The following is a 144179-nucleotide window of genomic DNA, read 5'->3' on the forward strand; positions in this document are numbered from 1 at the left end:
CTATCCTACTCCCTTCAAATATCTAAGAACATACACAGTCCCGCTCATCCTTTGTACATTCTAGAATCGTGCCATTCAACGTGCTCATCCTTGCCTTGTCAGTCCTCCAAAAACACATCACCTCCTATTTTTCAGGATCAAATTACATTTGCAACTGTTCAATCCATCTGTCGGCCCATTTGTATCATCCCATAATCCAAAGCTCTCCTCCGCAATATTTAACACCAACTTTCATGTCATTTGCAAACTTATTGAACATACATTTTAGGTTAGATTACAGTGTGGAAACAGGCCCTTCGGCCCAACAAGTCCACACCGACCCGCCGAAGCACAACCCACCCATACCCCTACATTTACCCCCCACCTAACACTACGGGCAATTTAGCATGGCCAATTCACCTTACCTGCACATCTTTGGACTGTGGGAGGAAACCGGATCACCCGGAGGAAACCCACGCAGACACGGGGAGAATGTGCAAACTCCACACAGTCAGTCGCCTGAGGCGGGAATTGAACCCGGGTCTCTGGCGCTGTGAGGCAGCAGTGCTAACCACTGTGCCACCGTGCTGCCAATACCTCCTATATACACACTTAGATCATTAAAATACGCTAATAGCAGGGGAACCATTCAGCTCACAGTGTTGCCCTGACCCAGTCACAACCACACAAAGATCGTTAGACAGCATCTTCTAACTCACGACCACTACCATCTGGAAGGACAAGGGCAGCAGATACATGGGAACACCAGCCCCTGCAAGTTCCCCTCCAAGCTATTCGCCATAGTGACTTGGAAATATATTGCCATTCTTTCACTGTCGCCGAGTCAAAGTCCTGCGATTCATTCCTTAACAGCACTACAGCACAAACTTCAAGGAGACAGCTCACCACCACCTTCTCAAGGGGAACTTGGGATGACCAATAAATGCTGGACTGGCCAGCAATACCATCATCCCATGAGTAAATTTTACAAAACACCCTACACATTAATCAAGTTCCACATTCAGCACCCCCACCCCGACAGGAGATAACTTGCCTTAGTCTGAGGCAGAAGAGGTTTGAGATACTTTTGCTTTTCTTGCAGTTAATAAGTCATCCATGTCTCACTGCTGGAAAGGTGGGTACTGAGAACACATGCCTGGCATACACTAAACTTTGCATTTCAGTTAACTTGTGTTAGTTCACACTCAACTTTAAGACGACAGCTCTGGCCTTGGCAAACCTATTGCTGAATTCAGCTTCCAGAGTACAGAAGCTACCAGTTCTGGAGTGCAGGTAGATACACTCAATTGAGTCACTCAGTATATAGCAGCAGCACCCCCAGGAATTACCTGCCAAATGTGCAGTCAGAGGTGCAGCTCTCAGATCGAGCGCAGGACCCGCAGAATCAACGTCCAGTGACACTGAGCTCCCTAGGTGGATAATAATCATGCTCTTTAGCGCGATTACCAAATATATGATAGCAGCATGGAGAAAAACTACAAAGAGCAGTGGTACCCGGACACAGCACCATGATCTTGAAAGAGTCTGACGCTGTTGCATTGCAAGTTTAATCTCATATATGCTGCAATGAAAACTCATACATCTTCAAGTCAAACAGCTGCAATCTTACTTTACCCTCCACATCAGGGTTTGTGTTGCGTAGCTTACTATAAGGCTATGTCTGCTTATTACAATTATTAGATTAAATTAGATTACCTACAGTGTGGAAACAGGTCCTTCGGCCCAACCAGTCCACAACGACCCTCCAAAGAGTAAACCACCCAGACCCATTTCCCCCTGACTAATGAACCTAGCACTATGGGCAATTTAGCACAGCCAATTCACCTGACCTGCATATCTTTGGACTGTGGGAGGAACCGGAGCACCCGGAGGAAACCCACGGGGAGAACGTGCAAACTCCACACAGACAGTCGCCCGAGATTGGAATCGAACCTGGGACCCTGGTGCTGTGAGGCAGCAGTGCTAACCACTGAGCCACCGTGCTGCCCTTGGTGTAAAACATCTGCACCCAAAACACAGATGAAAAAAGTTTAGTGTCAACAGCCAATTTTCAGCTTTCAATCACAAGCATCCATACCAATAAAGAAAAGGTTTCATGTTTTTACTGTACAAAAGGCCATGGCCCAGGGACTGCTCATTACTCTAAAGGAAAATGGAATGTGTTTTGATTGGCCACTCTGGTGAAGGTTAGACTTAAACCTGGGCCTTCTAACTCATCCCCCTAAGGATGCAGTATGGGCATGTGTCAACTACAGAAAATGCTGTGATTTAGGCAGTAGTACTCATGCCCAGTAAACCTGCTTCTGTAAACAACTAAGGTGTACATGTAAGTCCTCTGTTCCATCACTCCTGTACACGAATGCCCATCCATTCCAAAGCGATTCAGTTTGAAATGCCTACCCTTGACAAGCTGCTACATGTAACACAAACCTCAGGACCACTCACCTCAACTGCACCAAGCGCAACATCGACCACTCCCCCCACACATGAACCAAGCTGTGGGTCTCACTCTTCCCTTCTTCAAATCACTAATAGCCCTGAACCCCTTCCAAAATGCTGGCTGCTAGCTGCATCTTCAACCATCCCAGCTCCAGGCTCAAGGGAATCCTTAAATCTCCCTCAAGACATTCACATGAGCAAGTTGCAAGAGAGGGGCACTCAGTTCATTCAACAGATCATGGCTGATCTGACTTTAACCTCAATTCTACATTCCTACATACCCCTGATAATCCTTCTTCTCATTGGTAATCTAGTTACTTCTTGCTCAAAAATATTTATAGTTTAGGTATCCACTCCCTTTCCAGGAAGAGAATTCTTAGAATTCAAAACGCTAAGAAAGCTTCCTCATCCTTGTTTTAAGTGGGTGAGTGGTTATTTTTCTAATTATGATCCTGAGTTTAGATTCTCTCATAATGAAAATATCTTTTCCCCATCCAGCCAGTCAAGAACTCCCAGGATCTTATGAAAGCTGTTCCCTAGATTGTGAATTGGTTCTGTTCTGAAGTCCTTTTGCAACTTGACTTGTACACAAATTGAGATACAATACAACACAATATAAAGGAAATGTTTCTATGTCAGATCTTGAAAATTACACCACAACATGGGATCACATTCCTAAGTGCGTGTTCATCAGTCAGGCAGGGATTCCCTATATTTTGCAATTATGTTACCTTGGACTTCAGAGAATACATGCCTAACATGTCAAACCGTTCCTCATAAGGAAATCAGTTCATTCCTTAAATCCTACCTTTATGCAGTCTTAACATCTCCAAAATACAAGTCAGTGTGAAAAGTTCACTAACTCTTCTTTCCAGGCAACTTCAAACATTAAGAACATTACAGGAAATCCAAATCGTAGCTAGAAAATCTGTTAGCCCTAATATCACATAGAAGTAAAAACAAAAATGACCGCATAAACCACAGATTATAAGTTCAGGTTTGGCAACTCGATTTGGTTTTAGAAGGTAGAAATGGTGTGTTTTATTTTCGTTTTAAAAGCTGCAGACTTGCACCAAAGACTTCACGTTGAGTTAGGGGGAGGGGATAGAGATTTAGAGCCATGTGCAAGAAGCACACACCCCCTTGCAGCCACGTGCTGAGGATAGTACTATGCTGAAGCGTGTTAAGAGATCATTTTCACTTGCACAAATACAGTGCCCAGACTCGTTTACTCTTTCCTTACCTGCTGGCACCTGGAGGTTCTGCAGGAGGGGGACTGTGACCTGGTTGAGCGGGGAAGAGGTTTTGATGTGCGGGGAAGAGACACTGATCCTTTGGACGGTGACAGTAGGAGCCCTGGAGGCTGGGAGTGGGCTCCCGGTTGCTGCTGCCGCCGCCGCCGCCGACGTGCTGGTGGTTACCGCCGCGGTCTTCATCAACGCCGGGGAGGGAGGCATCTCGCCGCCGCCGCCGCCTCCTCCTCCTCCTGAAAAGGGCCCGGCCTGATTTTGACGTTCCGGTAGCGGCATGACTCGGAGAGGGGTCGGTGCAGGAGAGGGAGCCGGGACCGGCGGCTGAGGCTGGGGAAGGGAGGCGGCGGGTGAAGAGCTGGCCGGTGTCCCCGCTGGCCCGGGCTCGGGTCCAGGCCCAGGCCCGTTCTGAGGCGGCGGCGGTGGGCATGAGCCGGCCCGGGAACTGTCGCTGTCGTTGTTGCTGCTGTTGGAGGGGGTGGAGGAGGCCGGGACGGGAAGGCCGCCGCCGCTCTCCGCCTCTCGCCGCGGGACACTCGGAGTGGGCATGAGGGAAGAGAGAGAGGGTGGGGGGGCCTCCTGTCTGGCTCCCCACCCACCAGCCGGGGTCACTCGGTACCCGCTCGCTCTCCCTGCCGGACGGTCAGGGACACGGACAGGGCCGAGCCTGCGGTCGCCGCCATAACCCCCCGCTTTCTTCCCTCAAAGCAACCGCCGCACCGGCGCCGCCATCTTTAAAATGACGCTACCGCCGTGAAGTGCGCAGTCGCAGACCATGGGCCTGCCGTGATGAGCACTATGTCGCACGCGCAGATAACCATCCCATGCCGTGTGGAGAATGAATGCGCATGCATTGCCGTCACTCCGCCTACTCATGCCGTGTGGAGAGTGAATGCGCATGCATTGCCGTCACTCCGCCTGCTCATGCCGTGTGGAGAGTGAATGCGCATGCATTGCCGTCACTCTCCGCCTACTCATGCCGTGTGGAGAGTGAATGCGCATGCATTGCCGTCACTCCGCCTACTCATGCCGTGTGGAGAGTGAATGCGCATGCATTGCCGTCACTCCGCTTACTCGTCGTGTGGAGAGTTAAAAATCACACAACACCAGGTTAGAGTCCAACAGGTTTAATTGGAAGCACTAGCTTTCTACGCGCTGCTCCTTCATCAGGTGGTTGCAGCGCTCCGAAAGCTAGTGTGCTTCCAATTAAACCTGTTGGACTATAACCTGGTGTTGTGTGATTTTTAACTTTGTACACCCCAGTCCAACACCGGCATCTCCGAATGGTGTGGATAGTGAACACTCCCCGCCCGCTAATGTCGTGTGAATAGTGAATCACATGCTTTGTTAGGTTAAAACTGATGAAGGGCTTTTGCCCGAAACGTCGATTTCGAAGCTTTTCGGATGCTGCCTGAATTGCTGTGCTCTTCCAGCACCACTGATCTAAAAACAAGGACTGCAGATGCAGGAAACCAAAGTCTAGATTAGAGTGGTGCTACAAAAACACGGCAGGTGAGGCAGCATCCGAGGAGCAGGAAAATCGACGTTTCGGGCAAAAGCCCTTCATCACATGCTTTGCTGTCGCTCCTGCTGATTGCGCATGCATAGCCGTCACTCCTGCCGTACGAATGCTGAATGCGCATGCGGCGACATCACTCGACCTTCCCTGTGCAAATACGCATGCGTTGTTCCGTCAAGTCGAGGCGTGTCCGAGAGGTGGGGCCACAGTGAGCCACGCCCCTGCTTGAAGGCAGTGGTGGAGTAAGTGGGGCACATGTGGATTCATAGACCTGAAGGCAACTATGGTAGTAGTAGTGGTAGAGGATCAAGAGGTGACGAGAAAAATGGGAATAAGAGAGCATAGGTTTAAATTAAGAGAATGTTGGAGAAATTAAACAGGCCTGCCAGCCTCAGAAAAAGAGTTAAATGTTTCGGGGTAAATGTCTCTTAGGGTATTATGCACAATGGTCAACCATAATCATATTAAATGATGCAGCAGACTTAAAGGGTTGAATGGCCCATTCCTGTTCCCAATTTCTATAGTTCTATGTAAATGATCTGCCAATAAAGCAAGTTTGATGAGAGATAAAAGTTTTTAAACTCAGCGATATGAAATAACTTACCTGGAAATGAGGTGGAGGCAGGTTTGGCAGCATCTGTGGAAAGAAATCAGAGTTAACATATCAGGATCAGGGACCATTCTTCAAAACTTGAATGGAGTGTCTTGTTCAGCTATTGCAGTGGGCAATTATCAGCCAGTCACATTGCTGTGGGTCTGGAGTTACATGCAGGCTGGATCGGATTTCCTTCCTTAAAAAAGTCATCAGTAAACTAGACTGGTTTTTATGGCAGCGATAACTTTGTGAACACCATTCCTGATACAAGATTTAATTGATTGAGTTTAAAATCTGTTGTGGTTCTGTTCGCCGAGCTGGAAGTTTTTGTTTCAAACGTTTCGTCCCCTGGCTAGGCGACATCATCAGTGCTTGGGAGCCTCCTGCGAAGCGCTTCTTTGATGTTTCCTCCGGTGTTTATAGTGGTCTGTCCCTGCCGCTTCCGGTTGTCAGTTTCAGCTGTCCGCTGCAGTGGTTGGTATATTGGGTCCAGGTCGATGTGTTTGTTGATGGAGTTTGTGGATGAATGCCATGCCTCTAGGAATTCCCTGGCTGTTCTCTGTCTGGCTTGCCCTATGATTGTAGTGTTGTCCCAGTCGAATTCATGTTGCTTGTTGTCTGCGTGTCTGAATTTTATGGCATTCATCCACAAACTCCATCAACAAACACATCGACCTGGACCCAATATACCAACCACTACAGCGGACAGCTGAAACTGACAACCGGAAGCGGCAGGGACAGACCACTATAAACACCGGAGGAAACATCAAAGAAGCGCTTCGCAGGAGGCTCCCAAGCACTGATGATGTCGCCTAGCCAGGGGACGAAACGTTTGCAACAAAAATTTCCAGCTCGGCGAACAGAACCACAACAACGAGCACCCAAGCTACAAATCTTCGCACAAACTTTGAGTTTAAAATCTCCCAGCTGCTGTCATGGGGTTTTATCTCCCTGATAATTAACTTCGATCTATGAATTCCTAGTCCACAGACCACTATGCTACTGTTGATCACAAAACATGTGCTTAGTCCTGACAAGTCTTTAGAATGGAGATATGGAGAAATTCTTCAGCCAGAGTGGTGAATCTATGGAATTCATTGCTGCAGAAGGCTGTGGAGGCCAGGTCATTGAGAATATTTTAAGACAGAGATATATAGGTTCTTGATTTGTCAACCGGATCAAGAGTTACAGGGAGAAAATGAGAGAATTGGGTTGAGAAGCATATCAGCCACGACTGATTAGCGAAACAGATTTTATGGGCTGAATGGCCTAATTTCTGCTCCCACATCTTTTGGTCTTATGGAATTTGAGGAAAAATCTATCTTTCTCAGTTTTAAATATACACAAGGACTCTGCCCCCACAGCTCTCTATGGTAAGGAGTTCCAAAGATACTCAAACCTCAGAAGAAATTCCTTATTATCTCATTGTAGGCAATTCAGAAGTTCATGAAGATGATCCTGGGATGGAGGGAGTGTCTTATGAGCAAAGGCAAAACTGGTTGGGACTGTGCTCACTGGAGTTTAGAAGAATGAGAAGTGATCCCATTGAAACATATTAGATTGTTAAGGGTCTTGACAGGGTCAATATGGGATGTTTTCCCTTATGGGAGACTCTAGAGACTGGAGAGTCTTAGAATAAAGGGATACCAATTTAGGACTGAGATGAGGAAACATTTCTTCTCAATGTTGAGGGTCTTTGGAACTCCTTGCCACAGACAACTGTGGGGGGGGGGAGAAAGAGTCCTTAGATTTTTCATCAGTCGAGGAATCTAGGGTTATGGGGAAAGCGGACGTAAGGATTGTCGGATCAGCCATAACCCTATCGAACAGTGGAGCAGACTTCTCCTGTCTTATTTTACTTGCCCAAGTGCAAGTGCATTGTCATGCATTTGCAAATGCTCAAAGTCTAACCCCTACTGTGCAGGGATAGTCTGGCACATAGAGTCATAGAGATATACAGCATGGAAACAGACCCTTCGGTCCAACCCGTCCATGCCGACCAGATATCCCAACCCAATCTAGTCCCACCTGGCCCATATCCCTCCAAACCCTTCCTATTCATGTACCCATCCAAATGCCTTTTAAATGTTGCAATTATACCAGCCTCTGGCAGCTCATTCCATACACGTACCACCCTCTTGCTCCTTAGGTCCCTTTTATATCTTTCCCCTCTCACCCTAAACCTATGCCCTCTAGTTCTGGACTTCCTGACCCCAGCGAAAAGAAAGACTTTGTCTATTTACCCTATCCATACCCCTCAATTTTATAAACCTCTACAAGGTCACCCCTCAGCCTCTGACGCTCCAGGGAAAACAGCCCCAGCCTGTTCAGCCTCTCCCTATAGCTCAAATCTTCCAATCCTGGCAACATCCTTTCACCATCATTTCAGACCACTTGACACAATGCTTTTAAAAGTGGCAGAGCCATTTAACACAGGATGGTTTCTACCTTTCGCTGGGTTATCTGCTCTTCTAATTTTGCAACTGTCAGACTGCAAAAAGAATTGCTAAATGAATACAAATTAAAATTTCAAAGAGTCTCCTGGAGTCTGAGATCCTGCAAGCAAAATTCAATGTTTATTTAAATTGATGTGCAACTGTAACGACTCCAAATGTGTGCACAGCAAAAGTGTACACATCAATAATTAACACTAAAATAACAGCAATTCATACAACTTCTTTCCAATATATCAAATACATTCCTTTTGTAAACAAACATAATACTGTGTTTCTGGATACACCACTTTAAAACTGTGATGCCATAAAATTATTTCATCCCCATCTTTTCCACTTCTTCAGCTTAAGATGGTGATTTGAAGTAGTGTGTAATTCAAGATCATTGACATCTCTCACATATTACCCAAGCAGGGTTTATTTTCCTGTTCTTTGCGAATGCTGGTTGTCTTTCTGCTCATTCATACTCAACAGCAATCACTGGGTGGCTAGGAAAAGCATGCATCCAAAATTGTTTCCACTCGTTTCCAGCCAAGACAACACTAACACTGGAATTGCCACTTAATCCAGTCCCTGGTCTGTACACCAATGAGCATCTCATGTCCATGCAACAAACTCTCAGTGCATTTGGCCACTTAATCTTTCGGGAAGTGGGCGGGAGGTGGCACAGAAAAGGAAGAGGGTTTCTTATGTTTTGACTATTCTTCCCCCACAACACTCTGCCTAAAATGATTAACTGTTCTCTTAGTTATACAATCACCAAACCCCCTAACAGTCTGTCCATAGAAGACAGTCATCTTTGCAGAGAGTGTTGGCGGTCTGTTTGATTGTAAACAAGGAAAAGCTTTCACTGTTGACCAAGCAACACTTCAACAGGGATTCCTGGACTGAATCCAGAAGAATGTTTCCCCCCTGAACATGGAAGCAAGCATCCACCACACCTCATCTGCGAGAAACCAGTGTTGCAGAACTTTTGTTTCAGCAACTCCGAAAACCTTCAGGAGATGTATTTCCAAGCCTTAAGTCCCATGCTGAGTTGTATATAGCCTAATACTTGTTTTTCATTACAGTTTTCATTCAACATTAAAACCAGGACTAAGGTCATTTGATGCAAATGAAAAGCAGCTTGCATCTATATTATCTCCACAACACTGACAAACTGGTATGGTTAGTTATAAAAAAAATTATAATTTCTGAAATTGATGCACCCTGGTAATTCTACACAGTGGTGAAAATGCCTCCACTGCTGCAGGAAAATGCATCTTCTGATAGAGTCTTCAGATGCCATGAAAGGGGATTCAGATGAGGGCTCTCTGCTAGGCTGCTGCCAAAAGCAACACTGGCTGTAACATGTTCCAGGAACGACAGGCAGCACAGGAGGGGATGAGAGAGAAAAGGGGAGAAAGAAAAATCGGCCTTCAATTTTTTGCATCTCACCATGCAGCTATCCACTCATATTTTGGATGAATAACTAAACGTCTAATATGCAGCACCAAATCACTTTGTATTTTTATGAGAATTAGGTTTTCTTTTGTTTCTTCTTTTCAGTTTCTTCCTCCTTTTCCTTTTCAATTTCTGTGACAAGGTGTTCTATTTCCTTTGCATCTAGGAGCTGTGAAAAAGAAATTTCAATGTTAGTTCCAACTGAACATTAGAAGGAATCGTCACTTTATAATATTACACTGGTATTGTTGAGCTCAGTTGGCTGGATTGTTGGTTTACACAGCAGTGAGATGCCAACAGCACGGGTTCAATTCCCATCACTGGTTTGAGGTTACTATGAAAGATTCTCCTTCTCAACCTCTTCCACCTTCTGAGGTCTGGTGGCCCTCAGGTTAATCACCACCAGTCGCTTCTCTCTCTAATGAGAGAGCAGCCCCTATGGTCTGGTAGGACTATGGCAATACAACAACAATATTACACTACTTTATTTCCAGCTGATGGCAACACTGGGCAAGTCAGATTCCAGAGTGATGCCTGGTTTGATTGACCATATATGTTTTATTTTTGCAATTTGATCTCTCTTTGAACATATTCACAAGAAGCTGCCAATCCATTAACAAAAGAATATCAATGCTCAATAAATGCAATGGGGGGAAAAAAAAAACAATTTTACATGATGCAAGAACAATTTGAAATGGTCATATTACAAATTTAGAAATAAAGACTCAACCTTTTTACTCTCAGCAACAATCTTCCAAAAACTCCAACTTCAGTGAAGGGTCATCTTGTTTCCACACTCAGCTGGCGTGGCACTAAATTTTCATTCACTCACCGCTAGCTTCTTGAGTGGATTCCTCTTTCCAAAACCTTTAAAAAAGCTGCTACCTCAGTTTGTTTACTCCTTAGCCGGTTTTCCCTAAACCCGTGCATGCATTCAACAGCCTTGTTGGATGTGTTCCTCTTTGACACCTTAAAACTTGTATTTTATTCAGTTTCTGTTTTACTCATTTCTAAGCCACTCAGAGCAGCTTGAGAGACTGCTAAATTGCACCGCTGTTGTTCAAAGCTTTTTCTCTTAAATACCTGTTTCTCTCAAAGAAACCCACACACTGCCTTTCTCAACTGGATTCAGTCTCGAGTCTTTGTGCACCTTGTTCGTAGACAACCACCTTTTCTTTCCCTCTCTTCAACCAATATTTATAAAGCGTCGAAGTATTGTTGTTAAGGATTTTGAAACCTAATTTACAAGTACCTAAACAAATTATAAGACCACTCACGATCAGAGAGCTCAACAACACAACCACAATCATGCCTTTTCTTCTTGATTCAATATAAAAACACACAACTTAAAGCCATACATCATTTCTCCTCTTCGGAATCCAAGTTTCCAAATAATAATCGTGACCAACCTTCTCTTCACCAAAGAAAACAGCTTCACCTGATTATACACGCAACTCCACACCCCTGAAACCTTTCTCTTGCACCACCCCCTGCATTCTGTCCAATGCTTTCACACTTTTCCTACAAGTGCAGTGCCAATAATTTGACATAATACCGTTGAAGCTGAATCAACATTCAATAAAAGCTGACTACAGATTCCTTGTTTTTCTACTCTGACAACTTAAGCAGCTCAAAATACTCAGGCATGTCCAATTAATAATTTACTCATTCTGCCTTCTCAATTTTCAATTTCGTGTGTTCATATACATAGAGATTTGTGCTCCTGCACCCACTTTAGAATGATAGCCTTGATTTTATTTTGCCTCCTATTCCTCACACCAAAATATATTGCTTCACACACTCTGCAATAAACATTCATCTGCCAGGTTTTTGTCCAGACCTGCATCCTCATGACATCTATCTCTAACCTCCTCACAGTTCATGATATTGCCAAGTTTGCAATCATCTGCAACTTTTACAAATGCGCCATATTTGCCCAAGTTTAGGCATGAATACAGACAGGAAAAGCAATGCTCCAAATCTTAACCCCACACTCTATGGCATTTCAGAACCAAAAACATTGCTTTGGGTCTAGAATCACATGGAAGCCAGAGCAGCTAAGGACATTAGCGATCGAGGTGGGCTTTTTGCAACAATTGGTGGAAGTTTCAGGGTCATCAACACTGAGCTAGCTTTCATTGAGTCATAGAGATGTACAGCATGGAAACAGACCCTTCGGTCCAACCCGTCCATGCCGACCAGATATCCCAACCCAATCTGGTTCCACCTGCCAGCACCCGGCCCATATCCCTCCAAACCCTTCCTATTCATATACCCATCCAAATGCCTCTTAAATGTTGCAATTGTACCAGCCTCTACCACTTCCTCTGGCAGCTCATTCCATACATGTACCACCTTCTGCATGAAAAAGTTGCCCCTTAGGTCTCTTTTATATCTTTCCCCCCTCACCCTAAACCTATGTCCTCTAGTTCTGGATTCACCCACCCCAGGGAAAAGACTTTGTTTATTTATCCTGTCCATGCCCCTCATGATTTTATAAACCTCTATACGGTCACCCCTCAGCCTCCGACACTCCAGGGAAACAGAGTCTAGATTAGAGTGGTGCTGGAAAAGCACAGCAGGTCAGGCAGCATCCGAGGAGCAGGAAAATCGACGTTTCGGGCAAAAGCCCTTCACCAGGGAAACAGCCCTAGCCTATTCAACCTCTCCCTAAAGCTCAAATCCTCCAACCCTGGCAACATTCTTGTTAATCTTTACTGAACCCTTTCAAATTTCACAACATCTTTCCAATAGGAAGGAGACAGAATTGTACGTAATATTCTAAAAGTGGCCTAACTTATGTGCTGTACAGCCGCACCATGACCTCCCAAACTCCTGTACTCAATACTCTGACCAATAAAGGAAAGCATACCAAACACCTCCTTCACAATCCTATCTACCTGTGACTCCACTTTCAAGGAGCTATGAACCTGCACTCCAAGGTCTCTTTGTTCAGCAACACTCCCTAGGACCTTACCATTAAGTGTATAAATTCTGCTAATATTTGCTTTCCCAAAATGCAGCACCTCACATTTACCTAAATTAAACTCCATCTGCCACTTCAGCTCATTTGGCCCATGTGATCAAGATCTAATTGTAACCCAAGGTAAACTTCTTCGCTGTCCACTACACCTCCAATTTTTCAATTGAAGATTTTATGAACTGCATTTTAATTCCACCAGCTGCAGTTGTGTATCTTACCATATACCTAGACATGCCTCACAGAGGTTTTCCACCTACCTTGAGTGGTTGATTCCTTCTTATTATAGCTAGCTCAATGTTTTTTCCACCAGACTGTACTACCTAAAATAAACAAGGGCAAACAGCAGGTCATATTCAAAAGCAAGACATTAAACATACCAGATCAAAAGACTGCCTTCATTTTAGAAAAACACTCATGCATTCCAGAGCTTTAATCAAACACTGAGACAGATCTGAAGAATGAGATATTTGTCAAAGTTATCTATGGTGTTAAAAGGAGGAATTGGAGAGAGAGAGGAGTTTAGAGCTGGAGACCCAAGTAGCAAAAATCATGACTTCTGGTAACAGAGCAAAGGGGGTCACAGCAGGTGCAATGGAGAGATGATAGGAGAAGGTTTATATTTGGGGAGGAGGATTGTGAGGCCATGAGTTTTTGCAGAGGTTAGAGAGAGAGGAGGCTGCAAACTCATTTAAACTGGATTACAATTGGTCCTGGGGTAGGGTATGAAGGGGGAAGACAACTCCGTAGATATGGGAATGAGGGACAAGTTTCTGGTTGACCAGAATGCTGAGGTTGTGAACACAGGAATTCAGCTCAAGGCCATGTGCAGGCAGGAGTGTTAACAATGCAATGGCTATAGTCTGACATTTGGAGTGACTGGTTCAGTCTTTCTAATATTTAGCTGGAGTAAGTGTACATTTGTGTTTGTAAATATGTTATTTCTCCTAATTGCAGTGTTTGTAAAGTAGAATATCATTTGGTTATCTAGATGGTCAGAGCTATTTTTCAATTTTACTCCCCTCTCCATTTTTTTTTGTTTCTTCCACTGCCTTAACTCTAACTTTGTTCCAATCAATTAGGAGACTCCGACTTCTGCTGTATATAGATTAAAATCTCTACAGTATGGAAACAGTATAGTCAGGGCTTTTACACAATGATACGCAAATAAACAAGGCAATTCAGCCCACTGTCTCTCTACTGGTTCTTTCAAAGAGCTGTCCAGTTAGTTCCACTCATTCCTCACCAGTCCTGTAAACCCTAAAATTTCTCCTCATTCCCTTTTAGCGTGAGTACTGAATAGAACATCTTTCAGACATGAGAACATAGGAACAGGAGTAGGCCAATCAGCACCTTCAGCCTGTTCTGTCATTCAATGAGATCATGGCTCATCTGTCGACTAACCCCATACCCCACCTTTTGGCCCATGTCCCTTAAACACCTCTGCTTAACAAAGATGCATTTATCTCAGATTTAAAATGACCAACTGATTCAGCCATTTGTGGAAGTGTTCCTTTGTGCGCAGAAGTGCTTCCTAACATCTCCCCCGTACATTTCTGACCCTATTTCCCAGACTCTGCCCCCTAGTTCCACAATTTCCAACCAATGGAAATAGTTTCTCTTTATCTACCGTTTTTTCTTGTTAATATCCTGAAGACTTCAATCAGATCACCTTTAAACTTCTGAACTCTTAAGTAAACAGACCTAATTTGTATAATCCCTCTTCATAACTTAACCTCTGAAGTCCAGGTATCAGTCTTGTAAACCTACATTGTACTCCTTCCAACGTCAATAGATCCTTCCCATGGTGTGATCCCCAGATTTGCTCAGTACTCAATTGGGGTCCACTCAGATTTTGTATAATTGCAGCATGTCTTCACCCTCATATTCCAATCCTCTAAAGGACAGCATTCCAAGAGCTTTGTTGATTACTTCCTGTTCATGACAAGTCCTTTTGGAGAGCCACTGTATGTAACTTCATTCCGTCTATAAAGTACCCCAATCTATCCTTTTGCATTCTAAAATGCATACTCCATTCAAGATCACAGCAGTCGTGCACGAGGAGCTGCAGGAGCAAGATTCTCTGAAGACATTAGCACTGATATTAAAGGTTAGACAAGCTTGTAACCAATCTGTTCAAACGGTGACACCTTTCCATCAAGCTGCATGATGCTTTAAGTCCCATCATTTTTGTAGGCAGAGCAGAGGATTGAAAATGTCTTGCTTGATTCTATTGACTTGTGGGATAAATTGCCCCATGTCCCTGTTGGCCCAATCTATCACAGTGAAGACCCATGGCTGAAATGCATGACCCCAAGTAAGTGTCATCTTAGAATCAAAAGACAGCCTTAACAAATGTTCTTACAGAAAGTATGTGCTTGCACAACCCCATAAAGTAAGCTTTGCACAATTAGGTTATTAGACGGAGATCCTCATTTGCTGTATTACAAATGTTCCCTTGCTGCAGCAGTGCATACTCCCTTCGAAGAACAGATACCACTCAGAGCTAACCTGCGTTTTCTTCTGTCTCTGAGCTAATTACCCAAATTAAAATTATTGCAGAGTTAGTAAGTATATTGGCCTAGAGACAAAGTGTTTTAAAGGATGTTTTCACCACACACACATCACACCGTTCAGATTCTTTGCAAAATCACTCTACTCTAGAATCATCCTGGCGAGCAAAAGTCTGTTACGGTTAACTATTTGTCACAAAAATGGCCTCCTAAGGCAGTTTTGAAATAAATTTGCTGCACAGTGGCCAAGGCATTCAATTTTTTTCTGCAATGAACTTGTAAGCTGAAACAGGAGGCAGTAATGAGAAAATCTCTTTCCTGTTCTCAGAAGCAGCACTAAAATGATGATGCAGGGAATGAACAAAAACCGCTGATGTTGCTCGTGTCACACAATGACAAGTAAATATAATAGAGGTGTTCCTTACATTGTCTATTTGATTGCAGTAAACTGTGTGAAGAACAATGAACGCAAAGTTATTGTAATTGTATTGCACACTCCAGCGTGAAGGAAAATACATGTCAGACCAATAAATTTTAAATGCCTCAGCAAAACTTTACATCTTAAACACAGTATAGAAACCACTGTTTACTGACCTAAGTGATCAGGTATTCCAAGCAGCCAAATTAGAAACCATCCCTTAATTAGATGCTTCCCTACCTCGCATCTGTCTCCACCAAATTATACGAACGCTGAACCCTACCCATGAAATAACTTAATTTCCCTCACCCATCCATGCATGTACGACATACCCATGAGATTCCAGACAGCAGAGAAGATCAGGTACAACTTTAAAAAAATAAAACTGTAAAATTTATAGAGTTTTGTACTTAAACAGGTAAGGCAGCTATCCAGGCATCATTCCCCACGTGCTCAGATGTGTTTTATAATAACATGATATCTTAATCATATGTTATAAAGCTCTCTCACCCTCTTTCAACTGTATGCTCTGCTTCAATCAGTGCTAAAAAACCAGAAGAGAATCCCTCTTTGTCAGAGATCAGTCAGGGAGGAAGAATTGACTAGTCATCTTGCAGTCATACCAACAGGTGCAGTAATTGCATTGCATTGCAATTTGGCCTGACTAGGGAGTAAACACATCTGAACTGAGTCCGAGAATGTGAGAGGCTGTTAGCAAATCTACTGTCTGGTTACACTGGTTCAGAGTCTGACAAAACAGTTCTATGCAGCAGCTTTTTTAAAGTTTAATTCTCATTAGTAATTGGACAGCTGTCCTCAGTATTTGAAGGGAAAAGTAACAAATTCAGTCGACATTGTTTAAAGTTTAAAAAGCCTGTTCCACGCTTGCAACTCTGACACATTTGTGGGAAGTCGCCCATGTCCCATAAGCCTCCACACCACCTCTTAACTTGAATTACATGGTAAGCTTGAATAAAGTTAGCAGTCTGACATGCCTGGCAATTTTGCCGAGCCAAAGAATGTACAGCATTGACACCATCCTCTCAGACAGAACTGCCCCCAACACCCCCCCGCCCCCCTCTATCCCATCACTTCAGGCTGATGGGTTTTCTATCCATTGCATGGACCGTACAGAGTCCTTGGGTAAGACAAAGGGTGGGGGGGTTGCTTTTTAATCAACAATTTGTGGTGCACAGACATTGCAACTCTGAGCAGCCACTCCTCCCCAAATCTTGAACTCATCATCAAATGCTGCCCCTTCTATCTACCACGGGAATTTACCGCTGCTATACTACCTGCTGTGTGCATACTGCCACAAGCAAAGCTTGAGGAAGCTTTGGATGTGCTGTCCTCCACCACTGACACTCTGGAGACCAAACACTGTGAGGCCCTGCTTATTGTAACTGGCGACTTCAATCAAGCCAATCTAAGGAAGGTGTTGCCCAAGTACCACCAGAACATTACCGGCCCCACCAGGGGCCCGAACATTTTAGACCACTGCTACACCACTGTGAAAGATGCCTACTGCTCCACCCCCTGCCCTCATTTCGGGAATTCCGACCACAATGCGGTGTTTCTTCCCCCAGCCTACAGGCAAAAACTCAAGCAGAAGATCCCCTGCACGGATACAGGTCCGGGCTGGACAGAGGATCAACTCCGGTGCTGTCTGGAATCGGCTGATTGGGCCATGTTCGAACAGTTCGCTGGTACCTTGGACGAGTACACCACCACCGTCACAGACTTTATCTGTGTGGAGGACTGCATACCGAGGAAGTCAACAGGAAACCCTGGATGAATCAGGACATACATAACCTGCTAAAAATCAGGCATGAGGCCTTCAGATCAGGAGACCCACTCAAGTATAAGGAATCCAAGCATGACCTTCACAGAGCCATTAAGACAGCCAAGGACCAATACCGATCCAAACTAGAGACCCAGACAGACACCGGCAACTATGGCAAGGACTGAATGACATCACAGGTTCTAAAAAGAGACAGTGCAAGATAGCAGACGATGACACATGCCTCCCAGATCGCCTCACACCTTCTATGCTCGCTTTGAGCAGAATTTCAGCGGAGAGGTAACACCTATTCCGATAAGTCCTGACGAACCTATCCAGAGGTCAAATCAGTTTTCCTTCGTATGAATCCAAGGAAAGCGATGAGACCAAGCGGAGTACCAGGCCGTGCACTCAGAGCATGCGCAGATCAACTTGAGGTCTTTGTGGACATCTTCAACCTCGCCCTGCCACGTTCAAAAGGGCCAACATCATCCTTGTGCCTAAGAAGACTCATGCAGCATGTCTCAGTGACTACCGCCCAGTGGCCCGAACTTCGGTGGTCATGGCGTTAATCAACTCCAGCCTCCCCACTACTCTTGACCAACTCCAATTTGCCTATCGGACCAACAGCTCCACATCAGATGCCATATCACTTGCCCTTCACTCCTCCCTAGAACATCTTGACACCAAGAACAGCTACTTAAGAATTCTACTCATTGACTATAGTTCAGTCTTCAACACTATTCCCTCGAGACTGATTACTCAACTTAGTGATCGCTGACTAAGCCCCACTCTCTGCAACTGGATCCTCAGTTTCCTGACCCACAGGCCACAATCAGTGAAGATTGGGGACAATATTTCATTCTCACTAACACTCAACACTGGAGCCCCCCATGAGTGTGTACTCAGCCCCCTACTGTACTCACTGTATACCCATGACTGCAGTGCCAAACACCAGACTAATGCCATTTACAAGTTCGCTGATGACACCACCATAGTCGGTCGAATCTCAGTTGGTGATAAAACAGACTACAGATGGGAGGTGGAAGACCTGGAAAAATGGTGCACAGAGAACAATATAGCTCTCAATGCCAACAAAACCAAGGAACTCATATTGACTTTCTGCAGGATGTTACTCATGCCCCCCTTACACATTAACAGCACAGGGGTGGAACGAGTGGAGAGTGTCAAGCTCCTGGGAGTGGTCATCCACAACAAGCTTTCTTGGACTCTTCATGTGGACACACTGGTTACAAAGACCCAACGTCTCTTCTTCAGGCAGCTGAGGAAATTTGGCATGATGGCGAATATCCTTGCCAATGGATGTAGGTTTGCTCGCTGAGCTGGAAGGTTCATTTCCAGATATTTCGTCACCCTACTAGGTAACATCTTCAGTGGGCCTCAGGCGAAACACTGCTGATAATTCCTGCTTTCTTTGTTTGGGTTTCTTTTGGTTGATGTCATTTCCTGTGGCGAAGTAATTTCCGGTTCTTTTTCTCAGGGTGGGATGTAACTCAATGTGTTTCTTGATAGAGTTCCGGTTGGAGTGCCATGCTTCTAGGAATTCTCTTCCATGTCTTTGTTTGACTTGTCCGAGGATGGATGTGTTGTCCCAGTCAAAGTGTTGTGCTTCCTTATCCATGTGTGAGGATACTATGAGAGGGGGTCATGTCTTTTTGTGGCTAGTTGGTGTTTGTGTATGCTGCTGCCTCGTTTTCTGCCTGTTTGTCCAATGTAGTGTTTGTTACAGTTCTTGCACGGTATTTTGTAAATAACATTAGTTTTGCTTGTTGTCTGTATAGGCTCTTTCCAGTTCATTTAGTTGCTGTTTTGGTGGGTTTGTGGGCTACCATGATGCCAAGGGATCTGAGTAGTCTGGCAGACTAGAGTGCCAGACCACTCAGACCCCTTGGCATCATGGTAGCCCACAAACCCACCAACACACTAAAACAGCAGCTAATGAACTTGAAAGACCCAATACAGACAAGCAAAACAAATGTTGTTTACAAAATACCCTGCAAGGACTGTAACAAACACTACATTGGACAAACAGGCAGAAAACTAGGCACCAAGATACATGAACACCAACTAGCCACAAAAAGACATGACCCTCTCTCACTAGTATCCTTACATACGGACAAGGAAGGACACCATTTCGACTGGGGCAACACATCCATCTGAGGACAAGCCAAATAAAAACACGCACGATAATTCCTCGAAGCATGGCATTCCAACCAGAACATAGAAGAATACAGCGCAGTACAGGCCCTTTGGCCCTCGATGTTGCGCCGATCCAAGCCCACCTAACCTATACTAACCCACTATCCTCCATATACCTATCCAATGCCCGCTTAAATGCCCATAAAGAGGGAGAGTCCACCACTGCTACTGGCAGGGCATTCCATGAACTTACGACTCGCTGAGTGAAGAACCTACCCCTAACTTCAGTCCTATATCTACCCCCTCTTAATTTAAAGCTATGCCCCCTTGTAATACCCGACTCCATACGCGGGAAAAGGTTCACACTGTCAACCCTATCTAACCCCCTAATCATCTTGTACACCTCAATCAAGTCACCCCTAAACCTTCTTTTCTCTAATGAAAACAGCCCCAAGTGTCTCAGTCTTTCCTCATACGATCTTCCTTCCATACCAGGCAACATCCTGGTAAACCTCCTCTGCACCCGTTCCAGTGCCTCCACATCCTTCCTATAGTATGGCGACCAAAACTGCACACAATATTCCAGATGCGGCCGCACCAGAGTCTTATACAACTGCATCATGACCTCAGGACTCCGGAACTCAATTCCTCTACCAATAAAAGCCAGAAACTCTTTCAAGAAACACATCAAGTTAGACCCCATCTACCACCCCCTGAGAAAAAGAACAGGAAGTGACTTTACCACAGAAAATGACATCACCAACACAAAGAAACCAAAACATATAAATAGAAAGCAGGAATTATCAGCAGTGCTTCACCTAAGGTCCACTGAAGGTGTTACCTAATATGCTGACGAAATGTCTGGAAGTGAACCATTCAGCTCAGCGAGCAAATCTACCTCAACCTGAGTTACAAATCTTCTCAAAACCCGCTAAGACCCTTGCCAATTTTTATAGGTGTGCCATCGAGAGCATTCTATCTGGATGTATGACTACCTGGTATGGCAACTGTACCATTCAAGATCGGAGACGGTTACAGAGAGTGGTGAACTCGGCCCAGACAATCACAAAGACCAACCTCCCATCTATAGAATCCATCTACCAGGCCCGCTGTCAAGGAAAGGCCGCCAGCATTCTCAAAGATCCATCCCACCCTGGCAATGTTTTTCTACAACCTCTACCATAGGGGAAAAGGTACAGAAACCTGAACACATGCACCAGCCGGTTTCGTAACAGTTTCTACCCTACTGTTGTTAGAATACTGAATGGACTCACAAACTCTGAACATTCGCCTGTCCCTGTGTTTTTGTTTTTGCTGCTGTTTACCTAGTATATACTATCTATGCTAATTAACTCTGTGATCTGCCTGTATTGCTCGCAAGACAAAGCTTTTCACTGTGCCTCAGTACACGTGACAATAAATTCAATTCAATTCGCCAACTATCTCATAAATCGCAGCATCTGCTAACATTTCCACCATCTACAAACGGACCCCACCACCAGGGATATATTTCCCTCCCCACCCCTTTCCGCTTTCCACAAAGACCGTTCCCTCCGTGACTACCTGGTCAGGTCCATGCCCCCTAACAACCCATCATCCTCTCCTGACACCTTCCTCTGCCACCGCAGGAATTGCAAAACCTGCGCCCTCACCTCCATTCGAGGCCCCAAAAGAGCCTTCCACATCCAAAGTTTCACCTGCACTTCCACCCATGTAATTTATTGTATCCATTGCTCCCGATGTGGTCTCCTCTACACTGGGGAGACCGGACTCCTTCTCACAGAGTGCTTCAGAGAACATCTCCGGGATACCCGCACCAATCAACCCCACCACCCTGTGGCCGAACATTTCAACTCCCCCTCCCACTCTGCAGAGGACATGCAGGTCCTGGGCCTCCTCCATCGCCACTCCCTCATCACCCGACACCTGGAGGAAGAACACCTCATCTTCCACCTCGGGACCCTTCAACCCCAGGGCATCAATGTGGACTTCACCAGTTTCCTCATTCCCTCTCCCCCCAACTTACCCCAGTTCCAACCTTCCAGCTCAGCACCGTCCTCAAGACCTGTCCCACCTATCCACTCCACCCTCCTCTCCGACCTATCACCTTTACCCCTACTTCCATCCACCTATTCACTCTCAGCTACCGTGTCCACAGCCCCACACCCTCCCATTTATCTCTCCACCCCCCGAGGCTCCTAGTCTCATTCATGACGCAAGTCTTTTGCCTGAAATGTCGATTTTCCTGCTCCTCAGATGCTGCCTGACTTGCCATGCTTTTCCAGCACCACTCTAATCTTAACCACCCTCTCAAGCCAATCACTACAAACAGGCCAGACAGCTGCATTTTCACCGGGTAGGTGGGGGGTTACTTTGTGAATAGTGATCACAATTCCACAAGTTTTAGAATACTCAGGGACAAAGACGAGTGTCCTAAAGGAAGAGTGCTAAATTGTGGGAAGGCCAACTCTACCAAAATTGGGCAGGAGCTGCGGAATGTGGATTGGGAGCAGCTGTTTGATGGGAAATCCACATTTGATATGTGAAAGGCTTTTAAAAAGAGAGGTTGATTAGAGTTCAGGAGAAAATATGTTCCTGTGAAAATGAAGGATAGAAAAGGCAAGATTGGGAACCATGGATGACAGGTGAAATCGTGAGATTAGCTAACAGGAAAAAAGATGCATACATAAGGTCTAGGCAACTGAAGACAGATGAAGCTTTGGAAGAATTTAGGGAATGTAGGTCCAGTCTGAAATGAGAAATTAAGAGGGCTAAAAGGGGTCATGAGATATCCTTAGCAAGCAGGGTTAAGGTAAACCCCAAGGCCTTTTATTCACATATAAGGAGCAAGAGGGTGACTTGGGAAAGGGTTGGTCCACTCAAGCACAAAGGAGGAAAGAAGAGACAGAACATGGTTGAGATTCTTAAGTACTTTGCATTGGTAACCACTGAGGAGAGGGACATGGCAGATGTTGAGGTTAGGGACAGATGTTTTGATTACTCTAGGTCAAGGAGGCATAAAGAGGAAGGAAGTGTTGTGTATTCTAAAAGGCACTAAGGTGGACAAGTCCCCAGATCTGGATGGGATCTATCCCAGGTTACTGAGGGAAGCAAGAGAAAAATAGCTGGGGCTTTAACAGATATCTTTGCAGCATCCTTGAAAATGGGGGAGCTCCCAGAGGACTGAATAATTGCTAATATTGTCCCCTTGTTTAAGGAGGGTAACAAGGATAATCAAGGTAATTACAGACCCTTGAGCCTGACGTCAGTGGTAGGGAAGCTACTGGAGAAGAAACTAAGGGACAGGATATATACCCATTTGGAAGAAAATGGGCTTATCAGTGATGGGCAGCATGGTTTTGTGTAGGGAAGGTCATGTCTTACAGACCTAATAGAATTCTTTGAAGAGGTGACAAAGTTGATTGTTGAATGAAGGGATGTAGAGGTCATATACATGGACTTTAGTAAGGCTAAACCTTTGATAAGATTCCTCATGCTTGGCTGATGAAGAAGGTGAAATCGCATGGGGTCCAGGGTGTTCTAGCTAGATGGATAGAGAACTGGCTGGGAAACAGGAGACAAAGTATTAGTGGAAGGAACCTTCTCAAAATGGAGACCTGTGACCAGTGGTGTCCCACAGGGATCCGTACTGGGACCACTGTTGTTTGTGATATACAGCAATGATTTGGAGGAAAGTGTAGGTTGCCTCAATAGCAAGTTTGCAGATGATACTAAGATTGGTGGAGTAGCAGATGGTGAAGGGCAGAATATAGATAAGTTGGAGAGTTGGGCAGAGAAATAGCAGATGGAATTCAATCTGGACAATGCAACATAATGCATTTTGGAAGATGAGATTCCAGAGCGAACTATACAGCAAATGGAAAAGTCCTGGGGAAAAATGATGTTCAGAGTGATCTAGGTGTTCAGGTCCATTGTTCCCTGAAGGTGGCAATGCAGGTTAGTAGTGTGGTTAAGGCAGCATACGGCATGCTTTCCTTCACTGGACGGAGTATTGAGTACAAGAGTTGGCAGGTCATGTTACTGTTGCATAGGACTTTGGTTTGGCCCCGTGTACAGTTCAGGTCGCCACATTACCAAAAGGATGATGTGGATGCTTTGGAGAGGGTGCAGAGGAGGTTCACCAGGATGTAGCCTGGTATGGAGGGTGCTAGCTATGAAGACAGATTGAGTACATTAGGATTATTTGCATTGGAAAAAACGTAGGTTGAGGGGGGACCTGATTGAGGCCTACAAAATCATGAAAGGCATAAACAGGGTGTATAGCAAGAAGCATTTTACCCAGACTGGAGGACTCAGTTTTGGGGTCACGAGTTCAAAGTGAGGGGGGAAACATTTAGGGGAGATATACGTGGAAAGTTCTCCACACAGAGGGTAGTGGGTGCCTGGGATGTGTTGCCAGCGGAGGTGGTGGGGCGGAAACAATAGCATCATTTAAGATGTATCTGGACAAATTCTTGAATGGGCAGGGAGCAGAGGGATACAGATCCTTAGACAACAGGCAGGTTTAGATCGAGGATCTGGATCAGCAGAGGCTTGGAGGGCCAAAGGGCCTGTTCCTGTTCTGTAATGTTCTTTGAGGGTTCTTTGTTCTATCACAACCAGTGCTACTGCACACAACAGGAATAAATCCAATTTAATTTCAATTATACGATTCCTTAAATCCATAGTTGCTGAAACGTGTGTTCCATGATTCAGTTCCTCATTGTTTGGGTCACTGGTTGATACTGACTGAACATTGTGCAAAAAGTGTGGTGCTGGAAAAGCACAGCAGGTCAGGCAGCATCCAAGGAGGAGAGTCAACATTTCGGGCATATGCCCTTCATCAGCACCACATTTTTCGATCTGCAGTCCTCACTTTCTCCTGAGTGAACAGTGCCCCATTTAGTTTTAAGAATTGACACTTAGGGAGAGATTGAATTGTTTAGGATTATATTTGATGGAGTTTAGAAGCACGAGGAGGATCTCATAGAAATATATAAAATTCTAACTGCAATTGACAGGGAAAACATAGGATGTTCTTGATGACTGAGGAAAGCAGAAACAGAAAGTGAGGAGCCTGTGAAATTCACTCCCACAGAAAGCAGTCGAGGACAAAACACTATGATTTGAAGTAGTTGTTGGAAGGATGGAGGGGGAAGAGAAAGCAGGAGCAGGCTGTTGAGTTAGATGTTCAGCCACAATAAAAGTGCAGCAGGCATGAGGGGCTGAATGGCTGACTCACACTCCTATTTTCTATGTTTCTAATCTAGGACATTTTGCCAATGTATAGGATGGCTCTTTTTACAAACAGGATGTGGTCTCAGCCACAACACTTCACTCACTTCTAGTAAAGCCTTAATTGCCAGCTTGATGGTGTCATTGTCTGTTGCAATCGCTTCGTCAGTGTAGTTCTTTTCAAGGAATTCTCGAACCGTCTTGGCACTGCGACCAATAGCATTTGCCTGTACATACAACAATGACATTGTCAGTCACTTGGAAGTACAGAATTTAAACCTTGCTAAAAAGGAGACAGAAGCTGAAGCTGTTCATCTTGCATTCATCTGGACCAATGCTACCTCTGAGCCACACGGTTGTTTCGAAGTTCCATCTACAGTGTGCTGACATGCTGATGTCGGGTTTCAGGCTTCACAAGTCAATGCCACATATGGACCTGAGGTCCACGTGCCGACAGGAAAAATGAGAGGGAATATGATAGATCAAACAGACTAGAACAAAGGGACACTAGTTAATGCAGGGCAAGAAGATGATGCTGACTGGTTGGGCTGTCATTGATGTGCAGATGCAGCAAGAACTGAGACCTGGCAGGAAGATTCTGATTGGCCACGTTGCTGCCATGATAATGCAGCAGAGACTAGCAGTAATTTTGCATCAGGCAGATTAAGGGAGGCTCAAAAGCAGTTAAATGCATTAAGAATAATGGGAAGATCTTACGGAAACATAATATTATGAAGGGTATAGACAGGGAGGTTCTTTCCACTGGTGGATGAAACTACAACTAGGGGGTATAGCCTCAAAACATAGGGGGAGCAAATTTAGGACTGAGTTGAGGAGGAACTTTTTATCCAACGGGTTATGAATCTGTAGAATTCTCTGCCCAATGATGCAGTTGAAACTACCTCATTGAATGTTTAAGTCAAAGACAGATAGATTTGTGAACAGTAAAGGAATTAAGGGTAGTGGTGAGTGGGTGGTAAGTGAAGCCGAGTCCAAATCAACCATGATCTGATTGAATAGTGGAGCAGGCTCGAAGGGCCAGCCAGCCTACTCCAGCGAGTTCTTATGTTCTCTTGGAAGTGCTTACTTTATTATAAAACTCTTTGGGAAGTTGAGGGGTCATAAAAGATGTTATAGAAATCAGTTGCTTTTGTTTCATTGCTGCATGATTTCCATACTTTCGGCCAAGTCTCAGTAGATGAAAGGTCAGGGGAATAAACTAGAGAATAAAAAAAAAGAACAAACTTTTTTTTTAAGAAACAAGACAAGGTATAAAAAAGAAACAATTACCTTCCAAGCTTGATACGTTCCAGATGGATCAGTCTGGTACAACCGTGGTGTGCCATCGTAATCAAACCCCACTATCAAAGCAGAAATTCCAAATGGTCTGCGCCCATTGCTTTGGGTGTAACGCTAAAAAAAAATTGAAGTAGATGACTCACCAAACAATTCAATTTCTTAATTCTTTTGCACTGCTTAAGATCAACCCATAAAACCACTGGAGTAACACATCTCACTGTTCCGACTAGTGCAGGGAGGGGAACTTGTGAAGAGTTAAATGCACCAATATTTAAACTTCCGCAAGGAGAGGTCAATTGAAAAAAATTCAACACTGTAGCAAGACACTAGAACAATCAATTATTCCCTCTGACCACTTCATCTGCAAAAACATGTTTAATTGAGTACAAGTTAGCTGGGAAAGACCTAAAGAGAGCGCTAAGAGGAGCCAGGAGGGGACATGAGAAGTCACTGGCAGATAGGATCAAGGAAAGCCCTAAGGCCTTCTATAGGTATATCAGGAAGAAAAGAATGACTAGAGTAAGAATAGGGCCAATCAAAGATAGTAGTGGGAAGTTGTGCGTGGAGTCAGGCGAGATAGGGGAAGCACTTAATGAATAGTTTTTGTCAGCATTCACACTAGAAAAAAATAATGTTGTCAAGGAGAATACGGAGATACACGCTAGTAGACTAGATGGATTTGTGGTTCACAAGGATGCGAAATTATCTATTTTCAAACTTATCAGAATTGCTAAGTCCCCTGGGCCAGATGGGATTTATCCTAGGATTCTCTAGGAAGCCTTAGAGGAGATTGCAGAGCCTTTTGACTTTGATCTTTATGTCGTCATTGTCTACAGGAATAGTGCCAGTAGACTGAAGGAGAGCAAATGTTGTTTCCTAGTTCAAGAAGAGGGGTACACACAACCCTGGTAATTATAGACCAGTGAGCCTTACTTTGGTTGTGGGTAAAATGTTGGAAAAGGTTATAAGAAATAGGATTTATAATAATCTAGAAAGGAATAAATTGAAAGGAATAAATAGAAAGGAATAAATAAACAGGTGGATCAGGGTAAAGCGGTTGATGTGGTGTAAATGGATTTCAGTAAGGCGTTTGATAAGGTGCCCCACGGGTTGAGGGTGATTTAGTGGTTTGGATCAGAAATTGGCGAGCTGAAAGACAGAGGGTGGTGGTTGATGGGAAATGTTCATCCTGGAGTTCAGTTACTAGTAGGGTACCACAAGGATCTGTTTTGGGTCCACTGCTGTTTGTCACGTTTCTAAATGACCTGGATGAAGACGTAGAAGGATGGGTTAGTAAATTTGCAGATGACACCAGAGTTGGTAGAGATGTGGATAGTGCCGAACAATGTTGTAAGTTACAGAGGGACATAGATAAGGTGCAGAGCTGGGTTGAGAGGTGGCAAATGGAGTTTAATGCATAAAAGTGTGAGGTGATTCACTTTGGAAGGAGTAACACGAATGCAGAGTATTGGGCTAATTGTAAGATTCTTGATAGTGTAGAGAGCAGAGAGATCTCTGTGTCCATGTACATAGATCCCTGAAAGTTGCCACCCAGGTTGATAGGGTGATTAAGAATGCATACGGTGTATTAGCTTTTGTTAGTAGAGGGATTGAGCTTCAGAACCATGAGGTCATGCTGCAGCTGTACAAAACTCTGGTGCAGCCGCACTTGGAGTATTGCGTGCAGTTTTGGTCACTGCTTTATAGGAAGGATGTGGAAGCTTTGGAAAGGGTTCAGAGATTTACTAGGATGTTGCCTGGTATGGAGGGAAGGTCTTACAAGGAAAGGCTGAGGGACTTGAGGCTGTTTTCATATGAGAAGATGATTGAGAGTGACTTAATTGAGATGTACAAGATAATCAGAGAGTTAGATAGGGTAGACAGCGAGAGCCTTTATCCTCAGATGGTGATGGCTAGCACGTAGGGTCATAGCTTTAAACTGAGGGGTGATAAATATAGGACAGATATCAGAAGTAGCTTATTCACGCAGTAGTAGGGGTGTGGAACGCACTGCTTGTAACAGTCGAAGACTCGCCAACTTTAAGGGCATTTAAATGGTCATTGGATAGACATATGGTCAAAAATAGAATAGTGTAGGATAGATAGGCTTAGGATTGGTTCAGTGCTCTGTAATGTTCAATGTACTTTCATGGGATGTTTTCACAGGCAAGACGTGCATTTGTCGGTCATCCCCAATTCCCTTGAATTGAGTGGCCTACGAGGGCAATTTCAGGGCAGTTATGAGTCAACCCCATTGCTGTGCGATGGAGTGAGCTGGATGTCAGATGTGAGATGATGAAAGGAAATTGCATGGCCATTCCTTGAAAATAAACAGAGGCCTATGGGGGATAGTTGGGGGTAGATGGCTAGCTAGATTGCACCACCTAGGGGCTGGCATGCAATCAATGGGCTGGCATGCAATCTATGGGCTGAATGGTCCCCTTCTGTGCTGAAATGTGACTCCCTTCAGTGTCCATTTGTTAGGTGGTTTAAATATTTCCACCTTCAAGAATTCACCAAGTATTCTACACACAGGAGACAGCAGGTTTGCTTAGTTATCAAGAACTACTCTCGCCCCATTGGAGGATAAGATCAAATTTTATTTAAGCTGGCATGGAAGAAAGCTAATAAATGCTTACCTGCTTCAGAGTCGCAATGTAACGTGTTATGTACTCCACAGTCACTGGATCCTCTACGGTAAGTTTGTGGCTCTGACATTCCACCCGGGCTCGGTTAATCACTATTCGAGCATCAGCTGTTAGACCTGAAATTGAAATTAATCAGACAAGCAAAGTTCCTTGGTCGTGTTGGAGCTCTGAATTGTCGCTCTAAAACTCACACATAGATATCACAAGAAAAAGATCCTATGTTGAGTGAATTGAAAATGGGTCACTAAATCACAAGTGCCAGTCAACTCGAATACTGCCACTGAAAAGATTCAATCACATCAATAAATGGAGAATTTACAGAGTCAGACCAAGCAACCAGAAAATCCAAAATCAGAGTTTATAAATTCAGTGAATTGTACCTAACATGAACAAATGTTTTGAAAACCAACGTTTCCAATTTTCTTCCACTTCCCTTTGCGAAAAAGTTTTAAAATACATTAAAGCAAAAGGTGATCATTGTTAAGGAGGTGAACGTTATCGAATACAGACAGCAATGCAGAATAATCAAATCAGCCATGATCTTAGCAAATGGCAGAGTAGGCTTGAGGAGTTGATTCCTGCTTTTAACTGATATTTGTATGTTCTTCTCCTATGTATATAGTTTATAGGCCCTTCTTCCTCACTGTCAACCATCTGTCCAATGTTTTGGTCATCCCCCTCACTTTCTAATTTTTATTTTTCATTTGTTCATGGGATGTGGACATTGCTGACCAGGCCAGTTATTTGTTGTCCATCGCTAAGGGCAGTTGAGAGTCGCTCACTTTGCTGAGAGTCACACGTAGGCCAGACTAGGCAAGGACGGCAGATCCCTTCCCTAAATGACATCAGTGAGCCAGATAAGGTTTTTTTGACAATCTGCAATGGTTTTATGTTCATCAGACTCTTAATTCCTGATTTTGTTTTTGAAATCAAATTTGAATTCCACCATCTGCCGTGCGGGATTTGAACCTAGGTCCCCAGGTCATTATCTGGGCCTCTAGATTAATCACCGCCCCAAGGCCCACAGCACTTATCCCCATGGTATGCCACTGGACACCGACCTCTAGTCACATAAACTGCCTTTTTGCACCACCCTCTGTCTCCTACCATCAAGCCAATTTTGGATCCAACCTATCAAGCCCAGATGCTTTTACCTTCTTCACCAGTCTCCCATGTGGCACTTTGTCAAAGGCTTTGCTGTCCTGCAGTTAGCGTTGGTTCCCTACTCTGACTGAGGAAGAACTGAGTTTGTTGACTTTCCTCAACACACCCACTCCCACATTCCTGTGGAACTGTTGCTGAAACCTTTCCACAGCTGTCAATGGAGCAGGAGAATCAATGTTTCAGGCATAAGCCCTTCATCAGATCACTCCTGATGAAGGGCTTCTGCCCAAATGTCGATTTCCCTGCTCCTCGGATGCTGCCTGACCTGCTGTGCTTTTCCAGCACCACTCTACTCTCGACTCTGATCTCCAGCATCTGCAGTCCTCACTTTCTCCACTGCTGTCAACACCTTCAACACTGATTGAAATCAGAGTTATTTCTCTGGAGAAAAGATGACACTGTCAGAAATATAGCAACAGCAGTAGACTATTCAGCCCCTTGAGCCTGTTTCACCAAGGCTGATCTATGGCCTAATTCCGTAAGCCTGCCTTTAGCCCAGATCCCTTAACACCTCTGCTTCACAAAACTTTATTTCAAATTAAAAATGAACAACTGATCTAACATCAACTGCCATTTGTGGAAGTGAGTTCCAAACATCCACCACCCCTTCCATGAAGAAGTGCTTCCTAACACTCTTCTGGATTGTCTGGCCCTATTTCTCAGATTATACCCCCTAGTTCTAGAATCCCCAACCAGTAGAAATAGTTTTTCTCTATCTACCCTGACTTGGAGGAGCTGGTGTTGAACTGGGGTGTACAAAGTTAAAAATCACAACACCAGGTAATAGTCCAACAGGTTTAATTGGAAGCACTAGCTTCATGAAGGAGCAGCGCTCCGAAAGCTAGTGCATCCAAATAAACCAGTTGGACTATAAATCTGGTGTTGCGAGATTTTTAACTTTATCTACCCTGACTTTTCCTGTCAATATCTTAAAATTATCGATTGGATCACCCCATAAATTTCCAAATTTTGGAGAAAACAGATGACAATGACAGTTAGAGTTTAAGGCTTTTGTACAGTCACAGTGAAAAACAATTTATCAATGGATATTTCTTACACTTTGTTTATACTTTTTCTGCCATGTTTGGAAAACAATCATAAGAAACATCAAAGACAATTAAATTGCATTAAAAAAGCTCAAGAAGAAAATTCCAAAGCATACCTGCGAATGCCATGCAGACATGGTCATCGAGTGCGCAGATTTTTCTCACTGTTCTCTCCTCCTGAAGTTTTGCAACAGACTTTTTCTCCACACCAAGAACAACTATGTCTTTACCTCGAATCCCAACCTTCAAGACAGGCAGAGTAAGCACACTAAGTAAGGAACTGAAAAAAAAAATCTCATAGGACTGTATGACGGTTGCAGACTTGGCTGGCATTGGGACTACTGGTCTTCATTAGTCAAGGCATTGAAGACAAGAGCAAGGAGGTTATGTTGGAACTGTACACAAGGTTTGTTGAGCCACTTCTGCAGTACTGATTGTAGATCTGGTCAGCACATTATGTGATTGCCCTAGACAAGGTACAGAGGAGATTCACCAGGATGTTGCCTGGGCTGGAGCGATTCAACTATAAAGAGAGGCAAGATAAGGTGAGGCTGGTTTCCTTAAAACAGAGAAGGCTGAGGGCAGGATTTGACTAAGTGTCCAAGGTTTGAAAGACGTAGACAGCATAGATAGGGAGAAACACTCCCCCTTAGTAAAGAGATTAATAATCAGAAGGCACAATTTTATGCTCAGGAGCAGGGCCTGCAGAGGGCTTTGAGGAAAAGAAATTCACTCAGAGGGTTGTAGGTATTTGGAACTCTCTCTTTGAAAGGATGGTAGGGCCAGGAACCCTCGAGTCATTTAAGTAATGAGATGAAAACTTGAAATGCCACAGCACACAAGTCCATAGAAAATGGAATGATTTGGAGATGCCGGTGTTGGACTGGGGTGGACAAAGTTAAAAATCTCAACTCCAGGTTATAGTTCAACAGGTTTATTTGGAAGAACTAACTTTCGGAGTGCTGCTCCTTCATCAGGATTGTTGTGGAATACACAATTCTAAGACACAGAATTTATAGCAAAAGTTGGCAAGACCAAACCAAGGCTACTGCAACGGATGAATGGAGACCGCATAACAATCAACAGACAGAAGTATTTCCTCTCAATCGGAGAACACTTCAGCGGTCCAGGGCATTCGACCTTGGAGCTTCAGTGACCGTCCTCCAAGACGGACTTCAGGACAGGCAACAACGTAAAAGTGGCTCAGCAGAGGCTGATAGCCAAGTTCAGTACCCATGGGAATGGCCTGAATGGGTTCATGTCACACTACGGGTTGCACTCCTGCAGACCCTCTCTCATATGCTCACACATACATTCCCACATGCACCCCCCTCACAGACATATACCCCTTTACACTCTCACAGACACTTATAACCCCTGCTTCCCCAACCCCACCCTGCCACACCCACACGCATGCATACATGTATAAGTTTGTGGGGTGAATTTGTACTTGCAGAATTACATTTTACTTTGCTCAAAAACTGCATGAATCCATGCAAGATTCTGTAAATCCATTTTTTAGATTAGAGTCAGTTTGACCATTGTGACACAGAGTCTCATATAGGGCAGCTCACACCTTAAAATTATCTGGGCCAGCATTACACCAATTGTTAAAAGTTAAAAATCGCACAACACCAGGTTATAGTCCAACAGGTTTAATTGGAAGCACACTAGCTTTCGGAGCGACGCTCCTTCATCAGGTGATTCTCAGATCAACCGTGATCTCGTTGAATGGGGGAGCAGACTCGATGGGCTGAATGACCTACTTCTGCTCCCACGTCATCTGGAGATTGTCAAACCCAGAGAAGACATGAGGGGCCAGTAGCTAAAGGCTTGGTGAAAGAGGTATGCGTTAAGGTGTGGGGTAAAGAATTAGGGAGGGGTTGAGACTGACCTCAGGACCTAGGTAAATGAAGTTAAAAATGAAGCACACTAGCTTCCAATTAAACCTGTTGGACTATAACCTGGTGTTGTGTGATTTTTAACTTTGTACACCCCAGTCCAACACCGGCATCTCCAAATCATGACCAATTGTTAAAGTTAACTTGAGAATGTAACTTTTAAATGTTCTGCGAGTTACATGTGAAAGAACTGAAACCAACACGTTCATTCTAAATTCAGAGACTAAAACAATCCGGGTCTTTTCCAATATATAATTTCAGTTACATCACACTGTAAACTTCTGCTCTAAATTCTGTGCCTTACAATCTTAAGGAGCAGCACTCGAAAGGTAGTGCTTCCAAATAAACCTGTTGGACTATAACTTGGTGTTGTGTGATTTTTAACTGAAAATGGAATGAAATGGATGGATGTTTAATAACTAGCACAGATATGATGGGCAAAGGCCCTCTTTCCAAAATGCAAAAACACTGACTATTCAAATAAACATCTTGCTCAGCAGTTTCGGAGAGAATTTTGGCATTTATTCACACATCATCATAAAACAGAGTCATAGAATCCCTACAATGTGGAAACAGACCATTTGGCCCAACAAGTCCACACTGACCCTGCTAAGAGTTGCCCACCCAGACCCATCGCCCTACCCAATTACTCTACATCAACCCTAACCTACCCCACAAGTCCTGAACACTACAGGCAATATAGCATGGCCAGTTCACCTAACCTGCACATGTTGGGGCAGTCCCTGGGGGTGGGGCACTGACATGGATGGGGGAGGGGGCGGGAAGAGAGGTAGTGGTGGTTTGGAGGTGGATAATGACCCACGTTTGGGGGCAGAGAAAACTGTGGCGGGCACACTGAGCCTGGGGTGGGTGGGGAGGGGAGGGGTGGGAGGGGTGGGAGGGGAGGGGTGGGAGGGGAGGGGTGGGAGGGGAGGGGTGGGTGGGGAGGGGAGGGGAGGGGTGGGTGGGGAGGGGAGGGGAGGGGAGGGGTGGGGAGGGGGAGTTCGGCGGCACTGACGCTGTCGTGAAGGGCGACGGTGGGGGTGAGGGGGCGGGGGTCAGGGGCCGTGAGGGGGGGGGCGTGAGGGGGGGGGCGGGGGCGTGAGAGCCATGGGGGGGGGGGGGGGGGAAGGGGTGAGAGGGCGCGAGGGTGGGGGGGGGGGCGCGAGGGTGGGGGGGGGGGAAGCGCGAGGGTGGGGGGGGGAGTGCGAGGGTGGGGGGGGAGCGCGAGGGTGGGGGGGGAGCGCGAGGGTGGGGGGGGAGCGCGAGGGTGGGGGGGGGAGCGCGAGGGTGGGGGGGGGAGCGCGAGGGTGGGGGGGGGAGCGCGAGGGTGGGGGGGCCGCGAGGGTGGGGGGGCCGCGAGGGTGGGGGGGGGCGCGAGGGTGGGGGGGGGGCGCGCGAGGGAGGGGGGGGGCACGAGGGTGGGGGGGGCGCGAGGGTGGGGGGGGGCCGCGAGGGTGGGGGGGGCCGCGAGGGTGGGGGGGGCCGCGAGGGTGGGGGGGGCCGCGAGGGTGGGGGGGGGCCGCGAGGGTGGGGGGGGGCCGCGAGGGTGGGGGGGGGCGCGAGGGTGGGGGGGGGCGCGAGGGTGGGGGGGGGGCGCGAGGGTGGGGGGGGCGCGAGGGTGGGGGGGGCGCGAGGGTGGGGGGGGAGCGCGAGGGTGGGGGGTCGGAGGGTGGGTGGGTGAGTGTGTGAGGGTGGGGGCAGGGTGTGAGGGTGGGGGCAGGGTGTGAGGGTGGGGGCAGGTGTGAGGGTGTGAGTGTGTGTGACGGGGTGGGGGTGGGGGTGTGTGTGAGGGGGTGGGGGTGGGGGTGTGTGACGGGGTGGGGGGTGGGGCAGTGCCGGCGGTTGGGGGTGAACACAGTCTCGGGAGGGTGCGAGTGGACACTTGACCCTGTGGTGGGGTGTGACTCACCGCTGTCGAGCCTTTCTTCACGGCCTCTTGTGCGTATTCCACTTGGAAGAGATGCCCATCCGGAGAGAAGACGGTGATAGCTCGATCATACCTGGCCGCCATGGCTGCAGGCCGGAGACCAGATTATCCCCTCACCCTCAGCCAAAACCAGCCGTAACCGCCAGCGGCACGCACGCGCACAAACCCATGCGCCGGCAATACGCACGCGTACAAACACATGCGCCGGCAGAACGCGCACAAACCCATGCGCCGGCAATACGCACGCGTACAAACACATGCGCCGGCAATACGCACGCGTACAAACCCATGCGCCGGCAATACGCACGCGTACAAACACATGCGCCGGCAGAACGCGCACAAACCCAACCGCCGGCAGCACGCGCGCGCACGAACCCAAACCCCGACAGTACGCACGCGCACAAACACAACCGCCGGCATCACGCATGCGAACAAACCCAATGTCCGTACCGCGCGCAAACTAAAAGGAACGTCCCCCACTACGCATGGTCAAAGGGGCGGAGCTGAGGCGGTTAGGCTTCACCAATTAAACAGGTTCTCCGGAGGGGGAGGAGGAATCATATCATTCCGTTATATTATTAACGCACAGCAACCATAATGAAAGTCCTATTATTAAAAGAGAGTTATTGTTATTCAATAATTTTCTTTTACTTCGCTTTGTAAAATTGGTGGGCCAGTGTGAGCATTCCATGCATTGGTAATTCGCACTCCCCTTTCCGGACTGCAGCATGTCGTTTGCGTTGACCGCCGATTTAGAATGAACCACGGAGAGAAGGGGAGGGGGGGATTGGACAAACTCCAGGGTCATAACGTCAGGCAGATCTGACACACAACACACTTATGGATTGCAAATATTATTTGTCTATAAGCTAATTCTCACTTTACTGATTGAGCATCATGAAAAGCACCCACTTTAATTGCGACTCTGGTTTCACCACTGAAAACCACCCTCTTCTCTCCATTGGCCTAATCCAGATTCTGGTATTGAAACTGGAAGGAATGAACCATTTGTCTCTGGAGGGGAGGGTGGGCACTGGGGTCAACTGTACAGGTACGGGAATGTCTGGGATTCATTGATTAGTAATCCACAAGGGGGTCACAGCTATGGTACAGTTCATGTCTCACTCTAGGCCAACTCGATTTGGTGCTTTCCACTGTGCAGGAATTGCTTGCTGTTGCATCCACGCAATCCCCAGTGGCTGCAGTGTAACTGGCAGGAGTTTACCAGGAATTCTTCATTCATTAATGGGGGAGATCCTTAGCTGACTGAGTCATTAGAAATTGCACTCAAAATACTGCACCGTCTCCCTAGTCAGTGAAAATGCATTGGATCTAAACAATGCATGCACTTGCAGCCCTCTTTGTCTCCTTGCAGAACTGCTGACAACTTCTTGCTGCAGCCCGAGTGTGCATTTTCTACCCTGTATTTTTTAGTGTTAGGGGCTGGAGGAGGACTGTAAACTCTGCCATTTCCCCTTCCTCCCACAGCTACAAGAGTTTTTTTTTTAAAAATGTAGCAGGAATCTCTTCAAAAAGAGAGAGAGGAGGGGGAAGAGCGCTGCCTGTTTCCAAGGAGGAGGAGTTGCTACCATGTCTGCTGCATTCTGTGTGCTGTGTGGGTGAAGAGAGGGGAGGGAGCGGAGGGGGTGTAGAAATAAGAGAGGAGGGGTGAGAAATATTCTCCTCTCCATACATAGAACAGAGCACGATGTCGGTTGCATTTGCTACTCCCCGGCAGCGCGGGAAAGGTGAAATTACACCTGCCGCCATTCAGAAGGTAATGTAGCGAGTTTTGGAACGTTGCGACAATGTATCCGCTCAGATTGTTTCATTGGAGGATTACATTGTAGCGGGAGTGCAACAATGTAACCTACACACACACACACACCGAGCGAAGGGGAAGGGGGAAAGCCTTTGTGTTTCAGCAGAAAACAAAAATAATTTTCTTCTTCCAAATGTATTTTGTCTAAAAATAAGATTCGGGTGGGGGGGGAGGGGGTCCATTGCACTCAAACCAGTTCTGAGGAAGATAGGCTGAGGGTGGGAGGAATTTTACCACAGCGGCCATGATGAAGGTCTTCAAGTGATTTTTGGGAGAACATTTTTCTCCTTTTCTTTGTGTTCCCCCCCCCTCCCCCAGTGCTGCTTGAAGCTTTTGCAGCTTCACTCCCAAGTCCAGCCTCGCTCAGCGAAAACTCAGAAGCGCCAGGAAATGATCATTTTCTCGTTACCACAATTGGGTTGGTAGTTAACTTTTAATCCGTCACCGGTAATTTTTTAAAGGTTTTTTTTTCCTTGCAATGGCTGTGTTGATTTGAAATCTTCCTTTTTAAAATACTTTAAATCTGTTGATGGATTTGATTTAACGTTTTTTTTCTATTCATTTCAACCAACTTTAAGTGGTGGAGTTGATGTATGGTTTGGGGGGAATTTTTGTTAAATCAATGTTATGACAGGGTTTTTTTGTTTGTTCTGAGCTGAGGTGTACTCACTCCTGGGATGATTATACTTCTGTTTTTATTTATATATATATATATCTTGCCGAAAGTAACAGTTTCTGCACAGTTTAGGTTGGGCTCCCGAGTCAGTTTTGTTTCACGTTGTTCTCTTGGCATTTCCCCTCCGCGTTGACTCAGTTGTGCTGCCAAGCTGATTTGCAAGTCACGGGCAGCGTTTCGGCTTGTGTTGCTGGGAGGTCTGTCTGCTTCAGCCCTGAGACGTGAGTTCAGCTGGGAAATTCCAAGCCTTGGGAGGCTGAGCTGGCCAAAGGCGCAGTTTTCAAAACTGTTCAGACGGAACGAAATATCGCGAACTGCGAGGAGGGTAGTCATTGACTCGGACAGGACACGGCAGAAATGGGAAGGTGAAATTTAACACAGAAACGGAAATTGCTGGAAAAGCTCAGCAAATCTGGCAGCATCTGTGAACAGAAATCAGAGCTAACGTTTCGGGTTCAGTGACCTTTCCCTTCAGAACGTTTTTTTCCCTCTGATTTGCAGCATCCGAGGGTCTTCCGGTTTTTATTCAGGTGAAATGTAATGTGGCGAAGTGTGAGGTGTTTATCTCCAACTTTGGTTGGAGACGGGCAATGTAACACGATAAAGTAAAGGCTCCTATTCTCAAAGTGGGTGCAGGATTAGGGGGTGGGGAATGCACCATTCTGGAAGACAAGGAGAAAAGGCACAAGGGCTTTTAAAATAAATCTGTAGAATACAACTCTCTCAGCAAGTAAAACACTGTTCCAGCCTCAGTGGAAGTCTTGTACTGAGTTCTGGGCCCCACTTTAGGAAGGATCTATTGGCCTTGGAGGGAGTACAACATAGATTTACCAGAATGATAACTTAATCCCTGAAGTCCAGGTATCAGAGGTTGTACAAATTAAGAAATAGAGAACACACACCGGATCATCAACCCCCCACTCGCAGGAATCCGATTCACGAGAGAGGAAGAAAAGGACAACCAACTCCCATTCCTAGACGTGATGGTACAGAGAACACGAATGGAGGATTCACCACAAAGGTACACAGGAAAGCCACACACACAGACCAAGTCCTGAACTACGAAAGCAACCACCCCAACACACACAAAAGAAGTTGCGTCAAGACACTTTTCAAAAGGGCCACAACACACTGCAGTACACCAGAACTGCAATAAGAGGAAGAAGAACACCTATACAATGTATTCGCCAAAAACGGATACCCGCACAATTTCATCAACAGATGCCTAAGGGAAAGACAACGGAATGAGGACATGCCACAACCCAAAGGACTAGCCACACTACCGTACATCAAGAGCATTTCCGAACTGACAGCCAGACTACTGCGACCCCTAGGACTCATAACAGCACACAAACCAACAGCCACTCTCAGACAACAACTCACCAGGACGAAGGACCCGATACCCAGCATGAGCAAAACCAATGTAGTGTACAAAATCCCATGCAAGGACTGTCATAGGATAAGCAGGAAAACAGCTAACGATCTGTATCCATGAACACCAACCAGCTATGAAACGACATGACCACCCATCCTTCGTAGCCACACACGCAGATGACAAGCACCATGAATTCGACTGGGACAACACTACTATTATAGGACAAGCCAAACCGAACAGCCAGGGAATTCCTAGAGGCATGGCACTCATCCACAGATTCAATCAATAAGCACATCGACCTGGACCCAGTATACCGACCACTGCAACGGACAGCGGAAACTGACAACCGGAAGCGGCAGGGACAGGCCACTATAAATGCCAGAGGAAAGATCACAGAAGCGCTTCACAGGAGGCTCCCAAGCACTGAGGATGTCACCTAGACAGGGGACGAAACGTCTGCAACACAAATTCCCAGCTCGGCGAACAGAACCACGACAACGAGCACCTGAGCTACAAATCTTCTCCCAAACTTTGTACAAATTAAGCCTGTTTTCTCTAGAATTCAGAAGGTTAAGGAGTGAGTTGATTGAAGTCTTCAAGATAATAATTGGAAAAGACAGAGTAGATAAAGATAAGCTATTTCCACCATTCTCAGTAAGGGTCCTCAACCCAAAACCTAAGCTCTGATTTCTCTCCCCGGATTCTGCCAGACCAGCTGAGATTTTCCAGCAATTTCTGTTTTTGTTTCTGATTTACAGCATCTGCAGTTCTTTAGGTTTTTATTAACTATTTCCACAGGTTGGAGATTCCAGAATCAGGACATTATCTGAGAATTAGGGTCAGACCATTGAGGAGAGAAGGTTGGAAGCACATCTACACACATTGGGTGGGAGGGGTTTGGAATTCTCTTCCACAAGTGGCAGTTGATGCCAGATCGATTGTTAGTTTTATATCTGACATTGCTTAACAAAAATCTATTTATAGTATTTAAGGGACATGGGCAAAAAGCAGGTATATGGAGGTAGGTCACAGATCAGCCGTGATCTCATTGATTGGCAGAACAGGCTTGAGGGGCTGAATGGCCTACTCCTGTTTCTCAGTGTAAACGCTTTAGCGGCAGATGGTTTGTAGTGAAAGTGTCACTATAACCCAGGTGATGGAGTTGCCAGTTCAAATCCCATTGCAGCAACTGATAGACTTTACATTGGATGAATAAAAATCTGTGATGTAAAGTGAGTCTCAGCAGTGGGGACTGTGGCAATATTATTAGTAGTTAAAAACCCATCTGAATCACTAATGTCCTTCAGGAAGGAAATCTGCTCTCATTACCTGGTCTGGCCTACATGTGACTCCAGGCCCACAGCCAATGTGGTTCACTCTTAACTGCCTAGGTGTCCCTTTTAGTTCCTATTGAATTTCTTAATGCAGTGTGTTACTGATAACAACAACTCATCCAAAAACCAATCCTCTTGCTCTGCCAATTTTGAAGAATTCATTCATGGGATATAGATGTCGCTGTCTAGGCCCAGCATTTATTATAGAGCCATAGAGATGTACAGCACAGAAACAGACTCTTCGGTCCAACTCGTCCAGGCCGACCAGATATCCCAACCTAATCTAGTCGCACCTGACAGCACCTGGCCTATATCCCTCCAAACCCTTCCTTTTCATATACACATCCAAATGCCTCTTAAATGTTGCAATTGTACCAGCCTCCACCATTTGCTTGGGCAGCTCATTCCATACACGTACCACCCTCTCTGTGAAAAAGATGTATTGCTGAGTTGCCCTTGAGAAAGTGGTCAAAAAGTGTGGTGCTAGAAAAGCACAACTGGTCAGGCAGCATCCAAGAAGCAGGAGAGTCGACGTTTCAAGTATAAGCGCTTCATCAGGAATGAGGGGAGGTCTGAAGGGACTGAAAGGTAAATGGGTGAGTGGGGCTAGGGGGAAGGTAGCTGGGAATGCAATAAGTAGACGAAGGTGGGGGATGATGGGGATAGGTCGGAGAGGAGGGTGGAGTGGTTAGGTGGGAAGGAACATGAAGAGGTCATGAGGGCGGTGCTGAGTTGGAGGGTTAAATCTGGGATAAGGTGGGGGGAGGGGAAATGAGGAAACTGGTGAAATCAGCATTGATCCCGTGTGGTTGGAGGGTCCCAAGTGGAAGATGAGGCGTTCCTCCTCCAGGTATCAGGTGGTTAGGGTTTGGCGGTGGAGGAGGCCCAGGACCTGCATGCCCTTGTTGGAGTGGGAGTGGGAGTGGGAGTTGAAGTGGCTGGCCAGAGGGGGGTGGGATTGTTTGGTGCCTGTGTCCCACAGATGTTCTCTGAAATGTTCCATGAGTTGGTGTCCTGTCTCCCCAAAGTAGAGGAAATGGCACCACACTTTTTTTGCCTCTGATCTCCAGCATCTGCAGTCCTCGTGTTCTCCTCCTTGAGGAGGTGGTGGTGAGCTGCCTTCTTGAGCTGTCCCAGTCCTTGCAGGGATTTTGCAATCAAGCTAGGGAGTGAGTTCCATAATTTTAACCCACCAACACAGAAGGAACAGTGATATAATTCCAAGTCAGGATGGTGAGGGGCTTGGAGGAGAACTTGCAGGGGGTGGTGTTCCCTTGTATCTGCTGCCCTTGTCCTTCTAGATGGGAGTGGTTGTGGGCTTCGAAGGTGCTGTCTTTGGAACCTTAATGAGGCTGTTGCTTTCCAACCTCCTTCATTTCTTTGAAGAATTAACAAAATGTCGACTTGTATAGTGCATAGTGATGTCAGTGAACTTTTAAGAGTATGACAATAAGATATCATACTTAGATACAAGAATACTTGGAATGGTCAGGGTTATAAAAAAATAGAACAGTTTGGTCAGAGGTGTATTGGAATAATCAGCCTGGATGTAATGGAGGCACAGTGAGGGTTTGGAGAGCAGATGAGCAAAAACAGGGGTTTTGTTATGAAGACTGAAATGCCACACTGTGGTGACATGGTAGACACCTGTCTAAAGTTGGGGAACATGGAGCGAGGACAAGACAGAAAATGAAGAACAGCGGGTGACCAAATACGAGAGAAGGCTTCCACCTCCCAGTGGAACCATTGGTGCTTTTCTACAGGGATCCGTGCTGCTCTTCATCCCGAGAAATGATTCAGGCTTGTGTGGTCTGAAGTCAAATGTGAAGATTTCCTGTCGGGAGCAGGTTGGGGGAGGCGTAGCTCATGTGAGATGGGTTTGGCCAAGCTGCACGACAATGTACGTGAAGCTGCAGAGTGAGACTGCAAATGGAGTCTCTGAGTGGGAGGTGGCATCTCCTGGTCAGAGCATTGAGGAGGCAACCACGATGAAAAGTACCAGCCTTGTTTAGTGAGTGGCGCAGAGGGATCTCAGGCTGCAGATACACTAATTGTTACAAGTAGCTTTTGTTTACATATTCTGATATCTCCTTTTGTGTCTCGTTTCAAATTTTGTTGATATGGTTTCAGCAAAATGTCGTGTAAAAGGCACTATATAAATGCAGGTTGTTATGTTGGCCCCTCCCCGTCCCAATATCTGCATTAGACAATTGGTTATTTGCAAATGGCATACACCTTGGACACCATGGGCACTCGTCAGCACAGGATTCTGAAGTCAGACAGTTCACAAATACAACAGTGTTGAGTCATAGAGATATACAGCATGGAAACAGACCCTTCCGTCCAACCCGTCCATGCCGATCAGATATCCCAACCCAATCTAGTCCCACCTGCCAGCACCCGGCCCATATCCCTCCAAACCCTTCCTATTCATATACCCATCCAGATGCCTCTTAAATGTTGTAATTGTACCAGCCTCCACCACATCCTCTGGCAGCTCATTCCATACACGTACCACCCTCTGCGTGAAAAAAGTTGCCCCTTAGGTCTCTTTTATATCTTTCCCTTCTCGCCCCAAACCTATGCCCTCTAGTTCTGGACTCCCCGACCTCAGGGAAAAGACTTTGCATATTTACCCTATCCATGCCCCTCATAATTTTGTAAACCTCGATAAGGTCACCCCTCAGCCTCTGACGCTCCGGGGAAAACAGCCCAGCCTGTTCAGCCTCTCCCTATAGCTCAAACCCTCCAACCCTGGCAACCTCCTTGTAAATCTTTTCTGAACCCTTTCAAGTTTCACAACATCTTTCCGATAGGAAGGAGACCAGAATTGCATGCAATACTCCAACAGTGGCCTAACCAATGTCCTGTACAGCCACAACATGACCTTGAAAGTTCCCCTCCAACTCCCCTCACCATTCTGACTTGGAAATATACCACCCTTCCTTCAGTGTCACTGGGTCAAAATCCTGGAATTCCCTCCTCAGGGCATTTTGGGTCAACCTACAGCACATGGACTGAGGCAGTTCAAGAAGCCAGCTCACCCCCACCTTCTCAAGGGGCAACTAGGGACAGACAATAAATGCTGACCTGCCCATCAATGTTCATGTTGCATGAAAGAACTTAAACAAATTTCTATCACTGCGTTCATGACCACAAGAACCCCTGAAGCACTTTGCAGCCAATGAAATGCATCTGTAGTGTCTGGCAGAATGGCTGAAGTGCACAGCAAGCTCCCACAAATACTAGCCAGGTGATAGTCGGACTATCAACCTTTTTTATCATGTCGATTGAGGAATGTGTTTGGTCCATGGACATTAGGGACGGTTTTGTTACTGTTCATGATTGAGCTCTTGAGATTTTTTTTTGCACACTTGAGAGGACAGACAAGGACTTCCATTCAATATTGCTTCTGAAAGGTGGCACCACTGACAGTGCAGCAGTACCTCAGCACTGCACTCGAGATTCACTTTCAATCTTGATTACTCAGTATAGTGCAGCACAGGAACAGGCCCTTCGGCCCATCATGTCCATACTGACCATTCTAAACTAATCCCATCTACCTGCACGTGGTCCATTATTAGTTTCATTGTAATAGAAGCAGGAGTAGGCCATTTGGCCCATCGAGCCTGCTCCTCCATTCATTGAGATCATGGCTGATCTATCCATTGTCTTAGCTCCTCCCACCTGTATTATCCCCATAATCCTTAATTCCTGAACCATGCAAAAACCCTCCATTCCTTGACCATCCATGTGTCAGTCTAAATGATGCTTAAGCATTGCTATCATATCTGCTTCTACCATCTCCCATGGCACCACATTCCAGACACCTACCAGCCTCTATGTTTAAAAAAAAAATTTAAAAATACCTCGCACGTCTCCTTTAACCTTTCATCCTCTCACCTTAAATCTATCTTCCTTATTATTTGATGTTTCCACCTTGGGGGAAAAAGACTCTTGAACTATCCACTGTATCTATGCCTCTCAAAATTTTATATACTGCTATTGGGTCACCCCTCAGCCTCTGCTGTAGTGAAAACTTGGAGTGGGTGAAATTATCTATTCTGGGACCTCTACTTCATCCTCCAATCAGCTAATGTAAGCAGGAACAGCAGGCTAGATATAATTGACGGGAGAGACATGACACTAAAGCTCTTCATCTTGCACTCATCAGGACAAATGCAAGAATGCCAAATTTCACATGCTGGTGGAATATTATTATAATAAGTAAAAAGCATGCTGATCGGTCACTAAGTCTACTTTGATTGGCTTAGGTATTGGCTTAGATATTGGCAAGAATTCTGATTGGTGTAGACAGTATTGACTTGCTAACCAACCAGCTCCCTTCCCTTAGGTAAACATTGGTAAAAATGTGTCTATTTAAGTAATAATCAACTCTTCTATTCTTCCTGCCAAGGTGCGTGACCGCCCATTTCCCCAATGCCAATTTGGCATTTTTGTTTTGATCCTGGTGAATGCCAGGCAGAAAGCTTCATCGAGACTCCAATTCTATGCTAGCGTCCGAGTGTTACATGTTAAACTCTGTCACTGTAGGTATGCTTCTGGATGGACCGTATCTGATAGGCTGGGGAAAATCAAAACCCAAGCTCAATGCCATAAGATTTCAAACAGTGGGAGTGTTGATGTGCAGGGGCTTGGTGAGCACTAGGGGACAAGTGCCTGTTGCACTGATTTCCTCCTCCCTATTCTTTTATTAGTTACTGGATGAAAACAACCAGCTTATCCAATGCATAATGGATTACCAGAGCAAAGGGAAAACTGCCGAATGTTCGCAGTAAGTTGATTTTACTTTTCTGTTTTTGGGGAGAGGGTGATGTCGTGGCAATATCAGGGGCCAGTAATCAAGAGAATCCAGACTATTACTGCAGGGACACAGGGACTGCACCACTCTGGGACAATTTAAATTGAACAAGTCTGGAATTGAAAGCTCGCCTCTGGTTATGGTGACTGTGAAACTATCATCGATTGTTGGAAAAACTCATGCAGTTCACTGATGTCCTTTAGGGAAGGAAACTGCCATCCTTCCCTGGTCTGGCCTACATGTGACTCCAGACCCACAGCAATGTGGTTGACTCTTAACTGTCCTCTGAGCACTTAGGGTTGGGTAATAAATGACTACATCCCTTGTCAGAATTTTTTTCTTTCCGCTTTCAACTTGCATTTAAAGTGATGCCTGGCCACATGAACAATAGAGTTTTAACAGCGTTGTAGGAGGCTCTTCAGCCCATTGAGTCCATGCTGGTCATCAAACATGCATCGATTCTAATCCCACTATCCAGTACTTAGCCCACAGCCTTGTATGTTTTGACACTTTGGATGCATATCTGAGTATTTAAAGCCATGATGTGGAGGTGCCAGTTTTGGACTGGGGTGGACAAAGTTTTAAAAAAATCACACAACACCAAGTTATGGTCCAACAGGTTTATTTGGAAGCACTAGCTTTCGGAGCGCTGCTCCTTCATCAGAAAGCTAGTGCTTCCAAAGGAACCTGTTGGACTGTAACCTGGTGTTGTGTGATTTTTAGCTGAATACCGAGGAACCCCAATTATCCAGCATTTGATTATCCGAGTTTCAGATTGTCCGAACGAGATTGCAAGGTTCCAATGCTCAGCTAAATTATGTTACCCGGCATTTTATTATGTGGAATTTGATTAACTGAATGAGATACTCCCTGCCAGTGTCCTTCGGATAACAGAGGTTCCTCTGTATTTGAACGGTGTGCAGGTTCCTACCTCTCAACAGAGCAAGTGGAAAACTGCTGAATGCTGCCAGTAAGTTGGTTTTATTTGAGGCAGTCAGTTCTGGGTATCCAACTCCCTCTAGGTAAAAGCCCTTTCCCCCTCAAATCCCCTCTAAGCCACCTCCTTACCTTAAATCAGTGCTCCTGGTTATTGGTCACTCTACTAAGAATGTGCTGCTATGACCTCTGTATGCCCCAATCAGATCCACCTCCGCTTTCTCTGCTTGAAGGAAGACAACCCCAGACTGTCCAATCTCTCTTTGATAGTTGATCTGCTCCATCCCAGGCAACATCCTGGTAAATCTCCTCTGTACCCCCTCCAGTACAATCACAACAATCCTATACTGTGTGGTGACCAGAACTGCACACAGTACTCCAGCTATGGTCCAGTTGGCATTATGTACAACTCCATCACAACCTCCTCGCTCTTGAACTTAATGCATCAACTAAATATTCCTTAACTATTTTGGCCACCTGTCCTGCTATCTTCAAGGATCTATGTCCATCAATCTTACGTCTTTAATTGTTGGAAGTAGAAACAAATAAAACATAAGAATGCAAATCCCACAATACAAGCTTTAGTCCAGGGTAGTCCTGATATTACCATTCAGCCCATCGAGTCTGCCTTGCCATTCAATTCATGGCTGATCTGATAATCCTTATCTCCACCTTCCCGCCTTTTCCCCATCACCCTCGATTCCCCTTCCTGATTAAAAATCTGTCTGTTTCAGCCTTGAATATACACAATGACCCAGCCTTGACGACACTCTGTGGGAAAGAATTCCACAGGTTCACTCCCCTCTAACAGAAGAAATTCCTCCTCATCTCCATCGTAAATGGGGAACCCATTCTCCTGAGATTATTCCCTCTGATTCTAGACTCTCCTATACGCGGAAACAATCTTTCTGCATGAACATTGTCAAGTTTCCCAGTAATCCTGTATGTTTCTAAAAGGTCCCCTCTCATTCCTCTAAACCCCAGTGACTACAGGCCCAACCTACTCAACCTCTCCTCATAAGACAGTCCCTCCATCCCCAGGATCAGCACTGCCTCCAATGCCAGTATATTTTTTCCTTAAATAAGGGGCAGAAACTGTTCACAATATTCCAGCTGAGGTAGGACTAGTACCTTGTATAGTTTTAAGAAAATCTCCAAATTTTTATACTCCATTCCCTTTGAAGACCGACAATCCATTTGTCTTCCCGACTACCCGCTCAAATTGGATTCTAACATTTTGTGATTCACGGGTGAAGACTCCCAAATCCCTTTGTCCTGTAGTTTTCTGCAGTCTTTCTCTATTTAAGTAATAATCAACTCTTCTATTCTTCCTGCCAAGGTGTGTGACCTCCCATTTCCCCACATTATATTCCATCTGCCAAGTCTTTGCCTCCTCACTTAACCTGTCTACGTCCCTCTGCCAAACCTTTGTGCCATCTTCATCCCTTACATTCCCACCTATTTTCTGTCATCTGCAAAGTTGATGTTAGTAGATTCACTTTCCTCATCCAGGTCATGGTGGTCCCAGTCTTCATCCCGGTGGCACTCACTAATCACAGGTTGCATCCTGATAATGTCTCCCTTGTCCTAGCTCTCTGGATTTATATGGGGAGTCCAGTCCAGTTTGTGGATGTTGATAGTGGGGGGATTCAATGATGGTGATGCCATGGAATGTTGAGGGATGATGGTTAGATTCTCTGCTGTTGGACATTGTCATTGGCTGGATTTGTGTAGAGTGAATGTTACTTGTAAAGGATCGAAGGGTGTAGGGAGACAGAAGGAGCAGTTGAGTGATGAGCCATGTTGAACGGTGGAACAGATTTGAGAGGCTTATCCCTCCTACTTCCCATGTTCCTGTCGTTCTAGGTAACAGAAACAATCTCCTCCTTTTTCCCAATACCCTTCCATATTATTTATTCAAATAGCCATCCACTGATCCTCTTCAGTTGAACCTGCCTCCACCACATTTCCAGGCGGTGTATTCCACACCCTCGCAAGGTGAGAAGGTTATCCCCGCACCACACCCTGCCTCCTCTGCACATCACCTTAAATCTGCGCCACCTCTTCTTTTTCCTTTTGCATTCTGATACAGTTTCTCCCTATCTACTCTGTCCGGCCCATTCCTGCCTTTGGAAAAACTCTGTCCCTAAATCTCCTCTCTGCCGCCGTCTCTTCAGGGAGAACAGTCTCAAATTCTCCAATCTGTCCTTATCGCTGAAGTTTCTCATCTCTGGAGCCATTCTTGTAATCCACTTCTGCACACGCTCCAATACATTCACATCTATCCTATAAAGTGGCACCCACAACTGTACTCAGCTGAGGTTTAACAAGTGTCTTGTATATTTGTTCAACATTGACTCCTTGTTCTATTACTCTATGCCTCTGTTAATAAACCAGAGAATAATGTAAACTTTGCTAACTGTTCTCTCCACCTGTCCTGCTGCCTTCAGTGATCTGTGGACATATGTGGAACGAACTTCCTGAGGAAGTGGTGGATGCGGGAACAGTTCCAATGTTTAAAAGACATTTGGATAGATACAAGAAAAGGAAAGGTTTGGAGGGATATGGGCCAAGAGTAGGCAGGTGGGGCTCGTTTAGTTTGGGATTATATTCAGCATGGACTAGTGGGACCACAGGGTTTATTTCCATACTATATGACTCAATGTCAGGTTTTCCACTGTAATTACTAATTTTATCCTGAATTAACAGAATTGAGAGACTTGACAAACCATCCAGTTATTTCTCAATATATAATTTAGGTAGCATCACACTGTAAACTTTTGCTTTAAATTCTGTTTCTTACGATCTTATACTCCCCAACCACCTGATGAAGGAGCAGCGTTCTGAAAGCTAGTGCTTCCAACTATAACCTGGTGTTGTGTGATTTTTAACTTTGTCCACCCCAGTCCAACACCGGCATTTTGTCCTGAATAACTGTGTTGAGACAAGTCCCCACCCTTGAAGCTAAACTTGACTGGTCTATAATTGGTGGGATTATTCTTAGTCTTTGACATAGAAATAGAATAGTACAACATAGGAACAGGCCCTTCGGCCCACTTTGTTTGTGCTGTCCACGATGCCATTCTAAACTGATCCCATTTGTCTGCATGTGGTCCATATCCCTCTATTCCCTGCCTACTCATGTGTCTGTCTATTAAACATTGCTATCATATCTGTTGTTACCACCTCCCTGACAGCATATTCCAAGCACCTACAACCCTCTGTGTAAAAAGGAATTCTCACATATCTCTTTAAACTTTTTTCCCCTCTCTCAGCTTAAACCTATACCCCTTAGTATTTGCCTTTTCAAACCTGGGAAAAAAGACTCTGACTAGCCACCCTAGCCGTGCCTCTCATTTTATAAACTTCTGTCAGGTTTCCCATCAGCCTCTGACAATCTAGCAAAACAATTCGGGTTTGTTAAATCTCTCCTTTAAAGCTATAAAACCAGGGATTTCTGGAAGGTCTGGCAGCATCAGTGGAGAGAAATCAAGAGTTAACGTTTCAGATGGAGAGACCCTTCTTCAGAACCCTCCAATCCAGACAACATTCCGGTAAACCTCTGAAAATGTGGTGGGCAGGTTTAATAGAGGATTCCGCATCCCCTCCAAAGCCATCACATCTTTCGTATAGTGTGGCGACCAGAACTGCACACAATACTCCAAATGTGGCCGAGCTAAAGTTTTATGCATCTGCGATATGGCAAACGCTGTATGCCTTCTTTACCACCTTATCTGGTTGTGTTGCCACTTTCAAGGAGCTATGGATTTGAACCCCAAGATTCTTCTGTATATCAAATCTCCTACGGGTACTACCATTTCCTGTCTACTTTCTTCTTGCATTTGACCTCCCAAAATGCATCACCTCACACTGGGTAAAACTCCATCTGCCATTTCTCTGTCCAACTTTCTAACTGATCTATGTCCTGCTGCATCCTTTGATCACCTTCCTCACTGTGTCCACATTGCCACCAATTTTCGTGTCATCTGCAAATTTACTAATCAAATCTACGACATTTTCATTCAAATCATTTATATCTATATATTAGAAATAATAGAGGTCCTAGCACTGATCCTTGCAGAACATCACTAATCACAGACCTCCGGTCAGAAAAACACCCCCTCACAACTACCCTCTGTCTTCTATGACCAAGTCAATTTTGTATCCAACTTTATTAATTCGCCACAGATCCTACATGTCCTAATCTTCTGAGCCAGCCAACCATGAGGGACCTTGTTAAGTGCTTCAGTAAAGTCCACGCAGATGACATCCACTGCCCTACCCTCCTCAATCATCTTGTTCTTCTTCATAGAATCCCTACAGTGTGGAAACAGGCTATTTGGCCCAACAAGTCCACACTGACCCTCTGAAGAGTAACCCATTACCCCAACCCTATTACTCTGCATTTCCCCTGATCAACGCACCTAACCTACACACCCCTGAACACTATGGGCAAAATAGCATGGCCAGTTCACCTAACCTGCACGTCTCTGGATTGTGAGAGGAAACCAGAGCACTGGGAGAATGTGTAAACTCCATGCAGAGATTCACCCAAGGCTGGAATCGAACCCAAGTCTCTGGCGCCGTGAGGCAGCAGTGTTAGCCACTGTGCCACCCCTCACTTCCTTAAAAAATTCCATTCAAATTTGAGATAAGACCTGCCTCCCATGCTGACTATTTCTAATACATCCATTCATTTCTAAATATGCCTATCCCTAAAAATTTTCTTCAATAATCTCCCTACCACTGATGTAAGTCTTACTGACTTCGACATTCCCAGATTATCCCTGCAGTCCTCCATAAACAAAGGAACAACATTGGCTATTCTCCAGTGATCTGGAACATTGGCTGTGGCTAAAGAGGATACAAAGATCTCTGTCAAGGCCCCAGCAATCTCCTCCCCTGCCTCGCTCTCGCTGTAATGTTTACAATTGCAATTTGCAAATCTCCGGTCTCAATTCCCAGTTCTCCGAATCTGGGGAAGACAGTGAACATGCTAGCGGCCAGCAGTTTACCCCCTCACTTCCTTCAAAAACTCCTTTTATTTTTGTTGTGGAATTGAGTTTTTGCCATCTGTCATGTCCCCAGAAATTTGGCCCAGGGCCTGAGATTATTTATCCAGTGACAGTGGCACGGTGCCATCATCTCTCCAGCCTGCAGCTGCTGCTAACATTGGCACCCACTTGCCTCTGCACAAGGACATTGGTCCATGTGAAATAAGGGCTATTTCAATCGAGCAGTTAAAGTTTTTACATACTCACTGCGCCACGCTACACCACACCCTATCTCTGTCACCTCCTCCAGCCCCATCATCTCTCCCTATCTCTGTCACCACCTCCAGCACCTACACCCCTACGTATCTCTGTAACCTCCTCCAGCCCCTACACCTCTCCCTATCTCTGTCACCTCCTCCAGCCCCTACACCTCTCCCTATCTCTGTCACCTCCTCCAGCCCCTACACCTCTCCCTATCTCTGTCACTTCCTCCAGCCTCTACACCTCTCCCTATCTCTGTAACCCCCTCCAGCCCCTGTACCCCCCTCCCTATCTCTGTAACCCCCTCCAGCACCCACACACCCCTCCCTATCTCTGTAACCCCCTCCAGCCCGTACACTCCCTCCCTATCTCTGTAACCCCCTCCGGCCCCTACACCCCCTCCCTATCTCTGTAACCCCCTCCAGCCCCTACACCGGCTCTTGGGTCTAGTTTTAGTCGTAGTCATTGTGTTAAATAGCCTGTGGGAAGCTGTCACTAACAGCACTGTGTTCATACTGAGTCCGAGAGTGGGACCCATTATGGAGTCATCAGCCCAGACTGGCAGAGCTCCCTCGCCAGTCCCAACCCCTGACTCTGGTACCGAGGCAGTGCCTCCCTGTGTGAGAGGCCAATATTTCACTGGGGCGAGGAGTGGGGGAGATGAGGCAGTGTAAAGTCAAGACCACTGCTGTGTTTTCAGCTGGCTGTGAAAGGTGGCCTGGTGTGACACGGAAGAATAATTGGGAATTTCTTACTGGGTCTCATGGCCATTTTTCATACCTTATTAACATCACTACTTTTTTTTTCCACAAATGGCATTGTTGTTGGTGAGATCTTGCTGTGTTTAAAGCATTTGGCTTCCCTGTTCCTGACGTTGCAACTGCGTTAAGCTACTTTACAATGGTCTCCACATTTGGCAGAGCACTTCATGATTTGTTTTGTCCAGAACCAGGGGGTGACAGTCTAGGGAAAAGGCCATTTCGGACTGAGATGGGGAGAAATGTCTTCATCCAGAGAGAGTGGGAGCCTGTGGAATTCTCTGTGACAGAAAGTGGTTGAGACCAAAACATTGAATGTTTTCAAGAAGACCGTAAGAAATAGGGACACGAGGATACCATTTGCCCCCTCGAGCCTTCTCCATCAATGGTTGATCCAATGTTTGTCACACCCACTTTCCTAGAGACCTTCTTTAGAAGGAGTTAGGTGTAGTTCTTGGGGCTAAAGAGATCAAAGCGTATGGGGAGAAAGTGGCATAGGGGACTGAGCTGGATGATCAGCCATGATCATATTGAATGGCAGGGCAGGCTTGAAGGGCTGATTGGCCTACTCCTGCTCCTATATTCCATGTTTCAGCTGTATAGCATTTTGGGGTGTCTTGGGATTATAGAAAGTAGCTATATTAAATGCAGGTTAATTCCTCCCTTTTTGTATCACTGTTCTCACCTCTCTTTGGCAAATTTCCAGACTCTGATAGGTTTGAGACCTGTTCTGTGATTGACTGAAGGATGTGTTGATGTAAACCCAGTCAAAAAGTAGTTGATCACTGTTGCTTTAAGCGCCACTGCGTGTGTAATTTTCCAGCACTTAATGCTGAGCTCTCCTTGACTGTTGTTACAAAACAAACAATACTGGTTTATACGTGATATTCTATGGACCTTATCTGCTCAGTGTGGGGGTAAATACACACCGATCATTCAGGACTAAAAGCGAGAACGCTGTTGGTTCGGAAGCTAAAGAGAGCTTTGCAACCTACTGCCAGAGTCCCCATTCCATGTGGATAAAGTGACAGATCAGCAGCCTCTTTGAAGATGGATCCAGAAGGGTTGTGGGACAAGTATTTGAGCACCCAGTTTAGGCTAAACGTGCCCCTCAACAGCACCACCTTCAGGGTTGGGTACTGAGGCAGTGCTGCTTTGTTGAGGGTGCCTCCAGTGGGGGCTAACCACTGCCTTCCCCCGCCCATGTGGCAGATCCACTGGCTGCAAGTGGAAGAAGAGCTGGGAGATTCTCCCTGTGTCTGACCAGTGTCCGCCCTCCCGCCTCGATAGAGGTACAATCCCCATGCTCCTGCTAGACCATCGGGATGCTCTCACATTACCGAGGGAGAGACAGAGAGACACAGCTGGGGGTGGTTTAACCTGAGAGTCACCATGCCTCAGGTGAGGGGGGAGGAGGAAAAGGAGCGTTCTTTGTGGTAACCTCAGCCGGTGTGGGAATTGAACCCACATTGTTGGTGTCACGCTGTATTGCCAACCAGCTGCCCAGCCAATTGAGCTAACTGACCTCTGAAGGTAAAGTTGTCATAGTCCCAGGCGATTATACAGCTGCTCTCTCGTGAAAGAGAGACGACTGGTGATGTGTTTCACCCGAGGGGGCAAGGTTGAGACAGTAGGATCCTCACAGTGATCTTGGACAGTGTGGGAATACTGTGGGAATTCCCTTCCTGATTAAAAATCTCTCTGTCTCAGCCTTGAATATACTCAATGCCCCAGCCTTGACAGCCCTCTGAGGTAAAGAATTTCACAGATTCATTCCCCTCTGAGAGAAAAAAATCCTCCTCATCTCTGCCCTAATTGTGTGACCCCTTACTCTGAGATTATACCCTCTGGTCCTAAATGGTCCCACAGGGGAAGCCAGCTTTAATTATTGTCCTTGCCATGTCCTCTAAGAATTATTGTCTCTTACTCAAATGAGTACAATACAAAATTTATAAGTCACTACTTACAGAATTGTGTATGTTTCAATAAGGTCCACTCTCTTCTAAACTCCAATGAGTACAGGCCCAACCTACCCAATCTCCCCTCATAAGACTGCCCCTCTATACCTAGCACCAACATAGTGAACCTGACATACAATGCCAGTGTATGTTCCCTTCGATAAGGGGCCCAAAACTGATCACCGTATTCCACATGTGATCTGACTAGTGCCTTAGTATTGTTTTAGCCAAGCCTACTTTCATACTCTGTTCCCTTCGAAGGGCCTGTTTCTACACTGTAGATAATCTAATCTAATCTAATCTAAAGGCCAACATTCCATTTGCCTTCCCTATTACCGGCTGAACTTGGACACTAGCTTTTTGTGATTCGTGGACAAGGACTGCCAAATCCTTCTGTGCTGTAGCTTTCTGCAATCTTTCCCCATTTAAATAATGTTCCGCTCCTCTAATCTTCCTGCCAAACCTCACATTTTCCTGCAGTATGTTCCATCTGCCAAGTTTTTGCCCTCTCACTTAAAGTATCTGTACCGCTGCAGAATGTTTTTTTAGTCTCACATGTCCTTCCCATTTACTTTTGTATCATCCACAAATTTGGTTATTGTACATACACTTTCCTCATCCAAGTCATTAGTATCGATTGTAAGGAATTGTGGCCCCAGCATTGATCCCTGCTTCACTCTACTGGTTATAGGCTGTCATCCTGAAAATGCTCTCGTCATCCCAACTCTGTCTTCAATGAGTTAGCTAGTGCTCTGGATAATATATCACCTCCCAATGCCATGGGCTGTTAACCAACGCTGTCTTGAAGCTGTGTGGATGCACACATACAGCTGCTCTGTGAATTCCACCCGTGGCAATTGTAGCATAGACCTCTGCTTCTGGAAGTCACTGCTCTGCATGGTCCTCAGAAGCTCGTGCAGATGGAAATAAAATTCAAGGAAGCTCTGCTCTTATCCTTTTTGAAGCCTTCCTTGCGCTACCTTATCAATTATCTTTTAGAAAGATATGGTCAGCGCAGTGGCTCAGTGGTTAGCACAGCTGCCTCATAGCCCCAGAGACCCGGGTTCAATTCCCACCTCGGGTGACTGTCTGTGTGGAGTTTGCACATTCTCCCCGTGTCTGTGTGGGTTTCTGCTGGGTGCACCGGTTTCCTCCCACTGTCCAAAGATATGCAGGTCAAGTGAATTGGCTGTGCTAAATTGCCCATAGTGTTCAGGGATGTGTAGGCTAGGTGCATTAGTCAGGGGGAAATGTAGAGTAATTGGGTGGGGGAATGGGTCTGAGTGGGTTACTCTTTGGTGTGGACTTGTTGGGCCCAATGGCCTGTTTCCACACTGTAGGGATTCTATGGAAAAAAACCAAATATATTACGTCTACCTGTTCCCCTTGATCCACATTTGACAGAGTGTGGCATCAAGGAGCCCAAACAAAATTAGAATCAATGGGTATTGGGGCAAACTCTCCGCTGGTTTGAGTCATACCTGGCACCTAGGAAAATGATTGTGAGGTATGAGTTCCCCTTCATGAAGCCATGCTGACTCTGCTTGATGTATCACATATTTCTAACTGCTCTGCGAATACATCCTGAATAATCTGTACATGAAAACCAAGGCTCTCGCTCCCCTGTGCCAGTTCTGAGGGAGTGTTGCACTGGTCTGGGTTGCATTTCCCGGAGGCCTTCAAACAAGTCCCTGTCAGTGATCGTGGGTAAACATCAAAACAGGTTGTGGCCTGATTCCAGAGAAGACCAAATGGGATTTTGACATTTTGGTTTAAGGAATGGTGTACAAAAGCAGGGAAGTGTTGCTGCAACTGTACAAGGCATTGGTGAGACAAGGCCACTCAGCTCCTGACCTCATTACAGCCATGGTTCAAAAGAGCTGAAGTTCAGAGTGAAGGGAGAGTTATAACCCTTGACATCATGGCCGCATTTGACAGAGTGTGGCATCAAGGTGCCCAAACAAAATTAGAATCAATGGGTATCGGGGCAAACTCTTTGCTGTTTGAGCCATACCTGACACATAGGAAAATTATTGCGGTTGTTTGAGGTCAGTCATCTCAGTTCCAGGACATCTTAGTAGAAGTTCCTCCAGGTAGTGTCCTAGGCCCAACCATCTTGAGCTGCTTCGTCAATGACCTTCCCTCCATCATAATGCCAGAAGTGAGGATGTTCTCTGATGATTGCATAATGTTCAGCACCATTCACAACTCCTCAGATACTGAAGCAGTTCGCCACCACCTTCTGAAGGGCAACTAGGGATGGGTAATAAATGCCAACCCAACCAGCGAGGTACACGTCTTGAGAGAATATAAATATTCGAAACAGTTTTACCTCATCTGAACTTGTCATAACATGGTTCACATTGATCAAACCGCTCCTTTAACCTCCTTTGCACCAAGAAGTTCAGAACAGGGTCACAATCTCAGGCTACATGGTCACCACTTTGGACAGAGGAAGGAGGTAATTACTGAGGTAAAGGTAAATCTTCACAGAGGGCAGAGAATATGTGGAGTTCTCTAGCACAGGAGGCATTGAGCATGTTTCCACAGACTTCTAGAGGCTAAAGGTGTCAAGGAACATGGGGAGAGGGCAGGAGTATGCGTTGAGATAGATGATCGTGTCAAATGGCAGAGCATGTTTGATGGGCTGAATGGCCTACTCCTCCTCCTTTTGTCTGTGCACCCACGTGCTTCTAAGGAGAACAACTCCAGAGTCTCCACCCAACCCTGTCATAAAATCCCTCATCCCTGGAACCATTCTGGCAACTTACCCCTCAGGTGGTGAGGAGGCCATCACATCCTTCCTGAAGTACAGGGGGGTGGTGAGAACTGGACACAAAACTCCAACTGGGACCCAAACCAGAACTTTCTAAAGGTTTGCTGTGTTTTCCCTGCTTTTGTATTTTGCTCCTCAGTTTGGTAAGTGCATGCTTTGCTCGTTACTCTCACTCAAAACGTTCTGCGGTCTCAAAGCCCAGTAGACGTGTGCCCTGGGGGCATGCTGTCCATAACTGCCATGTAGTTGATGTTAGCTCTCCCCACCCCTTCTGCCCAATGCATCACCTCATACTTCTCTCTAACCGCCACCTGCCATGAGTCTGCCAACCTGGCCCCGATCGTTCATCTCATTCCCACTATTTGCCCCTCCTCCAACCTTGGTGGAATCAGAGAAGTTTGGCATTTTTCCCTGTCTTCCAGGATTGTTTCCATGAATTATAAAAAGCAGTTGACCCTCTGGGAACAGCGCTGTCTGCCACCTATCGTAGATCACAGCTTTGTGTCCTTATGACCAATGTATTGTTATCCCATTGGACACAGACCCTCCTATTCCATAAGCCCTGATTCTGTTAACCACCCTTTAAATGTGGTGCTCTGTCAAACACGTTGTCGTAAAATTCACACAGAGACAATTTTGTACACATCAGTCACCAGCCCCTCACAACCCAACCTCTCTATAACTTCCTTTCTTAATGATGGCAGTGATTTGCAACTTTCTGTTCGTGGAATCTTTGGCAAGGACCAGATGACATTATCTCAGTTTAAGGGGTCACCTGTTTAATTTGAAGATGAGGAATTTCTTCTTTCAGAGGGGAGTGTATCTGTGGAATTCTTTCCCTCAGGGGGCTGTCAAGGCTGGGGCATTGAGTCCCAAGGCTGAGACAGACAGATTTTTAACCAAAAAGGGGAATCGAGGGTGATGGGGAAAAGGCAGGAGAGTGGAGGTGAGGATTATCAGCTCAGCCATGATCCCATTGAGTGATGGAGTAGATTTGATGGGCTGAATGGCCTATTTTTCTATGTCTTGTGGTTGCTGAACTGGGAACCCAGAAGCCGTTTTCCACAATCTTGATTGCAATAGCTGGCAGATTTATTTAAATTCAGTTGATTCAAAAAAAAATCACAGGTTTTAAAGCTGGTCCCCATGGTGGTGACCGTGATCTTATTATTGATTTGTTGTGAACCCCCTGCTGTGCTTACCCAGTCTGGTGTGCACGTGACTCCAAGCCCACAGCAAGGTGCCTCTTAGCCGCCCTCTGAAAAAACCAATCCAGCCTCTTAACTCAAGTGTGAACTGCAAATGGTGGCTTTCCATCACCTTTGAATGAATTAAGACAAAAGCATGGGACCCTGGCCAGGATAGGGTTGCAATGATACTGTCAGAGAATTCATCTCCTTTTATTCTCCCCGCACTTTATTTTATTCACTGTGTTTTACAGATTAATGATTTTCTGGAAGGTTATCAGCGTGCCCTATGGCAGAATGCAACTTTGCATTCACAAACTTCACTAGATTTCCCTTTCGCTTTGCAGATGAGGTTTGATTTCTTTTCTTTTCACTCCTTGTAGAAATGGTATTCTGTGATCTTTTCCCATCAGCCCTGCTACTTTATACCTTTTGTAGTATTAAACTCTTGCACCAGCTGTGTTCCTTGTTTAAGGGTGTGTGTTATTGAGTTTTTGTTGTGGGTCTGCTGCATTATTAACACCAGCATGTCGTTCAACTACAGTTGTGGCTCCTATGCTTCAAGGTCATTGCTTCAGATTTGAATGGTAAGGGATTCCCAAGCATTTGCAGCAGACTCTGACTGTGAAAATATTGTTTAAAAACTTGCTTCCAAACTGTAGGGATTCTGTGATCTGAAACAATTTCGTTAGAGCAGCAGAATGAGTAAGGAGACACAGTTAATCAGTAACCACAGAGTAAAGGAGCGCTTATGCCACAGAGAACCAAACTTCTCCCCTTCCACGGAACCCAATTCTGTAATCTCTCACCATGTACAGAACATGCTTGTTTTTATTCTTCCTGCCAAACTGGACAATTTCATCTATTTACCACATCTTTGCTCAATGAATCCATCTCTATCCCTTTATAACTTCCTTCTACTCTCTTCACAACTTGCTTCCTTGGAATCATCCAGTACAGAAAAGGCCATTTGGCTGATCAAGTCTGTACTGCCAAAAATAAACTACAACCTAAACTCACCCCACTTTCCTGCCGTCAGCCATTGCCCTGAATGTTGTGACAGCTGGGCTGGTAAGGTTGTGTGATCTAACTCCAATCACTTCCTCTCTCTCCTATTTATCTAACACCCCCTTTCAATGAGTAGATATGATTCCCCTCACTCACATTCCACTTTCTCACTTTGCTAGATTTTCACTGTGTTCCTTATTGCATTTATGAATTAGAGTCAGATTATGGCTTCTTATTTTGCACTCATTATTTTGTCAAAGTTTGAGAGTTGTGCATTTAACTCTTTTATTTTAAGAATTAGAAGTGTTTATTGAGGCATGATTGATCACTTCTCATTCTACTGCACTCCCAGACACCTCAGAGGCTGGAATAAGTTCCCTTTGTCATCTCACAAGCTTAAAAACTGATGAAATTCAGCATGTTCTAAAGAGATATTTAATACTGTAAGTCAGTCAAGAAATTGTGGCTGACCTTTCAAGATTTGAGTCATTGTCGGTAATCAGAACATTAGTCACAGCTCCCCCGTAGACTCCCACTTGCAAGTGCTCATCTGATACCATGGAGCTGAAGGTTGATCAGCCAACATATAACTTGGTTCCTTGATGCTCCGTGGTGTGTACAAAGCACATTCTCTGTCATCTTTCTATGACTTTTGTTGTTCTGCTGGGGAGTTTACAGTCCAATGGCCTCAACATAGACTTCACCAGCTTCAAATTCCCACCACCCCCAGCCTAATCCCATGTGATGTAACAAGCACATTTGTACAAGTGAGCAGCCACAAGCTATGGTTTTAAAAATGACTGTCATCAGCAGCTTCATTGAAAGATTATTGGGGGATGTGCAGGAATGTGGAGGTGAGGTACAATTCGATCAGCCGTGACCTCATTGAATGGTGGAGCAGGCTTGAGGGGCCAAATGGCCTGCTCTTGTTGGTTTGATATTGTTTGAGGACAATGGGTGAACACCCTCCCTCTTCAAAACAGAGGCGCAGGGAACTTATACACGTGGAAAGTGAAGATGGTTTGCGGGGGGAGGGAGCATGCTATCGTTGGTCATCTGAAAGGCAAGGCCTTTGACTTGGTGGTAACCCCAGGCTGTCCTGTATGTCTGACTGTATCTCTGGCATGCAACCTGAGAGCCCATAACCTTCTGCCTCAGTGAGTCATGGCTCAACTGGGCATGTTCATGTCTGCATGTGTGTTCGGGAAATTCCTGGGATGATTCAGAGCTTTAAACTGGACCTGAAATTAATTCTTTGATCGCGGTTTCGATGCTGAATCTTTAAACAAGTATGGTCCATGATTCTTTTGATAAAACTGCTTTTTTCTCCCTCCTCCTGCAGGTACCAGCAAATGCTTCATAGAAATTTGGTCTATCTGGCAACAATAGCAGATTCCAATCAGAACATGCAGTCACTCTTACCAGCTGTAAGTACTCTTTTTTTTCAATAGGATTTTGTAAAACAATATTAAGCTTGCTGAATCTCTGAAGTACAGGTGTTTGTAATCCTTTTGGGAGCCAGAAAGAGTGGGAACTGCAATCTGGAGTTAATTATTTCTGTCTTACCTGCGGTGACATTAATGTGCCAACTCCCTGTCCATTCTGCATGTTTATTAATTGCTCTCGGTAATATTCGCTATATTGGCCCTTGCCGTGAGTGAGGGTTGTCTATGTGCTGCGTGGTTGAGTTAATCTAAATGGTATCCTGCGGAGTTTAGAGGAATGAAAGGTGATCTCATCGTTGAAAGAGTCACATTTCTGAAGTGGATTGACAGGGTAGATACTGAGAGACATGAAAGCAAAACGCCGCTGGAAGTCTGAAGCAAACTCCAAATGCTGGAGAAACTCAGCAAATCAGTGGAGAGAAACAGTTAAAGTTTGAATCTGATATGAGTATGATAATAAACAGACGAACCTGTAGCCTTGGGCATTTGAACCAAACCCATTGGCGTCATTTTGTAGCTTCAAAGTGTTGTTTTTGTGAGGGGGAGCCAGGATGAGCCAGAAGTGTATTCCTGTTTACTGCCAACACTGCCCACCCAAACCCCCTTTCACATTATGTGGGCCCCTGCTTCCTACCCTCACTCCTGAATGGGCTGGCTGGAATTTTCAGCTTCCAGTCTGCTGTCTCCTCTCTACAGTCCCCTTTCCCACAACCAGGGAGGTTGCTTCCTACTTATTGAAATCCTCTGCTCTTCGGAAACTCCTCAATTAAATCTCTCCTTCACCACCTCAGCAAGAGCACACCTCAAGTATTCTATGCAGTTTGGTCACTTTGTTAAGACGGGATAGACTAACACTGGAGCTATAAGGAGAAGAGTCACCAGACTGGTTCACCAGGGTGAGGGGTTTTATCTGACCACAAGCAGCTAGAATGGGCTGATCCTGTATCTGCTGGAGTTGAGAGGAATGAGAGGTGAACATGAGAACATAAAAACTAGGAGCAGGAGGAGGCCATTCAGCCCCCTCAAGCCTATTCCACCCTGTAATACAATCATGGCTGATCTCACCTCAGTCTCAACTCCCACTTTCCTGCCTATAACCCTCCAATCCATTGCTAATTAAAAATCTGTCTGTCCCTTCCTTAAATTTACTCTGTATCCCAGCATCCCCTGCACTCTGGTGGGAGTAAATCCATGTCCCTTTGACAGAAGTAGTTCCTGCCCATCTCTGTTTAAATCTGCCCCCCCCCCCCTTATTCTCAAGCTGTGACCTGTCAATTGAGATTGACCCCACGTGAATAAACATCCTCTCCACGTCTACTGTGTCAATCCCCTTTAGTATCCTGTACACCTCAATTAGATCTCCTCTCATGCTTCTAAATTGCAAAGTGTATAGGCCTAAACAGTTCAATCTTTCTTGATAAAACAACTCCTTCATATCTGACCTGAATGTAGGGAACACTCTCGCAATCTGACAGGAAGTGACAGGGTGGATACTGAGAGACTGTTTCCTCTTGTGAGACAAAATGCAACCACAATTGTAACATGAAGGGTCTCCCACTGAAGGTGGAGTTAAGGAATTTTTCTTTTAGTTTTTGAGGGCCATTAATCCGTGAAACTCTCTTCCCCAGTGAGTAGTGGAGGCTGTGTTACTGAATGTATTCAATACCGGTTTAGACTGAGTTTGGTCAACAAGGCAGTTAAGTGCTGAGGGGGTGGGTGGGACCATGCAGGAAGTGGAGTTGAGGACTCCAGTGGAGTTGATTATTGTGTTGAACAATTTGAATGGGCTGAATGGCCTATTCCAGCTCCTTGGTCGAATGTTCTTCTGGATCCTGGGTCTATCCCCCAATCTCTCCACCATGTCTGCCTAAGTAAACCATTTTCGATGTTTCCTAATCACCCCACTCGGAGATGTTATGATGCACCTTTGGAGCAGGTGGGATTAGAACCCGGCTCTCCTGGCTCAGAGATAGGGACACTCCCACTGCACTGCAAGAAATTGTGACACGTGGTCAGTATTACGGATCCTAAGTACAGTAGATGCCTGGATGGGATAAACATCGATGAGGTGATTCCAGAGTGATCTCCTGGCCTTGTGAACCTTCAGATGAAGCCAGGCGTGGTCTGGAGATGAGGTGCCAGCATGGATTGAGTTGGAAGACTGTTATTCTGACTTTTTTTCCCTCTCTTTTATAATGTATTCCTAAAATCTGCAATGCTGGACTTCTGCTTATAGAGTGATAGAGATGTACAGCACGGAAATAAACCCTTCGGTCCATCTCGTCCATGCTGACCAGTCTAGTTCCACCTGCCAGCACCCGGCCCATATCCCTCCAAATCCTTCCTATTCATATACCCATCCAGATGCCTTTTAAATGTTGCAATTGTACAACCCTCCACCACTTCCTCTGGCAGCTCATTCCATACATGTACCACCTCTTCATGAAAAGGTTGCCCCTTAGGTCTCTTTTATATCTTTCCCCTCTCACCCTAAATCTTTGCCCTCTAGTTCTGGACTCCCCCACCCCAGGAAAAAGACCATGTCTATTTGCCCTATCTATGTCCCTCATGGTTTAATAAACTTCTATAAGGTCACCCCTCAGCCTCCGAGACTCCAGGGAAAACAGCCCCAGCCTATTCAGCCTCTTCCTGTAAATCTTTTCTGAACCCTTTCCAAGTTTCACAGCATCTTTCTGATAGGAAGGAGACCAAAATTGCAGGCAATAGTCCAAAAGTGGCCGAACCAATGTCATGTACAGCCGCACCATGACCTCCCAACTCCTGTACTCAATACTCTGACCAATAAAGGAAAGCATACCAAACACCTTCTTCACTATCCTATCTACCTGTGACTCTACTTTCAAGGAGCTATGAACCTGCACTCCAAGGTCTCTTTGTTCAGCAACACTCCCTAGGACCTTACCATTAAGTGTATAAATCCTGCTAAGATTTGCTTTCCCAAAATGCAGCACCTCGCATTTATCTGAATTAAACTCCATCTGCCACTCCTCAGCCCATTGGCCCATCTGGTCCAGATCCTGTTGTAATCTGAGGTAACCCTCTTCGCTGTCCACTACACCTCTAATTTTGTGTCATCTGCAAACTTATGAACTATATCTCTGTTTTCTGAAAACACATAACTGAAGAAGGTGTACCTTGTACCTAAGATGGCTTGTACACACCTTGGACTGTACAGTTCCCCTGTAACATGATGGTTGTGTTCCTGTGCAACCTGCTTTACAGGATAATTGCGCTTTAGAAACAGTGGCCCCAGTTCGTCAATTGCAATACAGCGAATATATGTTGAGAAACGTGCGTTGTAACAGAATGACTCATTGGAGGACATATGGCAATGAAGCTAATTCTAATGTATGGCATCTCTGAGGTGTGGAAGTGAAGGCTGCACCTTGTCTCCCATTGTGATTGTAGCTCTTTGTTGTGTTTCAGCCTCCCACACAGTCCATGCCCATGGGACCTGGTGGAATGAACCAGCTCCCTCCCGGGCACAGCATGGGCACAGACAGTATGGTTGGTGGAGGTGGAGGAGGGCCCCCGACGTCACACATGCAGAACCAGATGAATGGACAAATACCTGGTGAGTTTCCCCTGTGGTCTCAGATACCTGCTGCCTGGGCTAAGCCACTTCTCAACGCCGCCAACGGGAAGCTGGTATTTGAGGGTTCTGGAACCTGAACTGCTGATAAACCAACAGCCCTGCAGCTTTGATTCAATTCGAGACAGATGTTGGTGCCTGCGTTTGTTTGATATTCAATCTTGGGAAATGATGTCACCAGAATAGCTAACAATTATTGTCCTGGAGCAGAAGAAGAAAGAGGGTTTCAAAAGGGATCTGTTGAGGGGTGGAAGAAGCTGCAAGGGAGTGAGTTGTAGATTGTGTGTTTTCTCATGTGGAGGAAATCTAGAACAAGAGGTCATAGCTTTATGATAAGGGGGGGCAAATTTAAAACCGAGATGGAGAGGAATTACTTCTCTCAAAGAGACTTGAATCTGTGGGATTCACTTCCCCCAGAATGCGGGGGATGCTGGGACACTGAGTAAGTTTTAAGAAGGATACCAATTTTAAATTAGTGAAGGGTTATTGAGAATGGGCAGGAAAGGGGAGTTGAGGCTGACATGAGATTAGCCATGATGGTATTATATGGTAGAACAGGCTTGAGGGGCTGAATGGTCTACTCCTGCTCCTAGGCCTTATATCCTGTTAACTGACTCCCGAAATAGCCCAATAATGTAATCAGTTCAAGGGGCAAAGAGGGATGGGCACCAAATGCTGACTTCACCACCGTGTTCCCATGAATGAATTAAAAAAAAACATACATGTGTTCGCCAAAGAGCCATCCAATGTTTTCCAGCACTTGGGTCATGGAATTGGATGATAAGGGCTGGTATCTCACCAGTGAAATCTTCAATCTGTGACCCCTTTTCCTGTTTGAGCTCACAGCTTATGTCTGTGTACCTTCATACTGTAGCAGGTCAGCAGGCATGAGGGATCTTTAAGGTTATCCCTCCACCTTGTTACTCTGATCTGTTAGCCGTTGCTCGGTGGTTACACAGACTGAGTCATGAAGTTCTGAGTTCAAATCCCACTCCTGGGCCTGAGCACAAAAATCAAGGCTGGCCCTGCAGTGCAGCTTTGTGGGACTGCAGCTTTGTCAGAGATCCTGTCTTTCAGATGAGACATTAAGCTAAGTTTTGGCTGGATGTAAAGCAGTGATTCTTGTTCAAAGAATCATTGAATCGAACATTACAGAAGAAGGCCTTCAGTTCATCAACAGGCAAGAAAACTCTTCTAGATCTATACGAGTCCCACTTTCCCACACTTAACCCATAGCCTTGAATGTTATGACATTTCAAGTGCCCATCCAAGGATGTTTTAAATGTGGTGAGGTTTTCCACCTCAACTACCCTCCCAGACAGAGCATTCCAGACCCCCACCACCCTCTGGGTGAAAAATCATTTCTTCAAATCCCCTCTAAACCTCCTGCCTTTCACCTTAAGATGGTACCCCCTTGTTATTAACTCTTCAACGAAGGGGAACAGATGCTTTCTATCCCCACCCTGTCCATGCCCCTCATAATCTTACACCCCTCTATCAGGTCTCCACCCCCCCCAAACCCTCTTTGCTCCACAGAAAACACCCCAAACATATCCAGCCTCTCTCCATTGCTGAGAGGCTCCATCCCAGGTGACATCCTCTGCACTCCCTCCAGGGTGTTAGTTAAGTCTCAAGCGAAGGTTATGGTGTAGTGGTCATGTTGGCTCAGAACCCAGAACCTTGCGTTAACATTCTGGGGCCATGGATTCCAATCCCACCGTGCCAGATGGTGAAATTTGATTTCAGTTTTAAAAAATCTGGAACTACTGTGAAACCAGTGTGAATAATTCTAAAAACCCATCTGGTTCACTGATGGAAATCTGCCATTCTTACCAGGTCTGGCCTACCTGTGACTGCAGACCCATAGCAATGTGGTTGACTCTTCACTACGTTCTGGACAATTAGGGATGGGCAATAAATGTTGGCCCAAACAGCAATGAATAAATAAAGTCAGTATCACAAGAAGCCGATAAGATGTGGAGCAGATATTGGTCATTCAGCCTAATCAGGTCTCCTTGATAGGGTGGCACGGTGGCTCAGTGGTTAGCACTGCTACCTCACAGCGCCAGAGACCTAGGTTCGATTTCAGCCTCTGGCAACTGTCTGTGTGGAGTTTGTATGTTCTCCCTGTGTCTTCGTGGGTTTCCTCTGAGTGCTCTGGTTTCCTCCCACAATCCAAAAGGTGTGCAGGTTATGTGGATTGGCTGTGCTAAATTGCCCATAGTTTTCAGGGATGTGTAGGCTAGTCATGGGAAATGCAGGGTTACAGGGGTTGGGTGGGATGCTCTTCAGAGAGTCAGTGTGGATTCGATGGTCCGAATGGCCTGCTTCCACACTGTAGTGATTCTACGATTCTATGCTCCTTATCACATGGCTGGTCAAAGGGGATTTTGCTGAGTATTTTTCTTGCATTCCAGCAGACACTTCAGCACTTTAAGATGACCAGAGGTGACAAAAAGCGCTACGTAAATGTAGCTAATAATTAAAAAAATTTTGTCTGATCGCAGTGTCTATGTGGATTTCACTGCAGTTATGGGCAAATGTGTTACTGGGTTGGAGGAACCAGGGGATATCGATAATCTGGTTTCTAAAACGTCTGTTTGTTTCTTCAAATTTGCCAGGCCCAAACCACATGCCAGTGCAAGGGCCAGGCCAACCGAGCATGGCCAATGCCTCAGTTACCATGCCAACCAGTAGCCATGGCTCCATGGGAGGCTACAGTCATTCAGTGCCATCTTCACAGGGAATGCCAGTGCAGAGCCAGATGAATATGAACCCGGGACAATCGATGAGTAACTACGGCCCTCGAACAAACATGAACATGCAGCCGAGCCAAGGTGAGTAACAAATGTGCTCGCCTCCCCACTGAGCAGCAACAACAATCTGTATTTATGTAATGCCTGTAATGTGGCTGACACATGCCAGAGTGTTGTACAGGAACAGTAAATAATGCAAAATTTAACACTGAGCCTGTCATGTGACAGGTGACAGCTTGTTTCAAAGGGGTATTTTTAATGGAAGAGAGAGGGGCAATTCCAGCATTTAAGGTCCAAGCATCTGCTGAAGACATTTCTGTCAGTAGTGAAGCAAACAGGGGATGTCCATGAGATCTAATGCTGGAGAATTGCAGGTATTCTGAAGGGTTTTGGAGCTGGAGGAGGTTGCAGAGTTAGGGAGGGGTGCTGAGGTCTGTTCACATTCCCGAAGGGCAATTGGGAGGCCCACCGCCCGCAAGCTCCCTAGTTGCCCCTTGAAGGTGGAAGGTGAGCTGCCCTCTTGAACCGCTGCAGTCCATGTGCCGTAGGTAGACCCACAATGTCCCTTGAGGTCATTCCAAGATTTTGACCCAGCGACACTGAAGGAACGGTGATATATTTCCAAGTCAGAAGGTTGAGTGGCTTGGAGGAGAAGTTGCAGGCAAAGTACTGGGATTGGCAAGGGGAGGAGGAGAAAGTGAGGACTGCAGATGCTGGAGATCAGAGTCGGAAGTGTGGTGCTGGAAAAGCACAGCAGGTCAGGCAGCATCCGAGGAGCAGGAGAATCGACATTTCGGGCATAACGTTCCTGACGAAAGGCTTATGCTCAAAATGTCGATTCTCCTGCTCCTTCGATGCTGCCTGACCTGCTGTGCTTTTCCAACACCACACTTTTTGACACTAGGCAATGGTCTATGGTATTATCGCTGGAGACTCAGGTAATGTTCTGGGGACCTGGGTTCGAATCCCGCCACTGCAGATGGTGGAACTTGAATTCAATAAATATCTAGTCTGAAGAGTCCAACGACCGTGGGTCCATAGCCAATTGTTGGAAAAACCCATCTGGTTCACAAATGTCCTTCAGGGAAAGAAGCTGCCATCCTTACCTGGTCTGGCCTGCATGTGACTCCAGATCCACAGTGATGTGGTTGACTCTTAACTTAGGGATGGACAATAGATGCTGGCCTGGCTGGTGATGCTCTCATTCTGTAAATGAATATTTTTTTAAAAGTGTGTAAATAGCCCGAAGAGGAATCTAGGATAATTGCAGAGTGTGAGCTGAGGAGGGAAATGGAGAGCACCCTTGCCTCTGAATCTAACGGCTGATATTTGAGCTCAGTCCTCTCTGGTGATGTCCCGCTGCACGTTTGGCAATGCGCTGGCTGGTGTTACTGTTCAAGTGGGGGGGGTTAAATTAATGCCGCATTTGCCACCTTGGAATGAGTGTAAGAGACCCCTCTGGTGCTGTATAGATGGTGTTGGGGTGAACCGGATACAGTATAAAACAGCAGGAAGCGCTGAAAATGGTCAGCGAGTCTGGCAGGCGGTAGTGGCCTGGTGGTATGATTGCTAGACTATTAATCCAGACACTCAGGCAATGCATGTAGCTTTGCTCGCTGAGCTGGAAGGTTCATTTCCAGACGTTTCGTCACCCTCCTCGGTAACATCTTCAGTGGGCCTCTGGGCGAAGCTGAAGTTGTTTCCTAGAAGGGTGACGAAACGTCTGGAAATGAACCATCCAGCTCAGCGAGCAAACCTACATCTAGAACCTCCACCTGAGCTACAAATCTTCTCAAACCTCACCCAGGCAATACTGTGGGGACCTGGGTTCGAATCCTGGCATAGAGGTCGGTCTGGAGTCACATGTAGGCCGGACTGGTTAAGAATGGAGGATTTCTTTCCCTAAAGGAAATTAGTGACCCAGGTGAGTTTTCACAATGATTGATAGTTCGTGGTGACCGTCCCTGAGACAGATTTCCACTCCAGATGTTTACTTATTGCATTTGAGTTCCATATGTGTTTGAATCTATCGCCAGAGCAGTGGCTTGGACCTTTCCTCTCCTCCGTGTCCTTCTGGGTTGTATCGTTCTGTCCAAAGAATGAATTCTTCCTCCTTTTGCTTTTGGACTGGGCACTGCGTATCAATTCCAGGGTCCCAGATTCTTGAGGGGTTTTAATGGGGGAAGTCAGTAGCCCCTGTTTACATTGGCTAGATTTCACAAAACCTGCAAAAAAAATACAAATTCAAGGGAGATGGAGTAGGACCTTAATTATTGTCTCTGAGTAACGAGCGAGGACCTGATAGAGGTGTGTACAATTATGAGAGGCATGGACTGAGTGGAGAGCAAGCAGCTGCCCCCCCCCTTGGTGGAAGGTTCAGTAATGGGGGGGGAGGTGGCAGTTTGTCTGCTGCCTTCTGTGTGGTTGGGATTGTGAGGCATGGCGAACACTTTCATTGATAGTGGTATATCTTTCAGGCCCCATGATGCACCAACAAGCATCTGCCTCGCAGTACAATATGCCCCAGGGGGCGAGCCAACATTACCCCAACCAGCCGCCCATGTCCATGATGAATCCAGTGAACCAGGCAAACCACATGATGGGCCAGAGACAGATGCCTCCGTACAGACCAGCTCAGCAAGGTGGGTGCATCACAAAACATGGCCACAGCAACATACGGGGTAGGGGGCGAACTGTTCCTGCCCTCCATCTGTTGCAATAGATAGGTGTGTGTCTGTCTGTGTTGGTGTCTGTCTGTGTTGGTGTCTGTCTGTGTTGGTGTCTGTCTGTGTTGGTGTCTGTCTGTGTGGGTGTCTGTCTGTGTGGGTGTCTGTCTGTGTGGGTGTCTGTGGGTGGGTGTGTGTGTCTGTCTGTCTGTGTGGGTGTGTTGTTCCAGTAATTAATGGGACACCATGGGTCTTCAAATCCCAAAGGTCATTAACTCCCAGGGGTCAGGTTTGCGTTTGTGGGTGCAGGTATTGACCACTTTTTGAAAGTTCCCTTTCTGTCCCTTCACTCTTATATTTTCACTAACTGAAAGAAAGCCAAAGAGGATTCTCGCTTTTACGAAAAAGGCGAAATTTTTGCCATATAAATTAATGCTCCTTCACTTTATGCCATTTCGGCTTACAAAAGGTTTTGTAGCAACTCTCTACTTTTGGATAGCAGGGGAAACCTGTATCAGGTTAGTGCAGGCACAATGGGCCGAGTGGCATTCTTTGGCCCAGAAGCAGTTTTGTGGGGCAGGTGTCGATGCAGTCACAATAATTTGTGTCAAATCTTGTTGATGAAGGAGCCACTTTCTTCGATAACCACTTCACTTGTGGCATTGCTGAGTGCCTCCCAGTCTGTCGCAGTCATTAATCATCACCTTGTGGGGCCGTTTAAATAATGGAAAATGTGGCACATGTTGTTTGCCAGTGCTGGCCTCTACAATGCTTAAGCAGGTGTGCTGAATGACACACTGTTCATGTCATGTGCAAATGTTTCTGAACTTTTCCACCCCTTCTCTTGCTCTCCAGCCACCCCCACTGTGTGAATGGTAAGTTCTAGTTTAGTTTTGATTTTTTTATTTCAAAAATAAACTTTATTCATAAAATATTTTGATGGTCTGTACAACTGGACATGCCATACATACGTAAACATTCCATTTCTTTGCATAAAAAGAATTTATCATTTGTACATTCAGGTCTGTACGTTTATCAATCATATATCCGTATATTTAGCTGAGACGTCAGTGGATCCCAAATGACTGGGTGGGCCCCCTGTTCTTAGGCAGGCAGACATTACACTGTGGTCTTTGCCCACCGCGCCTTGGCTGCAGCTGCCCCAAGCTTCAATGCGTCCCTCAACGCATAGTCCTGGACCTTGGAATGTGCCAGTCTGCAACACCTCAGTCGGGGTCAACTCTTTAAGCTGGAAGATCAACAGGTTTCAGACCGCACAGAGAGCGTCTTTCACCGAGTTTACGATCCTCCAGGCACAGTTGATGTTCGTCTCGGTGTGCGTCCCGGGGAACAGGCCGTAGAGCACGGAGTCTCGTGTCAAAGCGCTGCTCGGGATGAACCTCGACAAACACCACTGCATTCTTCTGCATAGGCACATTCCAGAAGGAGGTGTGTGACAGTCTCGTCCTCCTCGCAGCCACTTCGAGGGCAGCGTGCGGTGCGGCGGCTGAGAGTCCAGCGTGCATAAAGGATCTCACAGGCAGAGCCCTTCTCACCACCAGCCAAGCCATGTCTTGGTGCTTGTTGGAAAGTTCTGGTGATGAGGCATTCTGCCAAATGGCTTTGACAGTCTGGTCAGGGAACCGCTCGATAGGATCCGCCCTCTCCTTTTCCCAAAGGCTCTCAAGGACACTACGTGCTGACCACTTCCTGATGGACTTGTGGTCAAAGGTGTTTTTCTTCATAAACTTCTCCACGAAGGACAGGCGATACGGAACGGTCCAACTACTCGGAGCGTTCCGCGGCAGCGAGGCCAGGACCATCCTTCGCAACACCGGGGACAGGGAGAACCTCAGTACGTAGTGACACTTGGTGTTTGCGTACCGGGGATCCACGCACAGCTTGATGCAGCCACACACAAAGGTGGCCATCAGGGTGAGGGTGGCATTGGGTGTGTTTTTTTTTTCCCCATTGCCCAGATCTTTGTACAGCGAGTCCCTTCGGCCCCGGTCCATCTTTGATCTCCATATAAACTGGAAGATGGCCCGGGTGACTGCAGCGGCACAGGTTCTGGGAATAGGCCAGACCTGTGCCACGTATAATAGCAATGACAGTGCCTCACACCTGATGACCAGGTTTTTTCCCGCGATGGAGAGCGACCGTAGCTTCCGTCTGCCCAGTTTCTGCCTCACTTTGCTGATACGCACCTCCCAAGACTTGGCGCACGCCCCAGGCCCCCCCGAACCAAATACCCAGCACCTTCAGGTGGTCGGTCCTGATGGTGAAGGGGATCGCGGATTGGTCGGCCCAGTTCCAGAAGAGCATGGCCTCACTCTTGCCTCTATTTATCTTGGCCCCCGAGGCCCATTCGACCTGGTCACATATGCACATGAGTCTGTGCACGGACAGCGGATCCAAGCAGAAAACGGTGACGTCATCCATGTACAGGGAGGCCTTGACCTGCAGGCCCCCGCTGCCAGGAAGTCACCCCTCTCGGGCTCGCATCCTTCCTGATGGACTTGGCAAATGGCTCTATACAGCACACAAACAAGGCAGGAGAGAGGGGGCAGCCCTGCCTGACTCCAGATCTGTCTGGGAAGCTATCTGATTCCCACCCATTGATTGAGACTGCACTGACAATGTTGGTGTAGAGCAGTCTGATCCAATTGCAGATTCCCTCCCCAAAGCCCATTTTGGAGAGAACATCTCTCATATACCTGTGTGATATCCTGTCAAAGGCTTTCTCCTGGTCCAGGCTGATCAGGCAGGTGTCCACCCCCCTGTCCTGCATGTAGGCGATCATATCCCTGAGGAGTGCGAGACTCTCAGTGATATTCCTGCCCGGTACAGCACAAGTTTGGTCAGGGTGAATCACCAATCCCAGAGCAGACCTGACCCGGTTGGCGATAACCTTTGACAAAATTTTGTAATCCGCATTCAACAGTGAGATTGGTCTCCAATTTTTGAGTTCCTCCCTCTCCCCCTTCCGCTTGTAGATGAGGGTGATGATGCCTTTCCTCATGGATTCACTCATGGTACCTGCCCGAAGCATACTGACATACACCTCCAGCAGGTCCTGGCCAATCAAGTCCCACAGAGCGGAATAGAGCTCGACCGGTAAGCCGTCGCTTCCGGGAGTTTTATTCTTTTCGAAGGATTCGAGGGCCTTGGTCAGCTCGTCCAGAGATAGCGGCTGGTCCAGCCTCTCCCGTGTTCTGTCGTCTAAGACCTCCGTGATAGAGGACAGGAACGACTGGGAGGCCGTGCTGTCGGTCGGCTTCGCGTCATACAGACTGGCATAGAAGGATTTACTGATCCTCATGACGTCAGCCTGAGATGACGTTATCAAGCCATCTTCTTCCTTCAGACTGCTGAGCACGGAGCTCTCTTTGTGCACCGTCTGGAAGAAGAAACGTGAGCACGTCTCGTCCTGCTCCATCGAGCAGACCCTGGACCGGAAGATTATCTTGGAGGCCTCCGAGGCAAAGAGCGAGGCTTGCTGGCCCTTCACCACCTTGATGTCCGCCATGACATCGATCCCCATCATCTGCAGCAGGAGCAGGTTCTGCATACTTTCCTGGAGCTGGGACTGTTTTCCCCGCCTCTCTCTCGCCTCCTAAACACCTTTGAGGATGAAGAACCTCTTGATGTTCCCTTTTACTGTTTCCCACCAGTCCGCTGGAGACTCGGAGGGGCTTCACGGTTCTCCAACCTGCGTAGTCCCTCTTGAGCTCCTCAATGTTTCCCCGGGGTCAACAGCTTTGTGTTCAGTTTCCACGTTCCCTTACCAGCCCGCTGCTCGTCCTGTAGGTGACAGTCGGCCAGCAGGAGGCAGTGGTCAGAGAAGAACACCGGCTTGACGTCGATGGATCTGACCGAGAGCGTTCGGGACACAAACAGGTAATCAATCCTTGAGCGGATAGACCCGTCTGCCCGTGACCAGGTGTATCTACGCTGCGCTCCATCTGCAGGGGCGCTGAAGACGTCGTGCAGCTTGGCATTTTTGACCGTTTCCATCAGGGCTCTGGATGTGGCGTCCAGTTTACTGTTTTCCCCCCCCCCCCCCCCAGCCAGATCGTCCATCTGCATCAATGATACAGTTGAAGTCTCCGGCCAGAATGACCGGCCTGGATGTAGCCAGCAACAGTGGAAGCTGCTTCAGGATGGCCAACCGTTCCCTCTTACCCACTGGGGCGTACACATTAATCAGTCTCAATGGAGCATTCCTGTACATGACGTCTGCGACGAGGAGGTGCCTGCCCACCACCTCCTTAACCTCGGAGATGGTGAAGTTGCCTCCTCGCAACAGGGATACCCAGGTTGGAGGTGCGGCTATCGTTGCCCCCCGACCAAACTGACAGCTCATGGGTCCACGAGTTGGACCATCTCCTGTAGCTGCTGAGGTGCGGTATCCCACACTCGTGCAGAAACAGGAAGTTGACTTTAACGTTGGCCAGGAAGGCCATCGTAGAAACACATCGCGTAGCCGATTTGATGCTACGCACATTGATGCTGGCAATTCTTATCCCAATTTTAACAGTTTACGAGGTTACCAGTGTCCAGGCTGGTCTTGCCTCTCTGGGGTAGCTGTGTGCATCCCCGTGGTGACGGCAAACTGCTGGACCCTCCCAGGGCTGAGGAAGCTGTCCAGCTCCAAGCTGGGGCCATTTCCCCGCTCTGGTGTCTTCGGGTCGGGCCCAGGGTCCGCATAGTCCAGTTCTCCATCTGACAGCGGGGATCAGAGGGATCGTCTTTTCCTGCTTGGGCGGGGCTGCCCTCCTCTTTCCCCGCGGCGCTCTGTCTCTTTCCCCGCGGCGCTCTGTCTCTTCCTCTGGTGACGACCCTCCTTGTGCCCTTCCTCACTGTCGGAAGAGCTGCCTGTATCCTCGTCGTGTAGGTGTCACTTCCCCCTTCGCTGGGTGGCTTTGGGAGGTTTCCTCTTCCTGCTTTTGACAGTAATCCAATCCTCTGCTTCCTTTGGTCCCTTCTCTTCCATTTCCTCCGTCTGTCTTGAAGGAGCTTGGATCGGCTGCTGCACCTCCCCGCTGTCTGCCATCTACTCCGCTACAGCCTGCCCTTCCTTCTGGGTGCCTCTAGACAGCGTTCCCGCGCTGTTTTGTGGTACCTTGCTGGTCTTAGGCGGTCCACGGCTCGTGCTGCCACCTCCGGCCATCTGTGCGTAGGTGGCGGCCCCTCGTCTTGGGCAGGCCGTGTACATGTGGCCCGCCTCTCCGCACAGATTACAGTTCTTGGCCTCTTTACATTCCTTGGTCGGGTGGCCTTCCTGCTTGCAGTTTCGGCAGAAGGCCACCTTACAATCCGCCGCCATGTGGCCTGACCTCCCGCAGGTTTGGCACACTTTCGGCTGCCCTGCGTACATCAGGTAACCTCTGCTTCCTCCGATGGCAAAGCTGGAGGATGTTCCCACTGGCATCGACCCTCAGGGTTACCCTGACCTGTCGTTTGCTGGTCCAGATCCCGAAAGGATCGACCACATCGGTACTCTCTCCCTCGACCTGGACGTATCTTCTCAGGAAGGTCAGGACATCCGCTGCTGGGACGTGGGGGTTGTACATCTGGATTGTTACAACCTTAATCCTCTGCGCAGGAAGCACACACGACGGGACCGCCGACAAGATGGAGAACAGAGGTTCCCCTTCCTTCTCCTTGAAGACCTTCAGGAGCTGCTCGCAATTCTTCACGCTCCTGAAGGTCACATCGAAATAGCCTGCCCCAGGGAAATCCTGCAGGCAGTACACGTCCGCTTTTTTTTTATTTCAAAAATATACTTTATTCATAAAATGCTTTGATGGTCTGTACAACTGGACATGCCATACATATGTAAACATTCCATTTGTTTGCATACCAAAAACAGAGTGATCATTCCTATTTACAGGTCTGTACGATTACATTTTTAGCTGAGACGTCAGCAGAGCCCAAATGACTGCGCGGGCCCCCTGTTCTTCTTTAGGCAAGCAGACGTTACACGGTGATCTTTCCCCACCGCGCCTTGGCGGCAGCTGTCCCAAGCTTCAGCGCGTCCCTCAACACGTAGTCCTGGACCTTGGAGTGTGCCAGTCTGCAGCACTCAGTCGGGGTCAACTCCTTCAGCTGGAAGATCAACAGGTTTCGGACCGCCCAGAGAGCGTCCTTCACCGAGTTGATGATCCTCCAGGCACAGTTGATGTTCGTCTCGGTGTGCGTCCCGGGGAACAGGCCGTAGAGCACGGAGTCCCGCGTCACGGCGCTGCTCGGGACGAACCTCGACAAACACCACTGCATTCCTCTCCAGACTTCCTCTGCATAGGCACATTCCAGAAGGAGGTGTGTGACAGTCTCGTCCCCCCCGCAGCCGCTTCGAGGGCAGTGTGCGGTGCGGCTGAGAGTCCGGGCGTGCATAAAGGATCTCACAGGCAGAGCCCTTCTCACCACCAGCCAAGCCTTGTCTTGGTGCTTGTTGGAAAGTTCTGGTGATGAGGCATTCTGCCAAACGGCTTTGACAGTCTGCTCAGGGAACCGCTTGATAGGATCGGCCCTCTCCTATTCCCGAAGGCTCTCAAGGACACTATGTGCTGACCACTTCCTGATGGACTTGTGGTCAAAGGTGTTTTTCTTCATAAACTTCTCCACGAAGGACAGGTGATACGGAACGGTCCAACTACTCGGAGCGTTCCACGGCAGCGAGGCCAGGCCCATCCTTCGCAACACCGGGGACAGGGAGAACCTCAGTACGTAGTGACACTTGGTGTTTGCGTACCGGGGATCCACGCACAGCTTGATGCAGCCACACACAAAGGTGGCCATCAGGGTGAGGGTGGCATTGGGTGTATTTTTTCCCCCATTGCCCAGATCTTTGTACAGCGAGTCCCTTCGGACCCGGTCCATCTTTGACCTCCATATAAACTGGAAGATGGCCCGGGTGACTGCAGTGGCACAGGTTCTAGGAATAGGCCAGACCTGTGCCACGTATAATAGCAATGACAGTGCCTCACACCTGATGACCAGGTTTTTTCCCGCGATGGAGAGTGACCGTAGCTTCCATCTGCCCAGTTTCTGCCTCACTTTGCTGATACGCTCCTCCCAAGACTTGGCGCACGCCCCAGCCCCTCCGAACCAAATACCCAGCACCTTCAGGTGGTCGGTCCTGATGGTGAAGGGGATCGCGGATTGGTCGGCCCAGTTCCCGAAGAGCATGGCCTCGCTCTTGCCTCGGTTTACCTTGGCCCCCGAGGCCCGTTCGAACTGGTCACATGTGCACATGAGTCTGCGCACGGACAGCGGATCCGAGCAGAAAACGGTGACGTCATCTATGTATCTTGACCTGCAGGCCCCCGCTGCCAGGAATAGTCACCCCTCTCAGGCTCGCATCCTTCCTGATGGACTCAACAAATGGCTCTATGCAGCACACAAACAAGGCAGGAGAGAGAGGGCATCCCTGCCTGACTCCAGATCTGACTGGGAAGCTATCTGATTCCCACCCATTGATTGAGACTGCACTGACAATGTTGGTGTAGAGCAGTCTGATCCAATTGCAGATTCCCTCCCCAAAGCCCATTTTGGAGAGAACATCTCTCATATACTGTGTGATATCCTGTCAAAGGCTTTCTCCTGGTCCAGGCTGATCAGGCAGGTGTCCAACCCTCTGTCCTGCACGTAGGCGATCGTATCCCTGAGGAGTGCGAGACTCTCAGCGATCTTCCTGCCCGGTACAGCACAGGTTTGGTCAGGGTGAATCACCGACCCCAGAGCAGACCTGACCCGGTTGGCGATTACCTTTGACAGAATTTTGTAATCCGCATTCAACAGTGAGATTGGTCTCCAATTTTTGAGCTCCTCCCTCTCCCCCTTCCGCTTGTAGATGAGGGTTTTGATGCCTTTCCTCATGGATTCACTCATGGTAACTGCCCGAAGCATACTGACATACACCTCCAGCAGGTCCTGGCCAATCGAGTCCCACAGAGCGGAATAGAGCTCGACCGGTAAGCCGTCGTTTCCGGGAGTTTTATTCTTTTCGAAGGACTCTAGGGCCTTGGTTAGCTCATCCAGAGATAGTGGCTGGTCCAGCCTCTCCCGTGTTCTGTCGTCTAAGACCTCCGTGATAGAGGACAGGAACGACTGGGAGGCCGTGCTGTCGGTCGGCTTCGCGTCATACAGACTGGCGTAGAAGGATGTACTGATCCTCATGACGTCAGCCTGAGATGACGTTATCAAGCCATCTTCTTCCTTCAGGCTGCTGAGCATGGAGCTCTCTTTGTGCACCTTCTGGAAGAAGAAACGTGAGCACGTCTCGTCCTGCTCCATCGAGCGGACCCTGGACCGGAAGATTATCTTGGAGGCCTCCGAGGCAAAGAGCGAGGCTTGCTGGCCCTTCACCTCCTTGAGGTCCTCCGTGACATCGACCCCCATCATCTGCAGCAGGAGCAGGTTCTGCATACTTTCCTGGAGCTGGGACAGTTTTCCCCGCCTCTCTCTTACCTCCTGAACACCTTTTGAGGATGAAGAACCTCTTAATGTTCCCTTTTACTGTTTCCCACCAGTCCGCTGGGGACTCGGAGGGGCTTCACGGTTCTCCAACCTGCGTAGTCCCTCTTGAGCTTCTCAATGTCCGCTGCTTCAAACCTGCAGCACTCCAACAAAATCATCTTCACGAACACTGTCCGATCGACCAGTGTGTGCTCCTCCACCTTCTTCACAGTCACCCTGACTGTGTTGCGAATGCCCTGGCCAGGGCTGCGAGCGGCTGCTGCAGCCATAGCTCTGAGGTTGGCTGGTACCTGAATTGGCGTTAGGCCGAAGCCAGCATGAAGATCCACCAAGAGCAGGTCAGCACAACCAAACGATCCTCCAACGTCCAATCACGATCCAGTGATGATCTCCAGCAGCTCCAACGTCTCCCAACACGATCCCCGTGGTTTCTCCCCCGCCAGCACACGTCTGCTGCGTCGCATCTGCAGCCCTCGAGCAGAATCTCTTCCTCTGGTCCTCAGGAACTACACATTGTTCTAAGCCAAAAGGCCAAGAAGTTTATTTTTGTCTGTTGGTGCTGATAATTATTTGAGAAGGGTAACTGGGGAACAGGCAGAGAATGCTGGCCCAATAAGTGACACACACATCTCCTGACCAGCTTTTATTTACTTATTGTTTTATTTGAGAAAAATAACCAGCGTGGATGTCGGAGTATATGTCAAGTCTCAAGTGCTTGCGCAGAAAGATTGTCTGTCTGTGAAGATTAACAATTTGTAAGAAAGTGATTTGCATGCGGATCATCTTTTTATTCAGATGCAAATCCTGCATAAAGTCAAAAATCACATGACTGTGCTTCTTTTGGAGCACTGCTCTGAAAGCTTGTGATTTCAAATAAACCTGTTGGACTATAACCTGGTGTCATGTGACTTCTGTCCTTATCCACTCCAGTCCAACACCGGCATATACAGACGGGTGACCCCATGTGTGCTTTTACTTGCCGCCTTTATGGTATCTGTAAGTGATTTGTCTTGTCACTGAGAAAGTCAGGAGACTGTGTTTTCTGGATATCCAGGGATCATTAGAAACAGAGAAACTAGGAGCAGTTGTGGGCCATTCAGCCCTTCGAGCCTGCTCCACCATTCAGTATGATCGTGGCTGATCCTCTATCTCAACGACAAATTCCTGTTTTTCTCACCATTCCCTTTGTTGTCTTTTGTAACCGAAAAATATGTCAATCTCTTTCCGGAATGTATTCAGTGACTTGGCCTCCCCAGCCTCCAGAATTCCACAGAGTCCCTCCTGTCTGAGGGAAGAAATATTTTCCCCTCTGAGTCCTAAATGGTTTACCCCGTATCCTGAGACTGTGTCCCCGGGTCTAGACTCCCCCACCCAGGGGGGAAACACCCTCCATGTATCTAGTCTGTCCAGCCTTGCGAGAATTTTGCACATTTCAATCAGATCCCCCTCTCATCCTTCTATACTCGAGCGAATACAGGGCCCAGTCAAACTAATCTCTCCTCATCTGACGGTGCTGTCCTTCCCAGTATCAGCCTTGTGACCCTTTGTTGCACACCCTCTACAGCAAGTCTACCTTCTCAGTCCTCGTCCATGAATCCCAAAAAGCTACGCTCAGTGGATAGTGGGCAAGGTAAATGGAATGTTGGTCTTTACTTCAAAGAGAATAGAGCATAAAGGTAGGGAGATTTTGCTAAGACTATACAAGGCACTAATCAGACATCAGCTGGAATAATGTGAACAGTACTCTGCCCCTTGACTAAGGAAAGATGGACATTGGAGACAGTCCAGAGAAGGCTCACTCGGCCGATCCCGGGTATGGAGAGACTGTCTTATGAGGAGAGGTTGAGTAAGTTGGGCCTGGAATTCAAATGAATGAGAGGTGACCTTATTGAAACAAAAGATTCAATAGGACTTCATAAGAAAGATTGTTTCCCCTTGTGGGGGAGTCTAGGACCAATGGGTCTCATCGCAGGATAAGGAGTCCCCATTCTAAGACAGAGATGAGGAGGAATTTCTTCTCTCCGAGGAGAGTGAACCTGTGGAATTCTTTACCACAGAGGGCTGTCGAAGCTGGGTCATTGAGTATATTCAAGGCTGAGACATAGATTTTTAATCAGGAAGGGGAATCAAGGGTTGGGGGGTGAAAGGCAGGAAAGTGGAGTTGAGGATTATCAGACCAGCCATGATCTCATTGAATGGGGAGCAGACTCAATGGGCTGAATGGCCTGCTTCTGCTCCTGTGTCTTATGGAGACCTGGGTAGTTGGCTATTTATATTCTGTTGAATGTTTGCCAGTTGTGTGCTCAGAAATCCGAGGGTGTTTTTAATCAGCTCAAAATATCTTTGTATATATTTCTCTTCCTGAAATGAAAATACCAAACACAAAAGGCTGCAGTTCACGTCAGACTGTCCCTGTCTTCTTTTAGGTCCTCTCCAGCAATACGCAGGGCAGGAGGATTACTACAATGACCAGTTCAATCATGGACAGGGGACCCCAGAGAGCATGAACCAGCAGTATTATCCTGATGGTAATATATACCTATCACCTCCTTGTTCTTGCTGCGTTCTGTTGCATACGTGCAGGTAACTCTCATTCTCACTGTTCTTCACGTGTTCTGTACAGCTATATCAGTGGTAGATCACTCCCAGCTGGGCGGAGGGTAGGGTGTGTGTGTCTGGCTTATTGGATACAGCTATGTGGATTGTCACAGCAAAGAGACAGATTCAGTCTGAACTTTCTCCACTTCATCTCGCACTGTCAGGATATCTTTGACAGTTCTTTATCCATGGGTCTTATCCAGTCCATCCCTCCCTCCGGGCGACAGTGAGGACTGCAGATGCTGGAGTTCAGAGTCGAGGGTGTGGTGCTGGAAAAGCACAGCCGGTCAGGGAGCATCCGAGGAGCAGGAGAATCGATGTTTTGGGTATAAACTCTTCGTCAGGAAATGCTTATGCCCAAAACGTTGATTCTCCTGCTCCTTGGATGTTGCCAGACCTGCTGTGAGTTTCCAGCACCACACTCTTGACTACCCTTCCCTCAGTCTAATCGTTCTCCGTCTCGTGTTCAGGCAAATGTGTCTTCACCAGCCAGGTCCCCAATCAAGGGGCACCCCTCCATCGTTGGAATCTACCTCTGTTTAATTATCCCAAAGCTCGAAGACCTTCTTTCCAAGGGGAACTTCGAAATTCCAGTCCTGGGGTTATCCCAACAAACCGCATCAAGGTCTTGTCTTCCTGGGGCAAGTGAGCCCCTTTTAGAAGTCAACTCTCCCTTTCTAAGCTTTCCCACTTTATGACCAGGGCAAGTGCCTAATGAAGGTTTTCCGAGTTAGTTAGTATTCTGGGTTAGCAAGCTAATGACTAGCTGTGTTTTTGTCCGAGGCTGCTGGATTGTGGTGAATGATGGAATAAACAGGGTTTTTAGCTGGCTGGAGAGTCAGTCACCACAGGAAATGGATTGTAGATAAATTGACAAAAGACCAAGAGGGAGGAGTGAGAATCTTCCCGCACAGATTTGTTGTATAGTCCTAGAAACATAGAAACTAGGATCAGGAGCATGCCATTCGGCCCTTCGGACCTGCTCCATCATTCAATATGTTCGTAACTGATCATGCAATCCCAGTATCCCATTTTCCCACTTTCCCTCCATATCCCTTGATCCCTTTAGCCACAAGGGTGATGTCCAGCTCCCTCTTGAATCTATAATGAGCTGGCCCCACCAGCTTCCTGCGGGAGAGAATTCCACAGATTCACAACTCTGAGTGAAGAAATTCTTCCTCATTTCAGTCCTGAATGACTTACCCATTATTCTTGGACTGTGACCCCTGAAGTAAGGAGACTAAAAGTATACACAGTGGTCTCAGTGCACCAGTTCTCTGGAGAGTTCTATCAGGACCTTACTACTTTATGTTCCATCTCCCTTTTAGTGACAGCCAACATACCGTTAGCTTTCATCATTACTTGCTGCAGTTGTCCGTTGCATTTACGTTCCAGGACACATTGACCTTTTGTGATTCATGTACCCAGATCTCTCTCTTATCACTGGCTTTTGCAATCTCTATCTCCACTTTAGGAGAATACACCTTTTCTATTCTTTGTGCCAAAGTGGAAAAGTTCATATTTACCCAGTTTATACTCAGCCTGCCAAGTTTCCGCCCACTCCCTTTACCTTTGGGGATTTGGGTCCATACATTAAAAGAAAAAATGTCTGAGCAAAGAGCAAGGGGAGCGTGACAAGTTGTACAATTAGCACAAAGAGCAGTGGAGTGAATGGCCTGTATCTGTGCTGCCATTTTAATAGACCACATCTCACTGTCTTCCCTCAGATATTGTTAAAATTCAACATGCCTTGGTTTTCCCTAACTATATGATCACAGGTTCAAGATTGTCATTTAATGAAACATAAAATGTTGAAGGAACAGTTGCTAACAATTAGAGAGTCAAATTTCACCAAGTTTATGTCACAAATAGACAGGGTGGTTAAGAAGGCATTTGGCACGCTTGCCTTCATTGCTTAGTCCTTTGAGTATAGGATCAGAGCATCCTTTTGAGGTTGTGTAGGACATTGGTGAGGCATCTCTGGAATACTGTGTCCAGTTCTGGTCATCCTGCTATAGAAAGGATGTTATGAAGTTAGAGAGGGTCCAAAAGAGGTTTACCAGGAAGTTGCCGGGTTTGGCAGTTTGAGTTATAAAGAAACTCTCGGGCTTTTTTTCACTGGAGTGTAGGAGGTTGACCGGTGACCTCATAGAGGTTAATAAAATCATGAGGGGATTAGACAGGGTTAATGGTAGGTGTCTTTTCCTTGGATGGGGGATTTCAAGGCTTTTTAAGGTGAAAAGAGAGTGATTTAAAAATTACATGAGGGGCAAATGTTTTGCACAGAGGGTGGTTTGTGTACAAAATGAACTTCCTGAGGAAGTGGTGGTTGCGGGTGCAGTTACAGCATTCAAAAGACATTTTGGATAGAGACGCGAACAGGAAAGGTTTAGAGGGATACGGGCCAGGAGCGGGCAGGTGGGACTAGTTTAGTTTGGGATTATGTTAGGCACGGACTGATTGGACCAAACTGTTTCTGTGCTGGCCGACTCTGTGTGTTGTGCTATGAAATACTGTTATCAGATGTGCAGTTATTTCCTCAATGCGGTTGCTGTGTTAGCTTGAATGAGATGTTTTAACTGAAGCAACAATCCTGCTGCTGTTGCTGCTTAATGTCAAAGACACTCCTAGCATAATGACGTTGCAGGTTGGAATTACCTTGCATTTCAGCAGTCTTCATACCACACTTGGGCAACATGCAAGGTGAGGGATGGCCAGTGGCTTCCAATAAGAACATTTTCCATCTTCAATTGTTCGCTTCACAGAATGAATTAGGAGCGGGGGTGGGGTGTGTTTGCGCAGGAGGCAGTAAACTTTGAATTTCAATCTCACCCACCTCTTCAACTCCAAGATAATTGAAAAAAATTGCAGAGGGAAAATAGAACGATTTTAACAGCAGCTGCAACAGGTTTCTCTCTAATTGTGTGGAATTTATTTCCCATCTGCCTTGAGATTATGCTTTATGCAAGAGTTTGGAAACCCTGTCTAAAGCCACCTTAGTCTCCCATCGAATTTGTTGAACATAGAAATAAGTAGGCCATTCAGCCCATTGCACCTACCCCATTATTCAATACATTTGAGGCTGATCAATCACTGGCTATTACCCATCTCCTCTCCATAACCATGTACCCCATTGGTAGTCAGAAATCAATCAACCTCATAGAATCCCTACAGTGTGGAAACAGGCCATTTGGCCCAACAGGTCCACACTGACCCTCTGATGAGTAACCCGTCCAGACCCATTCCCCGAATCTATTATTCTATCTTTACCCCTAACTAATCCACCTAACCTTCACATCCCTGAACACTACAGACAATTTAGCATGGCCAATTCACCTGACCTGCACATCTTCAGACTGTGGGAGGAAACCAGAGCACCCAGAGGAAACCAACACCAACACGGGGAGAACGTGCAAACTCCACACAGCCAGTCACCCGAGACTGGAATTGAACCCGGGTCCCTGGTACTGTGAGGCAGCAGTGCTAAACCACTGAGCCACATACCTTAAACAGTGACACCTGCATCCCGTGAATGAGTTTTATAAACCCTGAATTGGAAGGAGTTGTGCAGTGATGTTCCACAAGGATCTGTACTGAGGCCTTCACTGTTCAATCTGTATTTATTGCTTACTTAGGGAGCTAAGTAAGTATATTTGACAAAAACAGGTGAGGTAGTAAGTAATGATGGTGGAACAACAAAATAATGGAAGTGGTGGTGATCAATTAACTGACTGGGCAAGACGCATGACAGTTTGATTTGAATGTCATTTAGTGTGAACTATGAGAAAGGACAGATGTGATTATCTTTGAACTTGTAAACTGCAATCCGAGGGGATTCAAGAGCCGTTTTGCTGTCGGTGTTCACAGATTACTAAACTGTAGTTGTCAGGTACAAATTAATAGTCAGAAAGACTAATGGAATGTCAGCCTTTGTATCTAGACAGCTGGAATTTAAAAAGGAGTAAGTTTTGCTACGCAAACCTTGGTTAGAATTAATCTGAAGCACTTACTATATTCTGCTGTAAATTTGAGGCTGAACAGATGATCTTTTTCTGGGTGGAAGTGGCCATGGGTTTGGATGGTGCTGTCTAATGAGCTCTGGTGAATTGGTGCATTTTTGTAATTGGTGCAGCTATCGAGTGTCGGTGGTGGAGAAAGTGGGTATGGTGCCAATCAAGTGGGCAGCTTATCCTGGATGGTGTCAACTTGTTTTTGAAAATATTTATTTAAAGATTTGCTCCATGCACAGGACTCATTAAAGTGCCAGTGTTTAACATGTGACTACCCATTACTGCTGAGCGAACTGATTTTAAAATTTCTGACTTGTTTTCAAATCCACCCACAGCTAGTTGTGAGGCTGGGAATCCAATGTTATTTTCTTATGCTTTTGCAGAGAATTTGTTTTGACTGTCAAGTCTCTCTCTGGATGCATGTTATTTCTGGCAATGAAAGTTCGATTTTCCGTAACGTGGATACGGATCAGATCAGAGTCTCAGAGAGCAGGCCATTTGACCCCTCATACCTCTGCTGGTTCTTTGAAACAGCGCACACAATAAGCGTGAAAGTGATTGTCCCAAGATTTGAATCTTATATCCCTCACTGTAGGAAAGATTTTGTGAAACTTGAAACGTTGCAGAAAAGATGTTGCCGGGAATGGAGGGTTTGAATGACCGGGAAAAGCTGAAGAGGTTGGGGCTATTTTCCCTGGGCATCAGAGGCTGAGGGGTGATCTTTCAGAAGTTTATATAATCACGAGGAGCATGGATTGGGTAAATAGCCAAGGTCTTTTTACCAGACTGGGGGAGTCCAAAATTAGAGGGCAGAGATTTAAGGTGAGAGGGGAAAGATTTCAAAGGGACCTCAAGGGCAATGTATTCATCTAGAGGGTGGTACGTGTATGGAAGGAGCTGCCAGAGGAAGTGGTGGAGGCTGGTACAATTACAGCATTTAAAAGGCATCTGGGTGGGTATATGAATAGGAAGGGTTCAAAGGGATATGGGCCAAGTGCTGGCAAATGGGACGAGATTAATTTCAGGTATCTGATCTACATGGATGAATTGGACCGAAGGGTCTGTGTCCATGCTGTATGGCTCTATTGCTATGTTCAATTGCTTTGACTTTTTGCAAAAGCAAAAAGAAATGTACAAGGAATTTTTCTGATTCAGTATGTAGATGTACCTACTAGAGAAGGTGCAAAACTTGACCTACTTTTGGGAAATAAGGCAGGGCAGGTGACTGAGGTGACAGTGGGGGAGCACTTTGGGGCCAGTGACCATAATTCTATTAGTTTTAAAATAGTGTTGGAAAAGGATAGACCAGATCTAAAAGTTGAAGTTCTAAATTGGAGGGAGGTTAATTTTGACGGTATTAGGCAAGAACTTTCAAAAGCTGATTGGGTGCAGATGTTCACAGGTAAAGGGACGGCTGGAAAATGGGAAGCCTTCAGAAATGCGATAACGAGAATCCAGAGAAAGTATATTCCTGTCAGGGTGAAAGGAAAGGCTGGTAGGTATAGGGAATGCTGAAAGAGATTGTGGGTTTGGTTAAGGAAAAGGAGGCAGCAAATGTCAGGTATAGACAGGAGAGATCAAGTGAATCCTTAGAGTATAAAGGCAGTAGGAGTATACTTAAGAGAGAAATCAGGAGGGCAAAAAGGGGACATGAAATAGGTTTGGCGAATAGAGTTCAAGAGAATCCAAAGGGTTTTTACAAATACATTAAGGTCAAAAGGGTAACTAGGGAGAGAATAGGGCCCCTTCAAGATCAGCAAGGCAGCCTTTGTGTGAAGCCGCAGGAGATGGGGGAGATACTAAACGAGTATTTTCCACCCGTGTTTACTGTGGAAAAGGATATGGAAGATATAGAATGTGGGGAAATAGATGGTGACATTTTGAAAAATGTCCATATTATAGTGGAGGAAATGCTGGATGTCTTGAAACACATAAAAGTGGATAAATCCCCATGGCTTGGTCAGGTGTACCCTAGAACTCTGTGGGAAGTTAGGGAAGTGATTGCTGGGCAAATTGCTGAGTTTTGTATCATCGATGATCACAGGTAAGGTGCCCGAAGACTGGAGGTTGACAAACGTGGTGCCACTGTTTAAGGAAGGTGGTAAGGTCAAGCCAGGGAATTATAGACCGGTGAGCCTGACGTCGGTGGTGGGCAAGTTGTTGGAGGGAATCCTGAGGGACAGGATGTACATGTATTTGGAAAGGCAAGGACTGATTAGGGATAGTCAGAATGGTTTTGTGCATGGGAAATCATGTCTCACAAACTTGATTGAGTTTTTTTGAATAAGTAACAGAGTATTGATAAGAGCGGAGCAATAGTCGCGATGTATATGGACTTCAGTAAGGCGTTCAACAAGGTTCTCCATGGGAGACTGGTTAGCAAGGTTAGATCTCATGTAATACAGGGAGAACTAGCCATTTGGATACGGAACTGGCTCAAAGGTAGAAGACTGAGGGTGGTAGTGGAGGGTTGTTTTTCAGACTGGAGGCCTGTGACCAGTGGAGTGCCATAAGGATCAGTGCTGGGCCCTCTACTTTTCAGCATTCATATAAATGATTTGGATGCGAGTATAAGAGGTACAGTTTGTAAGTTTGCAGATGAAACCAAAATCGGAGGTGTAGTGGACAGTGAAGAGGGTTACCTCAGATTACAGCAGGATCTGGACCAGATGGGCCAATGGGATGAGGAATGGCAGATGGAATTTAATTTAGATAAATGTGAGGTGCTGCATTTTGGGAAAGCAAATCTTAGCAGGACTTATACACTTAATGGTATGATCCTAGGGAGTGTTTCTGATCAAAGAGACCTTGGACTGCAGGTTCATAGCTCCTTGAAAGTAGAGTCGCAGGGTGATAGGATAATAATGAAGGTGTTTGGTATGCTTTCCTTTTATTGTCAGAGTATTGAGTACAGGAGTTGGGAGGTCATGTTGCGGCTGTACAGGATATTGGTTAGGCCACTGTTGGAATATTGTGTGCAATTCTGGTCTCCTTCCTATGAAAGATGTTGTGAAACCTGAAAGGGTTCAGCAAAGATGTACAAGGATGTTGTTAGGGTTGGAGGATTTGAGCTATAGGGAGAAGCTGAATAGGTTAGGGCTGATTTCCCTGGAGCGTCGGAGGCTGAGGGATGACCTTATAGAGGTTTATAAAATCATGAGGGGCATGGATAGGGTAAATATACAAAGTCTTTTCCCTGGGGTCAGGGAGTCCAGAACTAAAGGACATAGATTTAAAGTGAGAGCGGAAAGATATAAAAGAGACCTAAGGGGCAACTTTTTCAAGCAGAGGGTGGTACGTGTATGGAATAAGCTGCCAGAGGAAGTGGTAGAGGCTGGTACAATTGCAACATTTAAAAGGAAGGCATTTGGATGGGTATATGAATAGGAAGGGTTTGGAGGGATATGGGTTGGGTGCTGGCAGATGGGACTAGATTGGGTTGGGATATCTGGTCGACATGGACAAGTTGGACAGAAGGGTCTGTTACTGTGCTGTACATCTCTAAGACTCTAAATTGGGTACTATAGAAATGAAGTGTGATGAAGAAGTGAATTTTTAGTTGGTTAAAAAAGAATCCCTGCGGGGACCCTCTAAGAAAGTGAAGAACAATGGTTTCAAAGATCTTTCCTCTTACTTTCTCTGTTGCCCTGTTGTCTGCTGGTTTTTCTTGTATGTGTCTGTGTATAGTTGGTACTTGTAGCTCAGTTGGCTGGATGGCTGGTTTGCAATGCCCAGTGATACCAACAGTGTGGGTTTAATTCCCCTACCAGCTGAGGTGACCATAAATGACTCTCCTTTTCAACCCCTCCCCTTGCCTGAGGCATGGTGACCCTCAGGTTAAACCCCCACCAGTTGTTTCCCTCTCTGCGTCTTTCTGATGAGGGAGCAGCCCTATGGTCTGGTAAGAATGTAGTGACTTTACCTTGACTTGATTGTTTTGTGAACTGTAAAAGTGAGACAAAACGTTTCTTTAAAAACAAACAAAATAGGACCAACTATGAATCTCTCAATAGGCTTTACAGGAATATACAATACCCCAGGGTCTAACTGTGAACTATCGTTGCCCCACGTACCAGGTGTGCCCTGTTTGTGAGCAGCACATTGTTGGGACCTGGGTGCCCTGTTGTGTTTTTGTATTTGATTTGTAGTTCAAGTGCACTAAAACATCTTTTTTCAGAAATTAACTTTTGGGCTTTGGGGTGAAATGTTGAAGTTTTACCTTGCACAGTTTGTCTCAACTTTTGAAATATTGTAGGATTGCGGATGCAAGGCCATTAATTTTTTTCCTGTTTGATGTAGGGCCCAATGACTACAGTTACCATCAGCTATCGTATCCTGAACAAGGCTATGATAGGCCTTATGAGGATTCCTCACAGCACTACTGCGAAGGAGGTATATGCTCATATACCTTCATGGAAGCATATACACATGCCTTATCCCTGGATAAAAAAACTTCTTTCTCAAAAGAAACTCATCATTACCTCACCGCACAGCTCTTGTAGAACGGTAGTTGCTGGCTTATCCCCAGGGTCAAAGTAGCTTCCAAATTAATTGCCTTACCAATGCTTACAAAAATAGCCTTAACATTCCTAACTTTTCTCTTTTTTTTTGTGAAAATAAAAAGAAGCCTATGTGTTGCTCCTAATAGAAAAGACCCTAAAACGATTAACACACACACATCCCCGGATCCATATTCTGGTGTGGAGTGCCTATGTGTCAATACCTTGCTGATATTTTAATTTCTGTGTCTTTTTTTATTGTGCCTCTCTTCTCATGTAGTCTAGCCATCTTCTATTTGTGTTGTCCCAGTAAACGTCTCTCTTTTTTTCGTTTTCTTTTGCAGGGTTACGGACCAGCTGCAGTTCTGTGTTGCTTGACTTGCCGGATTTCTGTGGCTTTTTCCTCCTCTTCCGCTTGTCTCTTGTTTAAACGTCTCCTTCTCTTTCCCCTTCCCCCCCCCCCCCCCCAACTTTCTTTATCCCGCACCCCGTGCGTTTCCATCCCCTCTGTCGGGGTGTCTGCAGAACGTCCTGTGCAGAATGTCGAGCTAACGCTATTGCTGTGCCCCCTCCTCTTGCAGGTAACTCGCAGTACAGTCAACAACAAGAGACCTACCAGCAAGGACCACCTCAGCAACAGGGCTACCCACAGCAGCAGTACTCAACTCAACAAGGCTATCCAACCCAGCAGCAGGGTTATGGTAAGCAACCAGACAGAAAAAGGCAGTAGATGCTGGTACTGAATGGTAAGTGGCATCCTACAACACAAAGTGGCCTTCCACAATTGAGAGGGTTGCTTTCTGAGGAGAGATTGAGTAGGGGGCTGTACTCATTGGAATTTAGAAGAATGAGAGAGGATCTTATGGAAACATCTAAAATGATGAAGGGAGTAGATAAGATAGAAGCAGGGAGGTTGTTTCCACTGGTGGGTGAAACTAGAACTGGGGGCATAGCCTCAAAATAAGGGGGAACAGGTTTCGGACTGAGTTGAGGAGGAGCTTCTTCACCCAGAGGGTTGTGAATCTGTGGAATTCTCTACCCAGTGAGGCAGTTGATGCTACCTCATTGAATGTTTTTAAGGCAAAGATAGGTTTTTGAACAATAGAGGAATTAAGGGTTATGGTGAAAGGACAGGAGCTGAGTCCACCAAAAGATCAGTCATAATCTTATTGAATGGCGGAGCAGGCTCGAGGGACCGAATGGCCTGCTCCTGCTCCTAGTTCTAGTGTTCTTATTCAGTCATTGCAACTCTGCTTGCCTTTCTATGTGGGATAGACAAAATAGACCATTTTGCCAAACAGGTTCATAGTGCCATGGATATATTGTGGCACAGAAAGAGGCAGTTCAGCCCATTGTGCTGGAAATAAAACTAGCCGCCTGTTCTAATTGTAGGATGTTCTCTGTCAGCTCTGTGCACTGATCAAGAAGTACCGTGTACACAGGCCAGCGTAATGCCTTCTAGTTCATATGGACCTCAGTGATCCACACAGCAGAATCCTGGGCAATATTGAACCCAGGTCTTCACAGCGTCATTCCAGCTTCCTGGCCCCACCCCCAAACTGGGCAGTGAATTTCCGACACCCACCACCCCCTGGGAGAAAACGTTCGCCCCCGCTGTCCCCTCTCATCCTTCTGCCAATCAGATTCAATCTGTACTCGCTGCTAATAGACCTCTCTGTTCAGGGATGCCCAGTCTCCCCAAGCTCCTCCTTATTTTGTGCACCTCTATTTAATTTCCCCCTCCCTGGCCATGTGTTTGTCAATCTCCCCTCTCCAGAGAAACTCTCACCCTTGTTGTATTGCAGTGACTAGCTCTGTGTACACAGCTCCGGCTGTGGTCAAACTGCCATTTTCTACAATTTCAGCCTTGGACGCCCAGTTTTTTCCATTCCGTACCTCATCCTATGACATAAAGCGTCCTGTGTGCTGCCTTTCCCACCATATCTAGCTGTCCTATTCCCTTCAGGGGCTTGTTAATGCTGAAGTCCCTCTCACCTTCTAACCTTCTCCAATACCCTCCCATTTTCTGTGTGTACCCCCTGCTTTGTCTGCGCTCTCCTTAAGCAGAACCTCTCCTTTTCCCACATTGAATTCTACTTTCACTCCCACTCAGCCAAACCAAAGGGCAGCCATATCAAAATCATACCAAAGGACAGTCCAATGTGAGTACAGGCCCTTCATCCCACCAAGTCTGCACCAACACCCAAGCCTTCCCAAACTAAAAACCTGCTGTCTCCGTGCAGTCTGTATTCCTCTATTCCCTGTCGATTCTCCTGCTCCTTGGATGCTGCATGCCCGGCTGTGCTTTTCCAGCACCACGCTCATTGACAGTATTCATGTATCTGTAAAGATCTGGTCTCCTTCCTATCGGGAAGATGTTGTGAAACTTGAAAGGGTTCAGAAAAGATTTACAAGGATGTTGCCAGGGTTGGAGGATTTGAGCTACAGGGAGAGGCTGAACAGGCTGGGGCTGTTTTCCCTGGAGCGTCGGAAGCTGAGGGGTGACCTTATAGAGGTTTACAAAGTTTGTGAGAAGATTTGTAGCACGGATGCTCGTTGTTGTGGTTCTGTTCGCCGAGCTGGGAATTTGTGTTGCAAGACGTTTCGTCCCCTGTCTAGGTGACATCCTCAGTGCTTGGGAGCCTCCTGTGAAGCGCTTCTGTGGTGTTTTCTCTGGCATTTGTAGTGGTTTGTATCTGCTGCTTCCGGCTGTCAGTTCCAGCTGTCTGCAGTAGTGGCCAGTATATTGGGTCCAGGTCGAGGTGCTTATTGATTGAATCTGTGGATGAGTACCATGCCTCTAGGAATTCCCTGGCTGTTCTCTGTTTGGCTTGTCCTATAATAGTAGTGTTGTCCCAGTCAAATTCATGGTGCTTGTCATCTGCGTGTGTGGCTACGAAGGATAGCTGGTCGTGTTGTTTCGTGGCGAGTTGGTGTTCATCGATGCGGATCATTAGCTGTCTTCCTGTTTGTCCTATGTAGTGTTTTGTGCAGTCCTTGCATGGGATTTTGTACACTACGTTGGTTTTGCTCATGCTGGATATTGGGTCCTTCGTTCTGGTGAGTTGTTGTCTGAGAGTGGCTGTTGGTTTGTGTGCTGTTATGAGTCCTAGTGGTCGCAGTAGTCTGGTTGTCAGTTCGGAAATGCTCTTGATGTATGGTAGTGTGGCTAGTCCTTTGGGTTGTGGCATGTCCTCGTTCCGTTGTCTTTCCCTTAGGCATCTGTTGATGAAATTGCGCGGGTATCCGTTTTTGGCGAATACCTTGTACAGGTGTTCCTCTTCCTCTTTTTGCAGTTCTGGTGTACTGCAGTGTGTTGTGGCTCTTTTGAACAGTGTCTTGATGCAACTTCTTTTGTGTGTGTTGGGGTGGTTGCTTTTGTAGTTTAGGACTTGGTCTGTGTGTGTGGCTTTCCTGTGTACCTTTGTGGTGAATTCTCCATTCAGTGTTCTCTGTACCATCACGTCTAGGAATGGGAGTTGGTTGTCCTTTTCTTCCTCTCTAGTGAATCGGATTCCTGTGAGTGTGGAGTTGATGATCCGGTGTGTGTTCTCTATTTCTGTGTTTTTAATGATTACAAAGGTGTCATCAACTTATCTGACCCAGAGTTTGGGTTGAATTTGCGGTCAGACTGTTTGTTCTAATCTTTGCATTACCGCTTCTGCTATGAGTCCAGAGATGGGTGGGCCCATGGGTGTGCCGTTGATTTGTTCATATATTTGGTTGTTGAATGTGAAGTGTGTTGTGAGGCACAGGTCCAGTAGTTTGAGTATGCCGTCTTTGTTGATAGGTTCCACGTTCTGTTGTCTGTTCTGTATGTCCAGCAGCTTGGCTATTGTTTCTCTGGCTAGGGTTTTGTCAATAGAGGTGAACAGTGCCATGACATCGAATGAGACCATGGTTTCTTCCTTGTCTATGTGTATATTTCTGATGATGTCCAAGAATTCCTGTGTTGATGGTATAGAGTGTCTGGTATCATACTACCAGCAGACAAAGGCAGAATGACGGTCATCCTGGACAAAGCAGACGACATCCAAAAAGCACAACAACTACTTGCAGATACCAACACCTACCAAAAGAGGGAGTTTGACCCCACCCCACAGCTCACCAATAGGATAAACAACACACTGAGGAACCTACAAAAAAACGGACAGATAACCAGGTCGGGCCTACAAAGAATGAAACCTGAAAGCAACAACACTCCCAGATTCTATGGATTACCTAAAGTGCACAAACCAGACATCCCACTCAGACCCATAGTATCACTACCAGGGACACCATCACACAAACTGGCTAAAGAACTACAGCAGAAACTGAAACACCTGATCAGCGGATCCAGACACTCTATACAGTCAACACAGGAATTCTTGGACATCCTCAGAAATATACACATAGACAAGGAAGAAACCATGGTCTCATTCGATGTCATGGCACTGTTCACCTCTATCGACAAAACCCTAGCCAGAGAAACAATAGCCAAGCTGCTGGACATACAGAACAGACAACAGAACGTGGAACCTATCAACAAAGACGGCATACTCAAACTACTGGACCTGTGCCTCACAACACACTTCACATTCAACAACCAAATATATGAACAAATCAACGGCACACCCATGGGCTCACCCATCTCTGGACTCATAGCAGAAGCGGTAATGCAAAGATTAGAACAAACAGTCTTACCGCAAATTCAACCCAAACTCTGGGTCAGATATGTGGATGACACCTTTTGTAATCATTAAAAACACAGAAATAGAAAATACACACCGGATCATCAACGCCACACTCACAGGAATCTGATTTACTAGAGAGGAAGAAAAGGACAACCAACTCCCATTCCTAGACGTGATGGTACAGAGAACACCGAACGGAGAATTCACCACAAAGGTATACAGGAAAGCCACACACACAGACCAAGTCCTAAACTACGAAAGCAACCACCCCAACACATACAAAAAAAGTTGTATCAAGACACTATTCAAAAGAGCCACAACACACTGCAGTACACCAGAACTGCAAAAAGAGGAAGAGGAACACCTCTACAATGTATTCGCCAAAAACGGATACCCGCGCAATTTCATCAACAGATGCCTAAGGGAAAGACAACGGAACGAGGACATGCCACAACCCAAAGGACTAGCCACACTACCATACGTCAAGAGCATTTCCGAACTGACAGCCAGACTACTGCGACCACTAGGACTCATAACGGCACACAAACCAACAGCCACTCTCAGACAACAACTCACCAGAACAAAGGACCCGATACCCAGCATGAGCAAAACCAATGTAGTGTACAAAATCCCATGCAAGGACTGCACTAAACACTATATAGGACAAACAGGAAGACAGCTAACGATCCGCATCCATGAATACCAACTAGCCATGAAACGACACGACCAGCTATCCTTCGTAGCCACACACGCAGATGACAAGCACCATGAATTCGACTGGGACAACACTACTATTATAGGACAAGCCAAACAGAGAATAGCCAGGGAATTCCTAGAGGCATGGCACTCATCCACAGATTCAATCAATAAGCACATCGATCTGGACCCAGTATACCGACCACTGCAGCGGACAGCTGGAACTGACAACCGGAAGCGGCAGATTCAAACCACTACAAATGGCGGAGGAAAGATCACAGAAGCGCTTCACAGGAGGTTCCCAAGCTCTGAGGATGTCACCTAGACAGGGGACGAAACGTCTGCAACACAAATTCCCAGCTCGGCGAACAGAACCACAACAACAGAGGTTTACAAAATTATGAGGGGCATGGATAGGATAAATAGACAAAGTCTTTTCCCTAGGGTCGGGGAGTCCAGAACTGGAAGGTATAGGTTTAGGGTGAGAGGGGAAAGATATAAAAGAGACCTAAGGGGCAACTTTTTCATGCAGAGGGTGGTACGTGTATGGAATGAGCTGCCAGAGGATGTTGTGGAGGCTGGTACAATTACAACATTTAAGAGGCATTTGGATGGGTATATGAATAGGAAGGGTTTGGAGGGATATGGGCCAGGTGCTGGCTGGTGGGACTCGATTGGGTTGGGATATTTGGTTGGCATGGACAGGTTGGACCGAAGGGTCTGTTTCCATGCTGTACATCTCTATGACTCTTAAACACTGCTATTGTATCCACTACCACCACCACCACCACCTCTGGCAGTGCCTTCTGGGCACACACCGCCCTCTGTGTTTTAAAAAAAAATTGTCTCTCGCATCTCCTTTAAACTTTCCCCCTTCCACCTTAAAGCTGTGTCCCTTAGTAATTGACATTTCTACCTTGGGAAAAAGACTACCCGTTCTATCCTTGTCTCATAATTTTGTAAACTTCTGTCAGGTTACCCCTCATTGTTCAACAATCAAGTGAAAGCAAGTCAAGTTTGCTAAATCCCTCCTTATAGCTGATACCAGGATGTTGCCTGGCGTGGAGAATAAACCATTCCTGTACCCTCTCCAAAGCTTCCATATCCTTCTTGTCATGTGACAACCAGAATTGTATGCAATATTACAAATGATGGCAAACTAAACTTCTATACAGCAGGAGCATGGCTTGCTAGTTTTTTTTTTTACTCTTTGCCCAGATCAATACGCTGCCTTGACCACTTTATCCAGTTGTGTTGCCACTTACAGGGAAGCTGTGGACCTCTGTACCGAGATCCCTATGTATGTTGATGCTACTAACGATTCTGCCATCTACTGTATACTCCCCTCCTGCAGTCGACCTTCCAAAATGCATCCCCTCGCATTTGTCTTGTTTAAGTTCCATCTACCATATTTCCGCCCAAGTCTCCAGCTTATTTATATCCTGCAGTATCCTCTGGAGTTCCTCCTCACTAATCAGCAGCTCACCCAAACTGTGTGTCACCCACAGACCTACTGACCAGGGCATCTGGATTCTCTTCCAAATCATTTATAGATATTGCAAACAACAGGGGTCCTAGAACTGATCCCTGGGGCACACCACTGGTCACGGATCTCCAGTCAGAAAAACACCCTTCCATCGCTACTCTCTGTCTTCGATGACTGGACCAGTTTTGTATTCAGGCAGGCAGAAGTGGGTACTGCAGATGCTGGAGATTAGAGTCCAGATTAGAGGGGTGATGGAAAAGCACAGCACATCAGGCAGCATTGTATTCATTTTACCACAGGTCCCACGTGAGGTCATCTTCTGTATCAGCCTTCCATGAGAAACCTTGTCAAACACCTTGTTCAAATCCGTGTAGACATTATCTATCACCTTTTGGAGTAACAAATTATCTTTGTTACGTCCTGAAATAAACTCAATCAAGATTTGGGGATGCCGGTGTTGGACTGGGGTGTACAAAGTTAAAAATCACACCACACCAGGTTATAGTCCAACAGGTTTAATTGGAAGCACTAGCTTTCGGAGCGCCGCTCCTTCATCAGGTGGTTTTGAAAACCTCAGTCAAATCATCCCTCAGCCTTCCTCTTCAAGGAGAACAGTCATAACGTCTTCAATCTATCCTCCTCACTAAAGTTGATCATGGTTAGAACTGTTCTTATAAACCTCTCCTCCACGCTCTGATATGTTCACTGCCTTCCTACAGCCCAGAACCGTACACAAAGGTCATGGTTTACACATTATTTTTGCAAAAATGAAGTAGCCTCCAATGGCGCTGTACAGAGCTGTGTGCTGGGTCCCTTGCTGCTTGTGTTGTAGATTCACGACGTAAATGCAGGAGGCTTGGCTGGGAATTTTGCAGCAATTGGCTGGGTAGTTAACAGTGGTCACTGACTGCAGGATGCCAATGTTGGAACTTTGTTTAAGCAGGGCGGCAGGGAAATCCGGGGTACGGAAACTACTGGAGGAGATTTTCAGGGACAGGCCTTACTCACATTTGGAAAAATATGGACTTATCAGTAATAGGAAGCATGGCTTGGAGGGGAGGATGAGTCTCTCCAACTTGATTGAGTTTACAAAGTTAAAAATCACACAACACCAGGTTATACTCCAACAGGTTTATTTGGAAGCACTAGCTTTCGGAGCGCTGCTCCTTCAAATGGTTTTGCTTGTGGTTCTCCCTGGTCTGTGGAGCTCTCTTACCCAGAGTTCAATGGAGGGAGGGTCACTGAAGTCATTGGCTCACGATGAAGTCAGAGGCTGATGGGACGGACGCAAGAATAGTGACCATAAACGTGCTGTCACAGGTACCTGCAGTTGGCAGTCATCTTCGGCTGGATTTAATCTCTGAGGGGGTGAATCTGTGGAATTGTTTACAACAGAGACCTGTCGAGGCTGGGTCATTGGCTATATTTAAGGCTGAGAGAGATTTTTAATCAGGAACGAGACTCTAGGGTTCTGGGGAAAAGGCAGGAATGTGGAGTTGAGGATTATCAGATCAGCCATTGAACGATGGAACAGATTCGATGGGCTGAATGGCCTTCTGGCTGCTACATCCTCTGCTCATTGGTTTAAAACCAAAAGCAATGAGGTCATTGCCCACACAGTAAGTGGCCAGGATCTGGCACACCTAGTCTGAGAGTGTGGTGGAGTTAGGGTCAGTCAGTGAGTTGGCTAATTAGCTGAGGAGGAAGAATAGAGTTAGGGGCTACAGGGGTTACAAGGACTGGCATTTAGCGAGTAGCTCCTTCAGCGAGCTGTGAAATCTGCACTCCTCAAGTGCTGTAATCGTTGGTTGTGAAGGAGTGGGTTTGAAAAAATCTGGGTTTGAAGGTCATACCCTTGGATAACTCCCACGTCCGAGTGCGGATTGGTTTAGGGCGTTGGGGTGTCTGACATGTCGATTGGTGGGCTGATTCTCGATTCTGTTTGCAGGTTCTTCCCAACCTCCTCCGAACCAGTATCCAAACTATCCACAAGGCCAGGGTCAGCAGTATGGGGGCTACAGAACCCCCCAACCTGGACCACCCCAGCAGCAGCAGAGGCCTTATGGGTATGACCAGGTATGGGATGTACGGTGTGTTTATTGCCAATGGTTTTACCCTCAGGAACCGAATCCAGCGGACTGAGACATCAGCCTGCCCTTAATGTGCGAATGAGGAGGATTTTCAAACAATCCAAGGAGGTTTGAGGGTTCCAGTTAACACACACAATTCAAAAAACCAAGCACATTAACTGAACATCACCCAAATGGCTTGGGGGGGGGGGAGGGGGGGAGAGGAGGAGTGCTGAACTGAATGAATGTATTGTTGATGCTGGAAATTCAATACCAAACGCACAGCACTACAAATGCTGGAGATGTCTGGTGGGATCTGTGGAGAGAGAAACCCATGTTAATGCTTCAAATCCGTGTCTTTTCATCAGAGTGGAGACAGGTTAGAGGTGAATTTGGGGGTGGGGGGGGGAGGAGAACAGAAGGGGAGAGAGGGGTGAGGACTTAATTGAGAAAGGTACAAGGGCAAAGAGCAGCACAGTGGCTCTGTGGTTAGCACCGCTGCCTCACAGTGCCAGGGACCCAGGTTCAATCCCAGCCTCGGGCGACTATCTGTGTGGAGTTTGCACATTCTCCCTGTGAGTTTCCTCCGGGTGCGCTGGTTTCCTCCCACAGTCCAAAGATGTGTAGGTTAGGGTGGCTTGGCCATGGGAAATTGCCCCATAGTGTACAGGCTGGGTTGGCTAATTGTGGCCAATATGGGGTTACGGGGATGGGGGCGGAATGCAGATCGGAGGGTCGGTGCAGACCGGAAGAGCCAAATAGCCTTTATCTGCACTGTAGATGTTTTGTGATTGATGAAGGAACAAGCAAGAGAACTTGGAGGAGTGGTGAAAGGCAAGGTAGCAGCTGGCTGAGCAAGTGATGAAAGGATAGAGAAAGGAAAATGAGAAATGGGGGAGGGGATGAGAAAAAGGCCAGTGAAACAACGTTCATGTTAGACTGCGCCTGGAGAGACTGGGAGCTGTTCTGAGCACCACATCTTTAGCTGTATATACTGGTCATTATATGATATCTGTGTACATTTGTGTGTGTGTATAATGTATGTATATATAGGGATGAGTGACCATAACGTGATTAAAAATTTGCATATGTTTAAAAGTGAGGCAGTTCAAGCTGAAGCAAGGATGTTGTAAATTGACAAAGGGAAATTATGAAGGTATTTGTCCCCAAGTGGCTAAACTGGGTTAGGAAATACATGAAAAGGAATATGCAATGGATAGTCTTTAAAGAATTATCACATGGATTATAGCAACTGTACATTCCGTCAAGGTGCAAAATCTCAAATGCATAGTCAACCAGGAATGAATAATGAGCTTAAGGATTGTATGAGGCAGAGAGAAACAGCTTACCAAAAGGGCAAACAGCAATCTGAGAATTGGGAACGCAGCTAAACAGGAGCACAAAACTGATAGGAAAGAAGAGTAGAGTATAAATACAATTTCAGGAAAGAAAAACATACAAATAGACTGTAAAACCTTTGACCGAATCATTAACGGGTGTTTGGCCAAGAATAATGTGGATCCATACAAAGCAGGGTCACGGGGAATGGAGAAATGGCAGAGAAGCTGAATGATTACTTTGTGTCTGTTTTCAATGAGGAAGATACAAGAAATCTCAAAAATCACTAATACAACAAATCTCCCAAAATTAAAGATCCAAGTAACCAGAATGAGGAGTCGAAGTAGATTAGAATCGGTAAAAAAAAAATTGTCCCGAAGAAATTACTGGGGCTGTAAGTTAATCACACCCTAGGACTTGATGGTCTGCATTCCAGAGTATGAAAGGAGTTGGCTACAGAGGTAGTTGATGCATTGTGATTATCTCCCAAAATCCGGTCAACTATGGAATACTTCCTGTGGTTCAGAGCAAGAAAATGTTACCACCGCGATTGAGAAAGATTTCTCCTCCTGCTTCTACCATAAAGGACTTGAGAAATGGACGCTTGAATATAAATGAATCAAATGATAATGTAGATTTGCAAATGGAAAATTGTTTGACAAATTAATTGGAGGTTCGGAGGATGTTACAATTTTGATGAAGGGTTGTCAGTGGATGTTCTTTTAGGGACGGCACAGTGGCTCAGTGGTTAGCACTTCTGAATCACAGCGCCAGGGACCCGGGTTCAATTCCAGCCTCAGGTGACTGTCTGTGTGGAGTTTGAACTTTCTCCCTGTGTCTGTGTGGGTTTCCTCCCACAGTCCAAAAATGTGCAGGTTAGGTGAATTTGCTGTGCTAAATTGCCCAGTGTTCAGGGATGTGTAGATTAGGTGCATGAGTCAGGGGTAAATATCGGGGGGGGGGGGGAGGGGAAATGGGTCTGTATGGGATACTCTTTGGTCAGTGTGGACTTGTTGGGCCGAAGGGCCTGTTTCGACACTGTAGCGATTCTAATTCTGAATTTACTTTTAATGTGGGCCCCCACAGAAGGTTGGTTAGCAAAATCAAATCACGTAGTACACCGGAGGGAACGTACTGGCATGGATTAATGATTGGCTGACAGACAGGAAATGGGGAATAGAAAAGAATTGACAGACTGTGACAAGTGGGGTACCACAAGGAGCAGTACTTGGGCCCTAGATCTTCACAATATGGACACAAGACCAAATGTCTTTGTCAATAAATCACTAACTAATGAGTGCAGCATGTTATTAGGAAGGCTAATGGAATGTTAGCCTTTATTCCAGAGGATTTGAGTACAGGAGCAGTGAACTCTTGCTTCAACTGTATAGGAGCTTGGTTAGACCCACACCTGGGGTACTGTGTGCAGGTTTGGTCTCCTTATCTCCGGAAGGATATTGTTGCCCAAAGGTTTCCCAGACTTGTTCCTGGGATGGTGGGACTGAACTATGGAGAGAGGTTTTGAAAAATTGGAACTGTATTTACTCGAGTTTTGAAAAATGAGCGGCGATCTTGTAGAAACTTAGAAAATACTGAAAGGATAGCTGCAGCTAAAATGTTTCCCTGAGTCTAGAAATAGAGGCCAACATTTAAAAATAAGTCCGATGCAATCGTGTCCTAGAGGAGACTCTCTTTCCACTCAGTGGGTTAAAGTACCTTTGGAATTCTCTCGCCTAGCGGGATGTGGGAGCTCAGTCATTAAGTGTATTTATAGTAAAGATTGATGGATTTTGCATGATCATTGGTATACAGAATAATGGAAAGTGGCTCAAACATGTTAATGTGTTTCTCTTAACAATCAGCCATGTCTGTGCTGAATGACAGAGCAGACTTAATGGGCTGAATGGCCGCCTCCTATTTTTGAAATTACATTGGAACACGCAGGGTGGGAGAAGCTTCTAATTCTCTCCTGCAAATGCTAATTGATTTGTTAATTTTTAAATTGGAGCTTAAGTGTTGTTTGGTAACAAAAGGTTATTAAGCTATATGGAGTTCGGTCTCTGATCAGCCATGATCTCATTGAATGGTGAAACAGACTTGAGGGATCCCGTGGCTAAACTAGGATCTGATCCAGGATTGTAACACTGGGGGGGTGTGAGACAGCTCCTAGCAGTGGGCAATGGGAACTGTTGAGTGGTTAATCCAAAACATGACTGGTCAAATGGCCTCCATTTTTGTTCTGTATCTGTGTGATATAGTTTAACTGCGCAAGAATTTCAACATGTACTGGGAATTGAATTCAATTAACCCTCCAAGTAGCACGTTAGATTGTGGTATTGCCTCTGGCTTACACCCTGCCAAGGGATGAGTTACTATCCAATGGTCACGCCATATCTATAGTCTGAAGTGAACTTTTCTGCATTATATCTGAAGCAATGGCAGGTCAATTTCAGAACCACCCCCCCTCACTAACTCATTGAGTTAATGTTTGCATGAATTTGGAGGAAGATTGGAGGAAATGTGACTTGTTGCCTTGCACTTTCAAAGATGGGCTGATTGGCCTGGCCCTAGTGCTGTTTAAGTTGTATTTTTTTTCACGGCGTTGTTCCAATTGGACACATCAGACAAGAATCTCCAGTCGATCTGCAGGAAGAAACTACCTTCTGTGTGGATACGTACAAGATTCAGTAGAATTCATAAAATCCGACCCGCAGAGAATGGAAAGTGACCAATAAGGAACAGTCCCTATGTCTTGCGCTATCAGCTTGCTGTTGGAATCTTAGTTTCCTCTTACCTTAGCACCCTTCGCTTGCAGATGAGAATCACTTTCTCTTTCCCCTCCGTTTGTGTTCTTGGGAAAGGAATTGCGCTCAGTCGGCCTTGAGCCCCTACTCTTCACGTGGAGAGCAGAAATCCTGCAAGTCGCAAGCGCCGAGGGGGGGGGGGGGGGGGAGGTGCTGGGCAAAAGACACACCTTGAGTTTTGTTTTGATGAAACTTTAAGTCCCGAACTCCCTTTGAAGATTTCTCGGTCATCGGGTTACGGAGTCTTCGCAGATGTATGCAAACAGGAGCTCCGGCAGCTGAAAGACAGAAGGTTCTGGAAACTGTTAACGAAGCTGGAGCAGTGGAAGGGTGGGCAGAGTCTCCAGCTGACCCCTCTGTAGCTTATGGAGCTGGGAAGGAGGCAGGCATAAGGGGCACTGACCCCACTGAAGAGGTGAAAAGAAACCATTTATAGTCAAAGACCTCCTTAAAACTTCACAGGTAAATGTCGATCATTCTTTTATCTTCGTACCAGTGGTAATGCTCATCCAGTTGCTTTGTGGAATGGAATTTGGATAAAGTATGTCTTTCTAAAAGATGATGTCGTGTTGCTGTCTGCATGTGTACAAATTCAGTGGGGTTTCCAGTCAAACTTTAACTCGGTCTGAAGTTTTGGGACTCTTGTGTCTCCACAGAACTTGCAATGAATCGTCTGCGGAGCCTGGGAAGAACGTGGCCACTCACCCAGAAAGTTTTTAGTTTCCACGCTTGGCCCCCCAGTCAGCCACAGGAGGAGGAAGAATGCAAAATGGAACACAAGCTCACACCGGTCACAAAGACACAGCCAGGGACGGGGGGGGGAAATTGATGACTTTCGGACACTGCATGCAATGGGAGGAGCATTGCTCATTCTGTGATTGCCACATGACCCAGGCTGTTGGTGACCAGATTGACGAGACCGTTGGTAACCAGGTTAAGCAGACCAGTGCTCCTCTCACCCTCCCCGTACCCCACTGTGTCCAGCTATTTCTGACCATCATACACCCCATCGTCACTTCACTGTGCCTCTTGGGTCTATCCAACTTCACAAATCATTTGATGCAAGACTTGACCAAACGCCGTCTTCTGTTTTTTCGATATGGAGCAGGCGTGTTGGAGGTCCCAGACTTCGATCTGATTGTGCACCGATCTTTTTGTGACAGACCTCCGCTGTGCATGGGACTCAGCAGATAGCACCTCCTCAAGCACAATCTGATCTCTCATCTTGTACTCCTAGGCCCCAAACTCTGCAATAATCCCTTTCTCCATAGTTCTTGATGTCCTCACCAGCCTGGTTCATCCTCTCTCAAGATCACACCGAGATTGATTGTTTGTTTGTTTTTTTTTTCAAATTGAAGATGCTGAGAAACCGGGATATTGAAGAATTGTCCGTTACCGACATGAAATAGTGTTTTCTGCTTTTGTTTTGTATTGATTTGCTACACTATGCAGGAGAGAGAAAGTGAGCAAGGCTTTTGCTTGAAGTGCAAGTATTTCTGGAGACTGGACATTAGGCTCACACACAGCTTTCCGAAACAATATTGATAAAACCCATTCCCAGCGTCAAGTTAAATAACTCAAGGTGGGGCTGGCGAGTGTTAAATATGGTGACTCTCAATGTCCAAAGGTTAACACTTGACTTATGCCAAATGTTATTTTCTCTCAAAATTGTTCATGTATTTTTTCTGACCATCTTGCAGGTTCCTCTTTCTGGTTTTTAATGAAGAGCATTTGCACCAGTTGCTCAAATTGTTCATTCCCTTAGGGTTTAGTTCGAGGTAACCTGCCAACCTTGCAATGGGCCTCAACTGAATGGTTTTTTTATACTTTAGAATGAGTGAAGTGGCTGTTTTTGACAGGCAGACCCGATGGGCTGAAGGGTCTTTGTTTGCGCTGTAGCTCTCTCAGACACTGCCCCATGCTTCCACCTCATGAAGTGAGTTCACGCGGTGACCACTATTTGAGTGGCACCGAACTTCCCCGTAATCCCTGTCCCTCTGCACCCAGCGCACATTCCACACGTTGCCAACACCATCCTTTTTATTTCTGAAAGAGACCCTTACTGAGTCAACACACCAGACTCAGAGCAAAGGAATATTTCAGCCAAGTAGTATTGTTCAGAGAGAGTTTTAATGTGCTCTGTCAGGGTTAATGCATTGTGTCTGTGTTACAGCATGAGGAATGTAGAGGCTGATTATGCTAATTCAGAAGCATGGGTGTAGCAGCTGAGGAATTTCAGTTCAATTGATTAATTTGGGAGGAAAAAAACCTAGTCTCAGCATAGTTGGCCATGTGACCATCGTCATAAAATCCCATCTGGTTCATTCATGTCCTGTAGAGAGGGAAATCTGCCATCCTTACCCGATCTGGTCACATGTGACTCCAGACCCACAGCAATGTGTTTGACTCTTAACTACCCTCTGGGCAATTAGGGATGGGCATAAAAATGCTGGGACTGGCCAGAGACACCCACATCCTGTGATGGGGATGGGTAACAATTGTGAGTGGATTTATTAAGAAGCCATATTCCACGTATTGGTAATGTCACATCACTTTGTTAATCTCTCATCACACTCAGTTTCTGGCTTTGTTTGTGAAGCTAAACAGCTCTCTCTGTTATTAAAGAGGGGTCGAAGTTAACTCTGTAATTTGTCAGCAAAACATGAGATCATTATTTTTATTTGCTAGGAAATCTCTCACTCTCGCTCTCGCTCTCTCTCTCACTCTCTCATAACTAATCTTATTCTTTATGATAGAAGGTAACCCTGTCTCTGCTTTTTATAACTTGTGTATACGCTCGACTGATCTGAACACCTTGCTGTCTCCTGCTCTACCTTATCCCAGGATGGTCCCAGCCCCTCTCACTCATGCACACGCACACGCACGCACATATACACACACACACACATGCTGGAGATGGTCGCTAATTGTATAATTAGGTCCAAGTGCAAATAGTATTAATTGTAGCTCAATCAGATAAGCTGCATAAATTATTTGAGTGCACCTTGCTGACATCTCTTTTGATGTAACCTTTTACCTTTGGTAACTTGTGCTGTAGTAAGTCATTTTCCTGCTGTCCTGTACCTGGAAGGAATGTCCAGGGATCCGTTGAATAATAGGTATCAGTGCAGCCAGAAGCAGTTTCTGAAACTGGCTGATCTTCACTTGTCCTTGTCCTTGTGCAACAGCCAAATTCGAAAGTTACCGTTGTCAAGTTCTGTGACCTAGTATCAAAGTGGTTGAGCTTGGAATAATGATTTCCAGAGCCACCGTTCCCCCCCAGAAAGATCAAGGGCTGTTCCAAAGCTAAACACGTTATATTAGGAAATAGATGCAATCCAAGCAATGTTGGCACAAATGATTGTGTGTTCCTGGCTATTCCTTTTGCAATGTTGCTGTCGGGTCATTATTTTGCAATATCTGCGTGTGGCATTGCAGTCAGAAACTGATGAAAAACAGACATTTTCACGGGCAGTGTCTGTAGAATGGCAGAAAATGGAGGGTTTTCATTAAAACAAAAACGTGCAGCTATTGCTTGCTGAGGAATGTTATTGTGGAGAATTTGTTACTTGATCATTAGTGCTGAATATCACTCTGTTACATCCCCTCACTCTATAGAATGTGCGTTAGAAGTTAAATTAAGTTTGTATGGTCAATGTGTTCAACCATTATACTGTGTGTTCTCCATTTGGGGCAGTGTTAACATGTAATGTGTTGAATTTTTATAAACATATCTTGAATATTCATAGTGTCTGTTGTGCAGTATCCATATTAGAGGATTTTCCTCCATTCTCGCATCAACTGGAATATTCGCTCAGTTAGAACTGAGCAAAACTGTTTCACTTCTGCTGAATGACCTGGCCTGAGATTATTCTGGGCTATGGGGTCTGTATCATAAGATTGTAAGAAAACAGCTGCATGTGAAAGGTCACATGATGCTGTTTCGGAGAAGGTGGTGCCCTGGCTGATGCTTATCCTTCAGGAGAAGGTGACGTCGCTGGAGTTGTAGTCCAGAGTGCCAGGTTAATTTTCAGGGGATGTCGGTTCAAATCCCACCCCCTGCTATGACTTTAATTAAGAAGTCTGTAACTAAGAGCCAGCTCACTGGTGTCGATTGCTTATAAAATCCCATCTGGTTCGATAATAGGGAAGAAAATCTGCCATCCTTACCCGGTCTGGCCTGCCAGTGACTCCAGACCCACAACAATGTGTTAATTACCCTCTGGCAATTAGTGATGGGCAATAAATGCTGGCCTGGCCAACAGCACCCTCATCCCATGAACAAATAGGACTTAGAAGCAGGAGGAGGCCATTCAGCCCATTGATTCTGCTGCACCATTTAATGAGATCCTGGCTGATCTGATAATCATGGACTCCACTCTCCTGCCTTATCAGAGCAGTAGGCTAAAGTTCAATGTTAGTGAACTATTAATCCTGAGCTATTGATAACTCCATTGGAGGATGGTATAGGTGTACTTATATCTCTTTTAGGACTCTTCAGAAGGCTTTTATGTAGCAATGTAGGGCACAGAACGAGGTCAGTTGGCTCTTCAGGTCCGTGCTGGTGTTGCTGTTCTATGTGACTCTTTTCCCCTCCCCCACCCCCATCTCCACTCATGACCATATCCTTCTGTGTTTTTCTCTCCTGTTTATCCACCCACCTGGCCCCATATTTGTGATTGGGTTGCAGTCTTCTCTGTGGTCTGTCACTCATCACTCTCTCTCTGTCTCTCTCTCTCTCTCTCTCTCTCTCTCTCTCTCCTGGAAGGTAGCAAGTTCCCCCTTCTCACCGTTTCTAAACTCAGTCTTTCCCCAGTTAGGTGAATTAATGACTGTCTGGATCAGTGGTGCTGGAAGAGCACAGCAATTCAGGCAGCATCCGACAAGCAGCAAAATCGACGTTTCGGGCAAAAGCCCTTCATCAGGAATAAAAGGCCTTTATTCCTGATGAAGGGCTTTTGCCCGAAACGTCGATTTTGCTGCTCGTCGGATGCTGCCTGAATTGCTGTGCTCTTCCAGCACCACTGATCCAGAATCTGGTTTCCAGCATCTGCAGTCATTGTTTTTACCTTACCGAATTAATGAGTGTGTCTGGTACCAGTCCCCCACCTGCCTAGGGGAAACAACCTGTCCATGTCACCTAAAGGACAGAACCCTAGTTTGTTCCATCCTCCTGCTCTGTTAGATTCTCTCGTTCAGCTGAACATACTCACTTTCGTTAAAAATTGCACAACACCAGGTTATGGTCCAACAGGTCTATTTGGAAGCTCTAGCTTGTGTCTCGTCATGAAGGAGCAGCGCTCTGAAACGTAGAGCTTCCAAATAAACCTGTTGGACTATAACCTGCTCTTGTGTAATATTTAACTTTGTCCACCCCAGTCCAACATCGGCACATCCACGTCAGTTTACTCACTTTAGCTTTAATATAATTTTAATATAATATTTAATGGATGGAAGAATAATGAACTTGCATTTCTGTAGCATCTTTGGGGGGTGCGGGTGGCAGGGCAACGTTTTCACGCAGAGGGTGGTGTGTGTGTGTGTGTGTGTGTGTATGGAATGAGCCAAGTGCTGGCAAACGGGACTAGATTATTTTAGGATATCTGATCGGCATGGACAAGTTGGACCAACTGGTCTGTTTCTGTACTGTACATCTCTATGCCTCTAGACTCTAATTTGTTTGAGATGGGATTGTAACTTTCAAAGGTGTTTTAACAAATTGCACATAATTTTCAAAATTGCGCAGATATAATTTGGTGATGATCCACTTTTGAACATTCTACTCAACCCATATTTTGTTCTGTCTTGGTCCTGGTAGAAGCTCAATGATCTGAGCTGTTAACTTTTGTTTCTGTCTCCACAGTTCCTGCCAGACCTGCTGAAGGTCTTCAGCAGTTTGTATTTCTTTACTCTCTGGTTAAATACTTCAAGGGGAAAATTAGCAGGGCTATAAGAGAGGGAGAGGTTGATTGTGAAAGGGATTAAGTGGGCACCTCTTTCAAAGGTCCAGCATAAGGGCGATGGACCAGATGGCCTGTGGTTTTAGACTTCGTTTTTATTGTCACCTGTACTCAAGTACAGGAGTACAGTGGAAAGTGTATAATGTCACCACACAAGGCACCATCTTAGTACCTAGGTACAAAGTAGTAAGAGAAACAAGAGTTTAAAAAGTTAAGCATTACTTCATAGAATAAGTAGAAAAATAAAGAAATAAGCTACTAGTTAACATCACAGTCTTTCTTATTTAAACTAAGGAAATAAAGGAATAAGCTGTAAGATTCTACAGTTCCAGTGGTAATGTAAAGGCTTCTCGCAGATAACAATGAGTACATAGTAGCCTAACCTTTTGTGAGGGAGTGAGAGCTTGATCCGGTGGGGCATGGGGTGTCGTAGAGTCACCATCGTCCAGGATTGGTGCAGCCTCTTACCAAGGTACAAGTGACTTGTGCAGGATCTGAGGGTTCTATCCGATGATAAACAATAGGGCTATTGTCCAGAGGAGGGCAGGGTGCAGTGGGGAGTTGGAGAGACCATTGCAGGAGGGGTTGGGGAGGAAGATGGAGATTTCCAGATGGAGGTGTGAAGGAGGCTGTAAGAGGTAATGAATTCTTTGCAATTGAATGTAGGATGTCTGATGTAGGGGTCCATAGACTATACTTGGGAAGAATGTAGCGGATCCAAATGTAACCAGCGCTATCAATTGTTAAATTTCAGTCTGAGGTTGAGTTCAGAATTGGAGTAAAGGAGATTGGAACTTTTTGTTAAATATGCTATCTTTTATGCATTAGGTGTAACCTCCCCAGCCTGTACAAGAGTGATGGCTTTTCTCATGTTGAAGAGTTTGTCAGTTATATTGAAGGGAGAAAAGAATTCTTTTAACATGCGCTTGTTGTCTTTACCGAATTAAATTCTGTGTCTTGAAAGTTAATACAAGTCCTTAGCGTATTGTTGCTGTATGTCAGCATTACCTAATAGGGGAGTTCAGTGAGAATGAATTAAATAACTGCCTAAAACCAGACAAAGCATCTGCTCCGAAAATCCCAGAAGAGTCCTCAAAAGAAAAATGGGTTGATGGTTGATAAAATCCCATCTGGTCCACTAAAGTCCTTTAGAGGAAGGAACTCTGCCATCCTTACTTGGCCTGGCTTGGCCAGTGTGTATCTCCAGACCCACAGCAATGTAAATGACTCAAAAATACCCTCTGGGCAATTAGGGACAGACAATACACGCTGGTCCAATCAGTGGTGCCCAAATCCTGTGTAATGTTGAAATGGATTGGGATGTAGAAAAGTCAAATCAAGACGATTGGAGGTGGGGTGGCTCTGGAGAATTTTTTAAAACAGCTTGCATTTCTATAACACCTTACAGGACATTATTTTACAGGATTGAAACACTTGTGTATGCATCTTATAGCATAGAAATTACAGCAGTCAGTTAGTGCTCAGGAAGCTCCCACAGGCATCGATGTGATTTAATTTTTTTTTGTGGGATGTCGATGTTGCTGGCTGGACCCAGCGTTTACTGCCTATCCCTAGTTGCCCCTTGAGAAGGTGGGGGTGAGCTGCCTTCTTGAACCGCTGCAGTCCATGTGCTGTAGGTAGACCCACAATGCCCTTAGGGAGGGAATTCCAAGATTTTGACCCAGTGACACTGAAGGAACAGCGATATATTTCCAAATCATGATGGTGATTGGCTTGGAGGGGAACGTGCAGGGGGTGATGTTCCCATGTACCTGCTGCCCTTGTCCTTCTAAATGGAAGTGGGCATGTGTTTGGTAGGTACTTTCTGAGGATGTTTGGTGAATTTCTGCTGTGCATTTTGTTGATGGTACACACTGCTGTTACTGAGTGTCGGTGGTGGAGGGCGTGAGTGTTTGTGGATAATGATCTGATTATTTCTGTTGCTGGTGTTGGATGTAGGATAGATATTGATAAGGGACCTGCTGCTGTTCCTGATAATGTCCGTGGGCTGTTTTCCAGTCGCCTGAGAGAGCAGACAGGGGAGCTGGGCCTGAGGTGTTGCCTGAAGAACAGTACCTCTGACTCCCTCAGTATCTGGGCAGGTTGCCTCCTGGATCAAGGGGAGGTCATGGCCTAGTGGAATTACCAATGCGCTATTAATCCTGGAGGGCCTGGGTTCAAATCCAGCCATGCCAGATGATGGAATTTGAATTTAATAAAAATCTGGAATTAAGAGTCTGGTGACCATGAAACTGTTTTTGATTGTCGTTAAAGTTCACTAATGTCCTTTTGGGAAGGAAACTGCCATCCTTACTGGATCTGGCCTACATGTAGCTGCAGCCCATATGTGTTTGACTCTCATCTGCCCTCTGGGATGGGCAATAAATGTGAGCCTAGCCAGTGATGCTCCCATTCTGTGAATTAACATATAAACAATGTCTGGCATGAGCCGTGAGTGGTAGAAGAGTCACTATTCTCTCTGGGGGAGAGCAATGGGTTCATGTGGCACTGGTTCAGCAGCAACTGCAATATTGAGTTCTAGACCTTCTTCAGTGAAGGCACTGGCGAGGATGCAACAAAGTTAAAGACCATAAGGAAAATAAACAGTATTAGGCCCTTTGGTCCCTTGAGCCTGATCCTGATCGTGGCTGATCCGAATTCCTCACACCTGCTCTCCTCTCGGTTCTCCGACTGATCAAGAATCTATCTCTAATCACGAGATTGGCCCCAGGGGTGAGGGATAGTTCTGAACAGACAGACTGGAGAAGTTGAGATTGCGTTCTCTGGAGAGTAGGTTGAGAGGAGATTTGGGATCAAGATGTTTCGGGAGAAACTGTTACTATCCATGAAAGACTCAAGGAGCAGAAGGCACTGGCTTAAGGTAATTTACAAAAGATAGAGTGATGGCTTAGGGAGAAACTGATTCATTTGGGTCTGGAATGCACTGTCTGAAAATGTGGTGGAGTCTGGTTCATTCGAGGCTCTTGAAAGGGATTTGAAATATCTAGACAATATAGGGTTCTGGAGAGAAAGGAGATTGGGACCCCAGTACATTGTTCATTCAGAGGACTAGTACAGTCATGATGGGTTAAAAGGCCTTCACTTGCAGTGTAACCATTCTTTGGAGAGTGAAGTACAGTGGATACCAGAGATACACGAGGCCTGGTAGCGTCTGCTGAGAGACTGAGTCAACAATTCAGAGTGATGACTGTCAGTGACTGGGAAGGTGGGTGCCAACATGCCTATGTTCCTCTGCTATCATGATTCCCAATCAGTTCCCAGAATTTGGTCAGAGTGAGGCCATCTCACTGCTGGCAGGGAGTGGGGAAGGGAAGGGTGGAGAAACCTGGGATTGGATCCACTGGAACCATTCCTGGGCATATTTTAGTGGCTGGGTGATATTCATTCACCATCTTCTCAGGGAAAAGATAAACTATACATTTACCTCAACAATTTCTTTATCTAAGTATAGAAATGTCCTTGTTGAATAAATTCCAACTGGAATTGAGGTTAAAATTCACTTCTGTTTCAGTGTGTGTTGTACCTTCAAGGTAAAAAGCACGCTCTTCCAACTTTTATAGCGGTCTCACCAGCAAAGTCAGCATTTCTTGAATGCTTACAGTGCAGATAGAGGCCATCTGGCCCATCGAGTCTCCAAACAGCATCCCACCCTATCCTGTAACTCTACCATCGTTAACCCACCTAGCCTGCACACTATAAATGTAATTTCCCATGGTTAACCCACCCTAACCTGCACATCTATGGACTGTGGGAGTAAACTGGAACACCCAGAGGAAACCCACACAGACACTGGGAGAATGTGTAAACTCCACACAGATAGTTGTCTGAGGCTGGAATCGAACCTTGGGTCCCTGGCGCTATGAGGCAGCAGTGCTAACCACTGTGCCACCCTCTATCCTTGCACCTTTCTCAAAAACATTCTTGCCCTCCACCCAATCTCTCCCTTTCTGTTCTCTACCCCACCTGCGCCCAACCACGTTTAAACACAGTTCATCTCCAACTTGTCTCCATTCTGATGAAAAGACATGGATTTGAAACATTAACACAAGCTTCTCTCTCCACAGATCCCACCAGGCATCTCCAGCATTTGTAGTGCTCTCTGTCTTTGTCTTTGTATTGAATTTCCCGCATCCACAGTATTTCCATTCGGTTCAGCACTCCTTCTGCCTTGGCCATTTTGATGGTATTTCGGAAATGTGCTTGGTTTTTTTAAAATTAAATATTTTGAGTTATGCCCTCAATGACTCTGAGGACAGTAAGCAGCTTTCAGAACAGACTTGTTACTATGCAGAAGGAGACTATTTGGCCCATTTTGTCTGTGCTGGCTCTTCATATGAATATAATTATCTAGTGCCAATCTTGCACTTTTTTCCCCATAGACTTGCACCTTATTTTTGTCCAAATAACCATCTAGTTCCCTTTTGAATCCTTCAGTTCAGTTACCTGGAGAAAGGAAGAAGTTAACAAAGAGTTGCTCCTATAGAACCTGATTTGGGGAATTAGTAATGGAGGTGGCAGATGAATTAAGCAAATGTTTTGCCTTATCCTTCATTAAAGAAGATACAAGTAACACCCAGGAAATGGTTGTAAGTCACCAATTGGGAGGGAGGGGGAACCAGAAAATCACAATTTTCTGGGAAGTAATAGAGCAAAACATTTGAAAAGCAAGTTGACAAGTCCCCAGGTACTAAAGGATTTCTTCCTAAGGCCTTAAAGTTTTGATAGTTAATGGGTTGGTTTTAATTTTCCAGAGCTCATTATATTCAGGGAACTCATTATATTCATTTAGATTGAAAAACAGCAAATGTAACTCCTTTATTCAGAAAGGAGGGGGAATCAAAAAACAGGAAACTACAAACCAGTTAGCTTAACATCTGTCATAGGGAAAATATTCAAAGTTCTTCCATAACGATCCTTTAACAGAGCACTGAGATAAGTTAGAGGTAGGCAAGCAGAGCCAACATGTCTTTACCAAAGGTAGATCTTTGAAGATTTACCTTATGCTGTAGATACAAAGAACATTACAGCACAGGAACAGGCCCTTCAGCCCTCCAAGCCTGTGCTGACACATTTTGCCCTTCCATACTAGAACTGTCTTCATTTATAGCATCCATATCCCTCTATTCCCTTCCTATTCATGCATCCATCCAGGTGTTTCTTGAATGCTGCTATTGTGACTGCTTCGACCACCTCCTCTGGCAACGTGTTCCAGGCACTCACCACCCTCTGTGTAAAAATCTTGCCTCACACCTCTTTTAAACTCTCCCCTCCTGCACCTTGAACCTGTATCCCCTAGTAAATGACCCTTCCACTCTGGGGAAAAAGCCTCATAATTCCCACTTTATCCATGCCATTCACAATCTTTTAAACTTCTATCAGGTCGCGCCTCAGCCTCCTGTGTTCCAGTGAAAATAAACCCAGTCTATCCAACCTTTCATCATAGCTAAAATCCCCCATACCAGGCAACATCCCTGCAAAAGTCGTAAGTTCATGGAATGCCCTGCCAGTAGCAGTGGTGGACTCTCCCTCTTTATGGGCATTTAAGCGGGCATTGGATAGGTATATGGAGGATAGTGGGTTAGTATAGGTTAGGTGGGCTTGGATTGGCGCAACATCGAGGGCCAAAGGGCCTGTACTGCGCTGTATTCTTCTATGTTCTATGTTCTAAACCTTTTCTGTACCCTCTGCAAAGCATCCACATCCTTCTGGTAGGGTGATGACCCGAACTGTGCCCAATGTTCCAAGTGTGGCCTAACTAAAATTCTATAAAGCTGCAGCATAACTTGTCTATCCTTATAATCAATGACCCTTCCAATGAAGGTAAGCATGTCATAGGCCTTTTTTACTACTATATCTACCTGCACTGCCACCTTCAGTGATCTGTGGGCCTGCACACCCAGATCCCTCTGCATATCATTACTCCTAAGGGTTCTGCCATTCACTGTATAATTTCCACCCGTACTTGACCTTCCAAAGTGCATTGCCTTACATTTATCTGGATTAAACTCCATCTGCCATTTTTCTGCCCATGTCTCCAACTGATCTATATCCTGCTGTGTCCACTGACAATCCTGCTCACTAACTGCAACTCCACCAAACTTTGTATCACCTGCAAACTTACTCATTAGACCAGCCACTATTTCCTCCAAATCATTTGTGTGGACCATGAACAGACTAGATTACTAGGTGGGCGGCACAGTGGTTAGCACTGTTGCCTCACAGCGCCAGAGATCTGGGTTCAATTCCCGCCTCAGGCGAGTGACTGTGTGGAGTTTGCACATTCTCCCCGTGTCTGCATGGGTATCCTCCGGGTGCTCGGGTTTCGTCCCACACTCCAAAGATGTGCAGGTTAGGTGAATTGGCCATGCTAAATTGCCCGTAGTGTTAGGTGAAGGGGTAAATGTCGGGGAACGGGTCTGGGTGAGTTGCACTTTGGCGGGTTGGTGTGGACTTGTTTCCACACTGTAAGTAATCTAATCTAAACAGCAGGGGTCCATTAGTCACAACCCTCCCTTCGGAAAAGCATCCTTCCCCCGCTAGCCTCTGTCTCCTATGACTAAGCCAGTTCTGTATCCCTCTTGACAGCGAACCCCTGATATTATGTGACCTCACCTTTTGTACCAGTCTGCCATGAGGGACCTTGTCAAAGGTTTTTACTGAAGTCTATGTAGACAACATCAACCACTTTTACCTCATCAATCATCTTCGTCACCTCCTGAAAAAATTATGGGGGATACGCAGGAATGTAAAGTTGAGGTTAAAGAATGATATTAATTTGGGATGTTTTGATTATATTGAGGCACTATATCAATGAAAGCTTGCTATTGCAATAGTGAAGAGGTCACCTGCTGTCATTGAAACTGTACGTGAACAAGGTGGTGCTGTAATAATGACATCACACGGGCCAGTAACCCAAACTGATAACTTCATACACAGGTTCAAATCCCACTACAGCAGAAGATGAAATTTTAATTCAACTTTAGGGCTGCTGTGATGCAGTGGTAGTGTCCCTACCTCTGAACCAGGAGGCCCAGGTTAAAGTTCCACCTGCCCAAGAGGGGCGTAATATCACTGAATCGGTTGATAAGGATAAAACAAATGTAACAGTCTCAGTACTGACAGCACTAGCATTGTCTGTTTAGGGTGTAGGTTTGCTCGCTGAGCTGTAGGTTTGATATCTAGACCTTTCATTACCTGGCCAGGTAACATCATCAGTGAAGCTTGGAGGTCGCCACTGATGATGTTACCTGGCCAGGTAATGAAAGGTCTAGATATCAAACCTACAGCTCAGTGAGCAAACCTACACCCTAAACCTCAACCTGAGCTACAAACCTTGCAAAAATTGTCTGTTTATGATACCTGCATCTCTCACTATTGACAGTATTTTCCCACCTGTCTCATTTCTCTCTGTTTTTGGCTTTCCCTCCAGGCCCAGTATGGGAATTACCAGCAGTGAGTCAGTCGTATCGTTTTTTTCCAGTCGCCTGACGTTCTGATAAGGGCCTTGTTTTTTAACCCTCTGCACTGTGGGTGTCTAACCGCCACCAGCAATTCATCAAAGTTTCACCTCCTTGTGTCCAGGACAAGCATTTTGACGTCTAAGTAGCTGATGCCATTGCCTCTGAGGTTGGGCAGTACCCAGTCTAATACCTAGTGGCTAATTGCAGGCCATCGCTGTGTGACATCATCTCTAAGACGTGAAGGGTCTTCTTAACAGTTCTTCAGCAGTGACGTTAACACAGAATATTGAGAAAGAGGACCCCTCTCTTCGCCCCCCACCCCCCCCCACACCAACCACCACCCTGCATCTCCCCTCCCACCAAGCCCCCCACCTTGCTAAATTTGACCACCAGCACTCATCCAGTCAATGGGATCTTGTGCTAAATTTTGAGATACCCTGCTTTGGTCATCTGAGAGAGAGAGAGGGGGCACATAGAGGCTTCACCATCTGCTTTTCCGAGACCCTGATCATCTCTGTAAATTAACCACTCACTGTGCCATATTTGTTTCTCACACTGACTTTACTTAAGCAGAATTAACATTTGTTACGAGCAGGATTTACTTTTTAAAAAGCGGACGAGCAGATTTTCCTTGAGTGGGGGGAAAAACGTGATGCATCTGATTTTCAGGAAAGAAACTCTATTTTAAATGAAAATAGACTGAGGAGAGAAGCTGTCGGCCAATTTGATTGAATTGTGGGTGACTAATATTTAAAATCTGCTCGGGTTACATGTAAACCAGTAAACAAGCTCAAACTTTGTGAAATCTCCTCCCAGGAGGAAATTTCGAAGAAAAGTTCCACCAGGGTCAATCGTTGTTGCACAAACTTGTTTTAACGTAAAATGATGACAATTTTGTATTGTTACGTATTGAACAATAGACTAGAAGAATTTGTTACGCTTCTGATTTTTAACTTGATTGTTTTAAAGAGTGGGGTTTTGCTTTGAGTAGTAATTGACTTTTATTTGTCCCAAACAGACCCTCCTTTAAGCATCTCCAACCCCCCTCCCCACACCAAACCGAGCCCTTTCTGTTTTTAAAGACGTATTTCGGAGGGTAGGTGGTGATTTCTGGACATTTGGTTAACCTGATCATTGTGTGTACAGATTTGGCAAAGGAACTCAAACAGTATTATTATTCACATCTGTACTCATCAACCATTTGTACGTTCTGTGACAGACCCCTCCGCACAGTATTTTGTTGATATTTGAAATATGTGCATCACTGGATCATTACTAAAAGGCAAATAAATTATTGTGATTTCACAAGCTGCTCTATGTCATTTGTGTTTTATTTCCCTGTGATTAATTGCACAAGTATTTTACTGTCTGAACGTGGAGTAGGAAAGAGGTCTCGGATGACCCGAGTTTGTTCAACGTGACAACGTGTGAAATTAATACCCAGGGCTGTGTCATTTCTTGAGGTGATTTCAGTGGCGCTAAATGTTCTTGGGATGAACAAGGGCAGCAGATAACATGGGAGCACCATCTCCTGCAAGTTCCCCTCTAAGACACTCACCATCCTGACTTGGAAATATACACTTTTTAAAAATTAATTCATTGGATGTGAGTGTTGCTGCCCAGGCTAGCATTTATTACCCACAGAACCTTGATGTGGAAGCGCCGGCGTTGGATTCAGAAATCACACAACACCAGGTTATAGTCCAACAGGTCTATTTGAAATCACAAGCTTTTGGAGCGCTGCTTCTTCACCTGACAAAGGGACAGTGCCCTGAAAACAGGTGATTTCAAATAAATTGGAATACAGCAAATGAGATGCCATTATTTAAAAAGGGAGGTAGACAAAGATGGGGAATTATAGACCAGCGAGCTTAACCTCTGTAGTGGGGAAGATGCTTGAGTCTATTATCAGGGAAGAAATAGCAAGGCATCTCGATAGAAATTGTCCCGTTGTATAGATGTAGCATGAGTTCTTGAAGGGCAAGTCATGCTTAATAAATCTTTTGGAACTCTATGAAGACATTACGAGCAAAGTGGACAACGGGGACCCACCGGATGTGGTATACCTCGATTTCCAAAAGGCCTTTGACGAGGTGCTGCACGTGAGGCTGCTCCATAAGGTAAGGATGCATGGTGTTAGGGGTAGAGTGTTAGCATGGATAGATAATTAGTTGACTAACGGGAAGCACAGAGTGGAGATAAATGAGTGCTATTCTGGGTGGAATTCAGTGACTAGAGGTGTGCCTCCGGGATCTGTGTTGGGACCACAATTATTCACAATTTATATGAATGATTCAGATTTGGGGACCAAAGTGTCAAAGTTTGCAGATGACACTAAGGTGAGTGACAGAGCAAAGTGTGCAGAGGACTGTGAAACTCCGCAGAGGAATATAAATACATTGAGTGAGTGGGCAAAGGTCTGGCAGATGGAATACAATGTTAACAAATGTGAAGTCAGCCATTTTGGTAGGAGTAACAGTAAAAAGGATTATTACTTGAATGGTAAAAAGTTGCAGCACTCTGCTATGCAGAGGGGCCTGGGTGTCCTTGTTCGTAAATCACAGAGGGTTGGTCTGCAGGTACAACAGGTCATTAGGAAGGCAAATGGAATTTAGTCTTTTACTGCTGAAGGGATTGAGTTTAAAAGCAGGGAGTTTATGTTGTAGCTGTACAGGGTGCTGGTGAGGCCACACCTGGAGTATTGTTTGCAGTTTTGGTCTCCTTACTTGAGAAAGGATATACTGGCACTGGAGGGGGTGCAGAAGAGGTTCACCAGGTTGATTTCAAAGTTGAGGGGGTTGGCTTATGAGGAGAGACTGAGTAGATTGGGATTATATTTATTGGTATTTAGAAGAATGAGGGGGGATTTTATAGAAACATAAAATTATGAGGGGAATCGATAAGATAGAAGTAGAGAGGATGTTTCCACTGGCAGGTGAAACTAGGACAAGTGGGCACCACCTCAGGATGAGAGGGAGCATGTTTAGGACTGAACTGAGGAGGAACTTCTTCACCCAGAGGAATTCCTTGCCCAAGGAAGTAGTTGACACTATTTCAGTAAACGTTTTTAAAGCTAAAATAGGTTTTTTTAAACAATAAAGGGATTAAGAGATATGGTGAGGGCACAGGTAAGTGGGACTGAGTGCACGATAAGATCAGGCATGATCTTATTGAATGGCGGAGCAGGCTTGAGGGGCCAGACGGCCTACTCCTGCTCCTGGCTATTGTGTTCTCGTGTGTGACTTCTGATTTTGCCCAGAGAACAGTTAAGAGTTGACCACATTGCTGTGGGTGTGGAGTCACATGTAGGTCAGATAAAGATGGCAGATTTCCCTCCCTAAAGGGCATTAGTGAACCAGATGAGCTTTTACGACAAATGACAACGAATCATAGAGTTAAACAGCACAGAAACAGACCCCTCGGCCCAACCCGTCCAGGCCAACCAGGTTTCAGAAACTGAATCAGTCCCATTTGCTTGTGTTTGACTCATACTTCTCCAAAATTTCCTAACCATGTACCTGTCTAAATGTCTTTTAAACATAGTAATTGTACTTGCTTCTATCACTATCTCTGGCAGCTCGTTCCATAATGCACACCACCCTCTGTGTGAAAAAGTTGCGCGTCAAGGTCCCTCTTTCCCCTCTCACCCTGGCCCTATGCCCTCTAGTTCTGGACTCCCCCACCCTAGGGAATAGACCTTGACTATTCACCCGATCCATACCTCTCATTATTTTATAAACCTCTATAAGGTCACCCCTCAGTCTCCAACGTTCCAATTAGACTTGCTTTTCATTCAGAATTTTATTATATTTGAATTTCACCAGTTGCCATTATGGGATTTGAACCCACTGTTGTGGTTCTGTTCGCCGAGCTGGGAATTTGTGTTGCAGACGTTTCGTCCCCTGTCTAGGTGACATCCTCAGTGCTTGGGAGCCTCCTGTGAAGCGCTTCTGTGTTGTTTCCTCCGGCATTTATACTGGTTTGTCTCTGCCATTTCCGGTTGTCAGTTCCAGCTGTCCGCTGCAGTGGCCAGTATATTGGGTCCAGGTCGATGTGTTTGTTGATAGAATCTATGGATGAATGCCGTGCCTCTAGGAATTCCCTGGCTGTTCTCTGTTTGGCTTGTCCTATAATAGTAGTGTTGTCCCAGTCGAACTCATGTTGCCTGTCATCTGCGTGTGTGGCTACTAAGCATAGCTGGTCGTGTCGTTTCGTGGCTATTTGGTGTATTTGAACCCATGTCCCCAAAACTTTAACCTGCACTTCTGAATTACTAACTCAAGGATATTATCATTATTCTATCATCTCCCTTAATATCACCGTTCCTTCAGAGTCGCTGGATCAGAATCCTGGAATTCCCTCCCTAAGGGCATTGTGGGTCTACCTACAGCACATGGACTGCAGCGGTTCAAGAAGGCAGCTCACCCCCACCTTCTCAAGGGGCATCTAGGGACGGGCAGTAAATCCTGGGCCCAGCCAATGACAGCCATGTCCCATGAGTGAATATATAAAAAGTTGCAGGTGTGTTCATGGATGGATTTCTAAACTTGAGAAGTTAAAGATGAGCTATTCACATTAAATAGTCCAACAGGAGACTCGAGAGAAAACTCTTCAGTGAAAGAGTGGGTGAATTGTGAAGTTGCCATCATGGGGAATGGGATGGTTTGAACCGGACCAGTGTTAAGGTGGGTGAGTACCTGGGGTGGGGAAAGAAAAGGAAGGCTTTGCTGATTTGATGATGTGAAGTTTCATGGTTGGAGGCTTGTGTGAAGCATAAACATCAATTTGACCCATTTGGGCTGAATGGCCTGTTTCCAGGGTATATGGTCTTCGCTATTGAATGAGAACTTCCAATAGTCAGTCCCAGCTTGACCTTCCTCTGATGGACACTAGGTGGCAATAACTCCTGCATCAACAGATCTCTCTTGTATAATTATTCCATCAGGACCAAACGTTTTTTGGTGGAAGCTCTGAAATTTTGTGGTCTTGCAACCAACAGATAGGATGCAAGGGAACACCTGAAACTGAAAACAAGCACTTACTGCCATCAATAAAATTTATTGTGTGTAGGTACTGTGCCCAGTTCCTCCTCGTTTCAATTCTTAGTTTTATTCATGATTTGGAGATGCCGGTGTTGGACTGGGGTGTACAAAGTTAAAAATCACACAACACCAGGTTATAGTCCAACAGGTTTAATTGGAAGCACTAGCTTTCGGAGCGACGCTCCTTCATCAGGTGATTGTGGAGGGCTCGATCGTAACACAGAATTTATAGCAAAAATTTGCAGTGTGATGTAACTGAAATTATACATTGAAGAATTGATTGTCTGTTAAGCCTTTCATCTGTTAGAATACAGTGATAGTTTCACTTCTTTCATGTGTAAATCACAAAACCCTTTTTTTTAAAAGTTGCATTCTCGGGTTAGCTGTTAACAATGGTGATAGCTAGACAATATGTTGAAGGTGTTGGCCCCCTGTGTTCTCTGTCTATGACCTGATGTTTAGATTGATTCCAATCTAAAAAGTGAAATAACAGAGTTTTACATAAATTCATGCAGTTTTTGAGCTCAGAGTTCGACATGAATCTATGTGGTTTTTGAGCAAAGTGCAATGTAACTCTGAAAGTACCAAAAAATATTCACCACACACAATATATATGTGTGCATGTGGGTCTTTGTCTGTCTGTCTGTCTGGGGTGGGGGTTGTGAGTGTGAGAAAGTGTGTGTGTGTGTAGTGAGTGCAGAGTGTCTTAAGTCTGTGAGGGGGTGCATGTGTGGGAGTCTGTGTGTCTATAAGGGTGTGTGTGGGTGTCTGTGTGCGCGTCTGTGTGTATCTGTGTCCGTGTGCATGTGTGTAGGAATATCTGTGTGTGTGTGTGTAGTGCAATGGTGATCACCTGTAATGTGACATGAACCCAAGGTCCCGGTTGAGGCCCTCCCTATGGGTACCGAATTTAGCTATCAGCCTCTGCTCGGCCACGTTCCTCTGCCTGCCTGTCCCGAAGTCCACCTTGGAGGATAGTCACCCGAAGGTCCGAGGCTGAATGTCCTGGACCACTGAAGTGTTCCCCAACTGGGAGGGAACCCTCTTGTCTGTTGATTGTTGTGCGGTGCCCATTCATCCGTTGTCGTAGCCTTTGCTCGGTTTCCCCAATGTACCATGCCTCCGGGCATCCCTGCCTGCAACGTATAAGATAGACAATGTTGGCTGAGTCACATGAGTACCTGCCATGCACACAGTGGGAGGTGTTCGCACGCGTAATAGTGGTATCTATGTCCACAATCTGACACGTTTTGCAGCGTCCACCGTGACAGGGTTGTATGGAGTTGTCCTGAGAGCCGGGCAGTTTGACCTTCCCCACACCTCCACTACTTGCCTTTAAACAACTGCCAAACCTCAAACAGATCATTGTTCGTAGCAAACTGCCCGGCTCTCAGGACAACTCCATACAACCCTGTCACGGTGGACGCTGCAAAACGTGTCAGATTGTGGACATAGATACCACTATTATGCGTGGGACTACCTCCCACTGTGTGCATGGCAGGTACTCATGTGACTCAGCCAACATTGTCTATCTTATACGTTGCAGGCAAGGATGCCCAGAGGCATGGTACATTGGGGAAACTGAGCAAAGGCTACGACAACGGATGAATGGGCACTGCACAATAATCAACAGACAGGAGGGTTCCCTCCCAGTTGGGGAACACTTCAGTGGTCCAGGACATTCAGTCTCGGACCTTCGGGTGACCATCCTCCAAGGTGGACTTCGGGACAGGCAGGGAGAAAAGTGGCCGAGCAGAGGCTGATAGCTAAGTTCGGTACCCATAGGGAGGGCCTCAACCGGGACCTTGGGTTCATGTCACATTACAGGTGATCACCATTGCACTACACACACACACAGATATTTCTACACACACACTCTCACATGCACACGGACACAGATACACACAGACGCGCACACAGACACCCACACACACCCTTATAGACACACAGACTCCCACACATGCACCCCCTCACAGACTTAAGACACTCTGCACTCACTACACACACACACACACACACACACACTTTCTCACACTCCCAACCCCCACCCCAGACAGACAGACACACAGACAGACAAAGACCCACATGCACACATATATATTGTGTGTGGTGAATATTTTTTGGTACTTTCAGAGTTACATTGCACTTTGCTCAAAAACCACATAGATTCATGTCGAACTCTGAGCTCAAAAACTGCATGAATTTATGTAAAACTCTGTTATTTCACTTTTTAGATTGGAATCAATCTAAACATCAGATCATAGACAGAGAACACAGGGGGCTAACACCTTCAACATATTGTCTAGCTATCACCATTGTTAACAGCTAACCCGAGAATGCAACTTTAAAAAAAAGGGTTTTGTGATTTACACATGAAAGAAGTGAAACTATCACTGTATTCTAACAGATGAAAGGCTTAACAGACAATCAATTCTTCAATGTATAATTTCAGTTACATCACACTGCAAATTTTTGCTATAAATTCTGTGTTACGATCGAGCCCTCCACAATCACCTGATGAAGGAGCGTCGCTCTGAAAGCTAGTGCTTCCAATTAAACCTGTTGGACTATAACCTGGTGTTGTGTGATTTTTAGTTTTATTCACTGTGTTCCCACGTTGGCCAGTAGATGGTACCATTAAACCAAGATACACAAGGACACCTACCCGACAATACAGAAAATTTCTCAGCTATGGCCTGTACATTAAAAAGCAGGACAAATCCATTCCAGCCAAATACCGGCCCGTCAGTCTACTCTCGGTCATCAGTAAAGTGATGGAAGGTGTTATCAACAGTGCTGTCAAGCAGCATCTGCTCAGCAATAACCTGCTCAATGACAATCAGTTTGGGGTCCACCAGGGTCACTCAGCTCCTGACCTCATTACAGCCTTAGTTCAAACATGGACAAAACAGTTGGATTCCAGAGGGGAGGGGAGAGTTGAGAGGGTCTCAAAATCAAGGGGGTTTGGGGTGTGTGACACCAAATTAACCCTGGCAAAACTGGAGTCAGTGGTAATCAATAGTAAAAAAAAGGGGGACTTGTCCATGAAACACAGAAAGTGAGCACACTGGGGCAGCGGGTCATCAGGAAAGCTAATGGAATGTTGGCCCTTATCTCAAGGGGGTTGGAGTATATGAGTAGGGAAGTCTTACTGTAACTCTACAAGGGGCTGATGAGATCACATCTTGAGCACTCTGAGCAGTTTTGGTCCCCTTATTTCAGGAAAGATATCATTTCATTGGAGACAGGACAGAGAATGTTCATTAGGATGATCCCTGGGATGGAGGGATTGTTTTATGAGCAAAAGCTGAACAGGTTGGGACTCTACTCCCTGGAGTTTAGGAGAATAAGGGAGATCCTATTGAAACATATCGGATTTTTAAAGGGCTTGACAGAGTCAATGCTGAGAGTATGCTTTCCCCTCATGGGAGAGTCTAGGACCAGAGGGTACAGTCTCAGAAAAAAGGGGCACCAATTTCAGACTGGATGACGAGGAATTTCTTCTCTCAGAGGGTTGGGGGTCTTTGGAACTCCTTGCCCCAGAGAGCTGTGGGGGCAGAGTCCTTGTGTATATTTAAGGCTGAGATCAAAAGATCCTTGATCAGTCGGGGAATCAAGGGAAAGGGCAGGAAGGTGGGTGTGAGGAATGTTGGATCAGCTGTGATCCTATTGAATGGGGGAGCAGGCTCGAGGGGCCGAATGGCCTTCTCCTTTTCTTATTTCTTGTGGTCTAAGCAGTGAAGGTATGAGGGGAAAAAAAACTTTCCACACGATGAGTAGGGTCAAAAATCTAAAAGGAAAACTAAAATACAAAAATAATTTAGTAAGAAACATACAAACAGGCTGTAAAACACTTCTGCGGACGTGCCAAAAAAAAATTCACAAAGACAAACGCAGGGACAGGGGCGAGTGAAGAAACGAGCAGCAGAGAAACGAACCCTTTTCATGCAGCAACTGACCAGGGTCTGGAATGCACTGCCTGAGAGTGTACTGCACAGAGGGTCAACAGTAACTTTCAGATGGGGAATATTTGAAAAGGTGGCATTTGCAAAGCAATGGAGAAAGAGCAGAGTACTGGGACTAATTGAATAATTCTTTTAAAGAGCTGGCAGAGGTTCGATGGATTGAATGGCCTCCTGTGCAGTGCCAGTCTCTGAACAGACACAGCAAGAAAGTTAAGCCCAGACTTGGTTACAGGAAGATATCAATGAGATTAAAACAGCTCTGGAGTTACACCTGAAACGTTGACCTCTACACCTTCTGATGCTGCCTGGCTTGCTGTGTTCTTCCAGCCTCCTGCCTGTATTTGCTGGACAGCTCCTGTGCAGTTACTTGGGGTGCCTCACTGAATTAAAGGTGTAATTCTGAAACTCTGTTGACTTTGCCCAAACTGAAATTGAATCCCCTTTACCTACTTCTTCACTGTGCCCGCTGACCGACTGGGACTCCCAGTCCAGCAAAGCCTCTGCTTTTAAACTTCCCTTACTTTATTCCCTAATCTCCGCATGACCCAATCCCCCCACCCCCCCACCCCCAATTCCTGCAACCATCTGTAGTAGCCCCACTTCACCCCTCTGATGTAATCTGCACCCTCTAATTCTTGTCACTGCTCCCAAATTAGCAGCTGAGTCTTCATCTGCTTGGGTTCCAAACTTCAAACATCCCTTCAAAATTTCTCCATCTCTATTCGTCTCCTAAAAACCTGGAAAAGTCTGTGCTAACAGTACACACAGGCAATACCAACTGGATTACACATACCCACCACGGATTTATGAAAGGGAAATCATGTTTGACAAATCTTCTGAAATATTCGAGGACGTAGCTATTGTAATAGATAAGGGTGAACCGATGGATGTAGGTTTTCAAAACGCTTTTGATCAAGTCTCACAAAAAGAGGGTAGTGTTCAAAGCCAAAGTGCACAGCATTGGAAGTATTCGGCTGACCTGGATTAAGAAATGGTTAGCAAAATGAAACAAGGAGCAGGAATATACAGGTCATTTCTGAAGTAGGAGCCACCAATAGGAATCAGTGCTTGGGGCCGCAGGTATTGACAATATATATCAACTATTTGGACGAAAGAATCAAATGCAATATTTCCAAGATTGCTGATGACAAGTGGATTGGGCGTGGGAGTGAGAGTGAGAGTGGGGGTGGGGGGGGTGGCAGTGCGAGTGGGGGTGAGAGAGGGGTGGGTGTTGGGGGGGTGGCAGTGCAAGTGGGGAAGTGGGGGTGAGAGTGGGGGGTGGGGGTGGAAGTGGGAGTGGGGGTGGGAGTGGGGGTGGGAGGGGGGTGGGGATGGGTGTGTGAGTGGGGGTGGGAGAATGAGTTGGAGTGGGAGTGGGTGTGGGAGTGGGGGGTGGGAGTGGGAGTAGGGGTGGGAGTGGGGGTGGGGGCGGGTGTGTGAGTCGGGGTGGGAGTGTGAGTTGGGGTGGGAGTGGGAGTGGGGGTGGGAGTGGGTGTGGGGTAGGGGTGGGGGTAGGAGTGTGAGTAGGTGTGGGGGTGGGAGTGACAGTTGGTGGGAGTGGGGGTGGGAGTGAGAGTGGGTGTAGGGATGGGGATGAGTGTGAGAGTGGAGGTGGGAGGGGGGTAGGAGTGAGAGCGGGTGTGGGAGTGGGAGTGGGGGTGGGAGTGGGTGTGGGTGTGGGGGTGGGAATGTGAGTGGGTGTGGGGGTGGGAGTGTGAGTGGGTGTGGGGGTGGGAGTGGGTGTCGGAGTGGAGTTGGGATGTGTGAGTGGGAGTGGGGGTGGGAGTGGGTGTGGGGATGGGATGTGTGAGTGGGAGTGGGAGTGGGGATGGGATGTGTGAGTGGGTGTGGGGGTGGGAGTGGGTGTGGGAGTGGAGTTGGGATGTGTGAGTGGGAATAGGAGTGGGAATGGGAGTAGGAGTGGGAGTGGGAGGGAGAGTGGGAATTGAGTGGGAGTGGGGGTGGGAGTGGGAGCGAGTGTGGGAGGGGGAGTGGGGTGGGAGTGAGAGTGGCTGTGGGAGTGGGAGTGGGGGTGGGAGTGAGAGTGGGTGTGGGGGTGGGGGTGGGAGTGGGTGTGGGGGGGTGGGAGAGAGAGTGGGAATGGACTGGGAATGGGAGTGGGAATGGGAGTGGGAGTGGGGGTGGGAGTGGGTCTGGGAGTGGGAGTGGGTCTGGGAGTGGGAGTGGGGATGGGTGTGGGAGTGGGAGTGAGAGTGGGGGTGGGAGCGGGGTTGGGAGTGAGAGTGGGAGTGGGAGTGAGAGTGGGGTTGGGGTGGGAATATGAGTGGGTCTGGGGGTGGGAGTGAGTGTGGGTGTGGGGGTGGGAGTGACAATGTGAGTGGGGGTGGGAGTGAGAGTGGGAATTGGGTGTGGGGGTGGCAGTGAGAGTGGGATTGGGGGTGGGAGTGAGAGTGGGAGTGAGAGTGGGGGTGGTAGTGAGAGTGGAAGTGGGGGTGGGGGTGAGAGTGGGGTTGGGGTGGGACTGAGAGTGGGATTGGCAGTGGTAGTGTGAGTGGGACTGGGGGTGGGGTTTGGCAGTGTGAGTGGGTGTAGCTGTGGGGATGGGTGTGGGAATGGGAGTGGGAGTGGGGGTGGAGGTGAGAGTGAGGGTGGGAGTGGGGGTGGGCGTGGGAGTGTGTGTGGAAGTGGGGGTGGGGGTTGGAGTGAGAGTGTGACTGGGAGTGGGTGTGGGCATGGGTGTGTGAGTGGGAGTGGGGGTGGGGGTTGGAGTGAGAGTGTGAGTGTGAGTGGGGGTGGGAGTGGTGTGGGTGTGGGTGTGTAAGTGTGAGTGGGGGTGGGGGTGGGAGTGAGACTGTGAGTGTGAGTGGGTGTGAGAGTGGGAGTGGGAGTGGGACTGGGTGTGGGAGTGGGAGTGGGGATGGGAATGGGAATGGGATGGGAGCAGGGGTGGGAGTGAGAGTGGGGGTGGGAGTGGGTGTGATTGGAAGTCGGGGTGGGAGTGGGGATGGGAGTGGGTGTCGGGATGGGAGTGGGAGTGGGGGTGGGTTTGGGAGTGGGGGTGCGGTTGGGAGTGGGAGGGGGAGTGGGATGAGTGTGGGAATGGGAATGGGAGTGGGAGTGGGAGTGGGAGAGAGAGTGGGAATGGAATGGGAGTGGGGGTGGGAGTGGGAGTGAGAATGGGAGTGGGAGTGGGAATGGGAGTGGGAATGGGAGTGGGAGTGAGAGTGGGAGGGTGATTGGGAATGGGAGTGGGCGTGGGGATGGGAGTAGGGGTGGGAGAGAGAGTGGGAGTGGGAGGGTGAGTGGGAATGGGAGTGGGAGTGGTGGTGGGAGTGGGATTGGGTGTGGGAGGGACAGTGGGAATGGAGTGGGAGTGGGAATGGGAGTGGGAGTGGGAGTGGGAGTGGAAGTGGGAGTGGGAGGGTGAGTGGGAATAGGAGTGGGTGTGGGAATGGGAGTGGGGGTGAGAGAGAGAGTGGGAATGGGAATAGGGAGTGGGAGTAGGAGGGAGAGTGGGAATGGGAGTGTGAGTGTGGATGGGAGGGAGAGTTGGAGTGGGAATGCGGATGAGGGTGGGAGTGGGGGTGGGGGTGCAAGTGGGAGGGACAGTGGGAATGTGAGTGGGAGTGGGAGTGGGAGTTGGAGTGGGAGTGGGGATGGGTGTGGGAGTGGGAGGGACAGTGGGAATGGGAGTTGTAGTGGGAGTGGGAGTAGGAGTGGGGGTGGGAGTGGAGGTGGAAGTGGCACTGGGAGGGACAGTGGGAATGGGAGTGTGAGTGGGAGTGGGGGTGGGAGTGGGAGAGGGAGGAGGAGTAGGAATGGGAGTGGGAATGGGAGGGACAGTGGGAATGGGAGTGGGAGTGGGAGGGACAGTGGGAAAGGGAGTGGGAGTGGGAGTGGGAGGGCCAGTGGGAATGGGAGTGGGAGGGACAGTGGGAATGGGAGTGGGAGTGGGAGGGACAGTGGGAATGGGAGTGGGAGTGGGAGTGGGAGTGGGAGGGACAGTGGGAATGGGAGTGGGAGTGGGAGTGGGAGGGACAGTGGGAATGGGAGTGGGAGTGGGAGGGACAGTGGGAAAGGGAGTGGGAGTGGGAGTGGGAGGGCCAGTGGGAATGGGAGTGGGAGGGACAGTGGGAATGGGAGTGGGAGTGGGGGTGGGAGTGGGGGTGGGAGTGGGAGTGGGTGTCGGATGGGGGTGGGGTGTGAGCGAGAGGGAGGATGTAAGAAGGCTTTGGACAAGTTTAGTGAGTGGGGAAAATACATGGCAGATGCTGTATATCCTGGATAAATGAGAAGATATCCACTTGTTAGAGGAGGAAATGGAAAATGGTATTATTGTTGATCTGGGGGCCTGGCTTCAAATCCTTCCATGGCCAACAGTAGAATGTGAATTCAATGAAAATCTGAAATGAAGTGTCTGATGGAACCATTGTCTATTGTTGTCCTTTAGGGAAGGAAATCTGCCATCCGTACCTGTACATGTTACTTCAGGCCCACTGCAATGTAGTTGACTGTTTACCCTCTGGGCAATTACGGATGGGTTATAGGTGCTGGCCTGGACAGTGACAGCCTTGTCTTGTGAATGAATTAAGAAAGATTTTATTTTAAGAAACTGAATAGCAGGATATTAGATGCTGACAGGTTGGGAGATATTGATGTTGTCACTGAAGCAAGCATATTGGTGCAGCAAGCAGTTAGGAAGGCAAATGGTGTGATGGCCTACATTGGAGGTGGATTTGAGTAGAGGGGCGAGGAAGTCTTATTGTATTAACACAAGGCCTGGGTGACTCCACACCTGGAGTATTCTGTGCAGTTTTGGTCTCTCTACCAAAGAAAGGATACCACAGAGTTCATCAGACCAATTGCTGTGATGGTGGGAGAGTCCCTAATACCTGTCCCTAATAATCCCTAATCTAGGGATCAGTTTCAAATTGTGTTTGTTCACACTCCTGTGTTACACCTTAGTTTGTTAAAGGCACAATATAAACTCGGGTTGTTGTTTTATTAAGATGAGTATTTTTCTGTAATCAATAATTTCAGTGGAACACAGACATTCCTGCGGGAACTCAAACCAGAACATGCTGGAATATCACGGAATCCATGGATACTGCCCGACCCACTCTGATCTCCAGCGTTTTTTGTTTTCAGTACAGATTCCGGCATCTGCAGGAATTTGTTCCAGTTGCCTCTGGAATCTGGACTCAATTTTCCATTGTTAAAATAAAAGGTGCCAAATACTATTGGGGTTCTGTCTGTACAGTTTACAAAATGCAAATTCCATTTTGTGAAACCTGCACATATTTAATTTGAGGCTGCAGTCCATATTGTTAGAAATGGTGCAATGATGAGAGTCATGTTTCTCTCTCTCTTACAAAATCATCTTGATGACTGTTCCAATCCAGAACGTAATTCTGTGCCTTTTATAACAGTGAGCTTTCTCGATGACTTATGACTAGGTTTGTGTTTGATATAAAATCTATAACAACACAAGCTGTTTTATTGGAAATTTACTTGAAAAGGTACAGGAGTTATGATAGGTTTTTTAGTTCCGTTGAATAACATTTAACTTTTAAATCTTGAAGTGGATTTTCCTCCATTAACCAAGCATAATGCATTAAGGTGACAGTACAAATTGTGAGTGAAATTGTAGTATTTAGGAAACTGGATTTACATTACATCTTACAAGGCAGGTCGATTACTATGCAGTGTATAATCCAGCATCTCTTTTAAAAATTGTGTCTTTTATCTCAACCAAGCTATATAATTGTTTTAAAAATTAAATTAATTGCATTTCAACCATTGTTTAGTCTTAGCAAAAGCAAAACAGTCACACAGATTAAATCGAAGCTCTGCAGTCTTGCCATATTCAGTTGTGAATGGACAATTAAACAACTCACTGGAGGAAGAGACGACACAAATATCCCCATCCTCAATGCTGGGGGAGCCCAGTACTGCGGTGCAAATGGATGGGACATCTGCAACCATTATTGTCATAGCTCACTGTAGGAAGGTGCTGGAGATCAAACAAAAACCCAAATTGCTGGAGAAACTCAGCAGGTCTGGCAACATCTATGGAGAGAAAAATAGAGATAATGTTTCACATCCAGTGACCCTACTTCAGAATTGTTCCAGGCTGTGAGAGAGAGAGGACTCCAGGGTAGTGGAGAGGTAAAGAGAGAGAGAGAGAGAGAGACAGGGAGACAGAGAGAGAGAGAGAGAGAGAGACTCCAGGGGAGAGACAGAGTAAGAGTGAGAGACAGAAAGAGAGAGGATTCTGGGTGAGGGAGAGAAAAAGAGGAGTCTGGGTGAGGGACAGAGAGAACTCTAGGTGAGAGATAGAGAGAGAGAGAGGACTCTGGGTGAGGGACAAAGAGAGAGAAGACTCTGGGTAAGGTACAGAAAGAACTCTGGGTGAGGGTCAGAGAGAGAGAGAGAGGACTCTGGATGTGTGTGTGACAGAGAGAGGACTCTAGGTGAGGGACAGAGAGAGAGAGGACTCGGTGTGTGTGTGAGAGAGAGAGGACTCTGGGTGTGTGTGTGAGAGAGAGAGGACTCTGGGTGAGAGAGAGAAGGTTTAGTGTGTGCTCTATGTATTGAATTTCAGCCTGCTGAGTGACACACTGCCCATTGCTCTGTACTTGAGCAGTTATGGTTGGAGCTGAGCCCAGTAATAGTGAAGATTCCTACAACTGACCTTCTGATGGAGGGACGTTCACTGAGGGAGAGTGACAATAAATCACACCATCACACAATAACACTTTAGGACTGGATCTATCAGTGAAAGATATTGAAAAAACGTCAGCAGTTTAGCTTTAATATTGAGCTGTGAGAGTGATTTGCTGGGTCATGGGTGAGGGACAGAGATCATGGGAGACCTGCACTATTACAGGAATAACTGATGGCCCATAGGTATTAAGATTTGGAATGACCTGGAGGCTTCAATCATTTGTGCTCAAGTTGGACCGAAGGGTCTGTTTCCGTGGTGTACATCTCTTTGACTCTTAGACCTCGGAAACCTTCTTACTGATCCGTAAGGGATGACAGGCTCCCCAATGAGAATCTCTGAGTGATGTCTCATTTTATCCTAACTCCATCTTTCCACCCTCTAACCAGCTCTGGGTTTTCTAATAAGCTCCTGCCTTCATTGTTTTTTCTTGGTGCTGAGAGGGAATTCCCGATGTGAGAGGGCTGGAATACAAGAGTGGGCTCATTCTGCTGAGGCCATATTAGACTCTGGTCAGACCACATTTAGAATATTGTGAGCAGTTTTGAGGCCTGTATCTCAGGAATGATGTGCTGGTATTGGAGGGAGTCCAGAAGGGAGGTTTGCAAGAATAATTCCAAGAGTGGAGGACGTGTCATGTGAAGGGGCAGTTGAGGACTCTGAGTCTGTACTCAATTGAGTTTAGAAGCATGGGGGGAGTCCTGATTGAAAGTTACAGAATACTGAGAGGCCCTGATAGGGTGGACGTGGAGAAGATGTTTCCACCAGTAGGAGGGCCCAGTCTCAGAGGGAAGGGATAACCCTTTAGAATGGAGATGAGGAGGAATTTCTTCTGCCGGAGCGTGGTGACTCTGTGGAACACATTATTGTAGAAGGCTGTGGAGGCCAAGTCATTGAGTGTATTAGAGACAGAGAGAGATAGGTTCTTCATTAGAGTCATAGAGTCATAGAGATGTACAGCATGGAAACAGACCCTTCGGTCCAACCCGTCCATGCTGACCAGATATCCTAACCCAATCTAGTCCCACCTGCCAGCACCCGGCCCATATCCCTCCAAACCCTTCCTATTCATGTACTCATCCAAGGGAATCAGAGGTTACAGAGAGAAGGCAGGAGAATGGGGTTGAGAATGGCTGAGCAGACCCAGTGGGCTGAATGGCCTTATTCTGCTCCTATATCTTATGGTCTTATGATGTCTGCCTCATGCTTTGAGTGAAGAAATGCTTGGAGACATTGCCTCAGAACATTGAAGGTTCTGCCTGGTTTGTTCCAAAAGACAAAGAACATGTTCTCTTTGTCTGATTGACCATCTCCTCCAGTCACCTCGGTCACCTATTAATCTTCTAGTCAGAGACAATAAGGTGGCTATCAAAGATTAATGACCACTAGTGTAAAGTGAATCTTCATTAGTTCCTCACTGTGTGTTGCAATATTTAATTCCTCAATCATGCTGACAGTGCTATTTACATCTTTACAAAATGTACTGATGGTCAGTCCAGTTAACAACGGCAAGTGAAACCAATGATGTCGACTGGCCACTTCAGCAACAACTCATCAAGCCCTTCGTATAAAAACAAGCAGTGAAACCAATGAAAATAACCGTGCTAGGGCTAAGGTGGAGAGTGAACGTTGTAATTGCCTGTGGAACAGTGTGAACTCCAATTCAGCAGCTCACTATCTGGTGTGTGTGTGTGATCTTGGACACATTTTTCAGCTCTGTGTGATCCTGGCACTGCCTAACTCCAGCTGGTGTGAAAATCAGGATAACCAGCAAACTGGTTGGGCCAAATCTTGTGGGTTTTTTCTCTGGCAAAGTCTCAGTTGCGTTGACATTTTTAGTGGGATTTTCACTGCAAGGTCTTGTCAGTTATACAAACATAGGAACAGGAGGAGGCCATTCAGCCCATCGAGCCTGTTACACCATTCAGTGAAATCATAGCTGATCTGTGGCCTAACTCCATATAGCTGCCTTTGGCCCATATCCTTTAACATCTTTGCTTAACAAAACTTTATCTTTCTCAGATTTACAATGAACAACTAATCCAGCATTCACTGCTATTTGTGGAAGAGAGTTCCAGTCATAATTTCTCACTCTGTCTAATCCAACTCACTGTATTAAGTACCTTCCCCATCCCATGCAGTCTGTCATATCTGATTCCAGCCCAATCTGATGCTAAGGTCATAAGATGTAGGAGCAGAAGCAGGCCATTCAGCCCATCGAGTTTGCTCTGCCATTCAATGAGATCATTGCTGATCTGGTAATCCTCAGCTCCACTTTCCTGCTTTTCCCCATAACCCTTGATTCCCCTTCCTGATTACAGGCTAAAGTGGGTAGGTTTTTAATGACCCAGCCTCTACAGCCCTCTGCGATGTTACCATGCACCATTCCCAAAACGACTCACCGATCAATGAGACCAAAGGGCATGAATCCCCTGGGTCTGTGCTGTATGTCACAGGCCCCACTGTGCCACTGGATGAACACTAGTGTTTTGGAGCTGCTCAGCTCAGTCACACCCTGATTCTGACTGTGCCAGAGAAAAGGCAGGGACCCAGGATCTTGGGAAAGAGGAAGGGGGAGGTGGTAGTGCCGATGAGGCCTGACCTCTTCCCTCAAGACCAGCTGAGAGGAGGCTGCACCAGCAGCCCCCAGGCAGCCTGGTTCCAAGTCCCCTCCCTGAGTCACTGCTGTCCCTGAGTCACTGGTGACCAAGATACGTGATAACTCTCTCTCTCTCTCTCTGCCACCTCACACTCACCTCTCCCATCCACCCTCACCCTGCAGCCATTCGCCCACCCACCCCCAACTCCCATGCCCTACTCACCCCACATGCCCTTAGGTTGCCTCCTTGCCCACTCAGAACAGTTTCCACTTTCGCCTCATCTGCCTCAGCATTACCATTACCAGCTCTGCTACCCCGTTTCAGCTCACTCAATGTGCTTTGTCCTCTTCCCCTCATTGCAGGAGGCCTGGGTAGGGATGGCTGAGACAGTCCATATGGGAGAGAAGGACGCCGAAGCCTTCACCTCCCATTACCAGAGAATTCTGGCCCTTACAGGGGAAAGTTAAAAATCACACAACACTCGGTTATAGCCCAACAGGTTTATTTGGAAATACTAGCTTTGGAAGTGCTGCTCCTTCGTCAGGTAGCTGTTGACAACAACCATCTGATAAAGGAGCATCGCTCCGAAAGCTAGTGTGCTTCCAAATAAATCTGTTGGACTATAACCTGGCGTTGTGTGATTTTTAACTTTGTACACCCCAGTCCAACACCAGCTCCTCCACATCATAGAACATAGAACATTACAGTGCAGTACAGGCCCTTCGGCCCTCGATGTTGCGCCGACCTGTCATACCAATCTGAAGCCCATCTAACCTACACTATTCCATGTACGTCCAAATGCTTGTCCAATGACGACTTAAAGGTGGCTTACAGGTGAAGACTAAGGGCATTCCTGTAGCGTTGCCTGACACATATATTGGGGCGGCACGGTGGCACAATGGTTAGCACTGCTGCCTCACAGCACCAGAGACCCAGGTTCAGTTCCCGCCTCAGGCGACTGACTGTGTGGAGTTTGCACATTCTCCCCGTGTCTGCGTGGGTTTCCTCCAGGTACTCCGGTTTCCTCCCACAATCCAAAGATGTGCAGGTCAGGTGAATTGGCCATGCTAAATTGCCCGTAGTGTTAGGTGAAGAGGTAAATGTAGGGGAATGGGTCTGGGTGGGTTGCGCTTCGGCGGGTCGGTGTGGACGTGTTGGGCCGAAGGGCCTGTTTCCACACTGTAATCTAATCTAATCTAATCTAATCTAATCTAACACATCATATTTCACCAACAGACTAACTCCCACTCTTTATTGTGCTGTAAATCCCTCGGTCTCACTTACTCCTCACCATTGTCCGTGACTCCATCTCTCCACCACCATCGTGTCCACCACCACTCCTCCTGCCCGACTCACCCCCCTCCTTGATCACGGACAGAAGATCCCTCAGACGGAGTGTCCTGGAACCATCACCAGCTCAGATCCTGACCCCTCCACCAGAAGGTTAGGCTTAGAGAGTGTGGGAGCACTCAGAGTGAGGGAGACCTTGCCTGAGTGAGACTGAGACAGGGTGAGGATCAGGGAATTTGGGTCAAAGTGGAAGTTGGTGCAGTTGGGAGAAGAGGGGCTTCAATTAAGGTTTGTGTCCAAAAGTCAAATCTCTAGAGTGCGAGGTGGCACAGATTGAGAAGCCTATTTATATTGGGAATATCAGTGTAATGCTGTGAGTGCAGGGAAAGCAGCTGATTGGTGAGTAGGTTGAGTCAATATTTCTAACCTTTAAAGTGAAACTGTTTAGTTTGTGTTGTTTATGTTATTACTTCTTTTCTCAGGCCAATTGGGTCATGTGGAGTGTACATCTTACAGTTCAAAGTTTGTGAGAAGATTTGTAGCTCGAGTGCTCGTTGTGGTTCTGTTCGCCGAGCTGGGAATTTGTGTTGCAGACGAAACGTCTGCAACACAAATTCCCAGCTCGGCGAACAGAACCACAACAACATCTTATAGTATGTATGAAGTCACAGACGTACCATGAGTTCCAGACAAATGTATCTCCACAAACATGAGCTGCGGATTTCAGAACTTTAGCAACATCTGGAGTTACTGTTGTGTATCTGCGAGGCAGAGGATTACACCAGTAGCATGTGTAGGGATGTGTTCACATCACAGACTCCTTATTGAGCTTGCTAATTGACAGTTCATTTTGGAAACTGGTATGAATGATGTTTCCACAGAGTTCCTCACGGTACCATTGGCGATTCAACAGGGGGGGGAAGGAGAAGAATGGAAAAGCAATAGTTGTGCAGGTCAGGTGAATTGGCCATGCTAAATTGCCCACAGTGTTAGGTGCATTAGTCAGAGGGAAATATAGGGTAGGAGAATGGGTTTGGGTTGGTTTCTCTTTGGAGGGGCGGTGTGAACTTATTGGGCCAAAGGGCCTGTTTCCACACTGTAGATAATCTAATCTAATTATAGAGTCATAGAGATGTATAGCATGGAAACAGACCCTTCGGCCCAACTCACCTATGCCGACCAGATATCCCAACCCAATCTAGTCCCACCTGCCTCCACCCGGCCCATATCCCTCCAAACCCTTCCTATTCATATACCCATCCAAATGTCTCTTAAATGTTGCAATTGTACCAGCCTCCACCACATCCTCTGGCAGCTCATTCTGTACACGTTCCACCCTCTGCGTGAAAACGTTGCCCCTTAGGTCTCTTTTATATCTTTCCCCTCTCACCCTAAACCTATGTCCTCTAGTTCTGGACGCCCCCACCCCAGGGAAGAGACTTTGTCTCTTTATCCTAACCATGCCCATCATGACTTTATAAACCTCTGTAAGGTCACCCATCATCCTCCGACACTCCAGGGAAAACAGCCCTAGCCTAATTAACCTCTCCCTATAGCTCAGATCCTCCAACTCTGGCAACATCCTTGTAAATCTTTTCTGATCCCTTTCAAGTTTCACAACATCTTTCCAATAGGAAGAAGACCAGAGTTGCACGCAATATTCCAACAGTGGCCTAACCAATGTCCTGTACAGCCGCAACATGACCTCCCAACTCCTGTACTCAGTACTCTGACCAATAAAGGAAAGCATACCAAACGCCTTCTTCACTATCCTATCTACCTGCGACTCCACTTTCAAGGAGCTATGAACCTGCACTCCAAGGTCTCTTTGTTCAGCAACAATCCCTAGGACCTTCCCATTAAGTGTATAAGTCCTGCTAAGATTTGCTTTCCCAAAATGCAGCACTTCGCATTTATCTGAATTAAACTCCATCTGCCACTTCTCAGCCCATTGGCCCATCTGATCAAGATCCCATTGCAATCTGAGGTAACCTTCTTCGCTGTCCACTACACCTCCAATTTTGGTGTCATCTGCAAACTTACTAACCATAACTCTTATGCTCACATCCAAATCATTTATATACATTATGAAAAGTACTGGACCCAGCATCAATCCTTGTGGCACTCCACTTACAGTAGACTGCTTGCTCAGTGGATCAGACAACTGTTTCTGGGACAGTAAATATCACCTTTCCAAATTTGCAGATGAGACAATTCTACACAGCAATGTGTGTTGTGAGGAAGATGTAAAGCAGCTTCAGGAGGGTTTGGACAGGATTAGTGAAGGGGCAAAGATATGGCAGATGAAATAGGTTGTGGATAAATGTGAGGTTATGTGAGGTTGGAAGGAAGATGAAATGGACAGAGTATTTCTTAAATAGTAAGAAATTGGAAAGTGCAGATGACAAAGGGACCTAGGTGCCTTTGTTGATGAATCACTAAATCTTAACATAGCTGCAACAAGTTATTAGGAGGCTAAAGGAATGTTAGCCCTTATTCCAGGGGATTTGAGTACAGGAGCAGTGAACTCTTGCTTCAATTGTATAGGAGCTTGGTTAGGCCCACACCTGGGGTACTGTGTGCAGGTTTGGTCTCCTTATCTCAGGAAGGATATTATTGTCCAAAGGTTCCCCAGACTTGTTCCTGGGATAGTGGGACTGTCCTACAGAGAGGGATTAGGCAAACTGGGCCTGTATTCATCAGAGTTTTGCAGACTGAGGAGTGATTTCATAGAAATCTACACAATACTGAAAGAGAAAGTCAGGAGAGAAGTAGGTAAGATGTTTCACCTGGTCAAGGTTTCTGGAATCAGGGTACAACATAAAAATAAGGGGAATGTCATTTAGGTCTGAGATTGGGAGAAAGTATTTTACTCAGAGAGTTGTGAACCTTTGGAATTCTCTACCAGAAAGGGCTGCGGAAGCTCAGTCTATGACCAAGTGCAACAAGATCTGGACAATATCCAGGCTTGAGCTGACAAGTGACAAGTAGCATTCATGCCACAGAAATACCAGGCAATGACCACCACCAATGAGAGGCAGTCCAATAATCACTCCTTGACATTCAATTGTGTTAACATCACTGAATTCCCCTCTATCAATATCCTGGGGTGGGGTGTAGGGTTTACCATTGATAAGCCATATAAATATAGTGTCTACCAGAACAGGTCAGAGGCTAGGAATCCTGCAGCAAGTAACTCACCTTCTAACTCTTCAAATCCTGTCCACCATCTACAAGGAGAAAGTGAGGTCTGCAGATGCTGGAGATCAGAGCTGAAAATGTGTTGCTGGAAAAGCACAGCAGGTCAGGCAGCATCCAGGGAACAGGAGAATCGACGTTTCGGGCATAAGCCCTTCTTCAGGAATGAGGAAAGTGTGTCCAGCAGGCTAAGATAAAAGGTAGGGAGGAGGGACTTGGGGGAGGGGCGTCGGAAATGCAATAGGTGGAAAGAGGTCAAGGTGAGGGTGATCGGTCAGACTGGGGTGGGGGTGGAGAGGTCAGGAAGAAGATTGTAGGTTAGAAAGGTGGTGCTGAGTTCGATGGATTTGACTGAGACAAGGTGGGAGGAGGGGAAATGAGGAACCTGGTGAAATCCGAGTTCATCCCTTGTGGTTGGAGAGTTCCCAGGCGGAAGATGAGGCGCTCTTCCTCCAACCTCTGCACCCGATGTGGCAAACTTCCATATCCGCCACAAATTCACCTGCACCTCCACACACATCATCTATTGCATCTGCTGCACCCGATGTGGCCTCCTCTATATTGGGGAGACAGGCCGGCTACTTGCGGAGCGTTTCAGAGAACACCTCTGGGACACCCGGACCAACCAACCCAACCACCCTGTAGCTCAACATTTCAACTCCCCCTCCCACTCCACCAAGGATATGCAGGTCTTTGGACTCCTCCATCGCCAGACCACAACAACACGACGGTTGGAGGAAGAGCGCCTCATCTTCCGCCTAGGAACCCTCCAACCACAAGGGATGAACTCGGATTTCACCAGGTTCCTCATTTCCCCTCCCCCCACCTTGTCTCAGTCAAATCCATCGAACTCAGCACCGCCTTCCTAACCTGCAATCTTCTTCCTGACCTCTCCGCCCCCACCCCAGTCTGACCTATCACCCTCACCTTGACCTCTTTCCACCTATTGCATTTCCGACGCCCCTCCCCCAAGTCCCTCCTCCCTACCTTTTATCTTAGCCTGCTGGACACACTTTCCTCATTCCTGAAGAAGGGCTTATGCCCGAAACATCGATTCTCCTGTTCCCTGGATGCTGCCTGACCTGCTGCGCTTTTCCAGCAACACATTTTCAGCATCTACAAAGCACAAGTGTAAGATATTGATAAAGCTACATTTAGAGTACCATGTTCCATTCTGGTGGTCCTTCTATAGGAAGGATTGTTAAATTTACGAGAATGCAGAAAAGATTTATAAGAATGTTGCCAGGGTTTGAGGGTTTGAGCTATAGGGAGAAGCTGAATAGGCTGGGGCTGTTTTCCCTGGACCTTCGGAGGCTGAGGGGTGACCTTATAGAGGTTTTTAAAATCATGAGGGGCATGGATAGGGTGAACAGCCAAGGTCTTTTCCCTGAGGTGGGGGAGTCCAGAAATAGTGGACATAGGTTTAAGGTGAGAGGGGCAAGATTTAAAAGGGACCTAAGGGGCAACTTTTTCAGGCAGAGGGTGGTGCATGTGTGGAGTGAGCTGCCTGAGGAAGTGGTTGGTGGAGGCTGGTACAATTACAGCATTTAAAAGGCATCTGGATGGGTAGATGAATCAGATACCCCCTCAGCCTTCTATAAGGAATACAACCACTTGAGAACATTTCCCAAATAATTTCTTCCTCCCAGCTCAAGGCAGACTTGCCTCATTTCCTGAGGCTCAGTTTCGAGAAGCTTTTGACCCAGCTGCTAGGTTTCAGTTGTGAATAGGAAGGGTTTAGAGGGATAAGGGCCAAATGCTGGCAAATGGGAGTAGGTTAGATCAGGATGTCTGATCGGCACAAATGAGTTGGACTGAAGTGTCTGTTTCTGTGCTGTATGAATCGATGACTCTGTGACAGTGCAGCACTTCCTCAGCACTGCTTTGGCTTGCTGTCCTTCATTTCTCTGAGGTCAAACTGCTGAGTGGGACTTGAAACCACAACCCTCGTTGACTTGGCAATGAGAGGTGTCAGTCAGTGAGCAGTAGCTGGCTTTGTATCACCAGTGTACTCCATACGATGGCCAGTTCCAGCCAGCTTGAAAATATTTTTTCACTGCACCTACATTTCTGCAAGTTTTATAGAGCATTGGGAATTTCAAATCCTTAGCAGACCCGAGTCAAGATAATCCCAGAGGAGCGCTCCCTTGTTAGAGACAGAGAGACAACTGGTGGTGGTCTAAGCAGAGGGTCACCACAGATAAGGGTCCTTCACAATAGCCTCAGCTGGGACGGGAATTACTCCCACACTGTCAGCATCAACTCGATACCACAAAGCTGCCATCCAGACAACTATGTCCCTAGCAAGCGCTTAGCAGAATAGCATTCAGTAAGCAATTTCTGCGCATATTGTTAAAAAAAAGATATTAAATTGATTGAAAATGCCCCATGTTGGTAGCTGCTTGGGTTATTCATCTACACTCACAATCTGATCTTCAGATGAAATGCCCATTGTTTCTTTAGAGACAGCACAGAATGATGGATCCCAAGGCTGACATTCCTGCAGGGAACCACAATTATGGGATTTTTGTATGTAAGGCATTTTTGTTTTGAGAATTATTAGTTCCTCCTGCAGCTCTGTAATCAGGAACGGACTGTCAATTGTCCCTCACTCCCAGAGAGAGAGTGTGTGTGTGTGTGTGTGTGTGTGTGTGTGAGAGAGTGAGTGAGTGAGTGAGAGAGTGAGTGAGTGTGTGAGTGTGTGTGTGAGTGCATGTGTTGCTTGCTGGTTTGCTAAGTGAGACAGGGAGAGAGCTTTCTTACAAATGCTCCCATTTATGATAAGTACGTACACCTGCTTTGCAGGGGTGGTAATTACTTGATAATGACCCTGCTTTTCCACATAAAGTTGATATTAGTGTTCCTAAATTATTCTCCTAATGCTCTGTTCTTGTGAGCTTTCTAATTACCAGGAACTGTGAGGAGTAGCAGATTTCAGTAATGTGCAAGTACTTATATGCTGTAATTACAAGCTATCAGGTAAGTTTGCAGAAGACAGAAGTTAATGACAACTGTATCGGAACACGGTATTTTGATACAATATGCACGGAAACCAAAATGTGTGACAAAATTAGTCATTGAAGTCCATGAAAAGGCATAATTTTACACCCATCAGCCTGTCACATAAGCTGTAGCTTGTGTTGCTATAGAAACAATACTATAGAAAATATTCTGATTTCACCTATTAATTGTGTGTAATTAGCCTCTAATTAAATCTTAAAATGAGGCATTATGGGGCTCAAATTACAGTGTCGCCTAATTGCATCTATGGTGTGAAGCCTCCTAGATAGTGTTTATTTATAGTGGGCTAATTAATGAGAAGGGGTGGCAGTGGGATTTACAACGGATGCTGGTGTTTTATACCTTAAGGGTTTCAAACTTGACCAGACAGTAAATGTTAAAAACCAATAAAAAAAATGGAGTTGCTGCTTAGGAGTAGATTATGGAAGATTATTGCTCAGACAAAGAGAGTTGTGACAAAGAAACATTTGCACAAAGGCAAATGTTGCTCTCATTAATAAGCCGGTATTGAAATATACAATTCAGTCATGGTTTGATCTGTTGACATTTTAGACTTTGCGAAACTCATTTGGACTTTACTGCAGATTACTGAGGATGAAAGCTGCACAATGAGCCCATGCAAACAGAAATCGCTGTCAACGGTTTGTTTTTGTGATCACCGAATGATTACGGTGCAGAAGGAGGCTATTTGGCCCATCGTGCCTGCACGGTTCTATCCCCTAGTGCCAATCTCTTGCCTTTGCCCCATTTCCCTGCTCGCCATTTCTATCCAAATAGCCATCCAATGCCCCCCTTGAATGCCTCAGTTGAAACTGCCTCCCCCACTTTTCCAGACATTGCAGTCCACACCCTAACTAGTCGCTGAGCGAGAAAGATGTTTTTGCCACCATCCTTGCTTTGTTTGCATCTCCCTTTAAACCTAAGCCCCTCTTGTTCTTGTTTCTGTGAAGCAGGAACAACTTCACCCTATCTGCCTCACCCAGCCCACTCTATCAGACCTCTCTCCGAGGGGAAGCCATGACGTGGAGGGGATCTGATGAAGGGGCAGCGCTCTGAAAGCTTATGATTTCAAATAAACCTGTTGGACTATAACCTGGTGTTGTGTGACTTCTAATGGGGAATTCTCCTCAACTCCTTCATTCTATCCTCATCACTGAAGTTCCTCATCCCTGAAACTATTTTTTGTAAATGGTTCCTGCACTCTCTCCAATGCATTCACATCCTTACTGTAATGTGGTGCCCACAACTGAACACACTATTCCAGCTGAGGTCTAACTATTGTCACCTCCCCGCTCTAGTACTCTATGCTCCTATTAATACTAAAGTATTAGTCTTTGCACTTCTTAAATGTCTTGAAGGTTCCTGCCCCTATCACCTTTTTAGGCAGCGGGTTTCAGATTCCCATCACCTGTTGGGTGAAAAAGATTTTCCTCAAATTTCCTCCAAACCTCCTGTTCCTCACCTTAAAAAAAAATGCCCCCTGGTTATTGACTCATTCACTCAGGTGGAGTCTTTGGCCCTATCTCCGGGGCAGCACGGTGGCTCAGTGGTTAGCACTGCTGCCTCACAGCGCCAGAGACCCGGGTTCGACTCTACCCTCAGATGACTCTCTGTGTGGAGTTTACACATTCTCCCCACCACATTACAATAATGATGTGGATGCATTGGAGAGCGCGCAGGAGCCATTTACAAAAATAGACTCCCCCCCCCCCCCCCACCCCCGTGTCTGTGTGGGTTTCCTCTGGGTAGTCCGGTTTCCTCCCCCAGTCCAAAGATGTGCAGATTAGATGTATAGGAAATTGCTCATAGTATCCAGCTTGTAGGGTGGATTAACCACGGAAAAAGCAGGGTTCTCAGGCAGGTGGCATACTCTTTGGAGGGTCAGGGTGGACTCAATAGGCCAAATGGTCTGCTTCCATACTGTAGAGATTCTATGATCTCCCCTAGCCATAGCCCCTCAAAACTTTGTACATCTCAATCAGATACCCCCTCAGCTTCTCTAAGGAATATGACCACTTGAGATCATTCCTCAAATCATTTCTTCCTCCAAAGCCGACTGACCTCTTTTCCTGAGGCTTGGTTTCGAGGAGTCTTTGACTAGCTGCTAGGTAATGTCCACCTTTCAGTTGTGAAAACATGGCTGCCTTCACTACTTTGTCTTCTTTCTTTAAAATAATTCATTCATGGAATGAGGGCATCACTGTCCAGTCTACCATTTATTGCTCATCCCTAATTGCCCAGAGGGCAGTTAAGAGTCAATTACATTGGCTGTGGGTCTGGAGTCACGTAAAGGCCAGACTTGGCCAGGATGCTGGATTCCTTACCTTGAAGGACATGAGCATCATTAGAGCGTTCATGGGAGCTTGTCCTCACACTCAGAGCCACGATATTCCGAATGTAACTCATGTGGAGCCTGTCAAACTGCTCAAGGTACGTGCAGTAGTAATGTCTCCCAGACATATAGGAGGGGCGGCTACCGTGCAGAAATCCCCAGTTGATATATTTACCAAAGATATTCCTGGACACCTCCCCCTGGCCCCCCAGCATTCTTTTAAAACCGCTCCTAAGAAGTGACACATACCGTAGCCATGATGTGGAGGAGCCGGTGTTGGACTGGGGTGGACAAAGTCAAAAATCACACCCCACCAGGTTACAGTCCAACACCGCAAGCTTTCAGAGGCCTGGTGAGACTTGTTGGACAGTAATATGGTGTCGTGTGATTTTTGACTTCATGCACCCTAGACCACACACCACCAGAGGGAGTCCACAACATGCTCCTCAACTTCTTGGTTTGTAGAATATGCATCACCATCGAGCAACGAGTTTGCCTTTTTATTCTGATATTTAAGAAAACAATCAGCAGGAGGGCTTGGCTTTACATCTTGGTAAGTTTCATTAACTCCTTCGTATGTTTCTTGGTGGAGCAGAGCCCTCCTTTACAATGCTCTCCCATGTTGTCATGCTGTAATTATCTCATTGGTGTGAATGGATCACACAACCAAAACCCTCCCTCCACCCCTCTATCCAAAACAACTATTACATCCCACTCTCACTGAGATACCGAGATTCGGTACGGAATGAAGCCATTTAGCCACTGTATCCATGTTAGCTCATTATAAA

The 144179-nt window shown here is 46.4% G+C and overlaps 3 protein-coding genes across 13 annotated transcripts in view; 1 reads left to right on the forward strand and 2 right to left on the reverse strand.

The window, feature by feature from the left end:
• Positions 1 to 4665, reverse strand: part of LOC122548819 (transcription initiation factor TFIID subunit 4-like) — a 126708-nt gene extending 122043 nt beyond the window's left edge. The window contains exon 1 of one of the 3 annotated variants that reach the window (XM_043687625.2): positions 3683 to 4663. In XM_043687625.2, coding sequence (XP_043543560.2) covers positions 3683 to 4238 — 556 coding nt within the window. In that variant the 5' untranslated portion in view covers positions 4239 to 4663. Of the gene's footprint in view, positions 1 to 3682 lie in introns of all 3 variants that reach the window. The other 2 variants (XM_043687624.2, XM_087986736.1) reach the window with 2 other exon arrangements.
• A 3692-nt stretch (positions 4666 to 8357) lies between these two features.
• LOC122548818 (proteasome subunit alpha type-7) lies at positions 8358 to 34916 on the reverse strand. Its single transcript, XM_087986737.1, has 7 exons — positions 34756 to 34916; positions 31059 to 31185; positions 28724 to 28848; positions 26076 to 26198; positions 24893 to 25012; positions 12940 to 13002; positions 8358 to 9868 (listed from the first exon to the last, which is right to left on the reverse strand). Exons 1-7 carry the CDS (start codon positions 34855 to 34857, stop codon positions 9776 to 9778), a joined length of 753 nt encoding a protein of 250 aa, XP_087842863.1. The 5' UTR covers positions 34858 to 34916; the 3' UTR covers positions 8358 to 9775.
• A 1481-nt stretch (positions 34917 to 36397) lies between these two features.
• Positions 36398 to 116570, forward strand: ss18 (SS18 subunit of BAF chromatin remodeling complex). 9 transcript variants are annotated; one of them, XR_006311341.2, is made up of 12 exons: positions 36398 to 36550; positions 44699 to 44775; positions 60023 to 60107; positions 63573 to 63720; positions 66360 to 66575; positions 68972 to 69136; positions 80071 to 80172; positions 88552 to 88644; positions 89333 to 89452; positions 97555 to 97682; positions 102474 to 103399; positions 115228 to 116570. XR_006311341.2 is itself a non-coding variant. In XM_087986738.1 (12 exons), exons 2-12 carry the CDS (start codon positions 44728 to 44730, stop codon positions 115252 to 115254), a joined length of 1230 nt encoding a protein of 409 aa, XP_087842864.1. In that variant the 5' UTR covers positions 36399 to 36550; positions 44699 to 44727; the 3' UTR covers positions 115255 to 116570. The 9 variants fall into 9 exon arrangements, 8 of the variants coding, with proteins under 8 accessions (XP_087842866.1, XP_087842864.1, XP_043543550.1 ...); XM_087986738.1 differs by lacking the exon at positions 102474 to 103399 and adding an exon at positions 57927 to 58024 and having other exon boundaries at positions 36399 to 36550; XM_087986739.1 differs by lacking the exons at positions 36398 to 36550; positions 102474 to 103399 and adding exons at positions 36893 to 37013; positions 57927 to 58024.
• Positions 116571 to 144179: the final 27609 nt, after the last annotated feature.

This window comes from Chiloscyllium plagiosum, unplaced genomic scaffold, assembly GCF_037043375.1.
Source record: "Chiloscyllium plagiosum isolate Xiang-an unplaced genomic scaffold, Cpla_swu_hap1 HiC_scaffold_4, whole genome shotgun sequence".
Taxonomy (NCBI): domain Eukaryota; kingdom Metazoa; phylum Chordata; class Chondrichthyes; order Orectolobiformes; family Hemiscylliidae; genus Chiloscyllium; species Chiloscyllium plagiosum.

Coding starts and splice junctions, on each gene's coding strand:
- LOC122548818 (XM_087986737.1), bottom strand. CDS start 34,857: ATGGCGGCCAGGTATGATCGAGCTATCACCGTCTTCTCTCCGGATGGG. Junction 28,849..31,058: donor TGTCTGCATGGCATTCGCAG/GTATGCTTTGGA, acceptor TTTCAATTTCAG/GTCTAACAGCTGATGCTCGA. Junction 26,199..28,723: donor ACATTGCGACTCTGAAGCAG/GTAAGCATTTAT, acceptor ATTTTTTTTTAG/CGTTACACCCAAAGCAATGG.
- ss18 (XM_087986738.1), top strand. CDS start 44,728: ATGCATAATGGATTACCAGAGCAAAGGGAAAACTGCCGAATGTTCGCA. Junction 60,108..63,572: donor TGCAGTCACTCTTACCAGCT/GTAAGTACTCTT, acceptor GTTGTGTTTCAG/CCTCCCACACAGTCCATGCC. Junction 89,453..97,554: donor AACCCAGCAGCAGGGTTATG/GTAAGCAACCAG, acceptor TTCTGTTTGCAG/GTTCTTCCCAACCTCCTCCG.